Source organism: Pelmatolapia mariae, linkage group LG18, assembly GCF_036321145.2.
Source record: "Pelmatolapia mariae isolate MD_Pm_ZW linkage group LG18, Pm_UMD_F_2, whole genome shotgun sequence".
Classification (NCBI taxonomy): Eukaryota; Metazoa; Chordata; class Actinopteri; order Cichliformes; family Cichlidae; genus Pelmatolapia; species Pelmatolapia mariae.
The window spans coordinates 11,525,938-11,642,730 of NC_086243.1; the positions used below are offsets into that span (position 1 = coordinate 11,525,938).

The 116,793-nt window shown below is 40.9% G+C and overlaps 6 protein-coding genes across 6 annotated transcripts; 3 read left to right on the forward strand and 3 right to left on the reverse strand.

The window, feature by feature from the left end:
* Positions 1 to 31,094: 31,094 nt before the first annotated feature.
* On the forward strand, positions 31,095 to 38,548 carry dmbx1a (diencephalon/mesencephalon homeobox 1a). Its single transcript, XM_063461885.1, has 5 exons — positions 31,095 to 31,380; positions 34,429 to 34,598; positions 35,151 to 35,329; positions 35,906 to 36,305; positions 36,419 to 38,548. The coding sequence occupies exons 2-5, from the start codon at positions 34,445 to 34,447 to the stop codon at positions 36,856 to 36,858; spliced, it is 1,173 nt and encodes a 390-aa protein (XP_063317955.1). The 5' UTR covers positions 31,095 to 31,380; positions 34,429 to 34,444; the 3' UTR covers positions 36,859 to 38,548.
* Positions 38,549 to 41,333: 2,785 nt separating this feature from the next.
* nsun4 (NOP2/Sun RNA methyltransferase 4) lies at positions 41,334 to 47,774 on the reverse strand. The gene is made up of 8 exons (XM_063461685.1): positions 47,668 to 47,774; positions 46,089 to 46,308; positions 45,683 to 45,830; positions 45,441 to 45,595; positions 45,154 to 45,314; positions 44,911 to 45,035; positions 44,633 to 44,765; positions 41,334 to 44,497 (listed from the first exon to the last, which is right to left on the reverse strand). Exons 1-8 carry the CDS (start codon positions 47,758 to 47,760, stop codon positions 44,354 to 44,356), a joined length of 1,179 nt encoding a protein of 392 aa, XP_063317755.1. The 5' UTR covers positions 47,761 to 47,774; the 3' UTR covers positions 41,334 to 44,353.
* Positions 47,775 to 47,954: 180 nt separating this feature from the next.
* Positions 47,955 to 50,820, forward strand: LOC134616869 (cytochrome b-c1 complex subunit 6, mitochondrial-like). The gene is made up of 4 exons (XM_063461921.1): positions 47,955 to 48,092; positions 48,488 to 48,547; positions 50,211 to 50,372; positions 50,448 to 50,820. Exons 1-4 carry the CDS (start codon positions 48,045 to 48,047, stop codon positions 50,478 to 50,480), a joined length of 303 nt encoding a protein of 100 aa, XP_063317991.1. The 5' UTR covers positions 47,955 to 48,044; the 3' UTR covers positions 50,481 to 50,820.
* A 548-nt stretch (positions 50,821 to 51,368) lies between these two features.
* Positions 51,369 to 60,639, reverse strand: pif1 (PIF1 5'-to-3' DNA helicase homolog (S. cerevisiae)). Its single transcript, XM_063462692.1, has 12 exons — positions 60,088 to 60,639; positions 59,798 to 59,921; positions 59,507 to 59,632; positions 58,472 to 58,625; positions 57,499 to 57,613; positions 56,242 to 56,348; positions 55,887 to 56,026; positions 55,170 to 55,276; positions 54,988 to 55,075; positions 54,696 to 54,841; positions 51,842 to 52,033; positions 51,369 to 51,518 (listed from the first exon to the last, which is right to left on the reverse strand). The coding sequence occupies exons 1-12, from the start codon at positions 60,637 to 60,639 to the stop codon at positions 51,471 to 51,473; spliced, it is 1,899 nt and encodes a 632-aa protein (XP_063318762.1). The 3' UTR covers positions 51,369 to 51,470.
* Positions 60,640 to 92,188: 31,549 nt separating this feature from the next.
* ptger4c (prostaglandin E receptor 4 (subtype EP4) c) lies at positions 92,189 to 93,765 on the forward strand. Its single transcript, XM_063462481.1, has 2 exons — positions 92,189 to 93,043; positions 93,172 to 93,765. Exons 1-2 carry the CDS (start codon positions 92,189 to 92,191, stop codon positions 93,763 to 93,765), a joined length of 1,449 nt encoding a protein of 482 aa, XP_063318551.1.
* A 2,187-nt stretch (positions 93,766 to 95,952) lies between these two features.
* On the reverse strand, positions 95,953 to 112,578 carry LOC134617365 (artemin). Its single transcript, XM_063462579.1, has 5 exons — positions 112,480 to 112,578; positions 111,550 to 111,879; positions 99,645 to 99,706; positions 97,395 to 97,605; positions 95,953 to 97,072 (listed from the first exon to the last, which is right to left on the reverse strand). Exons 2-5 carry the CDS (start codon positions 111,674 to 111,676, stop codon positions 96,570 to 96,572), a joined length of 903 nt encoding a protein of 300 aa, XP_063318649.1. The 5' UTR covers positions 111,677 to 111,879; positions 112,480 to 112,578; the 3' UTR covers positions 95,953 to 96,569.
* Between the last annotated feature and the right edge of the window lie 4,215 nt (positions 112,579 to 116,793).

Below are 116,793 nucleotides of genomic sequence, written 5' to 3' on the forward strand. Positions count from 1 at the left end.
TTATTTATCTAAAATGTCAGTTTACTTAAAGTGTTATTTTTTTAATTTCTTGGTTGGACAGGGTCAGATATTTACGTGAACTTTAAATGGTATTTATATAGTACTCTAATGGAGCACTCAAAGTGCTACAAGACCCATTGAAACACTCAGTCACACACACATCTATGCAGCACTTTATTCTATGGATAAGCACCTTTGCCGTTCGTGCACAAACTCACACTCCCTGGGGACAACCTGGGGTTCAGTATCCTGCCCAAAAAAACTTTGGCATGCAGACTAAAGGAGCTGAGATTGAACTACTGACCTTCTGATTAACTAAAGACCAACTTAACTGTACCTCCTGAACCACAGCTGCCCCAAAATCCATGCTTAAATTGCCTGAATACCTTTTGTCTCCCTGTCCTTGTCTCCCTAACCTTAACACTCAATCATGACAGAAGCTTCAGTCGTCCCAAATTTATTTTGGACCATTTAATAAGCTTTGATCCTTTTAAGCTAATTTTAATTATCACTATTAAATAACAGGAACCACTTTCTCTCCTTTGTTTTTCAGTCTGATGCATAAAATGCTCTAATCTGTGACCACTCATTATAAATAGGCAGAGGGCAGTCAGTGCTGTCCGTGGTGCTGAAGGAAGCGCATCACAAAAACAGTTTTTTCACCAACAGGGTGACACCCTGTGTCACAGATTTAGTACACAAGGGAAAATGACCTGGTTGTAGCAATCATAATGTAAAAGTGCTTCTGTTGGAGGTGAATGGCCGAAATGGTATTTTTGATGGTGACGTGTTGCCTGCCAAGTTGTTTTTGGCTGCTATAATGCATTAGTCCACACAACCCCTGGCGTGGTGCTACCAGGCCCTGTGAGAGACGACAGTAATGGCTTGTTGAGCTTCTATAAGGCCGGGCCTCGGGGCCGGTCACAGCCATATCTCACACGGTATCGATCAGCTCAGAGCTAAGTGTGGCCCAGAGCCCTTCATCCCTTCGCCCTTCCTTCTTCATCTCCCACTCCCCCTGTTCCTGATCCTGTAAAGGTATAGCTGTACTCATGTCAGCTGGGTAATTATCATTGATCTGCTGCTGCAGAAGGTGACAAATTCTGCTGTTGGTCTAGCAGCTGATCTGTGCTCTGTCACGGCCTGCTGCCCTGGACCTGTGGCTTAATGCTCATCATGCAGAGTTAACACTACTTTGTTTGATTTCACCTCAGACTTCTTTTAGATCAACTTGAAGTGGCACATGAAGATCGGTTCTAATAACAACGATATGTTAGACATAGTGAAATAAAACAACCTGATGTGGGTTATGTGCTTGGAGCTACAGTCTGTCGGGGAATTTCAGAGTGTGACTGAACGACAGCAACGCAATCCCTGGAAGATAGTTCATTGCATTACCTAGCATCGTCATTCACGAAACTTGAAAGTTTTTCTGCTCTTCTGAAAGAAGTTTTACAGCCTTGTTACCAAGTATGTGGTTTGCACACTTCTTTGGTCTCATTGAGCCCCAGGTAAGCTGCTGCAGAGCTCAGAAGAGCACAGATTTGAAACAGAAAAAAAAGAGAAACTGATGTGTGAGGTCAGTGCCATCCCAAGGCAAATTTTCATCTTCTAACTTATCCTCTGAGATCTGTTCTTTTGTACACACACACACACACACACACACACACACACACACACACACACACACACACACACACACACACACACACACACACACACACACACACACACACACACACAAGGGGTACGCAGGTTAGAAAATGAGGTTTCTTTCCAGTGTCTTCTGGCCAGGATTTGTATCGTTTAGTCTGAATGTGAATTCAGGGATTTTGCAGTGAGTGCTCACTCTGTGGAAGAAGAGCTGCTGATGACCCATTTAAGCTTTCTGAAAAATGTCCAAATGAAACACAGACTGACATAAGTACCTGTATGTTATGTAGGACTGTTAGATGCACTGGGTACCGTTCACTCCCTTAAAATTAGGCATTTTTTTAAACCAGTGCACAATTTCCCACACATTTAGGGCTCCAGAAAAAAATACAATAAAAAAAAATCAAACAAGCACTTTATTGTGATATGGAGAACGTTTGAGCAATGTTGAGGAGACAAAGTCATTTACAACAATCTGTCCTCCATGGAAACTCATCTGAAAGAAATAAGAGACATGACGACAGAAACAGAAGTTGGATGGTTTAACGTTGTTTTTAATTTAACCCGGTTTGTTAAACCTTTCTCTATGTAATAAAAGCTAATCACCTTGCACAAAAATGTAGCTAATGATTGAATTAAAGTAACAACAATGTCATAAAACAACAACCTAAAAGTAAGATATTTGGTAATCTATTCTATTATTTTCTTTTAGATGAACTCAGGACAATAGATCTTGAAAAAGATTAAAGCTCTTCTTTAATCATTGATGACTTTCCATCCAAAACCCTTACCTTAACTACTGATGATTTTCAATAGCTTGATGTGGGCCAATGTGACACACACACACACACACACACACACACACACACACACACACACACACACACACACACACACACACACACACACACACATGCACATAGGCCCCTGTGTCCACTAATCTATAGCAGACAAATGAGGCTGGGCTAACAGACTGGGGCAGAGAGAGAAAAGATTGACTTGGAGAGAGAGGCCTAATTAGCAGAGGCTCATTAGGAGTCTTTAAGAGGCTGTGATTAGGGATGTTTGTTCACACAGCATGCTGCTGCTGCTGGGCTTAATGACTGGGACTGATCACCAGCTAGTTTAGCCTACGGCGTGACGACGGTGTGGTGGAGGGCTGGAGCATGAAAGAAGTGTACAGCAGTGTGGCTGTGTTCCAGAGAGTCATTTATCTGCAGTTAACTGATATTAAACACAGGAAGAAGAGCATCTTTAGGCTCATTTGACACCTTACACCTGAGACATTTATGCATTGAAAAATCATAAATCCCATCAGTGCTAACCTAGAAGGCTGAGGTTAAAAATGTTATGTTTATGCTGTCATTGTAAGGTTTAAACAAGTTAATCAGAGCCGAGCGGGGGTGCTATTAGGTGGGTTTGGCTAACTTACAGATCCAGATTAACTGTTTCCCCCTGTTTCCTCCCGGTTACATGAACTGCCAGTGTCCTGCCTATGTTACTGCAGAAAAACAAAAGTATCAACCCTCTAAAAAAAAATTCCTGCTTTTCAGAGTTAGCAGATGGTTCTGAGCATGACGTTCACCTAAATCTGTAGAAGCATTCATAATAATGTGTCCTCCTCTGATGTTTATGTGGAGTCTGAATCTAGCTGAGTGCATCTTGTTTCTCTGTTAACTAAAAACCGATCAGGCCGCAGGGATGCATAATTTGCCTCTACGTTTCCTGTCCTTTCGAGAAACTTAGAAGCCTGTAAGGGCCTCTCAAACCAATTTCAATATTCAGTACACCACCTCCAACAACTTAAAAGTTTACCACTGAGCCCGAGCTCTTGGCTTCATAAACCCCACACCCGTTCCTCTAAATCTGATAAGAGCCACAGCGCTATTGTGATACGATTTTCCCCTTTGGAAGCCCGTCCATGATCCCGCATTTCCCTGAGTCCTCCTCGTTCCACTTCTTGAACTGGAGTGGATTGTCTGGAATAAACTCCAATCCTCCTTAAAAGAAGAGATCTGGGGGGAGGGGCGGTGGCGGGGACAGAAAGCTGAGAGGATCAAGGATGTGACGGCCAAAGCAGTGGCTCTGACAGAGCAGACAGTAGAGTTAGCAACTCTGTCTGCCATCCTTTAATTCTGTTATTTGTCATCTATTGGTCCGTGCAGCCACACCTGCACTTTTGCCCTCCGACCACTGGGCGGCACTGCAGCAGTTCCTCTCTATGCACGTTTGAAGTAGTGTGCTTGGGCTTGGAACTGATCCATTAGCTTGTTTTCTGAATCCAGGATTTGCAGAGATAGATTAGACAACAAAAGCATATGGAAAAGATAAAGAACACTTAGGTAATGGATTTTGGCGGCCTCTCCAGCGCAGCGGAGTAGTCATCCTCTTTCCATCTCTTATCTCTCCTTCTTTCTCTTTGCTCTAAATATGTTTGTTGTTTTTTGTTTTGTTTTGTTTTTTTTTTCCTGAGGAGATAAAAGGACTTCAGATTTTTGTGAAGCTGGAGGGATTTACTTGCCAGTGGCAGATAAAAAGTAAAAAAGAGTTGTGCACTAACCAGATGTTCCCCTTTGATCTTTCCCAACTGTAAGTTGGGTTTCATAGGTGTTGAAAACACACACACACAAAAAAAATAAAATGACAACGTTAAAAATACTTTGAAGATGATACTAAGCCCAACTCTTCTTTGATGGCTGTGATGCTTCTTTTACAAAATACTGACCAGTTAGATTTTTTAAACTTATTTAATTAAATGCTTTGCTTGTCCTATTCATTATATCATCAAACTTATGTGCAGCAACTCCACAGAACACAGGCTTTCTCCCCAAATGAAGAAAATCAATTAAAAATCCAAAGCAATGGACAGTGCACAAGAGAGCAAGAGCAAGGGTGAAAAGAAGTTGTAGAAGATGGTATTGATATAATTTACTGTGCTAGTCATTTAAAAGTCATTAACTGAGCTGGAGGTGGCAGAGATGAAAATGTTAAGATTTTTTTGGGAGGAGCCAGCATAGATGAGATTAGAGATGATTACATCAGAGGGACAGCTCAGGTTGAGCATTTGGGAGACAAAGTTAGAGATACAAGGCCGAGATGGTTTGGACATGTGCAGAAGAGTGATAGTGGGAGATCTTAAAGGAGATCTGTCGACTTCACCACCATCATCAAAACAAATAAGTAAATCTCTTTTAGATGAATTTTTTCAGGCCTCCAGCAGAGCTCCAGAGAGCTCCAGAAAGAAAGGTGCACTGAGGCTATTGTGACAGCACATTGTGGCTTACTAAAATAGTTTACGTTGGTTTTCCTTTTAGGTTTAAACATACATATGTTTTCTGAATCACCATTGTATCTTATATGGAAAATTGAATCAAAAAGAGCAGTACTGCAGGGTGTTTATTTACAAGGCCCTGCTGCATAGATTAATAATAACAAAACTACTGCTACATTCTCTAACCATTAAAAATTAGACAAAGATAACACAAGTAAATAGAAAATGCATTTTCTAAATGTTTATTATTAAGGAAGGGAAAAAAAAAATTCAAAACGTGCATAACCCTCTCTGAAAAAGTGATATTAACTGGTTGGGTCAGCTGCAATTAAGCATTTTCAATAATTTGCAATGAGTGTTTCACATCACTGTGGGGGAATTTTGACCCACTCATTGTTGCAGAATTGTTGTAATTCAGCCACATTGGAGAGTTTTCGAGCATGAACCACCTTTTTAAGGTCATGCCACAGGATCTCAATCGGATTCAGCTCAGGACTTTGACTAGGTCATTCCAAAGTCTTCATTTTATTTGTTTTTTTACGCTATTCAAAGAGAGACTTACAGGTATGTTTTGGATCATTGTCCTGCCGTAGAGCTTGAGTTTGCTTCAGGATGTTTTGGTAGACAGAAGTCATGGTTCCATTTATCACAGCAAGTCTTTCAGGTCCTGGACAGCAAAACAGCCCCAGACCATCACACCGCCATATTTTACTGTTGGTATGACGCTCCTTTTCTGAAATGCTGTGTTACTTTTACACCAGATGTAATGGGACGCACACCTCCCAGAAAGTTCAGCTTTTGTCTGAACTTTTGGGCCCCTTTTTGGCAAATGTGAGAAGATCCTTTGTGTTCTTTTTGGTCAGCAGTGGTTTTCTCCTTGAACTTCTCCCATGGATTCCATTCTTGGCCAGTCTCTTTCTTATTAATCATGAACTATGATCTTAGCTGAGACGTGTGAGGCCTGCAGTTCTTTAATGTGACCTTGTGGAGTTGTCGATTAGCTCTTGGAAGAATTTTGGTTGGCTGTTCACTCCTGGGAAGATTCATCAATGTTCCAGTTTTTCTCTGTTTGTGTATAATGGCTCTCACTGTGGTTCACTGGAGGCCCAAAGCCTTAGAAATGAGTCTGTAACACTTCCCAGACTGATAGATGTCAGTGACTTTGTTTTTCAGCACAACACATCATGTCATTGTTTCTTTAAACCATGACATGACTTTTTCACACCACCGTACTTACTGTATGTATGTGGGCTTAAAGTAAGGCAGATTAAAACTGTGCCTGCCCAGATACTCTTGGGTGTCTGTAACTCAGCAATTAATCAGATTATGAATTTAAAATTATGCATTAAATAGACTAAAGTTGATTCAACAAAAAAAAGAAAAAAGAATCAGATGATGGTGAGACGGTCACTTTGGGGACACCAACTGAGTCCAGAGAGGACACGGGGTCGTCACAGTTAGGAGGGTCTTGCTTAGACAACTCAGTCCACAACAAAACTCTCACCAGTATTTTCTGGTATTATTTTTTTTATGAATGATGAGCCGTATGTGATGAGCTTTCACTTAAACCAGTTTAACAATAGTTTTAATGATGAAGTCACTGTTCAGTTTGTGTCATTAATGAAGACTCGCTGTATCTCGTTACGTTAATGAACCAGCGTTAGCTCTGCTGCTTGTTTAGCGTGATTGAGTTTAGATTTTAAACAACGCTCGGGAACAAAAAAAAAAGGTTGTCGCTAATAGATCCAAAAGACTTCATTAGTTTATGAGGGGATTGAGTGCATGAAACACATATGTACGTGCTGGACGTAGACGCACACACTCGCACACAACACGGGCCTTTTTAAATAACAAGTCGAAAAAACAGCTTCAGTAACCCCAACTCTTCTGAATTATCACCTCCTTGCTCGTGGCTGTTTATGAATACAAATTGAATTTTCACTGCAACCTTGTAGCAGTCATGGCTCATTTGATTTATTCCTTAATGAATATTTCCCCTTTCAACTCAGGAGATGGGAAAACATTTCCACACTAAATGAGGACCTGGCTATTATTGCAGCCCATTCTTTCCTACATCTAGAAGTACATTACACTTATGGTCGTGCTGCTGCTGCTTTGGATTGAACAAGCTTGTTCCATTTTGTCAGGAGCAACAAAAGAAACTGAGGCAAAAATAAAAAAAGTGTTACCCTGTCTCTGCAGTGTGTCTGGGTGTGTTGTAGATGGCTTTTATCTCCCTAATAGCTGGACTCTTGTTTGTTATATACGCAGCTATCTCTTTGTCTTGCACTGAATTAAGAAAATTTAAACATATCTTATAGACAGGTAAGGAGATCTGCTTAATGGATTCAGAGACTAAACCTTCTGTAGTGACTGTCCGGTGTGAAAAACGTGGCGCTCTCCACATCACTCAACAGCTACACGAACGCCATTTACCTGCTAATGTTGTGTTGATAATGTGCGATTGACCACACGCCTGATAAATAATGCAGCGGCTTGTTTGGGGCCACAAGGAGAATTTAAATAGTATTGATAGGCTAAGCTGCCACGGTGCAGGATGTATGCAGTCAGCGAGCTCCCACTCTATATTGAGTGGGCGAAAAATGGGCTTAAAGCAGAACAGCTCAGACTTTGTGAACAAGTCAGGAGGGTGGAGAAAAAAAAAACAACAACAAGAAAAAACAAACAAAAAAAACCTCAAGGAAGCAGAAGCAGGGTGGAGTGATAAGTCAGAGAGGAAAGAAGGTGATTTTTGTGGTGCGGGAAGTACGGGAAGAGGGATGATGAGCAGAGAGATGGAGTGAGAGTTAGACAAGGAGACGTCTGGGGCCGTCTATCCATCCGCTGCATGGCCGGGGGCAGCAGGAGGAGTAAAGTTGTTAACGAGTGTGTGGACAGCGGTGTCAGGCAGAGCAGCGGTCCATCAGGGGAAATGAGAAGACTGGGTTCTATTATGGCCCCAGGTGCATTATGGGAGGACAAAAGAAAACTTTGGTGGAAATAGATTACAGACAATGAAAAGGAGCAGAGGGGAACTCACGTGTGGGTTTTATTTTCAATCCGATTTTCTTTTTTGCCTCTTCTGTATTTCTATGGATAAGCAGTTGTAGCTGTAATTGTGATCATTTAACACTAATATTAATAATAATATTAATACATTTATTTGCATAGTAATGTGCTTCACAGTTTAAATAAATGCCACACATTAAAGTGATCAGTCATCATGCAAATGTCCTGTTTATAAGATTGGGGAAACCTGCAGTCAGCTGAGACTGAAGAAGTACAGGATCACACATTCATTCCAACATACACACTTCCATACAGGTAAAAAGATGTACACTAAGATTAATGGAAATTCAGCTCATAAGAATTTTTTCTTCAGTCATTTAACACAAATTACAGATTCAGCTGACCCGATAGGCCAAGTTTCGGTGTCTTAACCTCAGAACTGTGATCACCTCTGGCTTTAAAGTAAGACCATGGACCAATTACGAGACCTGCTGTATCTGCTCAAGAGTTTTATTTGCTTCAGTCTGATAAAAGAACCAGATATTTTAAAGAGAAACATTCGATGTTTTAAAAATGTATCTAATTTATTGGCGGTTAAGTGCAGCTGATGGTGTTTCCTGCTGCTGCATCTCCTACATTAATCAGACGTTTATAGATGCTCAGAAAAAAACCCCTCTGATAAGTTCTATGTTAATACCATAAACCTTTTTTCTCCCCTTCTGTGATATACAGAGTTGTTCTAATTCTAGCAAAGGAAAAACACATTTATTTAAATACATCTACAAACAATCAGATGATATTAAAAAATTTTTTTTTGTAACAATAAGCAAAGCTTAAGCCAAGTGTTTCTGAACAATAAAGACAATCGAATGTAAAATTCTGTGTGCTAACAGCAGGTTTGACATGAGACTGCAACTCAAAATCCACAAAGTCAAAGCACTTTTACAATTCATTCACTCTCACATTCACACACTGGTGGAGGCAAGCTACAGTTGTAGCCACAGCTGCCCTGGGGCAGACTGACAGAAGCAAGGCTGCCATATCGCGCCATCGGCCCCTCTGGCCAACACCAGTAGGCGGTAGGTGAAGTGTCTTGCCCAAGGACACAACAACTGAGACTGTCCGAGCCAGGGCTCGAACCAGCAACCTTCCAGTTACAAGACGAACTGCCAACTCTTTGAGCCACGATCGCTATGGTTCAATATTGTGATAGTGAACCATAACACTGAAGAGAACCAAAAAGACCGATCTAATACAGAGGGCACAATTCATATTATTTAATTAGCCTTTAATCACCAGGGTCAGGGTATGTTTAACATGGATATATTTTTTTAAATTAAATATTAAAATAATTGTGTAAATTTGATGAAGACAGATTGTAAAGGCTAAACAAAAACACTGGTTATCTACCAACACACTATTGTTGCTCTGATTGTGTCTAAGGCGATATTAATTTCTCTAAAATAAAATGCTTTGTATGTTTATATATGTTTTTAAATGAACACTGGAAAAGGCCCGCTTCCTTCAAAGAGCAGGATCGTTTCAGGTCTTCAAAGGATTACTTGTGCTCATACACATGACGCTATCATTTCAATATGTTTTTCTCTGAATATCTGCTGTATGTTCTAGTATCTAGTGTATATTTGAGAACTTCGTGCTTGATCTGACAAACATATTCGTGATAGTCAAAGATTAAAGGAGCACCAAAGCATATCAGATATTTTTCATATCAAAACACACACACAAAACATCTCTTAGCTAGTGTTGTTCTGGATCCTAACAGGAATTAGCAGCACTTAAAGCTCTATGTCTGACAACAAGCAACTTACCAAAGATACATATCATACATCCTTCAGTTATTATGAAGAAACCTCAGCTCTAATCTGTTATGATCAGTATCACTGAAGGAGAAAAACATGTTTCTCTGACCATTAGCATGTACATGCAGAGCAGTGACATGAGGCCGTGTGCTTAGTGAGGATTGGGATGTGACAGCTTTGGGGCGGGGTGGATTAATGCAGCGCTATCAGATGAGAAAAACACTTCCTGCAGAAGTAAAAACATGCACTAATCAATAGACAACGATAGTATAAATGACCAGATATGATATAAGTCAGAAGTTATGGACTGGATTTATTGGAGTATATAGCAAACAGTAGATAAATATCATGACTTTCACCTGGAAAAATGCAATTTTACACGGTTACAACCGCTACCTCGAATGGTTCTCTTAAAAACATTACTTTCTCTCTCCTTTCATCTTCAAGTATGTCAAAGGATCATAAGTTCACACTTAGTTTCCAATATTCTAATATATTCTAATATCTATTCTGATAGCTCACCCTATTTTAGCCACCTCCCCTCTTAGCCTCTGATGTTCCCTCTTTGCATGATAAACAGCTTTTCAGCCCTCAGAATATGTATGTGGCCCATATTTATTCATACGTGCGATATATGAGGGCACACAATTCTGCTTTGGCTGCGGGAAGAGGAAATAAAAATATAAATAAGAAAGTAAATAAACAGTCAAATTAAATAGCCAGAGTAATAAGGTTAGCTGTTGGGTTTTTTATTTTATATATATATTGATATTTGCAGGGAGAGCTACAGGAGGGGGGGAAATTAATGACAGCAAGCATAATGCCATTGGGATACTTAGGAGTGTGTCCAATACTTTAAGTAATAGCGTTAATGGCGAATTTGAAGGAATTTAATTTTCGACATCAAACAGCAGCGCCTTTAGAAAGCCACCACCCTCTCGCCTCCACATGTTTGGGGCTTCCAGAGCGTCTGAACTCGCTTCCTCTCAGAAGGAGGAAGAGGAGAAAATCATCTCTCGGATGGCGGGCATGCAGGGAGGCAGGCGGCTAAAAACTTCCAAGCAGAACAGCCTCTCGACTCACAGGGTGACGCTTGTTAGGCTCAGGCCCAGAGGAGGGAGCATGGCCAGTAAGTAAGGTTATTGGGAAATAATTAGCCTAGCCCGGGAATCAGCAGGGATAGCAAAGTCCTCTGGGGTAGAAACGCCAGTGCCCCTGGCCTCGTTTCCACAGCTAATTAACTTTGAAGAGAGCCCATTAATAAGGTTGTCTTCATAGAAAAAGCCCGGAACTATATGCAGGAGGAACTTTTTGGTTTGGGATTCAATTTATGGTTGAAACACAAAGCGATACGCCAGACAGAAGTGTGGAAATAATAAAAAATGAGATGGATTGGATGGATGTGGTATTTCCAAGGTGCATTGCGGACTATCTAGAAACCTCATCAACCTCCCCCTAAGCGTCAGCTTGTCCAACCAATTCAGATAGAAAATTTACCCCTGATCCCCTGGTCCCCACTTCTACTCGCTCAGTGGACGTTGGCCCCAAGCGGCCACATGTCCCCCTACCTGTCATCCCAGAAACAGCTGGCGTTGCCAGCTCAGGTCCAGGTCTGCTTAAAAAAAAAGAAAAAAAAATTAAGCCTCATGGCCCGAGGCTGTGGGAGGGTGACGCAGGCCTCAGCACCTAATCACCCCCTCCCACGACACCACTCATCAAGACAGCAGCTTCAACAAATCAATCTCCCTCTGACAGTTCATTTAGACTGAATTAATTTGGAATTAGGGGCCATTACTGCAATTGGCAGGCGTGGATATTCCCCTAACGCAGGCTGTTATCCTGCTTTGGGGATAAAGAAAAAGAGCCGGCTTTTCTTTTTCTTTTTTCCCCCCTCGTAGGATCGACTGGATAAGGTGTTTTTCTTTGCTGATCACAGGGCTGAGGGAGGCAGACATTGGATTTTCAGTTTAACTAAATCATCATTGTTCTCAATCAACAGTCAGACTGTGCTGATTGTTTTTTTTTCTCTATCTGTTGATACTAAATGGATGTAAAATAGGTGTTTAATGAGGGTCGTTGCTCTATTGACTGTCAAATTGCTGCCGGGGGCAAATAAAGAGTCTGATAGGAGAGTCTGTTGTAATAGCAAAGAAAATGATGAATCTGGAAAAAACACACAAAACAATCAAAGTTTAGGACTTCTAAACTATTTCCGATAAAGGTTTAGCTGGAACAAAAGCAGTAAGTTGTGCCTATGTCACTCTTATTACTGCAGTGCAGAGCCCATTTTTTGAGTTATGCAGTCATTTTCTAATATGTTCCCTAATGTTCAGGGAACATCCTTATGATCTGCAGCTGACCTGGAGAACAGGCTGACTGAGCCTTTCTCTCATGCTCGGAGGCAGCAGCTTTAAGTTTACCCAGGGTTCACGACCCTATGACCCAGAGGTTTGACCAAAACAGCTCAGCACCATGGAGACGCCGCATTGAAAAGATAAACACTCTAACATCACACACACCACCTCACAAGGATGCACATCGACACGTACACATGACAGAGAGCCTGAACACAAAAATGCACGTGTATGATATTCTGCGATGTGAGTTTGAGTCGTTCGTGTGGAACTGATGTCATATTTTGCTGATGTTTATACATTTATAGGTCAATAAAAAATGTCATCACTGCCTTCTGTCTTTTAACACTTCACAAGACGCAAGAAAATTCCCTTTTCTTTCATTTATTTTTAGATAAATTAAAACCCTCACACTTCCTTCTTATCCATTTTAACCTTCTTTATGTGCTAGTTCTCTGTGAGTCTCTGACCTCAAACTCTGTCTGAAATGTGTAGCATTTGCTGCCCAATGCATTACATTAACCAGCCACTATTTTAGTAGATGATAAAGAGTAAAATAGAATAAAATAGAAAATAGAATAAAAAGAATAAAACTTTCTGCTACAAAGTCCACAGCCCATCGCTTTGCATTTGATGGGTGCATAAAAATAACAGTAATTATTCAGACAGAGGTGGAACGACTAGTCCAAACTGCAATGTCCTTCACTAATTCAACTTCATTGTGCTAAACATAAACTCCACTATTTTATATTATTTTATTTTTGAGTCAGATATCATCTTGGATTTAATAGCATTTAATTTCAAAGCTCAACACACTGGTGACTTGGCAAATTTGGGCAAAAAACAAACAAACAAACCTTAGTTTAGGAAAGCCATGAAGTCAAGCCCACACCAACAACCAACTGCAAGCGGCTTTGCAACCCACCTTAACCCCACCTCCAATATATTTGGTGTAGTGCATAAATTAATAAAGAAAATATTTGAAACACTTACCATTTATTACATAAGAGTGTTCAAAGAAGAATGTGATTGGTCAGTAGCAATGCTGATCCTTTAATATTAATATTATGATGATGCATGAACAACATGAACGTCACTACACCACAGCTAATGCAGTTAACCTCATGAAACTCCAACATATGTTTTCTAGCTGTAAACTAAGCATCATCTTTATATTTAGAAGTATGCCCTCATATGGGGATGACGGGTTTTATCTTACAGCAAAACATTATGCTATATTTGTACTTGATTGATATAAATCGTATAACATGCTGAAAAGCCAAAACGTAATCTCGCCATATGACGACACCGGGTCTCTGGGACGTAATGTAAAGACCTCTGTGACAGAAAATTTGGTGATAAGAATAAAACAATGATTCACAGGAGTTTAATGTTATTTCGTTTCATTTTTTGGCATTCAGCGTTGTAAACATGGCAAATGAGGTATGAGAGGTGTATGCGGGGCAGTTGGGCCATGAGATCAGAGTAAATATTAACCCTGACACAGTGCTGTGGAAATACCTCAGTGACTTAGAGGGGCTATGGGGAGCAGGGCAGCAGGATGAGTGGGAGGAGAAGAAAGATGAGTGGATGCAGACATTTAGGTGAGCCAAAAGGTAAACTGCAGGGCAGTGCACACACATAATCCTCAGTACACACATGGACACAGACACACTGATCCCTGTTAGCCGTCCTCACATTAACACTCCAAACCCCAAACACCTCGATTCCTCTGATGACACATTCCCTCAGCAGAAGTGCTCACCGAGTGACAAACAAGTTGAACGCAGATCTAAAAACAAGACACAACCCCCCTCTAAAAAATATGGATTTTGTTAGGAATGCAGGCAGCTTTAAAACCTATTTTCTTTTATTATGCATCGGTATTGTAACAGGACCATGCATTTGGCACATATTATTATTACAACCCTTTTAAACCCTTTGAGAAGGATGTTGTGATCTCAACCCGGCATTAAAGCACATGAGGAGGCTGTGGTTTTGAGAATGATCACATTACGAATACATGCTAAAGCTGAGAGCAGACAGTGCGGCCCTCTATTTATTATGTTTTCAGGCCCGGGCAGAATGTTCCATCAGCCTGAGAAATATGACAGTGATTTCACCGACGTGCTCTCAGGTTTCATTGCAGGTAGGCAGGAAAGTGTGCGTGTGTGTGCGTTGGATATGCATGAGTCACATGTGCGTAGTGAAAAAGGAAGGAGATGGGCGAGAACAGAGGAAGAAGGAAAAAAGAGATGAGAGAAAAAAGAGAGATGCGGTGAAAGTTGCAGCTGAGGTGTAACATTTCAGCACTGGACTGATAATGGAGTCAACATACTCTGTGCAGGTTTAGGGGTAGAATGATGTATATGAGGAATGCAAGACAAATATATATATTTTTACCCCATAGACTAATACACACTGACTTTTGCATAGTTTTCCCAGTCAGTTAACAGACTCAACCACAACCTCAGTTTTACTCACTGCCCTTAAAAATGATTCATAAATAATTAGAAATAGTAGTTTTGTGTCACAAACCATCTTGTTTCTAGAAGATCTACAATACACCATTAATCCCTGGAGTGACCAAAAAATACAACTTTGCAAATCTTGCATGTCTGAAAGTTAACTATTATGCTACAGGTTTAATAAACCCTGGAAACTTGGGAACTAAAGATATAAAGTTCATATTTTAGGACAGAAGCTAAGTAATTAGCAATAACTTTCAATTCAGTGACCTCAAGGTGCTTTATATTGTAAGGTAAAGACTACAATAATATAATCTGATGATTAGGTGTGAGAGCAAGCACTTGGCAACAGTGGGAAGGAAGAACTCCCTTGTAACAGGAAGAGAGCTCCAGCAGAACCAGGATGGGGGTGGGGCAGCCAACTGCCTCAACAATGGAAAGAGAAGGGAAACAAGGAGAGCACAGGTGCCTAGCATTTACATAGCATGTTAATGTAGCGTTATGTTAATTTGTTAATTAGTAATTAATTAACAAATGTTTATTAATTAGTAGGTTTCCATTCATTATGCTAAGCTAGCTTTGTTGGCCTAATATTTACAATATAAACAACAGTGGTATTAGTCATTATTCAGGTCCAAATTACACAAAAGAGTTTTGTATTTTCATGTACACTTACTTTAAATGAATGTTCTTTAGGAAGGGTTCTACTAAAAGAAAAATTACCTGAATATGAGCCCACTGGTGAACCAAAATTGTTCTTGCAATTCTCACCAGTGAATAACTCTTCAAGCAATATTGTGGGAGGCCTTGGATGATTAGTGCTTAAGGCCAAAATGGTGACACATGGCACATGAACAGTGTCATAAGGAAACAGACAATTACATTATTTATTTAAAACAAACAGTGTTAAACATTAAAAACTGTAATGTCTTTTTAAAATGGGATTTCGCTGGCATCGTGCTCCTGCACAAACAAGATTTGGAGATTATGAGCAACAGAGATGCAGACTAATCGCAGGATTTGTGGTAGTAAATGCCTGAAAAGCCCAGGATTTTCCACTGTGGTTTAGTTTTAAATCCACTATACACAGTGGTACATAGTGGTTCAACATTTTGCCTTTATGACCTCTTGCCTTTACAAGTGTTTTGACAACATGGGGCAATACTCTCAGTGAAAGATCCACAGCTATCCTCACAAAACTCACAAAATAAAACTATGGTACCCTCAACGCCATTATGCTTAGGGTTTTTAAGAAGTGGGTGGAAAAAAAGTTATTTTCCAGGCATGTTGCAATCACTTAATTGCTTATTAGTCTACTCAGCACATTTAATATTGTACAGATAATTCTTTTTCATTTTTATTGAGCTTTCCACATCATCTTCTGTGCAGTAGTGAGCAAAACAAAAAACAAACACAAAAAGAGGATGAAGGGAAAACTGTTTCTAAAGTCTTTTTAAACATTTTTCCAAGCTTAATTTAGAGCATGTCCAGCTTATAATGCAATCCGTCCCAAACCACTTAAGACTCTAAGTCCTGGCAGTGTTTCAGATGAACTTATGGTCTCATGGCGAGGGCCACATCCCAGAGTGTACTGCTAACTGCTACTGAGTGGCGACTGTTGGGAGCAAGTGAGGGTGGTGTCAAGGGAAAACACGAGGAAAAGTGCAGCAAAATGGGAGATGAAACAGATACGAGAGGAAAAAAAACGACAGAAAAAAAGGAGAAAGGGAGACTGTAGGGGGAGGTGACAGGAGGGTCGGATGGGGGGAACGAGGGTCATGGTTTTAAACGCAGGGAATGCTCTCTCTGAGGTAACAGTGTGGAACCACCCAGGGCCTCGTAATAGTTAAATCATATCAATTAACCATGGGACATGAGGGGATTAGGGGTTAATCTCTCCCATGAGAGAGTGGCAGTAAATTAGAAAGGAAAGAAAGGGGAGGAAAAGAAGAGATCATAAATGGACTTGTTAAACAGGAAACGGCTGGCACGATAATTTAGTAAGCATGAAAAACCCTGTTTCACATAAATAAAAGGAACTGACTGTGGAGGACTTCTTCTTCGCTTATATTATCAATTACGATGTGACAAATACATTTAAAGAAAATGAGCAGTGCAGTGCTACATTTGCATTTCATTACCAGCACTGAAGGGAGCAGAAGTGGCATTTAGGGATTAAAAATCAACACAAAACAGGAGATAATCCTGCGGCTCGGACACACCCGCCTGGGAACTGGGGACTTACGCTATTTTCATTTTGGATGAAGGCTTCCAAAGAGGTCCGGTATTTTACCACCTTCCCTCCAAAGCCTCATTGCCCCCTCTCGCATTCAGATTTAGAAATATCACATTGATTGAAAATTAAATCATATGCATGGAGAGATAGTCTGTGGAGGGATCTATATTTGGTGGGATTGGAGGTCTGAGCTTTTTGGGGGGGTTTGAGGAAGAAGAGGGGAGCCCCTCTTTCTTTGGTGTAAATGCAAAAATGGCTGAAGTGGGTAATGGAGCCGTGAGGTAAGAGGATTAAGATTGGCATTGAGTCAGGACTGATAGGGAAGTATGGGCTGATTGGAGGACAAAAGGATGATTGGAAAAGAAAGGAAAAGGGGAAAGAAGGGAGCTGAAAGAAGGGAAAGTGGAAATGGACAGAGGTGGGCAATTTGGAGTGAAAAGATGTGAAATGGAGGATGGAGAAACTCTTCTTGTCATCCGCTCTCTTTCACAGCCCAAAGACTTGCTTCAGTTTTATAAGTGATCATATGAGATCTATGTGTGCCCCTGACAGGGAGCAGCAGGATAATGCTAAACCTGATACCTGAACTGGCTTTGGAGACAACCAGGGGCCGAAAGTAGCTCTGTGGCCAAGTGAAGAGCTTGGATCTAGCAGGAAGGCATGTGGAGACCGGCACGTTTCAGACTGGAGCTGCAGGATAGCTTTTATAGACGTCAAATTACTTGTCAGCAAGAAAACAGTGTGTCCATGCTGCTGGGTCTTCTTCCTCTTTTCTCCCAGTATCCAAAGGAGTTCCACAGGGCTCCATATTAGGGCCATTGCTATTTTCTCTTTACATAAACAACCTTTGTGATAATTTGTCAAATGCAGCATTACATCTTTATGCAGATGATACAATTATTTATTGTTCATCTCCTTCAGTAGCACAAACCCTGCAATTTCTGCAGTCTGCCTTTGCTGTCGTTCAGTCCCATTTAATTTAGCTTAAGTTGGTGTTAAATCCAGAGAAATCCAAGTTCATGTTATTCTCAAATGGCAAAGAGTTGTTAGCTACGTCTCCTAAGATTAAAACAATTCAAGGAACTGAAATTGAAATGGTCACATCTTACAAGTATCTAGGGATCATTATAGATCAGAATTTGTCATTTAAAACTCACATTTAAAGGCTTGTGTTGAAGTTAAAACTAAAACTAAGTTACTTTTTTAGAAATCAATCCTGTTTCTCCCTCCAAGTGAGAAAACACTTGATTCATGCAACTTTTTTACCTTTATTGGATTATGGTGACCTGCTTTTTATGAATGCACCTGCCCACTACCTAAAGAGGTTGGATACTGTGTACCATTGTGCTTTACGTTTTATTACTGGCTATGGAAATCGTGTACATCATTGTTCTTTGCATGCTGCTGCTAAATGTCCATCTTTGCATATTCGCAGACTCTCCCATTGGTTGATCTTTATCTATAAATCTCTCCTTGGGCTGGTTCCTTCTTATTTATGTGTTTATATGTGTAAAAACCACAACCAATACAGCCTTCGTTCTCACAATATCATACAATTGATTGTCCCAAAAATCAGAACAGAATTGGGGAAAAAGGCTTTTAAATACGCTGCCCCTGCTTCCTGGAATAATCTGCAGAAGGAACTGAAATTATCAGAATTGGTTACTTTGGGAGAGTTTAAGTCTGTCTTAAAGGAACGAGGAACTCTTTTACTCAGTGTGATTGTTTTTAATGTACTCTTGGTTTGATCTGTTATTGTATATTTTTCACATGTTGGTATGGGATATTGTATTTGTTTTAAATGTTATATACTTATGTGGTATGTGTATTTTGACTTTTGTTGCCATGATGCCAGGTCTCTCTTGGAAATGAGATTTTTAATATCAATGAGATTTTTTTTACCTGGATAAATAAAGGACTAATAATAAAAAAAAAAATGAGTGTGAAGTCCAAGTTAGAAGTCCAAGTTATCTCCTTGTGCAGTAAGGTTAGACATGTACAATTTGACCTGCCCCGACAAACGGGGCATTCAGCTAGTTCCCATGCAGCCTTATGAAAACATGACAAAATGTCAGTGTTTGCGTGGAAGAAGAGTAGACGTTTGGACACATTTTGCATTTGACATCAAGGAAAATTGGCACTTTGCAAACTGTGTGGAGCAACTCTCACTGGTAAAAACATGTCAAACTTTTACATTTTACATTTTAGTCATCTAAATCAACTTTAGATTTAGTCTGCTTTAATCTAAAACTAAAAGAATGCAAATGCCTAAATTATGATTAAAACTAAACAACGTTTTAGTCAAAACACCATCACTAAATTCAATTAGCTGTCAAAATTAGCACTGATTATAATGACTACATGAGAAAACACGAGCTTGGTGTTGTCAGTTAATGTTTTTGGGGCTTTTGTTTTGCCTTTATTTGACAAAACAGTGAAAACCAGACAGGAGACTTAAAGGGTCCTGGGTTGGACTCAAACCTGGGCTGTCACATTGTGCCTTTATAGCATTGTGTTGCCAAGCTACATTTGCTCAACCAGGTGAGCTAAACATGAAGCCAGTACTGTCAAAATGTAAAAACAAAATGGCAGAGTCATTGCAAGTTTTACATTTTCATTTCTGCACAGATTAAACAAGTGCCACATTGCATCTTGTGCTGGAAAGTAGAATTCAGCCTTATTAAGCTACAACAGCCAGGTTGTTCTCCCTGTTTCAAGTCTTTATACTAGACTAAGGTAACATCTCCAGGCTCTAGATTCACAGGAGAGTGGCAGTTGTGTATATCATCTAATTCGTGCCAATAACTTGAATGACAGCAAAAGGCTCAGAAAATGTGTGCCAACAGACCAAGAACTGCATCGAAACTTGTGCACCAGAAAGTAGCTAAAGGTGAAGTTTACAAACTTCTTCTCCATCTGCCTTTGTAAACCAAGTTGGAGCTGAACAACCAGTCATCCAGTGGGGCCAAAGACCCTCATCTAAATGTTCCCCTGACCAATAGGTCTTCCCTTTAGCCAATTAGCTGCCATCACAGGATCAGACTCAGCTCTTATTTGCCAGCCAAAGAGGCTCAGCTGCTCGACCCCCGGCAGTAGCCTAATGGAGCCACGTTGCCTCCTCGCACCCTTCCCCGCCTCAGTCACCCCGTCCCAAGTCTTAATTCATACACTTTGAAGTATCTTGGTCTGTGGTGAGGAGCCACTCAATCAATTACGAATGAAATAATCTCCTTATGATATTTCGAGGTTTCCTCAAGTAGAGGAAGGGGGCGACGCAAGAAAAGATTATGGAAGCCAAATCAGTCTCTCAGCTGCGTCTAAAGTGACAGGGGGAGAATCAGCTGAGAGGATGGTGAGAAATTAAATAAGAAAAAAAAAGATTATGTATAAGTGTGTCACCTCCAAACACTGCTGTGAAATCTCTAACCTGATCCATGAAGAGTGGAGGAGCGAGAACGGATTATTGCAAGCTGTCTTTACAAAAAAAAAAAAAGGGGGGGGGGGGGGGGGGGGGCGGTATGATTGCTTTAAATGCTTTTTACTCACCACTAAGAGAACAGTGGGCGTGAGAGGAACTGGGAAAAACAAGCGCAGATAAAGGGTGATGACGTGAGGGGAGTTTCATCTTATTGAAAATCAGACTTTATCTGATAAACACAAACATACTCCATTTATAGATCCTCTAGGAAAGGTGTAGACCCACAGATGTAATATATGCTTTATGGGAAAACCCAAGGGGAGTTTGAAATGGATGAATTTTGGAAAATAGGAAGCAACATTACATGCAGCACATCTGGAAGTTCAATAGCTTAGGTATGACTGCAGCAGCATTTGAAAAATGAAGCCAAGAGCTTTTGGTGAGTCTGTTCCTCGACACTCTCCTGTCACAGCTGCCAACTTAACAGCAGAAACCGGCATATTTACAGTTGTTCTCTCTATAGCTAATATTCCTATTCATGAGTTTTAACAATTACCTATTTAAAATTTATGAAGCATATTTATACAATCTCTTATGTGCACTTGGTGCTTGGAGTCACACTATTTTAAATTATTTGCACATTTAAAATAGTCCTGTACACATAACCTATACACCAGGCCACCTTTAAAGGTATGCAGCAATTTCAAGCATAAACAAAGGACTTTAAAAAGCATCATGAACCAGCATGCATAATTTCACACCGTCCTCAGAAGCAAAATATAAAGAAATGAAGGGTGGGTCAAGACTTGCACAGTACCGTAAGTTGCATGAAATCAAATGGTCAGAGATTTGCAGCTAATGGAAGTTTAAGACGAAAGTGAGAAAGAGTCACTACCAGATTATTGGTGTGGGAACATAAAAATGTCATCCGTTAACTGATGTAGGTTGTAGATGTTCGGTTAACTTGAGGGATTAATAAAGCATCCTGATTCTGATTTTGTAGCGAGCTGGTATAGATCTGTTTCTCACATATCACCTGGCTTTGTGGTTCTGGCAAATTCTCAAGCATCTGAAACATAACAAGACCTCTCCTCCCTTTCCTCCAACCTCCTCATCCGCTTTCACACCCGCATCAGTGTTGCTCACACATCTTGCCTCGAGCCCTCTTGATTTTCTCCATGGCTGACTGTTGTTTCTGCTAATGCAAGCTCAGCCATCAGCACACATTGATCGCTCTCCTTCATCCTCAGCGTCCCCTCCGCTATACCTGACTATGGCGACTAATTCCCCCGTTCTCACCCTTCTTCATCCCAGATTGAGAGGGTCGGAGGAAAAATCAATAACGGTGCCAAGTGGGACGGGGTCAGAGGTCAAAGAGGTCCTTGACAACTGTGTCAGGGGAAGGAAGCAGTGGGATAGAAAGAGAGAGAGAGAGAGAGAGAGAAAATATCTGTACGTGTGTGAGTGTGTGTTACATAAGGAGTGGTCAAGAGAAACAGAGTGACCAAAGCCCTCGTGGGCGCAAATGTCAGGCTTGTCAAAGATCAAATTTATGACCATTGATTGAAGCTGTGCACGTGTGTGTGCGCGTGTGTATGTGTGTGCAATTGGATGGTGATGAATGTGTGTTTTTTTGATCATGGTGGAATCTGACAGGGGTGAGGAGTCATCATATAAAGCTCATTATAGCCAATGAAACAAGTGAATCCCATGAGATGTCCCACTGAAGCACCTGTCAGTCACGTGTCCGTCTGTTCATCTGTCCATTTGTCCAGACAGCCTGAACTCAGTAGAAACAACATATCCAAGACTAATGATGCAAATAATGTCACTGAGGTGTACCTTTCTTTAAAAGCTTATTCAAATGGCTGAGGATGTGCATGCAGACAGTGGACATTGCATTTGTATGTAACTGGATTCCTGAATCCACAAATGAGATGGAGAACTTACATCCCCGACCTCTGCATTCATGATCACCAGAGGGTCACCCCTCATTGAGAAAATAACCCTATGTCTCACTTAATTTATTATCACAGTAAACACTATATTGAAGAGTTTATGGTCTTAATTGCTAGTTTAAAGCCTTATTTAATATAACACCAAGTTATTTTACTAAATTGTGGTGTCATTTGGAGCTAATGAACTTACAAAGAGGCTATGATTTAAGGTGTTACTAAACCTTGTTAGTAAAAACTCTGTGCACCATTCTGTGCACGCAGGTCCTGAGAGGTTAAATGCACTAGCACAACAAACAACAAAGCTTTCAGACCATGATTCTGCTTGTCACAACTGTTTGACTGGACAGGTTAAAAAGAAAAAAAAAAGAAAACACTATCAAATAAAATGTATTATAAAAGCACACAAAACAAAACAGAAATAGAAAAAGAAACACAACAAAAGTGGAATAAAAGACAATGGAAACAACGCAAACAGAAAAAATGCAGCAAAAATGCAAAAAACAAATGAATCAATTAAGCTAAGTGAGAAGCTAACAATAAATGGTTAATAGGAAACATGTATCTACAGTATGAATCATGTGATTGAAACGCACATTACTTGCTTCTATTTCTCCCTCACAAGCAGGTCAAAAACTAAAAGCCAATGTTTTACAAAAACAAACCATCTATGGGTTATTTTAAAGACTGGAACAAACAGGAGACACCCTGATGATTCTGCTAAATTCACATGTCATAAAATTTCTACACTTTTGTGATTGTATGGAATAAAGATTCAAATTTTTCCATCTGTTCAGAATGAAATTAAAATTTTGCAGTGTTTCTCTTTTTGTTTCCTATTAAAGAAATGCAGGAAATGCTTCCCAAGCTAATCTTTTGAACTGGCACTCATGTGAAAAAAAACACTTCATAGTCTTCAGATATCCAGATGTGCTGTTAAAATGCATTCAAACTAAAGAAGACCCCACGTTATCAGAGCATATTGTGAATAAATGCTTAGCTTAGGATGTCCTGCTGTTGCTTTATTTAATTCCACATCAGTAATTGTTAACAGTAATCTTCCCAGCCACCCATAATCAGAGGCTTTCAACACCCAGGAATTAGCTCACATCTCTCCCAGGGGATTGTGTGTGTATATTATGTGAGTGGGTGTGACTTGATGACATCTATTTAACAATGACCGAAACAAGCTCCACGATACAGGTAATTATCCCTGTTGTACTTCACTTGTTACTGAGATGGACACGCAAATGATACAAAGTGTGACTCAAGTTGGATTTTCCCTTCTGGAGTGAAACTTTTGCTTACAAACAGATTTATGCAGGTGAGTGCTTTCTTCCGCAGACGCGCACCTCTACCGTACCTCCACGCTCTGCACGCGCAGGGCAAATGGGAAACAAAGATGAAGCCTCGAAGAAATCCATTAGCAATTTAAATGGAAATGTAATGAGTCCATGGTGGCAGTGAATTAGCCTGCTGATCAATTGATCATGTCAAGGACAAATAGGTAAACAAACATATCCATTAGCCTCCTGCTCCACCTCCTCTCTCTGCTCCCTGCTGTGGAAGGGAGCTGGAGGATCACTGAGAAGAGTGACGATGGTGTGCGTCTGTGTGTTTGCACACGAGATGAGTAGAAGTAAGGGTGACGCAGCCAGTACCGCTTCAAGTGTGTTTTCATGGGGGAGGCTCCCTGAAAAAAAGTACAAGGTGATCCCTTGCAAACACATATACACAAATGTAAACACATAGACACTCACAATAGCATACCCCACTGTGACTGCCCAGCCCAGCTCGTTACACAGGCAGTTGGGCCCAGCAAGGTTCCTTTCAGAGGCAATGGAGAGAGCAGAGGAGGCGGAGGAGGACGGGGGTGGGGGGGGGGGGGGTGACAGGGCCTGTGAGACTCAAATAAGGAGCAAATAAGGAAGGAAGGAGGAAACAGGAGACGCTGCCAGAGGACAGAAGGCTGGAGCCAGATGTGCTGCCTCGTCTCCCCTAACCTGTCTGTGACTTTCTAAGAGTGAGAGATCATGTCTCTCAGAAGAGAGGAAGACCAATCAAATGTTTCATTAGTGATGAACTTATTAGTCATGAACTTTATTTATTGCTATGCTAAAAAAACTGCTAAATCTGACTGGGTGTCTGGAAAAAAAGAAGTAATTTTCTGCTCAGATATTTGAATTTGCCAAAATATTGATATTCCATAAATCACTTCAATCCACATCCCCCATCAGACTCAGCTGATTGTATCTCTAATCTATCTGTCTGTGAAAACTCAATCAACGCAGCTAATTCACGTTAATAAAAACCCAATAATGTCCTTCTCTGTTTAAAAAAAAGAAGCATGAATACTCCCTGTTAGTCAAGACAAACAGGATGCTCTGTTACATGGAAAAAGCTCATGTAAACCTCCACTTTAAAAATGTGTTTGTATGGGAAATATGACTGAATCTCATCAATGCCGCGTGACATTACTGTGTTAGCTGTCTCAGGTGGCAGCTATAAGAGAGACTGCCCTTATGCAACCTCTTGTGATCCTGTGAATAAATTAGTAAAATGTGGTCTGGTGTTGGGGCTAAACTTGTCTACCTGGAAACCCCGAGGAGCTATTAGCTATTGGCTTAATGTTGGGAAAGAGTGCATTTTAACGAAAACCTTTTAAATATCCTGTATCTTAATTTGTGTCCTAAAGTGTAACCAAAAAGCTAAATTAGTAAGCATGCATGAGTTGTGACTGAAAGAGATATTATTACTGAATGATTTATCTGTGCATTTTTTTAAATAATCTGTTAAAAAATAAATTATAACAGGGCAGAATAGACTCAATAAGTGCTATAGCTAAATGCAACAACAATGTTGACTGATGACTTGTATTTCATTTACTGCATTAGTAAATCACTTTAACAACCAAAATTCAACCATAAATTGAATTCTATTTTATACACATTTGTTATGTTTTATGTGCTTCACAATGATCGACAACTGATTTGTGTCATTTCTTGAATTTTTCAGGTGTAACACGTGCAATCGTCATGCTCAGTAAAGACAGCACTGGAGACACAGGAGAGGGTGACAACTTGAACATTTCTATCAGGAGTTATTTCATGCAGACTGCCTGTTCAGCAGGCAGAAAAAACCCCCACCGCCATCATCTCCACATCCAAAGCAGGATAGGACATTACCCTTAGCCTCAGAGGGCAAGGACACATAGAAAAGCATTGGGAAATTCACACATTCCTGCATGTGCTTTATCTGTTTTGGTGACACTTACGATTACAACTAGGTAACAAGCAGAAAATGCACTCTTGCTTTGCAATGTGAGCATTATGGATGCACATTCCTTGTGTCTAATTAAACAGCTCATTTGCACGTTACATGTATGCATCAAAGAAGGGAATTGTGTAAATATAGACTCTTATAATAGACGATCCACAAACGTGACAGGCAAGGGAACAAAAAAAATTAAAAAGTGCTGATGAGGGAACAGCAGGTTAATACGGGATGAAAAGAATGAAAAAAAAAAAAAGCGCCCGGCAAAAAGAAAGAGCTTTTTAAAGAAGACCATTTGTAAAACAAGGAGTTTAAAGCCAGATTATAGGCCAACAATGACACAATCCCTTATGTTCATTCCTGTAATACGCTGTGAAGAAGAGGATTTATACTTTATTGTGGTGGAATGCATCAAGGCTGCTTTCTGCCTCCTTCTGCGTCTGCCTGCCTCTTTGGGAACCATTTTCCTCCTCCTGAGGCCAGGTGTAATCCCTGCATGAAGGAAACCAAGATGCCTTCAGCCAACTTATAATGGTTCAAGTATTACGAGCGATGCCACCGGAGGGAAAATTACTTCAATCCAGTCTAAAGCATTTTCTCTACACTGGCTGACTGCTTGCACAGAGCGATGTTTGGTTTGGGTGGCTGCTCGCTGGATCTCTCCCTGATTTCTCTCCGTGTCTCCTGGTCTGAGATGGATTGCAATGGATTGTCTTAATTGTCTCTAATGACTAAATTGTCCCAACTATTTGCTTCATTAGCCGTATGCTAGCTCTATTAGGAAGGAATGAAGCCGAAGAGGAGAAGGTAATTGAGGGTGTTAATGAATGTAATATGAGTGCCATGCTGAATGTGCCTAAAAGTAAAAGAAGTGGGGAGACAAGCAGAGATGCTTTTGACAACTTTGACAGAGTGGTGGGGCATTTTATTCTGAAAGGGTCTTGAATTAAGTACATATTTAAAGAGTAAATAATTGAGATTTAGCTAAAAAAAAATAAAGGGAAGATAGTTAAACAAATTTAACTAAGCAAAAATTCATTATTTTAACAGCAATTTGCTCCATAAAATGCTGCAGATATCTCGCTTTTCCCACCACCTATCCCTCAGAGCTATGACTTAAACTCTGTGAGCACTCAGTCAGATAAATCCAGCTCCAGATTAAAGCTTGATTGTCCAAAGTGGAGCCGATACAGTGAGATTTTCTTTGGTAAAGACAGATGTTTGAGAGGAAGTGAAGGGATTCAGGCTACATGAGAGGCTTTAGATAAGTCATAGCTGTACAGGTGGACCCATTTCTTTTACTGGAAGAACAACCTGGGGCAAAGCAGGTGGTGTCATAAGGAGCCAGACCTGAGAAAAACTGAGAATTTAAAACTGATCTTCTTTAGTCTGTAAAATAACACAGGTGGCTAGTTAGAGAATATAACCCAAAGCAGAACAGGAAAACTCCCAAACAGCTGAAACAGGGGTAACAAGATGGGCAGTGATTTAGAAACAATTTAAGAAAACTATTTTAAACATAAAATTGCAAAGAATTCTGGGTTTCTTTGGCACATGGAAATCATTAAAATATTCAGAAAGTGAGGCTGAAAACCAACACTGAATCACTGGGATATTTGCACCACTGCATTAAAAACAACATGATTCTACGCAAATGTCCATGGATTTGCAAACAGTGAACACAGTTTATGCTGCATCCAAAAAGACAAAAAGCAAGCAACAAACAAAAAAAGCAGCCAAAACGCTGCCATGTAATGAAAAAATATGAAAATCTACGACTTCTCTGGGTGAAGCGGAAAATCATTATTTAGTCTAAAGAATTCAATCAGAAATTCCTTTTTGTAAATGTTAGATGCCATGTCCTCGAGGCTAAAGAGGAGAGGGACTGTCCAGCTTGTAATAACCCCCTGATGGGGGTGAGGCTGACAGTGGGCATTAATGTACACGACAGGACTGCTGAATAGTAATTAATAATATGCAAAGGCTTTTTCACCAGAATGCGCTGCCATCCAGACATCTTTGCTTATTTCAGCAAGACAATACCAAACCACAGTATACAGGCAGCTTCTCAGTAAACAAATAATACTAACCCATAAACACTGTTGGGACTCTTAAATTGCACAGTCAGCGGTGCTTGCATTAATGAATACACATTTAATGTTAAGTTTGAGCCGATGCTGCAGGTTTTAGCCTCAAAATCAAGCCACATATTAATCAGACTGATTGAAATGCTTTTTTAGAACATCGCCCAAACCTGTTAAACAACGCTTTCTCATCATGAGTTTACATTGATCGACACACTTTTATTTTTAGTCATGGCCAAATTGGACACAGCATTAACACATTTGTGCCCACGTCCACTTTGGTGTTATCTTCACTTGTCAGCATAAAGAGATCCTCATGTTTTCTTAACAAATGCATCTCTTAAAATAACGTCCTGCTTAATGAACACACCAGCCTCATTCATTTCGACTGCAAAACATGAGCTGGGGTCTTTAAGTGAGAGATGCGCTACAGTTTGGCAGCACTTAACACTTGAAGCTTACCCGCAGGTGAGAGCTTGTCAGTATGACTTACCTCTTCCTGAAAACTTCTACCTCCTCCGTGTGATCTCCTGTTCAACCCGAGAGCGCGTGAGATTTTTTCTCTCTCTCTCTCCAACATCTCTTGTTTTCTCTCTTTTTTTCTCCCCCTCTCCCATTCTCTGCCACTCTCTAGTTTTTTCCTCTCTTTCTTTTCAACACATAGGTGGATTAAGGCAGAGGGGCTTTTGTTTAGATAAAGCGAAGGATTAGGGAGAGATTTGCCCCCATAAAGTTGTGGGCTTGATGGGCCTTTTATCCCTGCATGTCCCTAAAGCTGTGTTGCCTCTGGATTAGGACTATACAATGGGGCCCCTTGTGCAGAGGGATCCGGGCCAGAGAGAGACAGAGAGAGGGAGAGAGCAGAGAAGGCAAGGAAAATAAATGAGACAGAGGGATTGAGACAAGGGAGGAAAAGAGGGCAATAAGAAAGAGAGATGGGGATGGACAGAGGAAAAAAGAGGGGGAATTATCCAGCTTTTAGAGGAAACTGACAGGTTGAAAACTTTTAGAGGAGGGATTTGCCGAGGAGATCCTGAGATCTTGTCACAAATAAAAGGGATTTCAGGAGGATTCAGAGGTGTGGTGCTGACAATAAACCGCAAAATTGTTGCTGTCTCTTTAAATTCATATATCAAAATTTTTTTTTAAAGATATATATTTATATATATATGGAAAGCAGCTCTTACTGTGGAAGTGCTCCTAATATTGTGTGTAAGAGGTGGCTCCTGGCAAATTGCTTTGTTATTCTTGTCAAAAAAAAAGGTCTCCCGCAAGAAGTCGGTTTTAAACTACACATCAAAATGATTAATTGCTCTGGGATGAACAGATGCTGAAATACCCTTGAATGGTGCAGGAGAGGCTGAGGCTTGCTGGATTGCACACCTAATGTATTCATGAAGTTGCAGAAACATCATTAAGAGTATTAATTAGCTGGCAGAAGTGAGCGCATTAAAGATAGTTTTGTTCTTTGTCAAATAAAAAGCTCGATTTGTTAGTTATGCAAATAGGCTAAATAGTATGTGATAAAGGTGGAGGATAAAACCCGAAAAGAAAATCAATAACTCATCCTGAGCCATCCTGAGTTTTCTTTATTTTTTTTCTCCATCTAAAATGAACATTTTCAAATTTGGCGTTGCTCATCGTGTGGAGGTCATTGTTCGCCCACCTCGCTTTCAGCGGTGCATGGCTGGATGCAGGGGTAAGGGGAGCTGTTTTATGGCGTTTAAGCCCCTCAGATGCGCTGGACAGCTCTAGCCGCTCTAAGGAGCTTTAGGTGGAGAGGCGCTGAGAAGAAACTCTTTCTCGCTTTAATTGCTTTAGAGACGGTCCTCACAAAGAGACAGTGGCCAGATTTACCTCCCGTTTAAGTTCTTATTTCCATTGGTTCACAAGTTAATCCTCTTTCTTTCTCAGACCTCGGAGAAAACCGGAGTGATAGGAGCCTACCAAGGAGACACAACCAGAGAGGCACACGAGTATTTATTTTTTATTTATTATTTTTTTCAGGCGAGGGGAAAGAAAAAAAAAGACTTTGAAGAACACATGGAAAGGTTTTGGGATGATATAAAAAAAAGACTGAAAAAGAAAAATGACATAATAATAATAATAATAATAATAATTTTATTATTTGACAGCCTTACAATTATTAAATTCATAACTTCTCAAACATACCACTATTTCTTTATCGTTTGGCTTTGTTTATACACATCTAACGAGATTTTTGCTTTCAAATAAATAAATAAAATACGTGTGGACCCTCACCTTTGCCTTAATCTCTCTCTCTCTCTGTCACACACACACACACACACACACACACACACACACACACACACACACACACACACACACACACACACACGTTTAACTTTCAGATGACCCACGCAAACTTTTTCTGATACAGGCGCGCACACCGCTGGTTGCTCCTGTGAGTGACGCGCTCAGAGGCAGATGTGTTTTCTACGTGCCAGCACGCGTTAACATTAATATTCTTTATTCCGTGAAATCTTTTGTCTACCGTTCAGATTTGTTAGAGCGAAAAACATGGTCAGAGATTTTTTAAAAAGGAAGAAATAAAAGCGTTATAGGCCAAGCACTTTCCCAAAGAATCTCCCAACAAAATATGCAAGCTTTACATTAAAAGGATACTTTGCGCTGCCCTTAATTCGCTACCTAAACGGTTTTGCTCCGGGAGAAGAAATCTTCTCTGAAAACCCTTCAAGAAGAGAAGGGCATTATTGCCCTAATCCTCTTACCCGCAGTCATTTTAAGACAGGGGTTTTTGGAGGCTGAGATGGCGTCTTGTCTTTCCTATCCCATCCCAAATCCTTCCAGGCCGGGAGAGAGGCTAAAGGCAGCACCCTGGCATCTATTAGCCATCTCTCTAAAGTCTCTCTCTCCTCCACGGCATGGAGAAAAAGCCGAAAAGCAAACAAACTATGGGTCGGATGCTTGTGCTCTCTAAAACTAAAAAAACAATCGGATTCGTGAACGAAGTGCAGACAATCTGTCTGAAGACAGATTTGAGGAAAAAAAACTAAATATATTTCTTTTTTTCTCCACAGTTGTGTTTTCTGTATGCCTTATGAATTGTCGTGGGAGAATAACTTTACTCACCGATTCAAGGTTTAAGCTTAATAAAATAAAATAATAAAAATAATTACTGTATTAAATTACACCTCAAATATTCGCAGAGTAATGTAATTCATATCACTCCATCACGATGGTAAAACAACATAGCCTACATTCCCGTAAAGTATCCAATATAAACCTTCACTTGTCATGTTTCAGGTTTGTTTATCAACTCCAGAATAAGAGGGGAAAAAATGTGTCCACGGTCACGGGTGGATTTCAGCGGGCGTAATGTGCTTAAATTGATCATATTTGGAAAATAACTCCAGACGTCAGTGCACCGACACGCCACTAGACCCTCAGCTGTGTCGCTCCCTTAACTGGCAGCACCGAGAGCCAATAGAAAGCTCGTACGACCCCAGCGAGGCTCTACTTAAAATCCCAGCTCGGGGATCTCGCGCTCCAGCAGATGGCGGCTTCCCACTTGTGCGCGAGACGCAGAGAGAGAGAGAGAGAGAGAGCGAGAGCGAGCGAGAGAGCAAGAGGAGCGCGAGCGGACGGGCTTTGAGCGAAGCAGCACGCGGGGAGGACTTTTTCCATTGAGCTGACTTGTCATCTCACTGGCGGACAAAAAGGACGGTAAAGAGGGCAAAAACACACCCGACAGAGCCGCTAAAAGATCCGAAAAGAAGAGGAAGAGGAAACGGAGGAGCTTGGGTTCTTTCTGTTTGTGGAGGAGGTGACAGTGAAGAAAACTACCGGCGCAGGAGGTAAAAAACAAACAACCTCAAAATAGAAAAAAATCTTTAACTTCCTCTTATTTATCTAGTCGTGTCTGTCTGTTTAGCTGTATATATATATATATATGTAAATATAAAGAAAAACAGCAGACTCCTACAGAGCAGCAGCGAGTCAATATGAAGTTTATAATGTTTGTAAAGTTTGTATGAAACGAACTGCAGGTTATTAGATGCTGTTGTGCTATTAGCTATTTGCAAATTGCATGTTTGTTTTTGCACTTGATGAAAATGAAAGCAGTGCTTTGGATGATTTTTTTTTTATTTTGTTTTAGTTATTTATTTTTTGTAATCGTCTGATTGCGAACGAAAATACACCCCATACTATTCACATAAGAAAAAAATTAACAGGATAACGTAGAAAAAAATATGCGCACATATTTATTTGTGCGCAAAATTAATATAACCTCAAAATTAAAGGCCTCCTCATTTTTTGACAGCGTCTCACTTATTCTCTTCTTTTACTTTTATGAACTTCACTGTAATTTTTCAAAAACAGTTTCTTAAAAAACCAAAATAACAAAAGTTTCATTTCAGTGTGATTAAAATGGCTTAAAATGTTAATTAAATGCTGACAATTAAATATATATAGACAGTAAAACACCTAAATTTAAATCTGGTCTGAACGTAACAAATATCATTCATAACAGCAGCTCAGGGAAAAATTACAGATGTTCCTCGCCCTCTGACAGTTTTACACTAGTGACACAGCAAAGAGCAGATTGTCAGGTCGACTCAGTCCCCGGAGGGCTGTTAGCAAATAACATTTTTCCTAATTTAGTCGGATCAAAGAGTTGCACTGTACATGCCAATTTACATAATGACGGTTTCATTATCGAAGCACTGAGCAGGGCAGCCAGGAGGGCCCAGAGCCTGGAGCAACGAGAGACTTATGAATGACAATAACACCGCGGACACGGCTTACAGCGACGGGCTATTGTGCAGAATCTGATAGGGACAGGAGATACAGGCTATAACTAGTATTTTTAAAGCTGGAAACAACGAGAAGTCGGGTATAAAGTAGAAGTTTACCTGCCCACTAAACACGGGAAAACAGTGAAAGCATGCTTATGTGCAGCTTTGGTGGATTAAAACCAATGACAGATGGGTTTTATTCCATCTCTGCAGGCATGCAGGTTAAAACAAATACAAACATGTACTTTCTGCTCTCACTCCGCTGGATGGTGATTCATTTTTTATTTATTTTTTTCTTAAATCTTTTTCGACTAGAGGCTTAATTCATTTAATTTCAGAAGATGCAATGCAGAAAAAGGTAGCTGAGGAGAACCCAAGTCTGCCTGAACGCGCTCGCATGCACGCACGCACACACGAGGGAGCTCCGCCGCAGAGCTAAGCGCTGGGTCCCACTGTACGTCCGTCCATGTCAGCGGTGATGATAAATGGAGGGCCTCGCAGTCGAAACCTATTTGCACTTCCATTAGACGGGGAGCCAAATGGGGATCAACATGCATATTTTTACCCGCGGAGCAGCCATACATCTCAGCCAAAACGTTGCCCCGGGGCGATGGGATAAGAGGCCGCCAGAGAAGGGAAGGGGAGGTGTGTGTGTGTGTATGTGAAGGGGAGGGAGGGGGTACCCATTCAACTCAAATACTTGGGGGAGTAAAGTAAATGTTTAGCGAAGCACCTTCTGTCCCCGCGAATTAAACTATTCCCCACTGCCCTCTGATCACATTCATCAGCCGCCGGAGCCACTTAATAGGCTGGGAACGGGCACTGCGGGCGTCGCGCGCACACGCCAGAGCACGCACGCACGCACACGGCACTAAAAAGCCAAGAGAGGAGCAGAAAGAAACGCCTTTTACAACAACGGCAACCCGTGTGTGCTAAAACTGGCTCAACATCCTAAATTGTTTACATGTTATTATCAATAATAATAATGAGGAGAAAAAGAAGCTACCTAACTGAAATTAAATGAATCACATGTTTATCATAGTCGCAATCAAATTAACAACAAAGTCATAAATTACTATTATCCATCACAGCATTGAACAATTTAAACTCTTCACACTAACATGTAACATGTATGAGTTACTGGCCCCTTAGTATTACTGCATATTCTGATTTGTTACACGAAGAAGTCAAATTCATCTAGTTAAACAAAGCAGTTAAGAAATTAAATCACGGAGATAGCCCCTTCTGTCAGCCTCCTTGGTGCTAATACATATCTAATCGTGTCCTCAAGCGGTCTCATCTATGAAAATCTCGGTCGTGAAGGAGAACTACAAAATAGAGTTTTTGGAAATTGCTGCCTGGTGGACGATTTCCCTTCGATGACTTTCCTGCCTTTAAAGCTGCAAGTGTTCAGGCCTGTAAGACTTATTATTAATAGCATAAGACTACCAGTAAATGACTACCTTTGCTGTTAAATATGGGGACAAAAAGAAAAATATAGCCTTGAAAATTAACATCACTTGACCGGATTATTCATGACTTAATACTACTACTACTACTACTACTACTAATAATAATAATCCTGCTATCTGGTTGCACCTTTTACCACCGACACTCTTAGCAAATCAGCTTGTATCATGTCCTAACACATTTCATGAGCGCGTTGATCTGTCAAAGCAACGTTTTCAGTGGGGATTTAGGTTCTCTTGAACACACAAACGCCGGGAATAAATTCATGAATAAGGCATCCGTCACGGTTCATTATGGCGAAGAGTGATAATTACCCCAATTAAAAGTCTTTTGTATAATTAATGGATTGAATAGAGCGGTAATTGGATGTTAATGGATAACACTTTAGTCTGAGTGAGAACATTAAAATCTATTGGCCCCTGAGTGCGTGGGCCTACTGTCACTTACTAATAAAAACGCTGTGTGTGTGTGTGTGTGTGTGTGTGTCACAGTTCATCTGAACTGGATGTTTCTAAACCATTTGTTCTTCTAATAAAAAAAGGTTTTAGATCACGTGTTCAACAATGTTGCCTGCCAATCAGCAGTCACGCGTCCTCCCCTAACGCCAGATGCCCATCCTTCTCTTCCCTTCCGCAGGTAGCGACCTCTCACCATGCAGCACTACGGGGTGAACGGCTACTCTCTGCACGCCATGAACTCCCTCAGCGCCATGTACAACCTGCACCAGCAGGCCGCACAACAGGCGCAGCACGCGCCCGACTACCGGCCGTCCGTGCACGCGCTTACGTTGGCTGAGAGACTAGCTGGTAATTGAGTGCACGCTCACACACACAAGCAGGAGACAGTGTTTATAGAAACGAGCTTGAATTTGTTTGTTTGTTTTTTGTAAAAGGAAAAAAAAAGAGTATACATAGAGCCAAAATTCGCGTCTGTGATTGTTCTCATGTTGGCGTGTTGTTTCTAGAATATTTTTAATTAGGTGTCAATATTCGCTTTCACGATTAATCATCTTACACCGTGAAGGAATATAGCTGGGATCAGACTAAATAAACAAGTGAAATATGTGCTGTGGTAGGCCACAAAGACATTTAGTGACGTATTAGAGTTTTTTTTTTTTTTTTTTTTTTTAATAATTAGCCATTACAAAAATCTTTTTTTTCCTCTTTGGGAAAAGCAAAAGAAGAGAGTGGATAATATTAAAAACGTGTCTAAGCCCTCAAGCTTTTTTTAAGCAATAAATAAATAAATTAAATTAACAAATAAGCTGCCCCAAGTATGAAAGTGCCACACAAACCCACCCTGTTCAGTGAAATAAAACTTGCCGTGTGTTTTCTCTTCCAACGGCTGCACATTTCAAGACATCATCCTGGAGGCTCGCTACGGCTCTCAGCACCGCAAACAGCGCCGGAGCCGCACGGCCTTCACTGCGCAGCAGCTGGAAGCGCTGGAGAAGACTTTCCAGAAGACCCATTACCCGGATGTGGTGATGAGGGAGCGACTTGCCATGTGCACCAATTTGCCCGAGGCCCGCGTGCAGGTAGGCACGTCCGAAGAAGAATAATAAAAATATAATATAAAAATATATTATTTTATATTAGTGTTGGGTTTATGACGTTAGAGATAGAGATTTTATAAAAGATGGGAGACAGTTTTAAGTAAAACAAACAAAATTTCTGTCTTCATTTCACAAAAACACAGCTTGAAACACTTCAATAAAATACGTGATTAGCAGTGATAAAAACAGTATCTAAACGATATTTATAAGCAGTGTTATGGCTTTTGTAGATTGTGAAGTTTTGCATTATCATCCACAAAAGATTGTTCATCTGAACAACCTAAAAAAAAACAACCTAAAAAAAAGTTGTAAAAAACTGCCAGCTCATAAGTATAAAATTTTTGAAGCTTGATTGTGAATTTAAAGCTTGTGCACTTGAGCATATTATCTTTTATTTTTTGATTTAACCCCCCCACCCCCCAACAAGATCAAAACAAAGAACACAACAAATTAATAAAAACAAAAAACTTCTGGAACATAGAGGATCACTTATCGCAATGCACTAAAGTCTCTACCCCAGTTTCCTATTAACGGTCTATAATAATCTTTATCCTCCAGGTTTGGTTCAAAAACCGCAGAGCAAAGTTTCGTAAGAAGCAGCGCAGCCTCCAGAAGGAGCAGCTTCAGAAGCAGAAGGAGGTGTCCGGGGAAGGAGGAAGCGAGAAGGAGGACACGCCTCCCTCCACCACTATCCTTTCTGATACCCAGCTTCCACCTTCATCCTCCTCCTCCTCCTCATCCTCCCTGGAGACAGAGGGTCCTGTGGTTCATCCTGTTCCACTGGACATGGAGCTGAACGTCACGTCAGCAGAACATTCAGGCAGCGAGTCGGCAACAGAGGATAATGCCACCGATAAGGAGGACGAGAGCAAATCCCAGAAAGAGGAAATGAAGTGTGAAAGGGCGGTGACACCTGGGGACGACTCTCCAGCTTGTAAAAGACTCAGCCCTAAACCAGGTAAGAATACTAAGTACAAGTCCTTTTTATCCTTGGCAAACTTAATGCATTAAATCAGCTGACTACTAAAGCATATATATAAAATTTTCTTAACCCTCTTTGTCCCTGTACAGATTCCCCCCTGGTCTCTCCGTCAGTGACACCTTCGTCCTCCAGCAGCAGCCTGGCCGGCACCGGTCCTCTCTCTCAGAGCCACTCTTACTCTTCGTCCCCCCTCAGTCTGTTTCGTCTGCAGGAGCAGTTCCGCCAGCACATGGCCGCCACCAACAACCTGGTGCACTACCCCGCTTTTGACCTCGCTGCCCCGTCTTCACTTCCCTACCTGGGAATGAATGTTAACATGCCCCCTGCGCCACTGGGCTCTCTGCCCTGCCAGTCCTACTATCAGTCCCTGTCCCATCATGCACAGCAGGTGTGGAACAGCCCGCTGCTGCAGGCATCAACTGCAGGCGGCCTCACCAGCCACAACAGCAAGACCACCAGCATTGAGAACCTGCGTCTGAGGGCCAAGCAGCACGCCGCCTCGCTGGGACTGGACACAATGTCTAACTGAGAATCAGAAGGGGTGAAAGATGGCGTAAACTAGGCCAGAGCCTGCACATTACCATACCCTACTGCGTGTCCGTGTGGCTGTGATAGCTCTTTAGGAAGCATACAAGGACTCCTCCAGCAGATGGGCACAGAACATACAGAGATGTTCGTAAATAAAACATGCCAAAATGCTTTGGACCTACAGATCTCCATTTAACATCTCTTCAAGAAGCACCACATGTCGACCACCTGCCCAACTTCTCATAGCTTCTGTTGCAGCTCAGCGTATCGTTGCAAAAAGAAAACCACCAAGATAATGGACAGCACTGCTGTAAGATGCAACACTCCATAAAATGAAAATACTTCCAACAGTCATGCAATGCTGGACCTTCCTAAATAAATGAAAAAGAATCATGAAAAATGGTGTGAACGGCTGGATGCGCTCACTTAAACAAAGCAAAACAAGAAAAATAACAATGCAAACAATGTTTACAAGAACAATGTGAATAAATGAGGCACTTTGGAAGGAATCACTCGTGCAGCAAAGAGACATTTCAGTGAAGCCGTGTGGTTATGTACATACCACGTAAAACACAACAGCACATAAATAAAAATAAACCCTAGTCATGTTGTCCTCAACACCATAATTAAAAGTGACTAATTCGCCAGTTTAATAGCCACTAATATGCCACTTTGTACAGAGGCTGGCTTGATAATGAGAAAATGATTTCAGTGACTAAATTCTCAGAGGTTTTAATTACATTTTGCCCTGGGCTGAGGGAGCTGGGGCGAGCGCAATTACGAACATGCGTAACACTTAATGCAGCATTTTTAGATTCAAAGAGTCCGTACGCCAAAACTGTTGACTGAGGCAGACGCACGACTTTGCAATGACTTGTTCATCTTCTGTGAATACAGAACGATGGTAAACATATTAGGACTCGGTTAAATATTGTCTTGACTTGTATTATTCCCGCCTTAATAGTCTCTCGAGGAAACATGCAGCTTTTCATTGAAAGCCACACCGTCAGCACTTGATGAGAATCACACACGTCTCTGATGTTTTCCGTTAATGTGTTTTGGAAGATAATGTCTTCAAATGAAAAAAAAGCACATTATTTTAATATGTAAAATACAAAAAAAGTCTATCTATTAATGTTTACTGGTAAAGTAATTGTAAAGTTCCTATTATGTTGTATAATTAATAATAATGGACTCTGTCTCAGATAAAATTCCTTGTCAGATTGTAAGATTGTATTTACTGAGCTCACCGACAGCCCTGTCCACCCCCTCCTGTCTTGGTTGTCTGTTTAACACTCCTGGATTGAACTGATATTTAAAATTTTAAGTTTTTTTTCCTTCTTCGAGAATTAATTTAAAAGAAGAACCTGAGCACATTTAAATTTTCTGGAAAACTACCACCCTCCGTGTTTTTCAATCAATCCAGGTGTAAAAGCAAAAGAAGGAGAAGACATCTCAGTGAATGATTGACCTGAGTCCTCTGTGCTCTGCTGTCTCAACTCTATTTGAGTTCTGTTGTTGTTTCTAATGCTGTTCCCCGACTGTTTCTGTCAAACTACTTGGTCCGGTGCTAAATAGATATGTAAAGGTGGAGGAGAGCGACCGGACCATCAGCAGTGTTGTTTTCTTTGCTCCTCTCAATAATGTAGACTTGAACTTGTGTTGTTGTAAAATAACTTCAAATAAAAACATTGCCTGAAGATCTTTACAATGAAGACTTCTTGATTTTTGCTGAAGATTTAAACGGGACGGGTGTTCACGGACAAACCTTGAAAAAAAGTCATTAAACAGCACGAAGTTAAAGATATGACGAGCATATGATCAAGCTTTATATTTGTAATATTGTTACACCATTTTTCAGATAAGCAAAACATAAAACCTACTGACTAAGTGAAGGACCTTAAAGTCCTGCAATTAATATAAGCAAGTACATATTTAATATATCAGTTTAGTCTGAAGACATGGATGATGAGAAGAGAGAACGAGCAAAGCAAAGAAAAGGCACGGGGACGATGAAAGAGTGGAGGGAAGGTCAAATTTAAAGAACACTAAAAATACAAACACAAATACATGAGAATTTGCAACAAGACAAAGGGTACAGGAGCAAAAAAAAGAAACATGTAATCTGAAATATCTGGGAAATAAAAAGCAGCGTGGGGACATACGGCATCCCCAATGAATAAGCAGGCCATTATCCTGAAGAATGACAGCCTGGGGCGGTGATTATGCTGCTATTATATCTTTAACAGCATGGTTTGTCAAAATGCAGACCCCCACCCAACCGTACTCTCTCTCTCTCTCTCTCTCTCTCTCTCACACACACACACACACACACACTCGCAGACACTCAGGGCAACTGGGCATCTCTGCCACATCCTCTAAAGCACGCCCTTGCTCCTCTCACAGTAAACTTTACATGTATTGTATGTGACATTGTTCTGCTCTTAAATGAGTTGGCCTTGAATATCTATCTATCTATCTATCTATCTATCTATCTATCTATCTATCTATCTATCTATCTATCTATCTATCTATCTATCTATCTATCTATCTATCTATCTATCTATCTATCTATATATACATATGTCCCTCTCAGTGTGTGTGTATACGTGTGTGTAAATAACTAATGCACCTCGGCTGCAGTTATGAACGACCGCTTCCCAAAATTTGGACAGAAGGGGATAATGATCTCACCAGATTAGCAGCGTTAATGTGGGTGTAACACCTCACCCTAAACCTTGTTGTGTTTTATTACACCACATACACGCGCGTGTCCTCGGCCAAGGGCACGCTGATGTGTGACTGATATGTCTGCATCCAAAGTGAATGTCCTTGTTATCCAGAGGAGGAATCTGTCCAGGTACATGGCAGGATTTCCTCTCATGGGGCTTTGGACCAGAGAACATAACAATAGTCTTGTTCCAAATGTTCACTTTTCCCCCCCTTAACACCCATTCCTCCCCCAACACACACACACCCTGGGGGCTGAACAGGGATTGCTTGATTGTACTGCTGCAGGGTCAAGTGTGTTGAGCCCTTGATGCTGGATCAGGCGCTTCCATCTCTAACACTCAGGGCTGTACATTCACTGAGGCCATAGCCACTTATTTGTAGGCAGTTAAAGATGCCCATTTACTTTCCTTAAAGCAAGTGATGGCGATGTGTGTGTTGTGTGTGTATCTGTAAAAAAATCCATCCAGTCTTGCAAACTTTTAGTTTGTAAAAAGCATCAAAATATGCTTCTGTTTTATTTTTTCTGGACTTGTTAGTCTGACTCTCTGTCATGCACACACACACACACACACACACACACACACACACACACACACACACACACACACACACACACACAGAGCCCCTCGGAGCAGGACCCCCACACAAAAATCACAGTGTACCATTCAATCAGTGCTTTTTCTCCCTCCTCTCCATGGTTCTCTCAAAGGTTTAAACCATGGCGAGAATGAAAACTGCCAGTGTTGGAAATCTCGGCCCATTGAGTAGGTGACAGGGTCTGCCAGAATATGATCCTAATCCTGTTTCCAGCATTCTTTTAGGCCAGTGGCATTGCCATTTCGCAGCATATTCTCTGAGCTGTCAGACCCGGGGAAATCCCTCTAATAGTGCATTGCCCAGATACACATCAAAGCTCTCCTGGAAACCACCAGCACGAACTTAAGGGAGAGGGAAGCACAAGTACAATCAGACTCACAGCTGCACAGGAAAAAAAAAAGGCTTCGTCATTTAACTCATATTTTCTGCCTAAAAGTGGAAACAATCGTTGCCACTTTCCCTAACACCTTTCACAGACATAAACAGAGGGAAATGGGTTACGTGGACAGAGAAACAAAGAAGAGAGTGATATCAAGAGGCAGACAACAGGTGGCTAAACTGTGTATCCAGGGCCACCCTCCTTTAGTTCCACTTCATCTTCCATTTTCTTCTTGTCCTTTTTCTCTTAAACACTCTGACTGCCATCTCGCCCCTTCCCGGGTAATCTTCTTAAAGAGAAGAAAACCCCCATTCTCTCTCTTCTTAATCTGGCTGCAGTCTAAACCTTGGGGTGCATTTCCAATGTGGGCGTCACTAAAGCAAACGGGAGCTCTCCCAGCCACTTCACGAAGCATCGAGTCTGTCGACGGATGCTTAGATTACACAGTGAAAACGCGTCTAGTATATGAACCTCATTTTATGAAAATAACTCACGGCCCGCCGTTAAGTGGTACGGTGTTGGTATGGGCCTGTTGGATCAAACTGTAAGGTCCATGTGAAATATTTAAGCCACAGATTAGTGGCTTGTGATATGGATAAAACCTTTGCATGATAAACTCAACAGGTAACACAGTAGTTATAGTCACTGAAAACAGACTCCTGTACATGTGTAGAAAATCCATCACAAATTCTTTTTATTATTTATTTTAAAAATTAATAATATTTACAACATTGAAAACAAATAAAACAAGTACATTCAGTGTGTATAAAACCTTGTATGTGTCTATTGGTGAGGTTTGCTTCACTGCTGTGGCTGTAGATCTACTGTTCCAGTGTAACCGTTGAGTAATTATAAATTATTCAAAGTGGAAAACTCTGAAAATTAAAGAAAAAGGCAGGCCCACTGCTCTCAGTCCGTCTCCACCTCTCTCAAGTTTCTAACATTTCCACACAAGCATCAGAAAACACAACGTGCAAATGATCTTTTGATAAAATGTAAATAGACGACTGGATGCCTGTAAATATGAGCGAGCTGTGGAGCTGAACAGTAAAGAGACGAACAGCTGCACTCTGAAAATGAAGAAGAAAAAAAACGCGCACACACACTCTATAGCATTTCTGTGCACTCTGTGGTTGAGAACAGCAGAGAGCACATCCTGCTGGGCTCAAGTCTACATTAATGTATCTGCAACAAAGACCCCCACTGCTGAGATCTTCTGCCCCGCTGCTAGCTGGGACACGAGTCTGAACTTCACCTCTGGGCTGGAATCTCCACAGCGGGAAGAGCAGCTTAACTACTACAACCTGCAACATTCCTCCATGTGCGTCTTTACCAAACAGACACCTTAAAGTTCACTTTGAACCGCTGACGGCACAAACACTGATTTAACTATTAAAACAACCTGCTGTAGATGCTCAGTTTTAACATTCATTCCGAGCTCGTGAGGCACAAGGTGAAAACATCAAACCATTAGTGTTTTTGCAGGTTTATTAACAAAAATTGTACTAGAAAACACAGCGGAAGCATGTGGGTGTGTAGTTAAATCCATAATATTCATCTTTCTAATACACAGCATGTCTCCCTAACACAGGCTTACACACAGGGACACAAACGCACAGCGCTTCATTGGCTAATTCAATAATAAAGCAGGCAGCCAGTCGAGTCTATAGACAGGCAGAATAGAGAGTAACTCATCTCTAACAGTCTGCCGTCTCCTGAGTGTTAAAACATGTAAATTTATGTAGGAGCCCATAGGAAACACATATTTACAATACGTTTAGGTAATCACAAGATATGCGAGGAGGCATTCGAGGCCCTGGGGACGAACGCAGTCAATACAAAAATAGTTTTTATGTGTCATTAATTCCCCCTGCATTCCCCGATACATCCCCCTTTTACCGCAGTAATACAGTAATCACTCACAATCGCACAGAAAATTATCTGCACTCATCTGTGGAATAAAAAAAAGCGGAGGGGCAAAACAGGGCGAGTCGTCCCATTTTAGCTCTCTGCTGCCTCTTTAATGTTCATCTGGGAGCCGCATGGCTGACGTCCATCCCGGCACGGGGATGGGAGTCAGCTCCGGAGCAGCTTAATGACAGTGGGATGTGGATGGTGGACTCGTTAAGAAACACACGCACACACAGAGACACACACCTTTTTTCATGCTACATTGCCTGGGCCAGGACAACATAAAGGGTCATCGGCGGTGTGATGGAAAAAAAAAGAAAAAGAGGCACCTCTGCGCTCACATTAGGCTGTGATAAGAGAAACATTTCACCTCTGAGTGATGTCAATGCAAAAACGGACTCAATCCAGCTATAGTAATGAAAGCTGCGCAGATTCAGATGTGAGAAGCCAAATGGTCAAAGAAGTCATTACCTGCCTTTTCATTATGCCCTCCTCTCACACAGCCATATATCGCATTATTAGGCAAAGCCATCAAACCTGATGAATAAGCAAAGAACAAGACAAGCCCATTTTCATTGCCGAGCTAAAGAGAGCAGGTAATTCTGATGGAAATTTGTGTTTTTTTCCCCAAACCACAAACATCATCCCTGTGCAGCTGACAAAGTACAGCAAGACAAACACACATAGTCGAATTACAGTAGCATTTCCACATATAAACGCTCAGTGTCCTCTAGTGGACAAGGAAGATACAGGACAATTGTGCTCTTGATCTACTGTTGACACCTAGAGGGCAAAAATTAAACAGCAACTCATAAATAGTTATATATGAGTGGAGGAGACCTTTAAACAAAATGACACATCCTTCCTAATTGTAATCTTAATCCTCTGTCCATTGTTTTCTTGTAGCTATCGCCTGTAACTTACGATCACTATCAGACGAGCACGACTTAAATATTAACATTCAATCATACTCAAAATGTGATAAGAACGTACAGATGTACAGTACTGACTAACAACTTATTGAATGACTATTTGACTTCTTCTCACACTACCATATGCATATCCTGGTTGTGTGTCACATCTCTTTAATATGTCACAGTAGAAAAGATCTGTGCAAAGAACACTCTGGTGTTGGTGTTAAGGGACTGTCCGCAAGGTGCACTGTGTCCCCTCGGGTGAATTCTAGTGATAATGTAACTTTAAGTTACATTAATTTGAATGGTTTACTGATAAAAAACCTAAACATCCACATCCACATGTCAGTAAGTTCAGTTTAATTATTCGTTTAACAGCAGTTTAGTGCTTCCGCATCAATCATGATGACCAGCATGAATGATGAGGACACTGAAGGTACCGGTCAATGCAGGCCAGACTTTAGGAAGTACTCCTCACGTCCCTTTGAAACTAAAAAGAGGTCATTCATCAGCTCGTGCAGCTAGTTTTAAAGCATAAGGACCCTACTAGAAAGCTGCAAAAAAAAATGTTAGGATTTGGATGGGATATTGTGCGCTCAGAGTCACCTGTCCTCGTGTCTGGTGAATTCACTGATCCAATTCTGCACTGAGAAAAATCTCTTTCCCATTTGCTTTACCTGCACAATCTAAAACTGATATTATTTACATGTGCTGTGCAGCCTGCAAAGGTGACCCAGTGTTAAGGCTTAGTAATCATATAGGACTGAGAAAACAGAGGAAAAAGGAGAAACGTCTCTGAGAGTCATGGTTGGCTTAGAAGGCTTCAAAAAGCTCCAGAACACAGTTATGATGAAAGCCCGGGTCCACCAGAAGCAGTTTGCAAATCCAGCTGACTCTAAATCTGGCAGCAGAGTTGCTCAGTATTTGAAAGTCTCAGGCGAACTTGTGCAAGAGTCCACGTCCTACGTCAGCCTCTTTAGCTTGCACATGTAAATGGGTCCAAAGTTAGCTGCTAGGTGCGGGATGACCATCTCGCCCAGGTGGAGGTCCGGAGCGAAGTGAAAGGTGTTCCCGAACATGCGCATCAGGGGCCTCAGATCCACAACCTGAATGTGATCGAGATATGAGGAAATAAAAGAAAAATGGGCAGTTATTCGAGGTCTGATTTCAGTTTCTGTGCGTTTTATATCTCCCACCACTTTGATGCGTTTCTTATTGATACAAAAAAGTGTCTCACTAACCTGTAGATGGATGCCATCTTTCTCTCGAGCTTGGTAGATAGCCTGTTCAACCACACTGAGGTTCTGGTTCTGTGAGAGCGTGCAGGTGGAGTAGAGGATCTCCCCACCAGGACAAGCGGCCTGGATTCCCGCTCTGCAGGAAACACAGAGGGTTCGATTTACATAACATCTAAATAAAAGTTCTCACTACCAGCTGTTATTTTGCTTAATTGTGCGCATATTTATATGAAACCATGCAAACTTTAACAGCCTCTTGTTCACATTTCCTCCAAACTTACAGCAGCAGCTCCAGCTGTAGCTGCGGCAGCCTGCGTCTCTCCCCAGTCCGACTCTTACTGAATATGTTGTTGTCGTCCTCCATGAGTGAATGTCTGTCTGTGGTGCAGGGAACGTCAACAAGGACCTGAATTTAGAGGGGAAAAAAAAGGAAAGGCTGAACAAAACAGTTTTTGAATAAAAACATAATGACAAAGAGCAAAACATGTGAAAAGGATGGAGGTGACAATGTGGCACTGGCTTACTCTGTCAAAAGTGTTGCTTTCAATTTCCCCCCATTTGGTGCCATCGAAAGAGGTGATGCGCAGGTTCTCATTTGTCAAATAATGCTTAGGAACATAGCTGTGGAGGACCTTCCTCAGTCGTAGTGTTCGAGACACTGAGCTGTCATTTATGCACAAAAACCCTTCGACATAAACACAAACAGGTGGACGGTTAACAGCAGAACAGCAAATAGAGAATAGGTGATAAAGACTTTTGGCCCGGCGATTCAAAAAACAAACTGAAAAAGGGTAAAAGTACTTTGACTTACTGATGGCCTGGGTCTGAAGCAAAGCCAGGGTCTTGCCTCCTGGAGCAGCACAGAGGTCAAGCACGCTGTGACCTTCTTGAACATCCAGTGCAAGACAGGGCAGCAGAGACGCTGCGTCCATCAGGTAGTAACCCAACAGGCCGTTCTTGTCTGGCCTGAAGAGGAGAAAAGAGAACTGAGGATCAGACTGCACGCTGCTAGAAGATGCTGTTGTTAGTAGCAGGATAGGAAATATTGCTCACCTTGCAGGCTTGAATCGTGTTACATCGCCTCTCGGAAACACTAAACACTTGATGTTTGGGCTTAGAGATAGCTGCTCACCATCAACGTCAGAGCTCCTAATGGAAACATCACTAGGTTCTTCTGATTTTTCCTCCAAGCAAGAAGGAACTGCAAATTATAGTCAGTCACTAGATGAGATAAGTGACTTTTTAATAGTGTTAATTACTAAGATATTGACTTTTTTTCCCAGTGAAATGTTTTAGTAAATAGTCTATTGAATGAATTTAAATCAAATCATTCACACTCCAGTGCTAGCTTCATAAAATTTTCTGAACTCTTCAGAGCATCAGAGATTGCCACAGCACAGCATTCCCTGCATCAGTAATAAGCAATAACCATAACTGTGACTGAGGCTAGCACACTTACCGTCTTTCTCTCTTTCACTGATGAAATCTACACATCCCTGAGCTTTGAGCTCTGTCAGAACAGCGTTATGGGAGAAATTATTGAGCAGGGCTCCATATTTTCTCTCTGACAGCATGGCGAGTCGCACTGAGGGCCACAGCTGCCCCAGCTGGGTGTTATAGGTGGCGTCAAAGTGATGCACGGCCAGTCTGGTGGGTGGGAGCTTGGGACGTGTAGCAGCCTGTCAGAGAGCAAAGGAGGAGGACATTTAATATAAATGTTAATTCATTTTTATCCATGCTCTCTTTGTGCCAATTTCAATATAAAATTTAAATGCCCAGGAGAGTGGAAAGCTGGCTTTAATACATGTAAAATTAGAGTAGACCTATAATGTACATCTGTGCACAAATATATGTACCTGACCATTTTCAGAGGCAAGTTTTCTTTTTGTAAAGCCACTCAACACTGACCTATGAATCATTTCAGAACAAAAAAAGTCTCCTAACTCAAATGATGAACCAGGGTTGTGTCTATACATAAAAAACAACTTAGCAAAGAACCAGTTTTAAATTGTATCTTTAGGCACTTTGTTACTACCAGGCTGTCACAAAACACATCATCTCTTCCAATTTCTTTAGTTGAATGTAAAATGAATGTAAAAAAAATGCCAAAGATAAAACAGTTTGATAGACATAAAACATCAGTTTTGGACTGATTTGACCAAAGAAACCAGACAAATCGAGAAAAAAAGGGGCTAAAACCCGTAAACTATCTACAATATGAACAGTATCTGAAAGTCATGTTGGGTGTTGGGGATCTCGTCAAAATGGATGAAACTATAAACACAGAAATGTATGGTCAAATTTTAATCCACTTTGCAACTCATCTAGGAAGTGTCTGACTGGCAACAGGATAATAAAAGTAAATCTGGATACAAAAACACAAAGTGAAACACTATCAGTCATGGATTGGGCCTCCCCAGAGCCCGGATTTCGACGTTACTGAAACAGTGTGGGATCATCTTGACAGATAACAAAACAAAAGGCCAACATCCAAAGATGAGCTCTGAATGTCCTTCAAGAAGCCCGAATAACTATTTCTGAAGATTACTTAAAGAAATGACAATAAGCTTGAATAAAGATTAGAATCTCAATACTGTGGATACTTAGTCAGCATCCACACTAATAAGAGAGTTCCTGCTGTGCTGAAGAATAAAGGTGGTCAAGGCAAATATTAACTTTCAAGGTCTTTAGATCTGTACAACCTCTGTCTTTACCTTATATCAGAATCAGAGTCAGAATACTTCACTAATCCCTAAGGAAATTATGTGGGTTACAGTTGCTCCAAGACAGTAACAGTAACAGACTAAACTATTCAAATAATACAATATGTTACAGAGTTTACCATTTTTTTTCTTTTTCACTGTGTTTAGCAGCCACACGAGATCTAAGTGCAAATACTATCTGGTATTATTAACGTCAGTTATTTATTTTCCTTTTTTTTTTTAAATTCCTGTCAGTCATCAGATTTTTTTCAGGATGCCTGCTCTGTGTTATACTTATACAAATGCTTTTTTTCTATCTTCCCGTTGAACACGTACCCATTTCTCTTTCACTCGGTGTCGTCTGGGTGTCAAACATCTTAAATCTTTAACTTTTCTTAACAGCAGGCTGGTGTCCCAGAGCAGCGCCATCTTGCCGTGCCCCAGCTTTTTTTCCGTCCGACTTTGCGCTGACAGTTAAACAATGGTTCCGCACGCATTGAATATTTGAATGGGGTAGGGCCTTACACAAAATGGAGATCTGTTATTGGTTCACATGGACATCAATAATTTCAGTCAACCAATAGGAAACGTTATCCGGTGATCCTTCTAGTAGTTTCCGGCGTGTGACCGACCTCGCGTCCTCGAGCAGAAGTAGTGAAACCGAGGAGTTTCAGCTTTCTGAGTTTTATTTTGTAAAATTGTCAGACATAACCATGGTTTTCGAGAAAAAAATGCTCACACACGGGGACCCCGACGATGAGGTACCGAGAAATATCGTATTGTGTCTTTATAGACTGGTCTGTGTGTGTGTTTGACGAAGTTACCCAACTCTGCTGCTCAGCTTAGCGGTGTACCCTGCGAGTTTACTGTCAGCTCCTTTTAAGACTTTAAATATAAATCGCCATTAAACGAGGCTGGCAGCTGAAGGTGTTTCACATACTCTACAATACCCTGAGAGACTGCTTATTTTAACTGTGACTGATTCAGTGCGTTTCTTTCATACGGCACAGTTTTATTAGGTGATTACAATATCTGGACATTCTTTAACGTAATTAATAAAAATGTACACAAAACTTTTTAAAAAGCCCTATAAATCTGTAAGCTGTGCTGGGTTGTAATTGGATTTTAAAACATTGATATAAATGTCTCTGAATAGGAGGAAGATGCCCCTGCTGAGGAGGAGGAGGAGGAGGAAGAAGAGGAGGAAGAGTTGGTGGTAATTGTTTATTTATTAATACTTATTATAAAAACATGTATTCTGATCACAAACAGCTTTTTATGTAGGACAAAAGGTTGAAAAAACCCTCATACGCGGATGGGTTACTATACAAAGTCTGACTGATTTATCGGCGGGCCAGTATTATCAGCCGATATTACCCGCTGTGTCTGTGTATTGGTATCAGCATTTCTATATAACGACAAATTAATATTTAAAAAAGACAAATAAAAGAAACACCCTTCTTCTATGGTATAAGTGTTGATGAATATTTTGTCCGCCAGAGGGCACTCTGCAGCTTCCCTGCTTGCAAAACGTGTTTGATGCACAACAAACACAATAACCGGCTGATCTGAACAGTGTAAATAAGTTGATTAAAGAAAACAAAATGCCAGTAATGGATATTGGAGAAATCAGTTTGTTTTCTGTGTTTGAAAGGAAAAGAAATGTATCAAAATACCAGATTTTTACATCACTAGATATACGTATAGGTCTTAAAATCTTTACTGTAATGACCAAGGAGACTTGCATGTTTACTGGAAGAGCTAGGAATGGAACTATGGCTGTTGAGATGAGCATAATGGTGCACAACAAGGTAAGTTTAGTGGCTTAGTGAGGGATCCCAGGCTTAAAATCAGAGTTTTATATTTTAGGAAATCAGCTCTCTGTGTACCTGGTAACTTACGCTGAAAACATATAACCTAGTGGAGGTGATCTTCAGAGTTGTGAGTTAAAATCAGTTGGAAGCATTTTCACTGACTCATGTGCGTGTATTTATTTGGTGATGCAAAACATGTATAAATGTTTTATATTTTGTTTTAATCTGCTATTAAGTCTCTTTTGTACTGCTAGTATTGCACCTACTAGAACACAGAACACACAGCAGAATACCTGTTCAATCATTCAAATTAATTTCACTTTGATCTGCTAAAATAATAATGCAGTTTCCACATTAGGCTGTGGGACAGTAACCTTCAATGTTTAAATGGATCCAGTTTAAAATTTCTGAGCGCAGCCATGATGTTAGAGATAAACGGCAGCACTGAGAGCACCCAAGTGTTAAAATAATTAGCTTCAATTAAAAGGTTTGTTTCATTGCTCTGTAGAGTAAATCACTTGATTAACATTTTTCTACAGAAATAATAAACAGCTTTCCATTGAATTTTTATAGATTTTAATCATGCTTCTGATGTAGGAGAACACTCATAGGGATCATTTTGAGTCATATGATGCTTCCACAGCATGTGTTTCATCCTGTCTTCCTTCTCTCACCCCAACCGGTTGCAGCAGATGGCTGCCCCTCCCTGACCCTGGTTCTGCCTGAGGTTTCTTCCTGTTAAAAGGGAATTTTTCATTTCCACTGTTGCTAAAGTGCTTGCTCATAGGGGGTCATATGATTGTTGGGTTTTTCTCTGTATGTATTATTGTAGGTCTACCTTACAATATAAAGCGCCTTGAAGCAGCTGTTGTTGTGATTTGGCGCGATATAAATAAAATTGAATTGAATAAAACACCCCATTGTATTTGAGCACACAGAAAGCCTGGCTTATTAAACCTCTAACTTCATTATAAAATCACCTTCATGGTTTGAGAGTTGTGGTTTTCCTACCAGAGTTTTTGCCATCATTTTCTTGATGAATAGCATGGCTTCCTTTCTTTTTAGGACCCTTTAGAAGCGATAAGAGCCAAGTGTGAGGAGACTGAACACTGTGTGCACTACAAGGAGCGTCTGGAGCTCTGTGAAGCCCGGGTCAGTTCAAGGTCCAACACTGAGGAGGAGTGTACAGAAGAACTCTTTGACTTCCTGCATGCGCGGGACCATTGTGTAAGTGTGTGCTACACAAAGGAAAGATTTTTCTCCTGGTGAAGATGCTCATTGTGCCATTTTCTGTCTCTACAGGTTGCACACAAGCTGTTCCACAATGTGAAATGACAACCCGTCCAGTAGACCTGATATAATTTCTGATAATGTAAAATAATCTACAAATGAAGCCTGTTGTTGTTCTCCTGAATTTCCTTGGACTATGTTCCTGACACCCGTTTGTATGCAGTGCATACTAATATAGCTGATATTAGTGACTCTTGATGTCGATACTGCTAACATATTGGAGCATACACTCTAAAAATTTGTGTCAAGAAGGGATTGGCTGTAATGAAAATGTGATGAGGTGGAATGTTAGAGCAAATACGCTGCTACAGTAATGGAAACCGGCTCAGGTTTGGTCATGACTTCACTCTGCTGACCAGAAAATAAAGGTTGTCTTTGGATTCCACTTAGTCTGAGCTGCTTCTTTTCAAAGGATCCGCGTTCTCAGGAGAGCTCCATGACTGATGGTTTAATTAGTTTTATCCAGCCACCAACGCTAAATGGCCTCACTGATGTTTACGATGACACAAAATTGGTCTCTGGTTGACGGCATTTCTATTTAATGGCGCATGCACTGGAACACTTTGGAATTTTTGAAAAGCAGTTGAGGTAAAAGTTAATTAGATCAGAGCATTTTTTCTCTCCCCACAGCTTTAACACAGACACTGTTAATTCCCTTACATCATCCCAAACAGGTGGGAGAATGTAAGGAGTGGATGCTGCCACTCGGTGACTAAAGGCAGCTATAGGTTTTATTTTCTCCTCGAGACCTCTAAAGCCAAGGAGCGTCATTGTTTGAGTTCAGTGTTTTTCCTCCCTTAAATATTAATGACTGATAAAAAACTTCACACAAATAATTTGGCTAAAATTTTATTTGAATACATGCAAAAAATAATTTAAAAAAATAACCTCTGAAAAAAAGTATAGTGATGAGCAGATGGTGGCAGTGTGACTCCAAGCAGAGATTGAAGTCTCAAGAAAATAAGGTTAAATGGTGAAATAGCTCAATAACTCATGCACATAGTGCATATCATTAGAGTGGATTTAGAGCCAGCCTCACCATGCATTTTCTTTATTGTTGCTAACAAAATCATCCATGGAGGCCTGCAGAGAAAAATGAGGACAAAGAAGATCATAAGTACAGCTGGTGAATGAAGGTTTTCATCCACAGCACTCCAGTGTAGTTTGATCCATCTCACCAACTCTAGGGAAAAAGGAGCTTTCCAAAATATTACATGAGAGATTTGGTCTCATTTTGTTCTGCTTAACATAAACTTAACATTGAAGTGAAACTGCAGAGCTTAACGTTAAACCAATGCCAGGCAGCTACTTTTACTATATATAAATGAAAATGAGAAACTGAAAAAAATGAAAATGTGAGATACGAATAAACATTTTCTACAGGTTAAGGTAATATTTGCCCTCACCTGCATGAGCAACCTTTCCTTCCTCAGTTTTCTGTAGAAGAGGAGGACTTCTGGGTCTGCCCGGACCACGCGGGGGTCAAAGTCCATGACCCTCAGACCCTCGAGGCTCCGAGCCCGAGACAGGGCCACGTAAGCCTGGCCACTCTCAAACACACGAGCCAAAGATATTTCCACACAGTCCAGCGTCATTCCCTTCAAAACAAAAGCATAAAACCATAACATGATAACCATCATTGTTACATAAAAACAACATGTACTGATGGAAGTCCAGTATTTGAAAAACCCAAAAAGCTGACTACTCAATTCTAGGATTCAACTACAAACCCCAATTAGAAAATTGTTATGTTGCTGCTTAAAATGCAAATAAAAACACAATGTACCATTTAAAGAAAACATTAGCTCATTTTGAATCTAATGGCAGCAACAGCTCTTAAAACAAAAAACAAACAAACAAAAAAAAAAGTTGGGACAGGGCCGTGTTTGCCACGGTGTAGCGTCCACTCTTCTTTTAGCAACAGTCCATAAACATCTAAACACTGAGAAAACCAGCTGCTGGACTTTGGAGAGAGAAAATTATTATTATTATTATTTTATTTTTATTTTATTTTATTTTTTTAAACCCAGTAATGTTACTGACCTGATGTTCATCCAGCTGTTTCTTTTTAGTACCACTTTTCCAGCCTTTGTTGCCTCCATTTTTTGAGACATTTGCCGCCCCCATCAAATTCAGCATGAGCTAATATTTTTCAGGACATGGTAAAATGTCTCAGTTTAAACATCTGATGTGCAATTTTTGTTTTGTTGTGAATAAAATCATTGCATTTTTAAATTTTACAAGATCCCAGCTTTTTGTTAGCTGGAGGGAAACAAACAAAGAGTAACTGTTTAGTCTACAGTATAAGATTTGTGACAGGCCAGGAGCATCAACTTTCAGATTCACCTGACCAGCGTATACACCTCCAACCTGAAATTATAATTTATTCAGGTCACACTATGAGGACATTGGTATGGAATCTAATTTTTATATCCTTGTGCCCTGACATGTCTGCTGTAGATCACCCGTTTGCACTTATTGGTCATTACCAATTAACCCAATTATCCAGAGATGACCCTTTTACCTTTAGCTAGATTCTCAGATGAAGGTCAGGATATAGAGTGTGTCGGTGCAGCAGAGCGGAAGATTGGCAATTGTTGAATTACAGCTTGTGGTTAGATTGGGCCTCTATAGCAATTTCCCCTCAAATAGAATTGTTGCACTTAGTTTTCTCTGCCTGTTATACGATCATTATAAGATTTAAAATGACCAGTGGGACTTTCTATGTGATATTGTTGTTTTTGTGCTTTCTAGGTGGCATTAGAACAGTGAGGAAGGGAGAAAACAAGAGAGAGGAGGAGGACAGACCCTGGTCTGGCCAACTCTTTTAACAGAGAGCCAGTCAAGTAAATTTGTGTTAAATCTCAGAAAATGAAGAGATAATTTAAAAAAAATAAATAAAAAAAATCAAAAAAAAATATCTTACATTTATAAAGATATTATTCTGGTATATTTTAAGATGTGAAAAGAAAACTAAATTAGTGGTGTGTCCAACAAGCCAAAACAACTTGTTACTTTTACAATGTGTTTGCTAATGTCAGCTATAGACAATAAAAAGCCTTTGAAATCAAGCTGTACATTCAGAACATGTTAAACAGAGGAACTCTGTACTTCGCTCATAGTGACAAACAGGAATCTGTGATTAACTGATTTTTAAATTGATCACAATGTGAATTAATTTTTTTTTTTTTTTTTTTTTTTTTTTTTTTTTTTTTAATTAAATGAAGTCAGCAATTGTAGCGATTAGGTTATGTAGTCTTTACTGCATAGCCACTACTGTTCCATTTTTTGTAACTGGTCCAAACTAATAAAGATAAAAGCAATAAAGATATTGGATGGAAAATATTTCCATGTAGTGGAACATAGAGTAAATTAAATATTCATTGTATTCCATATATTCCTTTTTCTAATTTTTTTTATCCCACATTTTTAATTTATTACACTGAACACTGACAAAGAGTGCAGCTTTTCAAAGTTGGTGACAGAGGGAAAAAGATGTTTAGCAGGTATAATGTTCACCATCTGCAAACCATGTGACTAGATCAAGTTTAAAATAATATTTTTATAGTTACAAAAGGAGAGAAATATGTGTCCAGTAACAAGTGCAAACATGTCCAAAGAGTTTAAGGCAACTAACATGCGCCGCTTGAATCCCTTGTACAAAATTTCAATACAATCCATTTTATAGCTGTTGCGAGGCGGTGGACCATTGAACATGATTTGGTATGCAAGATAATCCAAATATAAACATATTCAAACTGCCGTTAGACTGATGATAGAGCACTACTCAAACTTTCTTTTTAAAAAGAAAAAAAAATCCAAAAATGAGCACCATCTGCACCTCTGAAATTGCCTTCTGTCTTCCTCTCACTCTCATGTTAACCAGGAGGCAAAGTGAATAATATGAACTAAGCTGAGCTTTAAGGGGGATGCTGGAGTTAGACCTAATCATGGCACTTTTTTGCTGTTTGTCTTTACAACAAATGACATGCAAACCCCCGAAAACATCCAAACTATACACAGAAAGACCCCAGCAAGGCTGTGGATTAAAATGTTGCTGTGAGGCAACAGTGCACCGTGCTTCACATTTTTTAAACTAATAAATACAAAATTAAAAAAAAAAAAAAATTAATCATATAAACAGTTTATCAAAGACCAACCTACATAAAACACTGGTGCCCCATGACAACACCAAACAACATGCTCTACAAAGAAAATACATGGTCATCATCGGGAAGTGAGCACCGAATGCGCACTGACCTGGCTCTTATGGATGGAGATGGCCCAGGCCAATTTGAGTGGCAGCTGCTGTCGGCTCAGGTGGATCCCACCACCAGACTTAAACACCCAGCGCTCTGGCTTCAGCACCTCTGTGACGCCGCACAGGAAACGCACTCGTGGGAGTCCTGCGGAAACAAACAGCATTGGACAAGAAGCCAAGGATGTAGACAAGTGTGTTTCCTAAAAAAGTCAAACTAATCATATGCAATCCTCTCTTGCCATTGCTTACATAGGATTTTCAACAAATATATTTTCACAATTAGGTACGGACCATGTTTTCCAGACTCAAAACCAACCACGACACCTCGTGCTCCATTCACCAGACCTCGAGCAACATCCAAGTTCTTTGTCAGCATGACCTTAAAAATACAAGCAAGCAGTAAAGCAGGTGTTAAAAAGGGTTTGTGTAAAATAAAATGGTTTCTCTGGGAACACACACGTGCACACACACACCTGAGCTCCCACTTTGAGTTGGATCAGCCTGCCGACAGGACTGTGAGCATCTATAGTCTTGACCAGCACTGGGTCGCTGTCTAGTGCCTCAAACAGGTGCGCTGACCCTAAGGAGCAGTGAGAGATTAATTCAACTGAAAACTAGTGGTACTTCTTAAAGGAATGTGGTAACAGACAGTAAATGTGATGGGGGAAAATGAAAGGGAAGACCTTAAACATACATATAAAATCTGGTGCTACTGTCGGCCAAATACACTCCAAAGTTTCCTGAATAGTTGTGTCCATGAAAATACTGGTACACCACTACAGGAAATGACAAAATCAGCACCCCGTTGAGACTGAAAGCACCTGTTTGGGGTTTATCTTGGGTGAAACTGGGCTTTTGGGGAGGCACAAACATGTAAATACAACTTGCATGTATAGAAACAGCAGAAAAAGAGTCAGAGTTGTGGAGCTTTTCACAAAGTTATGAATTTTTTTTAATTCTTTGTTCAGACGATCAGAAATGTCTATGCCAGTTAAAGAAACAGCTTGAAAAAATAAATAAATAAAACATTTCTCAAATTGCCAGGCAGGATAGACCACACTCTTGAGAGGAAATGGATTATAACAAGGTTGCCATATGTGTTGTCCATTTTCACTTGGATCCAAGCCAAACAAAGTAACACATGTATTTCTTTTTTTTTTTGTGGGCGGGGCAATCAGAAGAATTCAGACCTGGTAATTGCTGGAGTTTGTTCTCGTTGGTGAGATCCACGTCATCTTTGTGTGTGCACAGCCTGGTCGCTAGAATACCGTCCCTTTCAATCTGATGGTAGGCACTTTTGATCAGCTTTGCTGCGACTTCCTCCGTCACCCTGAATTGTGTTAAATGACAAAAAACAAACAAACCACAACCTTCCTTTAAAAATGTTCCTGCCCAATCAGAGCATTTCAAAAACCTTAACAGCCTCAAGGACATTTATAACGTTTGTACATAAGTGGAAACAACATGGTATACATGATGTAATACAATTTCATGTGAGGTTACATTAGTTGAACAAAACAAAATGTGATAATGAAACAGGGTTACCTCCCCACCCTCACTGCCTGCAGGAGGGAGATGAAGCTCTGGTCTGTTTGCCTCCGCACTTCCGTTAACTCCATATTGATCTGGATCACCTTACGCCAACTCCTAGCCTGAAGGGTCAGAAAGTGGAAAAGTTCATCTTCCCCAAACATGCATTAATGCTCTCGAGGAAATACGCAGAACAGAATCTGGCTCGTGAACAGAATAGACGTGTTGAAAAATGCAACAACTCAGTGCAGTCTCTCAGCATCAGAAAAGTAACCGCTTAACAATGCATAGAAATCACAGCTTTAACATCTAGTTTACACAAATAAATGCATTAAATATGATATTGTCATCTTTTAAAAATTGCTCTTCAAAGTAAGCCAGTTTCTTTACAATTTTTGCTTATTTTACTTTAAATAATAGGCCTGGAACTAAGGGCCTAATCACTCTGTAATTAAACGGATTTTCAATATTTTATCTGAAATTACAATGCAAGTTTATTAACATACAAATACTAGAATAAGCATGTAAGGGGGTTAGACATTTACAGCAACCTGTACTCTAAGAAAATTTAAGTTGATAATTGTGCAGAAAAAAAACAACAATATTTCCTTACAGTGCATCACAAATACGCTGTACTTTTCAGGACACGGGCGTAGTGTGGAGTGGATCAGTCTTACCTTTTTACATCACATATGTGGATGTGCATAATGGATGTTCTATTATTGAAATGTCCTTTTATTTGAGCAAATTAAATGCAATATGGGCCATTTTCCATTAGCAACTTACAAGAAAATAAAGTAAATACCATCAAAATTTGCAAGCGTATGTGAACTCAGTTTTTTTCCTTTCACAGTCACTGTTCAAACATAACTTTCAAAACGAGTGTACAGGAAAGGACTGTCTCTTATCCTGTAAAATACCTGGAAGTTAGGCACTATTTAAAATTACTTATGCAGTACTTAAAATGAATAACAGAATAATATGGGTTTCCTTTTCTATAAAACACCGAAAGTTATGCAATACTTCAAAAGTACTTGCACATTATGTCCAATTATTTACACACACTTAAATTTACTCGCATCATAATTAATAATGCTGTTTCCTGACTTGTTACCGCCGTATTCTAATGTACCTACGTCTTTGTTTTATTTGTAGGTAAAATTTTTTTACATTGTCATTTAAAATAAAATACAGGGGGAAGTTAGACCCTTAGTTGCAAGCTGTATTATAAAGCGTTACCTCAACTTCTAAGAGGCTCCACTATGATCTGACCTGAAAACAGAAGCTGGCTTTTTCTTTTCCCTTAGAAACTGGAGGCAGCTGAAGAAAGTCACCACAAACGATCAGCTGGATCCCTCCGAATGGCTCGGTAGACCTCCTCACCGACCTGCAAGATTTCAAAGAGTTTTAGCCAAGCATTTGTCTGTCACACAAATGGCTTCAGATTTGACTCTAGAATACTTTGATTCAGAGAGGAGTTTGTGGTAGAATCAGTGACACCAGAGTGTCCACATCCTGTGGCTCCAAACCAAGCTCAAATCAGCACACTACCAGTTTTTATGATGTGTTTGTGCTGACATGCTGTGTTTGTGTGGTGCTGTGTGTTATGAGCAAACATCTCCACTTTAGTCTCATCTGTCCAAAGAACCTTGTTTCACAAGCCTTGTGGTTTGTTTAGATAGAACTGCTTTAAATTTCCCTGAGCACCGCACAGTCTGATGTTCAGGTTTGTTGGGTGGAATGCTCCTAAAGATTGTGGTATTGTGCTGGCCAAACTTCTGCTTTTATAGAGATGCTCACAGTTGATAATGTTTAATTAATCGTATGCATTTGATTAGCAGCACCTGAATTCTACCTTAACTCCTGTTGAAAGAGAAATTGTAAATTAGTTTTTCACATGACTGTAGAGAGTCAAGTGAAAAGTATTTTTCACCAGACTCTTTTCAGAGATTTCCTTAGTGTATTGCTTGGTCCACATGTGTGCATTGTTTTAAGGCAATTTTTACAATACTGCTGATCTAATTTAAACTGACTTGTTACTGCCATCAAAATAAAGAAGTAAAATAATATAAAAAAAAAATAAAATAAAAGATCTTCTTGACTTCAGCTCTATCAAAACCAAACTTTAAGCAAACACTTGCTATGGACTATGCTAGTATGTACATTTACATTTTGGAATAAATTAACATTACAAAGTCATTTTAGATCTCAGTCCAGGTGCCCATGTTTGAATCACCATCCTCACCTAGCTACTGCCTCAAGCTTGTCAAAGAACTGAGCCTCCACCATGGAAATCTCATCAATGATAAGGTGTCGACAGCTAGACCAGTGCTGGAGCACCCCGGGCCTCTGAGCCAGCTCGATGCACTGCTCCAGTGGGGCAGAGCCTGAGCCAATACCTGGAAAGAGCAACGATTCAGAGAATGGAAAGAAAGAAGATAGCCAGGAAGAACAAAAATGATTAACACCCTTGCAAATACTCAGCTCACATCCTACTGTATATTAAGATTTAATTAAAAAGGTCTGTTAAAAAGTGAAAAGATATCCGAGGAGCCCGCCTCAAAGATTTAAAGATTCATAGTGAAACGGGACATCAAGCAAACATTGAAATGAGTCCAAGGATGTGGTTTTAATTAATTGAGTAAAGAAACAAAGAAGGGGCCAATTATAAGGACAGCTAAAACGATTATCCATATTTATCAGTTATATCCACTAAAACCTGAGGAAAACAGAACTTTTTTTTTTCTTCCATTTTATTGCATTGAGATCATGAACGTTTAGACTGCTGGTTACACTTAACAGCCTGAACAGGGATTAAAATTGTAATTTTAAGCAGTCTGTACTTATATAACGTTTTTCTACATTTTCTATCCAATTTGAGCATTCAAAGTGTGTTCTTGCCACACGCACATTAATCTGAGTACTTTTTTGTTTGCTTAAGGCTAAGCACTTAACCTCACACTCCAATGGAAGCAAATCAGGGTTCAGCATCTTGCCCAAGGACAATTTAATACATGCAGGCTAGGGAGCCAAGGATCTTCAGACCTTCTGATTAGAAAAGGAGCTGCTCTAACAGTTGACTCCAAGAAAAGGATCAGCAGAATAATTATGTTTGTGCTTATAACCAATTTTCCCATTTAAGTTTTAGAACAAGCTTTAAAAAAAATGATATCTGTAAATTGACCAATTATTTGTGTCATCTTGTTGATGCTGTGGGAAATAAATTGAGCTCCAGATAGTCCCAGTGATTATATTAACACACTTCAGATAATTGACTGACCAGCAAAGTTGTGTAACGTTGTTCCTCCGATGTGACACGCAGCCACTCCCGTGCTGGCTGTGGCAAAAGTGCTCTTTGGTGGAAGAGATCCCATGATTCTCTTGAGCAAGAAGGACTTTCCTGTACCTGAAAACACAACCGAGCAATATTTACACCAAGCTGTGTTGATGAAAATGTCACAAGAGGGATTTTATAAGCAAGATGCAGCCTGTAATTTAGCAGAACAGTCAGGCAAAACAAGTAGTTTCTCAGTGTCATCACTGTGAAGCTTCATCTTTGTGCACTTTTTACCTGCACTTCCGGTGAAAAAGACATTCTTGCCACTCAGCACTGCACTGAGAACAGCAGCCTGCTCTTTGTTAAGCTTGCGTGATGGTAAGGAGAGGATTGGCTTCTTACTTGGGTTGGCCTTTACCTGGAACAATGACAATATCTGCTGTCATCTTTGTTAAAGTGTAACCCACAGTGTGAACAGAGAGAATGTGTTCAGGACACCAGTGCCTCCTGTGGGAAACAATCCTGCAGTTTGCTGTGAGGCAACCTGAATTTAAATGTGAGAGAGTGCTGTGTGTACAACTCACTGGGCTGAAGTTACAGTCACTCCTGGAGCGTTTGACCTGCTGTCCTGTACCTGCAGCTGTCATCCTATTAGTGCGGTCTGTCAGTCCGTTAGGAGCCACTTTACTTCTCAGCTCATTGACTTTCTGGATGTCTTTTTGCTGCAGGGGGCTGATGGCCTCGAAGCTGCGGGGCAGGCCGGCCTTGAGCTTCTCTCGGTTGCTCAGAGGCTTGCTGCCCTGCCAGGCCTGGTGTTTGATGCTCAGGGTTTTGAGAAAGAGGCTGAGCTGGTCAGTCGGACAGTTTGACATGAGGACCTGGATGTTTTCAGGGACCAGTTTCACGGTGCACTTCCCATCTCTGGCAAACTTGGTGAAAAGTTTGAACTCTTTCAGATGGTAGCTTTGCGGCACTTTGCCGTCGTGGACTCGCAGGATGATCTCCTGGTACTCATTCCGGCCCAGAATTACTGAGGCTTTGCGGATGACCTTCCTCCGGGTGGCCTGTCCCGAGCTGTTGAGCTGCTCCACCGTCACAGTGCACTGAAGCTGTGCACCGTCCTCTCCCGATAACATCACAGCGACTCTGAGCACAAAAACATACTTAACATGAGTTAACAATAAAACTAATAACACCGTAGCTGCCAGATTGCATGAATCTTACAAAGAGGAAACGCTACTATGGTTTAAGAAAGCCTGAATTCAAAAGCAGCCGTGCTTATATTACTCAACCTAAACAAACAACAAAGCTGATATGCGATCCGGGTTTAAATCAACCTCTTACCGCTGTTTTTAAACACATTTGTGCTAACCTTTGTGTGTCAGCTACTCCTGCACTTCTGAACGCAAAACACCGATTTTCAAATTGTCGGTGCGTGAGATCAGCCAATAGCAAAGCGATGCTCCCGGCCAATCAGAGAGAGGAGATTTAACATTGCAACCAATGGGAGATGACAAATGACGCCCCCCTTTCTTCCTGCGACCAATCAGTGAGCCCGTTGTCGTGACGTTGACTTTTGAGTGAAATACACATGGCTATCCGGAAATTACTATGAAGGCAGGCAAATCCGACCGGTGAGATCTCAACAAAGCAACTGTTCTCACGTCAAATTCAACAGAAAATACATTTAACTTATTGTTTTTGAGTCATTCGGAAACATTTGTAGTCTACCTTATATACCTTTAAGTGCGCATGCGTCAACCAGTTGTTCCTGCTTTTTCTCTTTAACTTTTTTCTTACTTATATCTTTGTTTTTACTTTGACAAAGTAAGTCATGGAGTGTTTGTCACATAATGCCCTTAGGAATTATTAATGTATTCTGGTCAATTCTGATTGAATATCATCTTCAATGTATAAATTCGTAAATATTTTTGTGATAAGACACGCTACAGTTAGCAAGAAACCACAAAGACAAAGTACTGTGCGAAAGTCCTGAATCACACGTCGTTTCTTAATATTTTTATATTTTATGTGTTACTGGGAAATGGGAACTAGGTGCAGAGATTAATGACTGAGTGAAATACACGTGGAAATACAGTATGTGGATATTGGCTGCCTTTTGTTCTGCTCTGTTAATCCTGTATTGCTTCAGTCTGGGGAGGCCGAGCCATGACTGATAGTGTCAAAGATGTGTTTTTCTTTTCATGGATGAATCATTGGCAGCGTGTTTGGGATCACGGTCATGCTGAAAAATGTAACTCTTGCTAATCACACACTTTCCAGATGATATTACACAGTGGATTAAAATATGGCCATACTTTTTGTGTTTACAATTCTATTGATTTTGACAAGATCATTAACACTGCTGGCTAAAATACAGCCCCAAACGATGACAAAGCCTCCAGTGTGTTTTAAAGATGGATGTAGACACTCTCCTGACCTCCTCTGTCCATATTGACGGTGAGTTGTTTCCTCAGTTCTCCTCAACACACTGCACAAGCAACAAAGTGCTTAAAGAAACAATTTAAAACTGTGTTGTTGTTTTTTAACTCAGTTGTCTGTAATGTGTAGATGCAACATTGTTTCTACAAAGCCAGTTGGTAACTCATTACATTAAATTCTTTTAATAATCAGACTTCTTTTTTTTTTGATAAAGTAATTAAGGAAAATAAGGAAAATAAGTGGAACAAACCAATACTTGAATCTGGAAAAAGAAATGTCCTTCTCTTCTTTTGATTTCTTTTAGTCATTAATAGTATTTATCCTGACATTATGAATATTGTGGAGGCAGATTTCTTTTCTCATGTATTAATCACATATATAATCATATCACATTAGTTATAGTAATATCACTTTCTCACTTTACTATAGTAAGAGCACTCCTGTCACCAGTTTGCATGCATGTGGAATGTTAACACAGTGAGGACTATTAACTTATATGAAAGATAAAAAAAAATAATAAACTATAAACAGCTGTGCATATAGAATAAATGTGGAGTAATGAGTCCTTGGCAGAGAATGAAGATATTCCCTTTGTGTGTTTAAATCTCAGTTTTACTCTTCAGTCTTTTTGCTGCCAGTCTCGTTCTCTGTGCATCTGAGTCGCTACCTTTGGGAACGGCCTTTTAAGAAATGTGAGTGAAAATGAAAAGTCAAAGCGGGATAGCAGGATGCAGTCCACTTGTGATTCATAAAATGATCTGCCTCCCCAGAGCCAGGACCTCAACGTTAATGAAGCAGTGTGGGATCATCTTGACGGTAAATGGAACAAAGGCAGCCAACATCTAAAGACGAGCTTTGAATGTCCTTTGAGAACCCTGCAGAACTGTTCCTGAAGACTACTCAGAGAAATTACAATAAAGGTGCCCAAGTAAGTTCAGGCTGTGTTGAAGAATCGTAAAACCCAGTCTTTGCCGTTTCTACTGTTTCCATGTGTGTTTGCACGTCTTTCAATAAATCACTGCACATTTTTCCCATTTTCCTTTGCTTCTGACTTTTAAAGGCTTACTTTAGTGAATAAAAAATGTCTTACTAAACATTTCTCTTGACACTTAGCTGTGATCATCCATACTGATGTGATTATGGTGCAAATTATCTATTTTTTTTTTTTTTACATTGCATTGTGTGACATCTGTCATTGTCATGTCGTCAATGTTAGTTAACATATCAAAGATTTTATGAAGTATCTCAGCGTCATATTTGCATGAATAAATGGATTCAAACTCAAAACCCTGAAGACTCTTATTTACTCGTACTTACCTTGTGCACTCTCAGGTGGGTGAGGCGGGAGGCAGTGACAGTGGAGGGTGGACATGCAGGGGATTTCCAGGTAAGCGAGACAAACAGCAGCCATCTTAGTTTTTCAGGAAAGCACTTTTTACATGAAACAGCCAAAGCACACACCTTGAGAACGAGAAGGCAAAGTCAAATTATGGGAAATAGTGGAAGTTTCACCTGGCCTTTTGAATCTCAGCGTAACAAATAGATGTTAAGCAGCGGTGCTAGCTGGAGCTAGAGACAGCAGTAACCCCACATAAGTCCAGGACAAAACCAGAACCCTACCCAAACTCCACCTGAGAGCAAAGAGAAAGAGAGAGAGAGAGTGGCAAAGTAGGAGGACGAGAAGGGCTTAGCCGAATGATAATATTCAAGACTTGATTTAAAGATGCAGCGTGTCTGCACACTCCCATAAAACTCTGATAACTCAATTCAGACTCAATGAATTTCAAACAGAATGTCCTGATCTTTCTGCTAGGGAACACTATGTGCTTTTAAGGCAATATCAGGGCATTTGATCGCTTTAAGAAGTCAGACACTCAACCTTGACATGTATTTAAATATATGATTCATGTATTATTTAATTACTCGGCAGATAGGTACCATCTATTTTCCTTTCAGTCATTCTGATAGCTCCCCAATTAGACTCCTGCTTGATTGCCTTAGTGATGTTAAGTCATGGATGGCTCAAAATTTTTTAAATTTTAATGAACGTAAAACAGAAGCAATTGTGTTTGGCCCGAATCGTTCCTCTGATATCCCTGATGTTGACCTTGCTGCTCTGACCCCTCACCTGAAGAGCTCGATTACCAATCTTGGGTTAAAAATCGACTCTGCACTTACCTTTTTTGGCCACGTGAATGGGGTGGTGAAATCGTCATTCTATCACCTCAGGCGTCTGTCGAAGGTTAAACCTTTTCTTTCAAGGCGTGACTTGGAGACTGTTATCCACGCTTTTATAACCTCACGCTTGGATTATTGTAACTCCCTTTTAATAGGGGTTGGACTGGGCACTCTGAAACGCCTGCAACTAGTACAGAATGCTGCGGCACGGTTTTTATCTGGTAAAAGGAAATTTGAGCACATTACTCCGGTCCTGGCCTCCCTGCACTGGCTTCCAATTGAATTTAGGATTCATTTTAAAGTTCTTTTATTGGTTTTTAAATCTTTAAATGGTCTGGCACCTGCATATATGTCTGATTTGCTGAAGCCCTATGTCCCCACTCGTTCGCTCTGGTCAGCTGAGCAGCTGTTGCTCTCAGTCCCCAAATCACGGCTGAAACTGAGAGGAGACCGAGCGTTCTCTATTGTGGCTCCTAAGCTTTGGAATAATCTTCCTCTTCACATTAGGCAATCGACATCAGTGCTGGTTTTTAAATCTAGATTGAAAACGCATTTTTATTCACTAGCTTTTGACTCAGTGGTTGACTGACTTGTATTTACTTATATTTTATTGTTTTCGCTATGTTTATTATTTTATCGTATTTATTATTCTTATGGTATCTATTATGTTTCTATTGTTCAGCACTTTGGTCAGCCTTGTGTGTTTTTAAAGTGCTATATAAATAAACGATGATGATGATGATGATGATGATATATTCATCTTAAATTGCCTTCCCTGTCTGTCTGGAACATCATCTTGTTTTTTTTAATATATAAATACTCATTAATTTCACAAACAAACTCATAATGCAGCCTTTTTTCTGGGGTCACTATTTGCCCTTAACATTTAATCTGTCTGTCAATTCCATTTCACCCATTTTGTTTCAAACTGTTTCAAACAAAAAAGTAAAGCTTCTGGTCCCGACCAGAACACGTTCTTTTGATTTTAGCACTGCTGGGATTATGTCCATTGAAATTGCAACTGTGCTGACCTTGCTGCAGGTAAAATGATAGTCAGCCAGAGTTTCAACCTTAAGCTGTAAAACGTCAGAGGAATTTTAGATGCTCAGCAAGCAAAAGCAAACCTCATTTAAAGCTCTGAACATGTTTTACTGTAGAGCTCATTCTTTTGGGTGAGAGTGTTCCTGTTATGAAAAACAGCACGTTGTACATCAGGCTGTGCTCTCTTACAGTTCAGCTGCTTAACATTTAAAATGTAATCAGAGGTGTTGCGTTCCCCTGCGGGCAATGGACCGGTGGTACATTTATAGTAAACACTGGCTTCTGATGTTTCTGCAGATAGTATGGTGACCATAACACATCACATGGCCTTGTTGAAAAAACAAGTTTTAAGACTTTGTATTCCAGACAAACAGAAAGCCGGCAGCATCAATACTGGTTTCCCAGCATTATGAGGAGATGGAAATATGCATTTCAGAAGAGGCTGTTTAAAAGCTTAAGTGCACATGCGATCATTTAAATGCATTTCGACCCATTTTCCCTCAGCAGTTGATGCATTAGAACACATTTTCATTAAAGGTGACCGTCTGGGATCGGTCTGCTTTTATATAAAGAGATGGAACCGCAGGACATTATATGCAATTTTCATCTGACCTTTAACTTTCGCCATTAGGTGGGCAAATGGTAACTGTAGGTGGCTCACATCTCCCACAATCCCATAATTAATTTACTGGTGGTGACCTGTGGGAAATGTGTTTGTATCAGATTATAAACCAAATAAAAGTGATTGATAAGATAAATGTGAGATTTTGCACTGACTTGTGGATGCCTGCATTACACTTGACATACTTTGACATACCTATAATATTTAGGCTATTTCTTTCTAGGTTTCTTCTCTTCTTCCTTTTTGCCTTTGTGGCATTTCACCACAGTAGTAGAGAGCAGGCAGAAATAAACCTTACTTGTACGCTGTTAAAATACAGAGCACATCTGCTCAACCATTCACCCACCTGCCACCCAAACATATGCCTGATGACACTTGATTGTGGAGAGCCTTTCACAATCCCACACTAATTACATATAAATAATGTGTAGTTTATCACCTTTGTTGTATGTATTTTTTATATGGCTCTTTTGTTATTAAAATTTTTTGTGAAGAGACAGAATATTAAAAACAACCTGTACACCAACTTTGCTTTGCCCACACAGTGGGCGAAGCTCTCCACGTTATCTGTTTGTTTGCACTTCCACAGACAGAGAATGTCAAAAGGCTCCAGTGAGAGAAAATAACCAATTAGTAAAAACATTTAGGCAAGTATGTTTAGTGCTTTATTAGGTACACTTTCATTATTAACACAAATATCTAATCAGCCAATCACATGAAAGCAACTCATTGTATTTAGGCATGGTCTAGATCGCCTTCTGAAGTTTACACTGAGCATCAGAATGGGGGAAGAAAGGTAACTTAGGTGGCTGTGATGTGGTTGTTGGGCCCAGACTGGCTGTGTGACAGTCTGACATGGCGGACCGTGTGGAGAGAAGGGAGAGCAGACCCAAGTGCAGGGAGTGACGGCAGAGTAGCTGTGAGTGAGTTTTATTTATAGTGAAAGACAAAATGCAAACAAAAGCAGATCATGGTATGGACTTAAAGTAAGAAAAGAACATGAGGAACGTAGAAAACATTACCCAAAAAACCCCTGAGCACCAGGAGTGAGGAGCTTGAGACATAAACACCAAGGAGACAATGATGAACAGACAATCTGACGGGGAGCAAAGGAGAGCACACACTATATATACACAGAGGATAATGAGGAAACAGCCAACAGGTGGGGAACACAGCTGTAACTGATCAGACAAGATGAGACCAAAGGGAAGCAAAACTGAAAACATTAACAAAGGACACGGAAATATCAAAGTAAAACAGGAAACACACGAACGTAGAGACCGCGTAGAGACAGGCTGGGATTTTACCGCACACCTCTCTTGGGTTTACAGAAAACGGTCTGCGCTAAAATGTCAGAGTTTAAAGGAGAATGACCACCAAATAACCACTTGTTACAACTAAGGTACGCAGACGAGCATCTCTGAATGTGCATATCAAACCTTGAAGCAGATAGGCTGCAGCAGCAGAGGACCACTATAGGTCCCACTCCTGTCAGCTGAAGAACAGGAAACTGAGACTATAATTTCACACAGACTCACCAAAATAGAAGACTAGATAAATATAGTCTGGTTTGATGAGTCTCAATTTTTGCGCTTTAGGCTGGTGGTGGTGGAGTAATGACATGGGCAATACTTTCTTGGCACACGTTGGGTCCCTTAGCACCAACTGAACATCATTTATATACCACAGCCTTCCTGAGTATTGCCGCTGATCATGTCCATGCCTTTGTGACCGTGGTGTACCCGATGGCTGCTTCCAGCAGGATAACGCACCATGTCACAAAGCTCAGATCATCTCAAACTGGTTTCTTGAACATGACCATAAGTTCACTGCACTCAAATGGCCTTCACAGTCTCCTAATCTCAATCAAATTTGCTTTGTAAATATCTGAGGAATGTTTCCAGCATCTTGTTGAATTTATGACATTAAGAATTAAGGCAGTTATGAAGGCAAATGAGGGTCTCACAGAAGGGATTTTAGTGGTCCCTGTCATGCTGTACCTGAGAAAGTGTCCGAGGAGAGTATACTGAAAGGAAAACAGATTATCTCTGTATCTTTTGTACACACAGTTTACTGCTTTTTGAAAGTGCATAAAGCTAATGGAGAAAATTCAGTTCAATTCAGTTTTATTTATGTAGCGCTGTTTTATTTAACAATGGAGGTTCCTTGACGTGCTTTATATTGTAAGGTCAAGACCCTACAATAATACAAAGGAATGAACGTTTGGTGTGTAGCCTGCTTGGTATTTAAATGGTGCAGATATTTTCTTAAATTAAAGATCAATCCAAACCCACAGTTGGTTATGGTATTTAATGTCGCTGCATAGGACTGTGCAATTCCTCCTGGGAGAAGTGTAATGAGAGCAATAAAGTCCTACATCCCATTAATGCCTATCGGAGGATAAGGTCTTCTCATAGTGGTTCATTATTTCAGAGCTGAAAAGGACAGGTTATTTTGCAGCCTGTTATACGTGAGTATATAAATGCAGACTGTGACACTGAATCTGGTATAATAAAAATGGGTGCCTTGATAACTTGGGTTGTATAGACGTGGTCGCGGTGAGAGTGACAGATACCGATTTCCTCTGGTTTATTTAAGAAAAGAAAATTAGCAGGTTTTATGCTGCATTTATTTGAATTTGGCAAAAGGGGGTTGGTACAAACTAAACTAAAGTGATAACAAATTATTGTTAAATGTAAATTTGATAAATGGAGTTTATTTTTGGAGAGAAGACTGTGGTGATGATAAGTCTGGAGACCATTGTGACTTATGCCAGTCATGGAATTAATATTTCTCACGAACACTAGGGCACCAAAAATCGGAAAACAATTCAAAAATAATTTTTTGTGTGAAAGAGACCAGGGCATAGATAAACAGAGAAATCCCACCACATAAAAAGCAACTGAAGCAGAGATATTAAAATATCCTACTGCTGTCAGTCAGTGTTGAAATCAGAAAGTCTTGTTGCACCACTTTTCTAAAAAGTCTGTCATAATATCTGTGCTTGAGCCAGCTGGCCTTTCATCCTAACATCTCACTGACTTTATTATATAAGAGTCACGCTTCTTCTAATTTCCTTGTCGGAAAGTTAGTTGATATGAAGCATAGATGGTGTACGCATAAACTTGGTTTCTGGGGAGTGGTCCTCATTAGAGTCAAAAAGGATGATAAAGAAGGGTATGCTTCAGGGATGGCCTACCTTGTGAGTGACATGTTGATACCCTTTGAGTTTGCAGTTGGTCCGAGGCTTCAACTCAAGGGTCACATAACAGCTATGTCCAGAAACAGCTATGTCCATCTTTTAAGAAACAGGCAAAAGTAAAAGCAGCTGTTGAACAGGCGCTTTTACTCAGCTTTTCTTAGCTTAATCTTAGCTTAGCTTAACTACAAACATGACGATGTAAATTATTGCTCAAGGTGGTCATGAACATATGACCACAAATGTTGGTCCCAAACAACACCATTGACGTTCATATCTGTGGCCAATCTAGATTAACCAATTAACCTAACTCCACCAACTGAATGTGGCAGGAAAAGGGGGGAACACACAGACTCAACACAGAAAGGCTCTGGCCAGCTGGTGGAGTCGAACTCAAGACCTTCTTGCTGTGAGGCAACACTGCTAACCACCCCAAGTTAGAAACCACTGGGAAAAAATTAATCTAATGCAAGGAAGCTCCACCCTCCCCTATATGGTCTGAGCAGATGCTTAAGTCCATTTAAAGCATCTCCAGCCTCTTTTGTTTAAAGCAAACATATAGCAGACAGGTAACTCAAGAAAAGAGAAAAAAAAGTAAGGCGAGTTATAAATCACTGACAAAACAATGCAAACTAAATGTGCGCACCATCATTTACAACACAGCGTAATGTCATATTCTTTACTAAAACAAACTAATCACCTTAATTAAAGTAACTGTTTATGCTGTAACTTTGGCAAATGCAAAACCTAAATATGAAAAATTAGGTGGGACAGTAAAACCTAAACTCTGTATCTGATTTACATGAACAGAAAATGTGAATAAGCTGAATTATTAACTGTCTGGTGAGAACACAGCTTTAGAGATTAAGAAGCCCTTCTATTGTCTATGTACATTTTAAAATGAAAATCTGTGACTGTCATAATTCATCTCCAAAGCTCTGCTTCCTCTTTTAGATCCAACCATAAGTGAGCCTTTTAGCTGACCAGTGTGAAGATGTACAGATATTTGTTCAACAGTTCCAGTCTCTGCTGTTTGGGGTTGCCCATGTGCACAGCTTTGTGTAGTAGCTGTCAATCGAATGAGTAGCTTTCCTCTTTTTAAAAAAAATTTCAATTGACACAGTTTAATGGCAGGTCCATGGATCCGTCACATACTGAATGCTGTGCCTTCGTAGACTGATAAGGTCATAAGACTTTCGCCTGCAGACCTCGCTGTGTGTGCGGCGACTTTTAATGTTCAGACAGAGATACGGTCAGGAGGGAGGGAGCGAGAAAGAGATCTCTCAGACTTAAGTTAAAGAAATAATCTCCATGGCTCCATCTTCAAAAGTGTTTGAAAAAAACAGAAAACAAAACAAAACATGCACTGCAGCAAAATTGATGTTTTAAAACAGTTTTTAAAAAAATATATTGATCACTTATTTGATAAAGTGCTCAGTGTGTGTTTAAAAACTGCTCTGAGCTAACCATCACCATGGAAACATAACACATAGGGGATAATGGCTTTTCATTAAATCTGGCAATTTAGGTTTACTGAGCTGAACAAAAATTTGTGGGGCCCCGAGTTTATAGAAGGTTAAAAAAAATCAATTTTAATTTCCATATTAAAAAGGCAGACCTACATATTTTTCCACTGTTCATGCATAATGTTATGAATAAATTGCAGAAACAACTCACTTGTCTTGTTCTGTACATTTGAGACTGATGGTGGTGACATCACATGTTCAGCAGTCAGTGAAGTGCCACAGGTGCTGGCAGAGATTTTTCAGTCTGTCAGGGTTAATGAGCCCCCCAAGTTTGCAGGTTTTTTTCTACAAGAGAGGCAGAAAACTAAATGGTGAACAATTGTGAGACATCTGAAAGCAATGTGGGGAAAACATTACCAAGCTGTTGTCTCTGCTTTCACCCTCTGTGGTTTGTGTGGTTTTCACAGTTAACGTATTCTAATTAGTGGAGTCAAATAGCCCTTTGGCAGCTTTTGGGGTAAAGATCATGACACTGCATGGCGGTGATGACAAATAAGCTAGTCATTTCTATCAATCAGTTCGCCTCTGGCACCACATCTTTGCCTCTCTGTGGTTACTGACTCGCTTGTTTTAACAGATGGATTAAACAGCTGTTAATTGCCTTTGAAAGTTCATGTTCACTCTTTGGTGTTGGGAAGATTTCATGATGTGGCCATAACTGAAACAATAACGCTAAACTGTTCTGCTAAATATTTTTACAGGAGCAAAGATATTTAGGTGGCCTGAATCAAGTCAGATTGAATTTACATGATTTGCTATGGTGATATTAAAAGCAAGTTATATTTGGGATGAAAAATTAAATGTCAGTCTGCTGAATATGATCAAAATTGACTGTGATGATACTTATATCCATCCATCCATTTTCTGCCAATTATTCTTGGTCGCAGTACGTCCACCCAGCTCCTTTCACCATGGGCATTTCCAGATTGGATCAGAGTCCAGTCCCTCTCCGGGAGGATGGTTCCAGAACTCAAGCCATGTATTGAAATTAATCTGAAGATATCTGGCTCGTTTCTGTCAACCTCACACACTAACTCAGGCTCCTTCCCCACCATAGACGTGGTGTTCCTTATTCCATGAGCTCCTTGACACCTGCCTGACAAACATTGCACCAGACCCATACGGGTCTCCTGCAGGTGGTGAACCCACAAGAACCCACAAGAGGCCCATGTTGCCTCTTCAGGCTGATCACGACCAGGCCCCATTAGCTAAGCCCTGGTATTTGTAACTCATTCTTTGTCTGGCCCCTCACCCAGCACAAGTTTGCCTTTGGACCCTACAAGGATCAAAAGACCCTGAAAGAAGTATCCCATGTTGTCTCCCAGTAATCAGAGTGGAATCATTAAAAATAAAATTTAATTTGATGCTCATAAAATAAATTTGAAGACATTTATTCAGAAATGTATCACTAGAAAATGGATAGTGTATGGGCTCATCTAAATAGTTACACCAGTCTTTGAAGGTGGTGGGTGTGAGTGATCAGCTGTTCTTCCAGTTGATTTTCACCAAAGTTGTTCTCAAACTGTCGAGAAAAATAACTACCATCACATACTGCAGAATTTGAATTACTGGTATCTGCACTCCAAGGTTCAAAGCAGTTGCCACAAAACATTTTTAAAATGACCTTGGATTGAAAACTGTTGGCTTGTAGTATGAATTACATGACTTAAATGTTCCCATTTCATTTGTTTTGCTGCACACCTGCAAACGTCAAAACTACTTCCCCTCATTGCATCTGTTTTTGGTGATCTAATCTTAAAGAGATGATCCTTGCAACATTACTAATGCCAGTAGACATCTGACACAAACCCAAGCCTGCATTGCACATCCAGTAATCTAGAATACATCTATAACACAAGACTGCAGGTCTACCTCGACACAGATGGTCTCTGATGCAGCTTTGGCAGTACACACATGCTTATTTTGAAGAAACCCTTAAAGTAGCTTAAACCAATCACCCTGCTGGATGCACCCAGTTCCCAGGGCGTTATGTCCATTAACAATAATAATTCTCTGTGACAGCTTACTTCCTCCTGCAGTGCCATGCTTCTTTTCTTGACACCTTATCACTTTCTCTAGATCCACAAAGACACAGTGAAGCGACTTCTGATCTTCTCTAAGCTTCTCCATCAACACTCTCAAAGCAAACACCACATCCGTAGTGCTCTTTCTCAGCATGGAAGCCATATTGCTACTCACTGATCATCACCTCTCTCCTTGACACAGCTTCAACAATTCTCTCTCATATCTTCATGGTATGGCTCATCAGCTTTATCCCTGTGTAGTTACTACAGGCGGCAACATCAACCCTGTTCTTGAAAATCTGTATCAGTGCACTTCTTCTCCATTCCTCAGGTATCCTCACACTCTCCAGAATTGTGTTAAACAATATAAACAATCGTCCACTGCCTTATCTCCTAAACATTTTCGTACCTCCACAGGTATGTCATCAGGACTAACTGCTTTTCTACTCTTCATCCTCTTCTTAGTTGCCCTCACCTTCTCCTTACTAATCCTCTGCACTTCCTGATTCAATAACTGCCCTTCACACATCCATCCGCCTCCCTCTCTCAGTCTCTCTTATTTTTCTTCATTCATCTTCATGTCATCTGTTTTTAGAATTAGTAATTCAGGTACTTCCTCAGTGTTTACTCTCTTATCCGCTTAATGGAAACTGGAATTATTGTGCTGTGTTATGTACATTTTGGGAAATAATTAAGCTGAAGGCAGTCAGTTTGAAGTCATGGAAACCATGAATCTCTTAGCTCATGAGACTGATTTCTTTTATGATGTTTCTGTGGCTTGGAATGTCATTTAAATGATATAAAAATAAAGTAACGAAGGCTATAGCGAATCTAGGCTGAGATGACGTGTCGGTGCTCAAACTCAGGAAGCTAGACGACCTTAATTCTTTTAGAACCCTCTTCTGCATTCATATTGATCATTCCTTCTGGAAACTCAAAGACGAAAGAAGACGTGGCAGGCCTAAAAACTATCAAAACTATCTATACTCGTTGGAAGTCATGTCCTTAAGAAATAGTAAGCAGTACATCAAACCCTGACACAGGACACAGGCGCCACAGACTTTTTTCTTTCTCAACAGGTGATCCAGGTGGTCAATATGTATTTTTTTTGTCTGCTTATTCTGTTGGTTTTTGTTTTTTTGCCCTTTTCCCCCGTCCTTCTTCCCAGCTGTTTTTCTTTCCCTCTTTCTTTCTCCCCTTTCTTTCCCCCAGTAAAGTCTGTCCCGCATACAACAAGTAAAAATAAAATAAACAATTAAAGGTGAATCAAATAGACCATTACGGCAAGGCTGGCATGGTCCATTTGGTAAAGTAAATCCGTTGGGCATCTTTCTTCGCCTTTAGACAATAATTCTAATGGCAAAAGATCCAAACGGGACAGGCAAAAAAAAAAAAAAAAGGAAGTCATGTCCTTAAGAAATAGTAAGCAGTACATCAAACCCTGACACAGGACACAGGCGCCACAGACCCTTCAGTTTATCAATCTAGTATTCACTGAAGCCTAATCAGAAATGGTCTCAGTGGAAAGGTAGCTGTCAATCAGGAAACCATTCTTAAGTAAGGGAAACAGAGAGAAAAGGCTGAAGTGTACCAAATTACACAAGAACTGGACTAAAAATCAGTGGCAACAGGTCTGATGGAGTGATAAATTCAAATTTGAAAATTCTGGTTAAAATGATGGACAGAGGAAGTCAGCAGAGAGGTACAACAGTGAGCGTCTACAGCTGTCTGAAAAACACGGTGCAATCTCCATCCCCTCTCATGTTTACCACCCAGGCTGTCATCTGACAGCGAGGAAAGCTACCGTTCATCCCAGCAGGAACGCAGCTTACTATACAGTCTGGACTCTACACGTGCCCCGGTGGGTGTTTTTATTAAAATTATGCTAACTAATGCTTGCTCAGTTGCTAACATGTCTCATATAAGTCTCATACCCTGGTTACATAATCAACCTCTGAAGTTCCTGTCAAAAAGTAGAGCGACTTTGGAAGTCCACTGGTTTTGTTGACCATTGTGAATTCTTCAAAGAGCTCCTTCGCTCTTATAATGAGGCAGTCAAAAAGGCTAGATCCTTATATTTCTATAATCTTATGAACTGTCATAAGATTAATCCCAGGGTGTTATTTGATACTATAAACCACATTGTTTCTCTTCAACATCAGCATGCTGTGCTACTTTCTGATGACGACTGCGACACATTTCTCAATCACTGTGTAAAAAATTTGATGAACCTGAGATCGAAAATCTCCTCAAGTCGCTCACCTTATGAAGATGGTCCTCAGTGCACTGAGACATTTATTTCTTCTTCACCAATTTCACTTAATGACTTAACTTCAGTAATATTTAAGTGCTCCTTAGACAAATTACCTCCTTCTGTCCTATCTGGGAGTTTCGTCAGCATTGGTCCTTTATTGCTGTCTATTATTAACATCTCACTGAGGCAATGTTGTTTTCCATCCTATTTTAAACATGCTGAGGTAACTCCCCTACTAAAGAAAACTTATCTTAAACCCAGCGCAAGTGATAATTATCACCCTATTTAAAAATTGCTAGTAAATTATTAGAAAAAAATAGTAGAAAATCACTTCAGATCTTTATTAGGCAAATGACTGATTTTTTACCCCTTTTAGTCTGACTTTCAAAAGCAGCACTCCATTGAGACCCCTCTCTTGAAGGTCTATAATGATCTTTTAATGGCTTTTCATGCAGGAGATTGTTCTGTAATTATTTTACTTGATCTTAGTGCAGCTTTTGATGCCACTGACCATAAAACCTTACTTAATAGGCATAAGGTTTTGACTGTTTTTTCTGTCTCTGCGTCAGACTAGTTTTCTTTTTACTTATCTGATAGGACCTTCTCACTAACCTATGGGGTTCCACAAGGTTCAGTCTTGGGGCCATTATTACTTTCTTTCTACATGCTTCCTTTAGCTGACATTTTTTAATTTTTTAAAAACATTTCTTATATTTTTTAGGCTGATGACTTTCAGCTGTATATGTCTTTTCAACCCAGTATCACAGCAAAATGTGTAATAGACACGCCAATCTACCATGTTCATTTCACGCTTTTTGCCTCTCCAAAACTCTTCGATAAATTTTCCCAGCATCATCAATTGCCTTGGTTCTCTGTCACTGAATGTAAAGCCTTATGCAATAAATATTGGTGTCATTCTTGACTCTGAAATCAAATTAGTTAGTTATGCCCTATTAAATGTGTCTATTAAACATTAAAGACTTTAACTTTCTTTAATTTTTAATTTTCTGTTGCCTCGACAACTGTAATTTCTTTATGTATGAAGCTGCCACTCAGCCTTGTACCAATACGAGATACCACATCTTCCCTGTAGAGGATTCTTTTTTTATTTTAAGTAAAGAATTATTTAAGCATTCTTTTATTTGTTTTATAAGTAATATGGGTGCAGAAACCCTCTCATATAACCTGGTGCCTGTCTGTGAAAAGCTCTCCAAGTCAGTAAAAGAATCTTGCACTCTGAAATAAACCAGAAGCCAATGTAGCTGCATTAAGGTTGGAGTTACATGTGAAAACTTTGAGGATTTTGCAGCAGCATTTTAAACAACCTGCAACCGTTCTAGGGAGGTTTTGCTAAGACGTATAGTGCATTGCAGTAATTCAATTGTGACGAAACAAAAGCATGAATAATAATTTCCGGTTCAGAATGTGACAAAATGGAGTTTACTTTAGCAATATGTATTAGATGATGAAAACAGGAATGAACAAGAGACTTGACATGTGCATCCAAAGTAAAACCAGAATCAAAGGTTATACCATGGTGTCTAACAGAGATTTGTGCCAAAGACCCAAGAGGTCCAAGTGTCTCCTTCATCCCAGACATGCATTTTTCTGGTGCAATGACAATTATTTCAGTCCTGTATAGATGGCACCAGATTATTTTTATAAAAAAATTATTATAAAATATTCCGCTCTTCTTCCCTTTTCTGGGAGGCAGTTGGGAGGTAGAGCGTACAGCCCGATCCGGCGGGAAGGTGTGGAAAGCCAGATCGGGAGCCCCCCTTCCGGCTCTGTTCTCTGCTCTCTCCTGTCTTGTCCCTTTTGTCTTACTTCTCTTTATCACCTTTTCTATCCCTTTGAAGAAGTGAGGCTCCATAAATGCTAAAGAGGTGAGTATTATTTCTCAGTTGCAGTGAATAGATAGGAGAAAATAAACTGTAGAAAACTAAACAGAAGAAAGAATAAGAGAAATAACAATTTAACATAAACCAGTGACACACTCCAGGGCCTGATCAACCCTGGCAGGGCCTCCTTGGATGAGGGTGTCTAGTGATAATGGCCGAAACACCCGATGAATCCAAGGTCCAGTACTGACGATGTGTCCCAAATCTTAATATGATAATCTAGATGAGATCTCTAATCCCCCCCCCCCCCCCCCCCCCCCCCCCCCAAAAAAAATAAATAAAAAAATGGCAGATTAGCTTGGGTAAAAAACCGAAAGTTTAGGCACACAACGATGTGTGCTGCTGGTAAAGTTTCTGGGCTGCCTTTCCTCATTACAGCCATCCCTTAAGATTCTCGCCATTTAAAGCAATGCAACATCTAGTCCTTTTACTGAATCAGTCTTCCAAGTTCACACCACTGTCATCACTCCTAAACTGCAAAATGGTTTGCTCTTACTAATGATATCTTCCACTTGCTTGTCTGTTAAAAAAACTACTATTTTTCCTTATTAGTGTGCTTGCTCTCATTTATAAACTGACTTTACTTTTGTTTTTAAACCAAGCAAACTTTGTTGTTGTTTTTTTATCGGTGAGCCTGAAATTGGCTGATATTCAGATGTTGTCACTTTTGATCAGTTCAAACCTACCTTTTCTCTTTTCATCATATTTTTTAGAACATTTTCCAAAATGTTTAGGTATTCCTTTGAATTCTCCTAAGAACAATAGAGTCTTGAGGATGCAATTGCCTCAACTTTCAAAAACATAAAGTTAAAAATATCTATCCACTCATTTTCAGCTGCTCAGGGTCACAGCAGCCTATCCGAGCTGTCATTGGGTCAGAGGCGAGGAACAACATCAGTCTGTTTCAGGCCTAACACAGAGAAACAGACAACTATTGCTCACAATCACTCCTTTGACCAGTGTTTGGACTGTGGAAGAAATCACATAAGCACAGCAAGAACAGAAAGGCCCCTGGAGTCAAGTGGCGTCAAACCCAGGACCATTAATGGCTGTGAGGTGATGTACCACTGCGCCACCCAATATCAAGATAATTTATCTAGATGAATAATGTCATGTTCCTGTTACGAAATGTTCCTCTTATGTCTTTCCAGTGGAGTGTTTTGTATGGCCACAAACACACACACTTTCACCTTAACAAAGTTCAAATCTTATAGCCTGCAACTGTTGACTGTGTGGTTTCAGTTCTGACATCCCACACACTGTCCACTGTCCACGCAACTTCACTAAATGTAACATGTTTGTGTGTGTATTTCTCTCTCTGTGTGTGTGTGTAGGTAGGTATTGTCTTTGCATTACACAGCTCTCCTATTTCAGGAATTAATGTTGGTATCCTGGATCATCAGATCATCTTTTTTCTTTCCACACAATGAGAGCTCACGTGACTGTTTCATGTTGCTATCACAGTGATATGAAATCCAATACTGGGCCATCATGAGACAAGTTTTATTAAGTTTTCTCCTTCAGCTCATCAAAATTTTGTCTATAAGATATGCATTGTGTGAAAGTGATACTTATAATGACATTGACACTTAACGCATCAGCGCTGTAGATTGCAGGGATCATATTTAATATTATTTGAATACTTTTACTGAAGATAAGACAAGGAGATTTATTTGCTAATAACCTTAATGATTACCGCTCTAACGAGGCCTCGGCGCTCAGTGGATGGTTTTCACTGTGAACACAAATATGAACTGTGATTCAAACTTCATTGTCCTGAGCAATTTGCTTGGTTCATACTCAAAATCCTCATTTATTAATCTTGTTTTGCAATAATTCAGAAAAAGGAACAAGGATGCCAGACAATATTTTTACTGGAGAATTTTATGAGACACACACAAAAAAAAGACATTCTTCCGTAGCTCATAAACTGAAGAGCAGGGTTTGGTAATTTACATGAAAAATGTAATCGATACACAGTGAATTTCACGAGATAGCACATCTTGATATTCAAGAGGAATTAAAAATACACTAAACACATTACAGCAATACATTTTGTTGCAAAATCGTATAGAGCAAGTGATATTGCTTTTTTTCTACCTGCAAATGTGACAATGAAGCATACAGATGAAGAACAAAACTAGTGGGAGAACTTTGCTGATGATGGATGGAGTACACCAGAGGGGGCTGTTCCAGAGCTGAGCCCACTGGAGACCGGCTGATACACCAAGGAGAATATTAAAGAGGAGACCAGACCCAAAGAAGCTAAGCTGGGCTGGAAGCTGTTAGCACTACTGAAGCAGTATAACCTGATGTTGAGTGAACGACTGAACGGCTCTTAAATATGCAGCTGGCTGATAAGCCGAGGGAGAGCAGGTGTGCTAGCCAGAGATCCAGTCGAAGCCGGTTGCATGACCTCATGGCTGTAGTAAGACTTACCTGCTCACACACTCAGACCTCAGGGAAGAGAGACAAAGGAACTGTTGGAGGATAAGTGAGGAAAAGTCAAAGAAAAGGGGAGAAAAACAAAGGAAAGGCAGAAGTATCAGGTGACCAGGGACCATGATGGCTATGTTTTGGTATGATGGTACATACACTCAGAAGGTGAAAACAATAGTAGTAACACCACTGAAGCTGTTAAAAAACTGCAGTGGATGAACATTTCAATGTGGCTTTGCTCACAGTGAAGCTGCACAAACACGAGCTGAACAAAACCAGGATATTAATAAGACTAAAGGCCATCTGACGCATTGTGTAAATTAGAGAACTTTGGAGTTACCAGGTGGTGTGGTTTATAACCCGGGAGACAAAATTATGCAGCCTTACATCGTGCTCTTGGCAGCAGTCCCTTTCTCCTGGATAGAGCTCTGCATACACAGATGACATGTTGGCAGTGTCAAAACTTATCGAAAAATCGTTAATGGGTACTGCTTAGGTGGAGGTTTGTGCTATTCTTGGTTTCACATTGGTCATAAGTGTTAAAAAAAAAAAAAAAAAAACTTTCACTGCAGCCATTTATTTCACAATTGTTCCTCTTTGCAGTGAACTCACTGCAGTTTCCTTCGGCAGTCACACAAACTTTGTCACTCAGTCAACATTTGACCCCTGAATAGCATAATTTCCACTGCTCTTTGATGGACTTCATGCAAGTGAATCTTCCCACAATCCTTCGCTTTCAACAGCCAGAGAGTTACAGAAAGGGTGGTGTTTGCTTATTCTATACAGTACAACATTGTGAAAGCAAGTATGTCACAAAACGGCTGTGTGCAAGCAGGAGAACGCAAACTCGCCAGAATGGGAACTTGACTCAAAAATGCAGCTTTATTTGCTGAACAGAAGTAAAGGTGACACAAAACAATGCAAACTAAACTGGGAAAAACTAATACACCAGGAGACACAGGGAGAACCACACACAGCTATGAGGGAGGACACGACACTGACAAAAAGAAACACAGGGCTTAAATACACTGAGGGATAACAAGGGTAATGAGACACAGAAGGAGAGCACAGCTGGGAGTAATTAGACTGAACGAGACAAGGGAAGCAAGACTAGAAACACTGACATGGGACAAAGACCTTCAAAGTAAAACAGGAAACACACTGACTGAACTCAAGACATGTAAACCTAACAGACTGCAGAGACAGAACATAGGGACCTGAAACATGGGACAGAAAGGCACACTAGACACAACACGGAACAAAGGGAAGCCATCACACAAAACCTAAGAACTAAACCCTTGACAACCATAACTAAAACCTAGGGAAATGACAATAATCAAAACAGTACAACCAAGGAACATAAACCATAATATAAAAATACAAGAACTAAAAATACTGGTTCATAAAGACCCAGAACCGTGACAAAGTACATGAATGCAGCATCCTCTGTTTCTGAGTAAGATTAACTCCTTGCGTGTTCAGTCTATTTACAACACACTTAAAGGTGTTTTCATATCTTTCAGCCGGTAAAATTAGCTTTAGTCATCGTTTTCATAAGGCAAAGCTAGCATCCCATTTAAAAGTCAAAGTCAATAACAGATGCAAACTTGGTAACCTACCTAGTTAGCATTTACTGTTCAGCTACTTTTAAAAATTATAGTCCAAAAATAGTTTTATTGTAACAACTGTTACAACTGACTTTACCTCAACTCAATGACACCTTGCAGTCATTGAGTTGATAATGAACTCCTCTGTATGCCAAAGTATTCTAGAGTCAAATGTGAGGCCACCTGTCTGACAGCTAGAGCTTGACCCAGACTAGATTATGCAAAAGGACACCGATCCCAAGTACACCTATAAATCTACAACAAAATGTCTGAAAAAGAAAAGAATCAAGATGTTCCAGTGTCAACATCAGACGTAAGACCTTAAGAGAGCCTCGGTGAACTGCAGCAATGCTGTAAAGAAGACTGGGCAGCAAGGTGAGAAAATTATTACCTCAAGTTATTGATGAAGAACATGGAACACATTGTTTTTCACAGGTCTCCACTGAGTCCTGTGAAAACTTTCCTTTTAACATGACTGTATGTGGTCATCTTTTCTAATTTTATAGACCATAAATATAGCTTATCTTCGGTGATACATAGTTCCCTGCAGTCTTGCACACCAGTGACGAGGTCTACCGAGCCATTTGAAGGTATCCAGCTTCCTTCAGCTGGCTCCAGTTTCCAAGAAAAGGAAAAGGCCAGCTTCTATTCAATTCAATTCAATTTTATTTATATAGCGCCAATCACAACAAAAGTCGCCTCAAGGCGCTTTATATTGTACAGTAGATAGCACAATCCAAAAGCTGAGATAGCACCAGAAAGCTTCTGCTTTCTGGTCAGACCATCATGGAACTGCTTAGTAGTTTATAATGGAACTGGCTTACTTTGAGGTGTGATGGATGATGACAATTTCAATATTAAATGCATTTCATTATGTAAGTGAAATTAAAACTGGACGTAAAAACTGTGATTTCTATGTGCTTTAAACTGTTTTTCCCCCCAATGTACTATATACTGAGAGTCTGGTCCACATGTGAGTCATTACTGCACCTTGCTTTTTTTCAAAACTGTCTATTCTGTTCACAAGTCAGGTTCTGTTCTGCGTATTTCCTCGAGAGCATTAATGGATGTTTGGCCAACTTTTCCACTTTCTGACCCTTCAGGCCAGGAGTTGGCGTAAGGTGATCCAGATCAATATGGAGTTAACGGAAGTGCGGAGGCAAACAGACCAGAGCTTCATCTCCCTCCTGCAGGCAGTGAGGGTGGGGAGGTAACCCTGTTTCATTATCACATTTTGTTTTGTTCAAATAATGTAATTGCACCTGAAATGGTATTACGTTACATATACTAAGTGGTTTCTACTTATGTACATATGTTATAAATGTCCTTGTAGCTGTTAGGAGTACTGCAGGTCTGTTTTCCTTCCGAACAGCTTTTGGATCACTCTGATTGGCCAGGAAACTTGTTAAAGGAAAAGTCAGTTAACACAATTCAGGGTGACACTCTGTGTCATGGTCCACTCAGGGTTCAGACCTCAACCTGATTTAAATTCTGTGGTGGGGCATTAAGAGAACAACCCAATCATAGTGCAAGGTCCAAGCCTTGATTACATATGGGGAAGGTTGCATCAGGAAGGCCATCTGACGTAAACTCTTCTCAAATCGAACATGTGAATCATCAAAAATAAGATTTTCATACTCGATTGATCGGAGTCCAGGCTAACGACAACTGCCTCCGGTGCTGTTGGCCAACAAGGTATCAGTGGGAACTGCTGCTATTGTCTGAAGACAAAGGAAGAGGAAAGAGAGAGAAAAGAAAAGACAGGAGTCTGGAGGTGAGAGTAAGGACTATGACTGATAGAGAGCTGGCTGATATGATGGAGAAAAGGAAGGTAGATATATTGTGTGCGGGAGACCAGATGGAAGAAAAGCAAGGCCAGGAGCATCAGAAGTGGATTCAACTATCATGGTGTAAGTAGGAAAAGAAATGGAGTGGTAGTAATCTTGAAGGAAGATTAAGTGAATAGTGTTGTGGAGGTGAAGAGAGTGTCAGACAGGATCACTGTCAAGACTCAAACTCAAATGCAGAATATGGAAGTAAAAGTTCAATAACTTTCTTTCAGGTGCAGAAAAAACAGATTGATATTGCTGGTGAGGATTTTCAGAACAAGACAAACAAGGAGGCAGACACAGAATCCTCTCCATCGTTTTCTGTCACAGAAGTTTCTTCACCAGAATCTCCCAGGAACTGGAAGTGTCTGCACAGAAGCAAGTTGGGTAAGTCAGAAAACAGCACACAAGGAGCTGAACAACACTATTCAGTAGCAGTTACTGCAACAATCTGGTGTCTAAAGGATTTCTTCACGCAAGTGGGGTAACAGCTTCCAGAAGTGTCGGGAGGGAAGAGGGCGCAGAAACCTGAAGGAATTCTGCCTCTGGAACAGACAAGAAAAATTAAGAGAAATTCTGCAGTAAGTGGATGAAGTGGTAGGGAGTGTTCCCACGGAGGAGAGAGGGAGACTGGAGCAAATGTCAATGGACATGCTGGCGAAGGGAACAGAGGTGATGAGAGGGTGTTAAGTGGGTAGAGAGGTGAGAAATGCAGAAGGACAGATGGTAGTGGACTTTGGAAAAAGGTTGGAAATGGCTGTAAAGAACATATATTTCAAGAAGAGGAAGGAACACAAGGTGACATAAGATTGGAGGAGGCTGCACACAGGTGGACTACATCTCATGGAGAAGGTGCAATCTCAAAGAGATATGAAAGCTGCAGGGTGGCATTGAGGAAGAATAATATTAGGCAGCATCAAATGTCTGTAGGATGAACTGGCAAATCAAGAAGAAGAAGCAAGAGAAAACACATACAAGGTTATGCAGAGTTCAGGGAGCAGTTGAGACAGATTCTGGATGGTAGGGAAGAGTTACCAGATGACTGGGAAAGTACCAAAAGGTGTTTGGTATGTCTACTGGACAGAGGAAAGAGGGCAAGGAGACTTTATGTCGGAATGAGCAAGTAAAGGAAACAAAGACGTCAGCAAAGAAAAAGTGGGATAGTCAGAATGATGAAGAAAGTAGACAGGAGTGCTGGGAGGCTAGGTCTACATCAAAGAGAGAGGTGGCAAGACTAAAGGAAAAGTCTTACAGTAAATTGTGAGGTTGTGTGTTTGGACTGTAAGGAAGGAGTAAAGGGTTGATTATATCAATTGGCTAGACAGAGAGACTGGAAAGGATGTGCAGCAGATTAGGGTGATTAAGGATGGAGATGGAAATGTGCTAATGAGTGGAGGGAGTGTGTTGAAGATGGAAGGAGGACTTTGAGGTGGGATTAAATCAGAGATCTGCTTTCAGTCCCTTCTTGTTTCCAAAGTTGATAGATAGCCAGACGGATGAGGTCAGACAGGAGTCTTTGTGGACAATGATGTTGCAGATGACTTTGTGATCTGTAGTGAGAGTAGCAGGTGGAAGCGAGCCTGGAGAGATGGAGGTGTGCTCTAAAGAGAAGAGGAATGAAAGTCAGTAAAAGCGAAATAGAATGTACGAGTGTGAATGAGAGGGAGACGGGTGAAAAGGTGACTAAGCAAGGAGTAGAGGTAGTTAAGGTAGTTTAAATAACCTGGGGTCAACCATTCAAAGCAACAGACAAGGCACAAGAGAAGTGAAAAAAGATAACAGCAACGGGAACATTTACAAGATGGTAGTGAGACTTGCTGTGATTATAAGGTTATATTGCTTTAATAGTCTAACAGCTTCCAGCTTCAGTTTAGCTTCTTTTGAGCTCCTCTCCTAATATTCTCCTTGCTGCTCTCCAGTGGGCTCAGCCCTCTAACAGTCCCCTCTGGTGCACTCCATCCATCATCAGCGCAGTTCTCTGTTACACATTCCCACTAGTTCTGTTTTTCCTCTCTATGCTAAACAATTCCAATAATTTGGCACTTAAATGTGTAATATGTATAGTGTGTTTTTATTTCCTCTTGAATAACAGTAAAATAGTGTTATGTTATGAAATTCACTGTGTATCACTGAATTTTCATGTCACTAATTAAACCCTGCTCCTCAGTTTACAAGCTAGGGAACTTCACCTGTAAAAAATAATGATTGCAATCCTTTTTCTTTTTTCTGAACTATTGCAAGACAAGATTCACAGACGAGGGTTTTGAAGAGAAACCAAACAAAACGCAGAGCCGGAAGCCAGAACAGAGACTTCTTTTGTATTCACAGTGAAGACTATTCACTGAGCACCGAGGCATCGTTAGTGTAGTAATAATCAGTTTTTATGATTTTGTATTTTCCTTTTCTTTTAAATTTTAGTTTGAGGTTTTTATTGCTCATATTTCAGTATAGTTTCAGTTAGTTCCCAGAGTGGATTTTCTTGTTTTAGTTAAAAAGTGTAGTTAAAATATTTAGTTTCATTTTTTATTAGTTGGTGTTAGTTTTAGTCTAACACTTTATTATTATTATTATTATTATTATTATTATTATTATTATTATTATTATTATTATTATTATTATTATTATATTTTTTTGAGGGCATATGTCAGAGGTAAGATTTATGAAAATCATTGCAGTTATGAAATATGATATAAACTCTTATATGAACACCTTTTGAAACCAGTTGGCTCCCAGTCTTGACATTTAAAGTGTGCATGTGTTTGTGTGTGTGTGGGTGTGTACTAGGTTATGGTTAGGGTTAGGCATTCATTTTGATAGTTAGGGTAAGGGTAAGTGGCTAGGGAAAGCATTATGTCAATTAGACGTCCCCACTAAGATATGAAAACATGACTCTCTCTCTCTCTCACTCTCTCTCTCTCTCTCTCTCTCTCTCTCTCTCTCTCTCTCTCTCTCTGTGTGTGTGTGTGTGTGTGTGTGTGTCTGCTCAGTGAGGAGAGAATTTGTTTTTCCCATGTTGTAAGTTTTAAATCATAAGCTGCACAAAGGACAGTAAACTGAACTGAAAGGACAAAGAGGACAGATTCTTAATGGGAACATTATTCATTTAGATTCATTTAGATTATTTTGAAATTTTGTGGAGGATTAGAAATGGGTACATCAGAAGGAGCTCAGGTTGAGTGGTTTGGAGACAAAGTTAGAAAGACATCACTGAGATGGTTTGGACGTGTGCAGAGGATGGATAGTGGATGGACAAAAAATATTAAATATGGAGCTGCCAGGCATGAGTAAAAGAGGAAGACATCAGAGGAGACTCATGGCTGTAGTGAAGAAGGACACTTAGAGGGTAACAGAGTAGAATGCTGTATGGATAAAGATGGTCTGCTGTTGCGACCCCCAAAGGAAGCAGTGAAAAGAAGAAAAACAAGAAGATCTATCCTGTGTGTAAATCAGAACATCTAATTTCACAGCAATGTTTCAAACTCAGCAGGTGCAGGCCACATCAGAAATAACAATAAGCTGAAGTTAAACACTCCCATTGCTGTACATACACATTCACACAAACACATACCCACAAGTGTGTGTGTATTGCACACAACTGCAATCCCACACAAAAAATGAAAATGCAAATCACACCAACCTGCAACCATACACCATAAACATTACACACTCTGTTATTTAGACACTTGGCACACGTCTTGTTATTAGTGAGCAGTATGCTCATGTTGGTGGTAGTATTAGTGCTAGCTCACATGATGAAAATGTGTAATATTCTGCTGCCACCTGATGCATGAGACCAAGACACAGTATGGAAGACCATTAATGCTGACGGCTGCATTCTCTCTGAGCAGACTGGTTGTCATCATCTCCACTGAGAGGGGTGTAAAAAGAGAGAGGGGGTCTTCTACATGAGGACCATAATAATGAATTTTCTTCAGGCGCAAACAGTGCAAACACTCAAGGGGGACAACCACTAGAATTTATAGGGAAATGTTAATCTTGTTATTATTATATATTTTAGTTTTTAGTGTAAAAAGCTACCTAACTCTTAAACCCTTTCAAAATATCAGCCCTCCTACACACACACACACACACACACACACACACACACACACACACACATATATCATATCATATCATATTATATATATATATATATATATATATATATATATATATATATATATATATATATATATATATATATATATCACCACCAACATCTCTAACAGATCTCAGGATCTCAAGCAGATTTGGAGCATATTCAGAGAGGATGGCAGATGAATTTCCCACTTGACTGTGCTATGATCTCCAGGCTCCTCAAATATGAAAACAGCTCACAGATGGAAATGTGTGGGACACACAAACACCGTATACACATAAACAAACTTGACTGAGGCACATATGTAGCAGGGCATGTGTGGGATGTTAGTGCTGAAAAATATGAAACACTGACATTGAGCTTTGGTTTGTTCGTACGTGTGTGTGAGTGTGCATTTGCAAATGCTCGAAGGACAGATGTGTATGGCCTTTGGAGTTTACCACAACCGCAGTGTACAAGAAAACAACACTGTAGCTTTATAAGACGCAGATGATTTTTGGCCATTAATTGGAATCCACTTGTAATGCAGAAATGAAAAAGCTAGTTTTAAGACAGTTTTAAAAATAGTTTGCTCCAGAGGTTAAAGGCATTGCCAGAAAAATAAATAAGACTTAATTGGCGTACAGGGACAAAGAAAGAGCTCCAAATAGGGGAAGCTTAGGTTTACAGACATTAAATGAGCCTTAGCCTCCCTGGTGGAAGCATCGTGGCAGGCTGCAGCAGAGCAACGTAAAGAGTTTTGATTGGATATCTGTGCAGAGAGGCATCAGTTGTGGGAAAAGAAAAATAAGATAAAGGCACATGATGACATAACGGAAGCACAATACCACTGGCAGCGTTGAGCTGGGAGACATCACCATCCAGTTATAGCAGCGGAGTGCACGTCACGAACACGGTGACATCACCACTTTCATTCTATCACTTTTCCCAGAAAGGAGACATGTCGTCAGAGTGGGGTTAAGTTAAGGGGGCGTCTTTTATTTCTTTTTCTGTGCACACTTTGTTCTTTGGGGGTTTCTACAGAAATAAAGCACTTTTTGCTTTTACCACATTGTTTTGCTTGTTCATTTGAGGCAAATTTCACCTGAGGGGGAAAAAATAGAGAACCTAATAGGAACTATTAAACCTCCACGGCATCCACGTACATCACGGTGAAAAGTCTATCCTACATTTCTTTTAAAGGGAATTCTGAAATAACGTATAACCAGATTAAAGCCTACCAGATGAACTCATGTGCTCAGCTGAAGTTGCTTTACACGTTCCCCTGTGAACAGGTGATATCACATTATCTTGCCAGCAGTTAAGCCAGTATCACAACGTTTTGTGTCATTTTGTTTGCAAAGGCATCACATGCTGATCAATAGCCAGCTTCCATATTGATCCTGTGTTGAAGACAGAAACAACTCCTGGGATTTTTTTTTAAATGTAATAACCATTGAGAATTTTCTAAAGCTGCTCTGTGTTATTTCACAGTGAGAACTGAAGTGCCCTCTAAAAGTCATTAACACAATTTAACCAACTGTTGTTTGCCACACCTGTAATGGCCAACCTTCCCTTACAGCCAGCGTAATGAATTTGCTCAACAGGATATCAGCATCCTTCAGTACTGCTTATGACCTCCAAGGACAATTGATTAGTGGTTCTGAGAAGTGATTAAAGCCCTGTAGTTTGAATGGGGGATCGTGCGTCATGTATTGGGTGAGAATAACGACACACAGACAAAAGCGTTAAAACCCATGTGTGCTCAGTCGAAGGGAGAAAGAGTATACTATTGTGTGAGCATCAGAGCTGCTGATCTCTGAAGGCGTTTGGTTATTACAACAGAAAGGGACGCTTCAAACCCACAATCGAACACACACCCAGGAGGCATCTGTCCCTGACGGCGGGACAGGAATCCACTTACACCGACAGAGACGGAGAGTCTCTGCAACAGCGCACCGTCAGACAAATCTTACTCCTATTGTATATGATGAATTCTTTCATTTCCACCGATTAGATTATCCTGCTGTTCCCGCTCTGTGTGTTTATGTGTGTGCGTGTATATAAAGCAGTATTGTGAGGAAAGTCAAACATTAAAATCGATTTTAATATTGAGATATATGTATCTGAGTATTTCATTTTTTTCAGGGATAACATTGTGCTTTCCATTTCACATTAGTAAATAACTGTACTTCAGACTTTATATAAAAATGTCAGAAATTATTAACAGCATATACGTTTGTGCAGCAGGGAAACATCAACAACACTCTACACCATTATCAGTGTTTACCATTAGAACTAAAGCAAAGACTTCAGCAGAACGGCTTGTCACTGTGTGGTTAGTTTGTGAATCACCACCTCGATAAGACGATAAGGGATTCGTTCTTGACAATTGCAGCAAACGTGCACTGTTTTTTGAGTTCCATTTAGTTTGCTCTATCAGTCTGTGCGTAATTAACTCCCAATTAGCAAGGGAGCGGCTCCTCATCCCTGAGCCTGTGGGCTGGCGTACCAGTACAGTCTGACTCCTATGCTGCTCTGGTTCAATTGTATTAATCCAAACTCTTTGAAAAAAATATGAATGGATTAAAGACTAAACAACATTTAGAGAATGTCAGGGTCCTGGGTCTGAGTGACCCAGGGACCCTGAGCAGTTTTGGACTTATATTATAATGTATGTATTTTGTATTGCTGTCCCTCGTTCTCCCTGCATATGTGTATGTGTGTGTGTGTGTATGTGGGTGTGGCCCTGGCAGGTGATTGGCCACACCTGAAGACCATGTCACACCTGCAGCTGATCAGGCCTCGTTGGAGGAGCTACTTGAGAGTGTGGTGGAGCTCTCTCCGACGCGGGATCATTGCGTGACTTGACGTTAGTCTCCCGGCCAGTCAGTCAGATTGTCCTCCCGCATTGTGTGTGTGTCTTATGGCTGTCTGTTTGTCATATCCCCAGGAGAAGCAGGGAGACAAGAGGACGAGCGAGCACGGGGTGCTCAGACACCAAGGAGCGGGGACACTGACACTGGGAGAAGGACACGTCACGGGAGTCGGGAGTGCACAGAGGATTAACAATTGTTTTCCTTACCACTGTAAATAAACGCACTGTTTACACACAGAGCACCGCGACTGGGTCCTCATTCCTCACACCCCCCACGGTCTGCCACACAGACCGTGACAGAGAAGTAGTAAATGATTCATTATGATGACTTCTGAAATTATAATTTCACCTACTGGCTAATTCCTAAATTCCATTTAGTCGATCTTAGTGGAATGACTAACCCGATGTATGGAGGTTATAAAAAATGTATAGGAGAGAGAAAGGAGGCGATCGAGCAGCTTTTCGTTGCGGTTTGCGACGAGGCTGATATCTCACAGCTCACTGATCGTCAACTTCAAATTCAGTTTTAATACACACTCCCCCCATCTTGGTTTGCCGCTAGTCAGATATTTATCTAAATAAGTAAATAGATTCATAAATAAATGCATTTAGTTAACCAAGTGCAACTTCCTGTAAATGAAACTGGGTGAGGTTTCATAAATCGGTGGGAAACCGTGTACTGTGTTGACTCGTAGTCAGGTCTTCAGTAAGATGTTTGGACTGTGCATCTCGGGGTGCCGGTATGGTGCCAAAAAGTGATTGCAAACTGTTATAAATGACCTTTTGGCCTCTAATGTGGCAAATATGTGCCAAACATATCTCTCATGAATGGCATCCAATCATTTTCAGCCCGAAAGAACATTCCACTTTTTGTGGCTTTTATATATCCATTATTTGTGCAGGTAAAAAGTCTCATTGACATTAAAAGTATCTTTTTTCAAAAACCGCACCAAACACAACATCACTTTTATATAAAGATATTTTAAGTAGCCAGAAAGGACTGGATTGATCATTATAGAATACAGAGTAGGCAAAATGACGCAGAGTCATGAAGATTTTTGCAAAACCGTCTTGACTTACAAACAAAAGCAAAAGTGTAAGACATAAAAATCACAGACGATCATTTCTTGGAACAACACTGGAAACGTCTCGTGTATTGGATGATTTTTTTTTAAACTGAATGAAGCGTGGGCTACAAAAGACCCAAGGACTCTAAACAAGGACCCCTCATTATGCAAACTCTTAACGCGCTTCGCTTATCTGTTAGGGCTGATTCACTTGGCAAGCATCACCATCATCACAAGAATATCTGTATTTTTGTTTCTGATTTCCCATTATGTCATATTTTTGGTGTTGAGCTCAAGCTTACTCAGACTGTTTTGCCTCGGAGAGGGCCACATTCATGCGACAATACACCCCGAGGTCACCACAGATTAACATTAGTGGCTGTATAGCCATCAATTTAGCTAACAGCAACATGGACAGCTTGTTCCCTCGAGTCCTCTTCAACAGAGACATGTGCACCTCCATGCTCGTTTGGTTGATTGCCCTTTTCGCTGGAATGTGTGGATTTCATTTGATAGCACCGTGCTCGATTTTGACATCAGATTACACAAAAACAAAAGACATCCGATGTTCGTCTTAAAGAGGTGGGTGTATTTTTATAGCTTGTGAAGGAATGGTAGCTGTCTTCAAACTACAAAAAACAAAACAAAATAACAACAAACAAACAAAATCCGTTCTCTTTGGAAGGTCATCGATTGCATCTCAATCGGACAGCCACCAATAACCAATAGCCTGCTGAAGGTTGACTTTGGTGGGGAGTGTGCCAGTTGCTGGGGAGGCGCTGACCTTGGTGCTGAAGTTTAGTTTTCACTGATCTCCACCTCTATATGTGGACCATATAGATAAAGAGGATACTGCTGTAAACTGCACGTCAGTGAGCCATAATCCAGAGCATTCTCACATGATGTGAGTCTCAGAAAGCCTCCTTATGAAATCGCTGATTAACAGTGAGAGCTTGTATTTTTATTGTGAAAATTTGTGATCATGTTTTTAAAAATTTCAGGTAAAATAAGTTATTAAAAAGAGATTAACCTTTTGCTCTACGTGGCTGTAGATATATATAAATGTAGCCTATTTAATTATTATGGCGTACACTTTGTAAGTCCGTCCAAAATTTAGACAAAAGGAGTTTAATCACTAAACGATACCAGCTATTGTCATTTGGCTAGCGGCTTTAGTGAGCTGAGACTGCTGGTGTTTTACTTGTGGGGTTAATAAGGCCATCGGGGAAAAGACGCTTGATTGTACTTTGGCTGGAGACATGAGATCCTCGGAAACCTGCGCGTTTCCAGCCCGCACGTCACTGTCCTGACATCAGCACAGAGCTTAAATACCAGCAACTCCGAGTGGTGTAAAACAAAACAGGCACACCTGTTGTGGACATGCCTGGATCCAAACACAGTGCTGGAACACAACATACGTTTCACTGCTGTGTGCTTTATGCGTTTATGAGCACAAGATTCTACGCCATGTGATTTTTTTTCCTCTTCAGTTTTTTGGAGAAGCACTTTGTGTTTTCAGAGCGACTTTTCTGAAGGTCACTGAAAGTCCTTCATGCTTTAATCTTCGTGCATTGTTACTGCTTTTTTGTTTTGTTTAATAATGATCAACCACACTGCCGCGTTTGAAGAACTGGACACAAACGTTTCTGAGCCGTCACAGCTTCTCTCGCTTAACCAGAGCGCTTTCCCTGCGCTTCGGCTCGAGTACAAGTCTCTGATCACTTCAGCCACCATGTTCGCCGTGGGCGTGCTGGGAAACCTCATCGCCATAGTGGTGCTGTGTGTCTCCAAAAAAGAACAGAAGGAAACCACTTTCTACACGCTGGTCTGCGGTATGGCCATCACGGACCTGTTGGGGACGTGCTTCACGAGCCCGGTGGTAATCGCCACGTACGTGTCTAGCCGGTGGCCAGGGGGAGCGCTGCTCTGCCACTTCTTTTCCTTTTCCATGCTTTTCTTCGGCTCCGCCGGCATGTCCATATTGTGCGCTATGGCTGTGGAGCGATACTTGGCCATAAATCACGCGTATTTTTACTCCCAGCACATAGACCGAACCATGGCGCGGTTTGCGCTCCTGGTCACCTACCTGGCGAACATCGTGCTGTGTATTATGCCCAGTTTTGGATTCGGACAGCACGTTAGCCAAATCCCCGGGACTTGGTGCTTTCTCGACTGGAGAGCAATGGATCCGCTGGGAGCTTGCTACTCGTTTCTGTACGGCGGCGTGATGATTATATTGATCGCGGTGACTGTTTTGTGTAACTTGGCGGTGTGCAGGACGTTGGTGGGCATGAACCAGAGGACAGGAATAGTCAGGACTGAGCTGTGTGAGCAGGGGTGCTCCCGTCGACGCTTCCCTCGGCTGCCTTCGGTCACTTCTGCGGCAGAGATCCAAATGTTCTGGCTTATGATCTTGATGACCATCGTATTCCTGGTCTGCTCTATCCCATTAGTGGTAAGGACAACAGACTATTTGTTTCTATTTGTTCTCTTATGTCTGCACCCAGTGCAAATTCAGTTACTGGTCTTAGCTTTATTTGATATCATAACTCAGATATCTTCTGTCATGCTTTTGTCTCACAGGTGCGAATCTTTGTTAACCAACTATATGGCCCAGCTTACATTTCTGCCGGGATGAAGCCCGACTATCGCAGCGACATGTTGGCAGTCCGCTTCGCCTCCTTCAATCCCATATTAGACCCCTGGGTGTACATATTGTGTCGCAAAAACCTGCTATTGAAGGGCTGCGAGAAGCTAAAGAGAACAGTTAACAGGGTCAGGGATGGAGGCGGCGACAACATCGGCTGGGCAGAGGGTCAAAACTCTCCACAGTCTTTAAACAGCAACGATACCAGTTACGCTTCCATACGCACATCCAGCTACAGAAACGACCGGGACCACCACGGATCCATCCAGAATAAATCTTTTACAGACTTTGCTCTGAGACAAGCGTGGGAGTACGACACTGCCCGGGTCAGCTTTCACCCGTTCAGCGTCGAATCGACCGCGATCCTCGGCTGTGATGACGAGGTGGAGGGTAACTCCAAACAGGAGGCAGCCAAGGCATCTCCAGGGCGCAGCGTAACGCCGCTGCTTCCTGCGCACATAAGGAGAATGGACATCGTTACCTGCACGTTCAGCACACCGAGCTCCTGTGAGTCTGCGAAGTGTCTCTGAGTGAAGTTCACGAACTCCCGACAGCAGTTTTCAAGCACCTCGGCCAAACCGGGGAAGATCTCCGAACTGTGACTTAATCACGTTTGATGGGTTTAAACCACCAAGTGTCACATCGTGTAAAATAATATCCAGTAACAACTGCAGCAGAAATCAGCACATCACCATTAACAGCAGGTAACAGTTTTCATATGATTTAACGTGAGCTGAAAACTAGCAAAGTGCTTCAGGTTTGATCCACGTGATCCAACGCAGCAGTTCAGCAGTAGATTACGAACTGAAATGGAACTGAAGAACCACGTCAGTTCCAAAGAATCACAGAGACCAAACATTTACGTCTTCATACAGCTTAACCTAAAAAAAAAGTTTAGCCAGAACAGTATGTGGTAGATTTTTTTTAATAAAAGAAATTTCCAAACTTGAAAATTTAAATATATTCATACCCCGTGGGTACAAATAAAGTGCTTGTCATTGTCATTTCATGGGTTTAAAACTCTTTAAACATGCGGCGCCCTTAAATGTGTTGTTACACTACATTTCTTTTACGGGGGGCGGTGTAATTTATTTAGTTATTTATTTTTTCTACATGCTGCCAACTCGCTCAGTGTCATGTAACAGTGCTGCATGATGCAGGAACCAGTGAATGTATTAGATTTGAATATCTTTCGTGTTTTGATAACTGTTGTTGTAAAAAGCAAATGTGATCAAATCTTATTTTAAAATAAAGAAGAAGAAAAAAAACACTGTTCCCCTCACCTGTGTGAGCTCAGGTGCTTACTGGATGTGTTATTTGGTCTGTGCAGATAAATAAAGGCAGCGAAATCACCGGCTTTACCTGTTCTGCTGAATAAAGAACAATAAGTTTTTAAAGCAGACATCACCAGCTGGCAGCAGACAGGTGGCAGGACAGCAAGTTCCTCTCGCGTCAAAACGAGCATTGCAGTTCGCTTTAGATTCTAGTCCAGCAGGTGGCGCTATAGGATAATTCATCAGCAAATTAAGTTGTTGTGGCGTTAGTTCACACCAGTAACCGTTGCACAGATAACTGGACAGAATAGTCTGAATAATAGGTGTACTAACATGATGTATATTATAAAAAAACTTTATTCCCTTAGAGGATAATAACATACAAAAATAAAGGAAGCTTTATAATCATCATAATAACAATAATAATAATAATAATAATAACAATAATAATAAGGACAGAGCGACATAGTGAGAGTATGAATGAGAACTAAAAATCACCTTCAAGGTCTTGTCGTCTAGATTAGGGATGCACCAGTTCTAAAATTCTGGGTCGGTAACAATTTAACTGATAGCTGGTAAAAAAAAATAAAAAATAAAAAATAAATAATTCAAACAAAGTTATTGCATTATAAAACATAACTTTCAGTTCATATCTTAGAGCATTTAGTCAGCACAAAATTGCTGGGACTGACAGGACACAAAACATGGCCACTGGTAAATATGTTACTTGGTCAAAGGCTGATATCAGTCATCAAGGCTGGGATTATTCTGAAGACACATCGAGAAACTGTCTGAAGTTGAGTGTTTGGCTCACTGGGATTAGTTGTTCATACAATAACCTCAGTATTTAGTATTTAAAACTGAGCATCCACCAATGTAACAGCAAAGGAAAACCATAATTGATCCTCTTCACTACACACTGTACATACAATGCAGTATGTATTAAAGTTTAAATGACTATTTCCAGCACAAAGGTGACCACAAAAACAGATATCTCACCAGACTCAATTATTTTAGATGCTCTCAAAGTAAACAAAATTAAATATTTATCAGTTCTTCCACATTGTTTCAATGTTGGTCCATTTTTGCCCAATATCTGTTAGTCTGGGATGAAAAGTAAATAAGAATTTGACCTCTTGGATATTGTTTTGCTCAATAGAAAAAAAATATCAATAACCAGTTTTTAGAAATCCAATCTACTTCTGCTTAGAAGAAACTGTTTAGCCAAAGTTTGACTTTCTGTGCTGGGTAAGTGTGAAAATCAGCATCTGGAAAAGAAAAAAAATGTTGTACTGTATGCGAGCACAAGTAACTGTCGACATGGAAAGTGAATCTTGGCAATAAATAGATATTTATCTACAATAGAGTTCATAAAAACAGCTCTCATATGAAGCCATAATAAATAAATAATAATTTATCCAAAATAAATATACTTTACTTTTATACAGTAATACATGAAGATGCATGGCATCCATTTGGCTGAGTTCACCTGAACATAGAGAAGACACAATGTAATGTCCCTGTGTGCGGGAAGAGAACGAATCTTGTGGAAACACCTGTTCTCACCGAGCATGAAAGGTCTGAATGGAAACAAAGCATCAGTCCTTTAACTGTAAATTTTCTTTACATCGCTTGAGCTTCAGCCTTCAGGTCTCGCCCATATGAAATCAAACACATGAAGAAGGTCTCTGTGTATAATAACCAGGCTTCAGTATCCTGCGTTAATTACCAGTTATTCAGTTAAAAATAATTCACCCTTTAATGAGGGAACAGTATCCAGACTGGGGTTTCCTAATGACCTCCCCCTCAGTCTCTTGATTTTGACCTTGGCCCTTAATGTCCAGCTGCGGCCAGCCCACTTCCTTCTCAGCAGGAAATGTATCAGGGAGGCAAACGAGTGGCCTCTATTTCTTCTTCTTTTCTGTTTCTGTGTGAGACAGTGCCCCCATCTGGCCAAATCCTAAACATGGGGCCTCACACACACACAGACACATACACTATCCAGCCAGAGGCTCTTCAGCTTTATCCATCCTGGGCACTTATCTGTTTGTACTCATCATTCAGCCCATGCACATGCAGCTGGCGGCAGAGAGCGACTGGATGGTTCTCCACGTGGTCTTGGCATCCATGAACGATACCGGCTCGTAGCGGTCGGGGCGGCAGCAGGGGTGGCTGCTGACCTTGCGGGCTGTGCGTCGAGGCAGCGAGCCATTCTCCAGCAGTGCTTTCAGTGCTAGGTCATAGTTTGTTCTTTCGGCCTGGCAGGAGCCTACACAGAACTTAAAAAGGACGATTTCATCCGAATCAAATCCCAGTCCTAGATCCCGAACCCTCATCTCTTTCTTCTCCACACGGCAGTGCCTGCTGCTCTGCTTCAGGTGTCCGTTTCTCCCCTTACCCTTTCTGTTCCCTGTTTCTGTCTCTTCTTCCTTTTCTTTCTTCTTCTTCTTCTTTTTCTTCGATGATCCCTTGGGCTGAGGTTCTGTGGGATCAGAGGAGCGTGGTGAGCGTCCTACCCAGCGACTGCTGGGATGGTCATCCACCTCATCCATTACAAAAGGGTCTGAAAGAGAAGGAAAGAAAGGAAATGGTAGGATGGGAGTGAACACCAGTTTACAGAATTATGAGCAGTGGGGTATATTTCTTAAGTAATCTACAATCTCACGTCTTCATTTTAATATAAAAAGACTTCATGTGTAAGTGTATTCAAAGGACTGAGACACAAAGCAGGCTCAGACCTCTCTCAACCATCTTTCCATTCTAGTACTGCTCAGTAAAGCTTATGTGCCATGACTTATATAGTAAATGGACTGCACATGTATATATAGAGAAAGCTTTTTAGTGTTATCAGTCACTCAAAAACACTTTCCCAAGAGCTTCAGTACCATAAAGAGGGTGCCAAGTAGAGTAAGGGTCACTGTCTTCTTTCTGTTCCTTGTCCTCCACCATTTCAGGCAGCGTCACAGGAAGCTGTCTCTCCTCCTGGTTTCCCAGCAGGCCCACAGTGTGGCCTGAGTCTGATCCCACACCAGCACCACCTTTCATATGAGCTCCTTCCACCAGAGGCAGCAAAGCAATGAGCACCCACAGCAGCACCTAAGAAGACAGATTATGTCAGCTGCTTCTTATTTGATATATATTTTCTTTCTAACACATAAAAAGATTTCCCTAAAATGTGTTATGTGTAGTTAATAAAGTCCTCCGCTCTGGTCAGCTGGTTGTTGTGTTTGCAGCACTGCCTACAGGGAAAATTCAGAGTGCCCTCTGGTGGACAAACTATGCAAGGTCAACCCTCATAACATGGTTGAAGGTTCTTCTTCCAGCTGTTATTTACAGTTTAATTTTCATTTGTCAGTCAATATAAATACAGATACCAATAGATTGGTAATAATATCAACTTACAGACAATTCGGCTCTAATTGTCAGTACCCTCAGTACCTCTGAAAGTAAAAGTCCCATACGTTCTCCATAAGGATTTTGAGCCAGAATGTTGTGACTATCCAAAGCAGATTGAAACAAAGACTGTGCTCCTGTAAACCACGAGTCTGTTTTATCAAACTTATTTCAACAAAAAACATTTTTAATTGCGATGGCGTGGAAAAGAACTACCCTACCCACAATCGTAAGCGGAAAAAGTGACATCTCTGCTTGTTTCCGTGGAAATGTTTAAACCAGGTGTGGGGAACTCCTGCAGGTTTTAGATATCACCCTGGGTCAGCACACCTGAATCAAACGATTAGTTCATTACCAGGCCTCTGGAGAATTTCAAGAAATATTGAGGAGGTAATGAAGCCATTTAAATCAGCTGTGTTGGATCAAGGACACATCTAAAACCTGCAGGACACCAGCCATTGAGACCTGGAGTTCCCCCACCCCGGTTTAAACCATGTGAACATCAGGTCACGTAAAACTTCAGAAACAGCGTGAGTGGTGATTTTTTAATAAGGAGCAAAACACTGTATAATTTAAATATGTAGGCTATACTTTACTACACACACACACACACTACAAACTTCAGCATTATTATTACACAACACTGAAATGAAAGGGTATAAATTCAAGAAGGTTGGAAATGGTTTGGCTTGTGAGCTTAGATTTACAATGCATTGTGGATGAGTAGTTCTTTTACTATTATGATTATGTCAGTCTTGCACCTTTGTCTTACTTATTTATTTATTAATTAAAAAAAAATAAAAATCTAATTATTTTATGGTCATAAGCCACATTGGAGCTGGTTGGCTTATAGCGTATAGGTGAAGTGATAATAATACTCAGTGTCACAAGCAACTTATTCACAGGCAACACTCACTGGATCTATTGGTTTAAAAAAAACCAATGATCACTGGAGCTTTGAAGTATCTATCTATCTATCTATCTATCTATCTATCTATCTATCTATCTATCTATCTATCTATCTATCTATCTATCTGTCTGTCTGTCTGTCTGTCTGTCTGTCTGTCTGTCTGTCTGTCTGTCTGTCTGTAACAGTTCTTTAATGTAGATTGTATAAGACATATTAAAACATATTAAGGTAAGTAGAGTAGTTCTAAGGTTCCTAAGGCAGCAAGTTTTCAGAGAAGTGTAATTACAAACAAATAGCAGTTAACACCAAAAGAATAGTTTGCCTAACCACAAAACTCAGCTGACGGGGAGCTTTACAGATATAAAACTGATAAAGATAATAAGATTCTACTCAGAAGAGCTTCTAAAACACACAGGTTTTTAATAAGCCCCTCAAAAGAGCTGCAGCAGCACTTTGTCTCAAGCCTGTTTCATCTTCAGTGATACTTAAGTCAAATAACTCTGCTTTATTTCCGCCTTGGATCAAGCTCCGTCCGCTGGCTTATCATTTAGCACCGAAAGCTTCGGTGCTGACAGGGCTTCATGAAAAGCTCATTTCTGAGTCTGGTGGGGATGGATTTCATTAACAATTTATACACACACATAACTCTTCCTCTGGTTTATAGTGGTCTGCACAGTCGAATTGAAAACTTATAAGGTGAGCTTATATGCACAGAGGAGGATTTCATTTAAGTGAGTGTGAAAAAGATGGAGAACAGAAAGAAGGAGGTGAAGAGAAAAACAGGCAGAAGTTGGAGGAGAGGTAAGTATGAGTGTGCTTGCTGCAGACAAACCTTGCCCTTTGCAGAAGTAACGTCTTGTCTATCTGCCCTCCGAATCCTCCATCTGGTCCCACCTGGAAAGAAAGAGAGGGACAGAGGAATTTAAGAACAAGAACAAGGCTTCAATCTCCCAGCTTTCCTCCTCCTAGAACTCCTTTGAAAAGGATAACATAAACTAAAGGGACAACATGCGGGCGATATGGTGTGTATACATTCACAATTGTCCAGATACTGTAAAAGAAAACAGGCCCATGGGCCCCTGAGCAAGCCGACATGTCACATAAATCACGTCCTCAGTACATGAGGACAATGTTTTGGTTGCTGCTTCAGTAAGAGACTAGTGTATGCTGCCAGTTACTGTGGCTAGTGTTGGCTTGTCTGTTCATACATCCATGCAAACAACCCCAGTCCGGCAACAAAAGCCAGCATCTGCAATTTACTTGTCAAAGGCATTCTTTAGGGTTATTCCTGTGGCAGAGGTACAAGCAGGGGGAACCAGGCATGGCAAGAGCACTTCACGGAGGTCCCAGACAAAAACCACAGAGATGCAGGACAGGTGATAAGAAGTGTCACGGATGCAGATGTTTATATATAGTACGTGCTGTGTGGAGGATTGTGCTGGCTGCAGAGCGCCTGCAACATGAGGTCATCAGGTTAAACTGTGGCCTCCCAAAAGGGGAACTCAAAAAAGATCAGACTATCACAAAGTTGTAGGTGTTTCTTCCTTATATTGCTTTAGTACTTAAGAAAAACATCTTTAAAACGCTCAACAAAGGCACCCTGACACCACAACAGTGGCTCACATTTCTTGGAAGCTTTAAAGATAACCAGTTCACAGGTTAAGCGAATAATTTGATTGGCTGGTGTTTGGACTGGGAGCGTGCATGTATGAACTATAAAATCTCTATATATATACACCTCAGCTGCCACTCTGAAAGTCCAGTGGAGCATCTTGGAATCAATTTCTTTGTCCAAATATTAGACCAGAACCCAAATATATCGTGAGCGTTGATTGAGATTGAGCGTTCATCCTTGATCTCAGAAACAGCCATCAACAACACTGCGCAATCACAAGGTCCATTAGTAGCCATTCTGGAGCGTTTGATCATATTACAGGATCTTCGTCAGCAGGTGCCCATTTATCATGGAATTGTTTATGTTCAAATTTCAGGAACATTTTGTCCACATTAGATAAATGATGATGAATGGAAAAAAAAGGAACTATATTAATTAGGATAAAAAATGCAGGTATGATTGATTTTTGATTACATTTCAATTAATATTGAGATTGGATTGAGATTTCTGTGTATTCCAAGGCTAGCGTTAGAAACATGAGGTAATTGGGGTTATAAAAATGAGGTAATCTGGGTTAGAAATATGAGGTAATCTGGGTTAGAAATGTGATGTAATCTGGGTTAAAAACATGAGGTAATGAATGTTAAAAAATATGATGTAATCAAGGTTAAAAACATGAGGTAATCAAGGTTAAATACATGATGTAATCAAGGTTAAATACATGATGTATTTAAGGTTAAATACATGAGGTAATCTAGGTTAAAAACATGAGATAACCAGGTGATGCTTAGTCTACAAGATGCCAAATCAGTGATTTTTATTTAAAAACCTAAAGACCACACTTTCTTTTCACTTTTCACTTTCATTTAGTCTTTGCCTTCTTTGTCTCTTTTGTATTTCTGCTTAAATTCATTTTTTCGCTTTGTGACTATATGTAAATGAAATTTCCACGCTTGCCTGCTAATAAATGAATTACTTCAGCGCGATGTATGCTTGACTTGTTTAAATGTGACATGAACATGTTTTTTTCTGAAACAGCACTCTGCCCACAATTACCTCCAACATCTTTGAAACCACATCTATCATCTCTGAGAGGCTTTGTGTAACTTTGGCACTGAACTACATACAGCAACACTGCACGCCCACTGTAGCGTATTCCAGCGTGTACCGTTCACGTCTCTATAGATCTCGCCGATATGCAGCGCACCATGTTTATTTAACAGTCACAAAGAAGTTCTGTCTGTGCAGTGAGATGGAAGACTGACAAAAGGTTATGGATCACAGGTCCTGATAAGACCTGTTGGTGCATTTATGCAATCCTGCTTGTTCCAGCTGTGGTGATCCAGTCCAGGCAAAGTGAAGTTACACACACTGAGGGTTGGGCGAGGGAACAAGAGGACATTGAGAGACAAACTGATCGTAACTCAGCCAGAAAAACAGACGCCGCCGCTGCGACATAAAGCCAAAGCGTTCCAACTCCTGGGCTCTGTATCTCCGACTGTCTCTGAGCTGATTTAGAAACTAACAGCAGTGTGAAGTGGGACACGGGGCTGCAGATCCTCACCGAGTCTCTGGAGAGGTGCCATTCTCAACCCCTAATGCCACAGCTGGGAGTGTTTAGCCCTTTTTAGATCAATGAGCTGGGAGTCTACATGGGCCTGTCTGCTGGTTCATTTCACGCCGGCTCTGTGGAGCTGTTTACAGCCCGACGCCTCCAGGCTTTTCAGAGATGGGTGGAGGAGTTGAGGGGTGGAGAGAGGGGGAAATAAGAAAGAGCACACCACTGAAGGTCCTGAAGAGCTGCAGACTGACACAAGCTTGCTGATATATACAGTATATGTGTGTGTGTGTTTAGACAGCTAAGCATATGTTTCTTCCTTGTTTGGCTGATTAAAGGCTTTGGTTTGTCCATCAGCCTGCATGTCTGCAGCAAAGAGTTCTTGTCACCTTCCATTTACATTGTTGCTCCTCGGCGGTGCGGTTGTTGTTCACAGTTAGTTAAGTGGGCAACCTCTCCAGAAGCAAGAGCAACCCACGAAGACAGAGCCAGTTAATACTCGCGGAGCTTACAGGACTGGAGTGCATAGCTACTCCAAATGGTGTTTAAGTGCTTGCACAGGGTGGATGCGGACTGTGTTCAGGGAATATTTATTTAAGATATAAGAAAAGATACCAGCTTCTAGAAAAGAGGACCCCAGTGTAAAACTAACATCAGTTAACTGAACAGAATGCATGCTGAACTGAAGCAGGGAATAATTTGGGATAATTTGGGCCTTCATCTTATGAGCATCAAAACATACAAACCACAAAAGTGATGCAACACAGAAACATGCTTTTCTATTATATAAGAGTGCAATATGGGATTTATTTAGGGGAACACAGCATCTAAAATTTGTTTTTAAAAAAAGCAACTGTATAAGCTCAGTCAGTGCTCTCTTTAGATTTCACTTTTCTGTCTGAAAGATAAAAGTTGATGCTGGCTTTCTATCACATACAAACATGTTTAATAGAAGGTTTAAACAACCATCTTATCTGAAACAGATAATAAAACCCAAAGAATCATTTAGGCCCCCCTTCATCCTCATTTAAACATATTGTGCAGAATCTGCTGTTCTACTTACTGAGTCATAATCAGCCTCATTAGAGACATACCTCACACATCTGTCACACATTTGTCTCAAACACTCTTTTTTCCCTGAACTTTTCTGCAGCTATTCCGTACATTTGTAAGGCCGTATAAATATTACATTGATTTCCCGTCTATTACTCACCAAGATGTTTTTCTGATCAGTGATCTGTGGGTTCACTGTATACTATTACAGACCTGAGCGTTACTCACAGAGCCTCCATAAACCTCTCACTATTGTGAAGAAAGAAAAAAGCTCCAAGCTCTCTGGTGTTTAGTCTCCCCACAAAACCCAAACGCCGATAATAACTTCCTATTAGAGTCGCTCTCTCTTCTGCTGTGTGAACGCTGGTAAAATGTTCTGACCTCCAGCTTTAACCTGTCACTACCACGGTGCCTGATTGCAGGAGCGAGGAGAAAAACAAGAGTACAGTAAATCACCGCTGGCTCAATAAAAGACACCTGTAAGAGGAGAAAGAGGCTGAACACCAGGAGAGCCGCCTGATCACTACCAGACACCAAGAAATCTGGGGAGGTCCCCTCCAAAAGGTAGCATAATATCAGCTTGTGCCCCAAAGCTCCACAGATATATGCATCTAACCAGTGTGAACTTTACTTTAATCTTGCTTGTAACATGCTGTTGACAGGATTTTCAGGTTTTTTTTTTTCATTAATCTGTACAACAAAACACTCCAGGGCGTTAAACAGTAAAAACTTGCGTCTTCTGGGACAAATTTGTAATTTGGGGCTACGTCTTAAACTCAGACATTAACGTGCCATTCTCCTGACTCTCACCCTCTACCCTTTGTTTCTCATTTTCACCCTTCTTATTAAAAGTTCACGCACATTAAATGTATTTTGCTCTTGATAAGTGTCCTTTCTTCCCCTTTACGACTAAACCAATTTCACTCTTCAGCGGTTAACGACAGCATGTTTAAACTATGTGAGGGGGCCATGAAGTCAAAAGGAGAAAAGGCTAGGAGGAGGAGGAAGAGGAGGAGGAGCGATAAGGAGAATGAGATAATAATGAACAAACGAGTAAGGAGAATTAAAAATAGACAATGGGTTACTTTCCAGGGGAAAGAAAAATTAGAAAAAGATAATTGAACCACTGAATGGGAGAGGTCTGAAAGCAAAGATAAGCGCGAACACAAGGAAGGCAAGGGAATGACAAAATGAGAGTGCAGAAAGGGAGCGCAGACTGAAGCCCGGTCAGCCTGTAATCCCATAATCCCTGGCAGGCAGGCAGGATGTAATTGCTCGTTAGTGCCAGTTTCCACTCCTTGGCCTGTCACTGCTGGAAAACCACAGAACGGCGCTAAAATGAGAAACAGATAGCAGGTCCCATGCCTCGGTTCAGATAGGTCCCCCCCCCCCCCGAAACACACACATGTGTGCACGTACAGTCTCTCCGCCTGTTGGTCTTTTCTTGTAATCCTTTCCCTGCCACAGAAACACGAACTATTTTTGTTAATTTTTCACAGTTCCCACACACGCTTACACGCACACATACTTGAGGCCACGCAGAGGAGGCCGGGATAATCAGAGGTGTGGACACCGCAGTGCCTGGAAGAGGATGGTGAGGAGTGAATCCGTATGACCTCACCCCCTGTCTGCATCTTTATAACTGAGCGACAACATCTGAGCCCGTAGGTGTCCGACAGTCTTTCACACAGGTAACAGCTTTCAGATATGGGTGGTACAGTGGTTTAGCACCGTCACTTCACAGCTAGAAGATCCTGGGTTTGAATCTGCAGGTTGGAGTTTGTATGTTCTCCCTGTGCCTGCTTCCTCCAGCACATTTTGGGTTAATTTATGATTCTAAATTGGCTGCATGTGTGACTGCGAGTGTGAATGTTTATCTCTCCGTGGTAGCCCTTCAACAGACGGGCAACTTGTACCAGGGTGTACTCTGCATTACACTCTGGGATAGGTTCCAGCTCTCTGCAACCCTGAGCTGGACAAACAGAAGGAAATGGACGGTTTAGAGTCTATTGTTATGTAATGAAATGATTTGATATACTTAAAAAGAGTAGCCTTTGGTGTATGTATGATTTCTGCAGCTTCAGCGACCAATCGGCTGCTAAAGACAGGTTCTAATTTCAGTCCACCAATATTTTTCTTTGATAGTTGATAGGCCTGCTTCCTACATTCATCACGTGGACAGAAGTCTTATCGCTTTATGTGTAAACAGGCAGCTGTTTGCTTACATATTTGCCACATGAACTTAAGAGATACTGCTACAATGAGCTTTAATCTGGATCAAAAAGTAAAGAACAGAAAAGAAAATGCTTTACTCGAGCAGTTAAACACCACAACCTGGACCTCATTAGACGTACCTATTGGAGTTAAACTTATTGGCTGCCTAATAGTAAACCTGAGTGATAAGTGATTTACTTCACTGACCCTGCAGCTTTCTCTGAAGCGAGGAAACTCCAGAGGAAAAAAAAAGTGTTTAATGGTTTCTTGGTGGGATAAGTGGGATGAAGCACTTTTCATGGGGAGCAATGTGTTTGAAGTGGAACAGTTCTAGATTAACGCCCTCACACATTTAGGGTCAGGTTGCCAGAAAGAGTTACGGCAGACTGTCAAAGTGCTGGGATCATTGGGTCACAACAAGCACGGTAAAATGCATTTTTCTGTGGGTCATAAAAGTGTCATCCACAACCAGCGCGCTAACCTTGAGCGGCAGCCCTGATGGCTTTATTGCAACTGAGTTAGAGAGAGAGAGAGAGAGAACGCTGTCGTCATTTGAATGGCCAAAGCCACCTGACTCCACGAATGGAAACATGTTCTCAATGAAGCACAAAGCTGAGGCTGTAACAGAGACAACGGAGAGGAAATTATCAAAAGTATTGTGTGACTAAGCAAGTAAAAATGTAAAGTGACCACATTGCAGCGGTGTGAAATTTCAGAAATGCAAATCAGACTCTTCCATTTGTTCTTACATGTCTTGCATGCCTTATATAGACCTTACTAATTACACCTTCTTTGAGAAATTCGTCATACAATGAACGTTTGATGTTTCTGTTGATTGTATGTTTGCATAAATCTGTCAGTTACATTTCATTATGAGGGGAAAAAAGCACATTGAATTTTTAAACTGGTTTAAAGCCTCCAAGAGCCAGAAGTACAGTAATACCTACTGATGTGCTAGGAAAAAGTAGAAAGATTTGGTTTAACAAAAAAAACAACAACAAAAAACCCCCGATAATTTTATTATGTATCATCAGTGTTTGCAGATATCTGTATGTGCTGCAAAAAGGCTCTGAGATATGAGGTTTTGATCCATTATTATCTGCTGCTGCACATGTCCCAGTCTATGAATTATGGCGAATGTTGTCACATCCTACACTACTCAATATTTTTGTAGTGAAAAGGGATCAGACGTCAGCGTGTAATGTGTAAAGGGTTCATTCGCAGTGACAAACCTTCAGAAAAAGGTCTGAAGGTTCGATAGTTTAGCTAAGCAACAGAGAGGTTATTTTAGCTTTGTTAAGCTAACCGCGCTGATTAAAGCTTTTCATTTGCAAGTGGCGGGAACATGTCCAGCATTCACTCTTACTTTAGTTCAGTTTTGTTCTCATCATCTGAAGGAAATGTCTGCTACTTTAGAAGCTAACTGTTTCAATGAATTCACCCTCTAGTTGCTAACTTTGCAGGACACAAACACAACTGAATGAATGCTAATGTTTCTCCAAATCTGTTGAATATCGGTGTAACTGCTTTGTCACTCACACAACTGGTTTCCCAATCAGCCTTAAATAATCAATAATAGAGTAACTCAAAATCTATGTGATTTTTTCTGATAGCTTGTGTTTGACACTGCTTGTATCTGTTGCCAAATTTTAGATGTTAAAGTGGCGAATACCTTGCTAAAATTAGCAGGAGAGCTAGAAAAACACCAGCTTTCAGTAGGTTTCCGGTATAATGAGCATATAAACCTTCTAGATTTTTCCACATCAGCTGGAATTTAGTACCACCGCCTCTAGACAAGATTAAGTGTGCAGGGTCACTGGAAAGTTTAGCTAAAGTGTAGTTATCGCTAATTATCCACACAGAAACCCACAATGCATCAGACCTGTAAGCGTCTCGTGACCCAATCAGGTAAATTAGACGGGACACCACCTTTCTCTGCGCACTGCCTGCTTTCCCATGAGTTAAAGACAGCAACAGCTGATGCGACACATCTGTGTCCTCACCGTCTCGCTTCCCTTCACTTTGCTTCTCACTAAAGCTGCTTCCCAGTGTCCCTGACCCTAATAACCCAAATTCCTGCCTGATTAAGTTGGTTTTAAAAGGAAGCCACACAGAGAGCCGTTGGTTGAGCCTCACCTTAAATGGGAACACATTTTAGCTATGCTGGAGCGATGATCGGAGGATAGGATTTCACTTTCCGGTGTTTGTGAGGACGGCAGCGCTTAAAAGGCCGCAGAAAGGACAGCGGGGGAGAACAGAGAGGGATGGACAGGAATAGATAGAAAACACACACGCACATGCACACATGCATTTGTCATAAACTCCTTTTTCCCCCCTGCCAAAACACTGTAAAGCTTATATTTCCAGGAAAAACTGGCAGTGCAAATCACACACACATGCACACACCCACACTGAAATTTCTTCTCCCACAATCCCCCCCCTCCTGCACCCTTGCAACCTTTTCTTGTTCCAATCTCATGTTGTTATTTCTTCAAATTAAGCCCACACTGTGCCTGAGAATAGCTCTCAGAAAAGTGGTTATAAGTGACACACACTCTCCCTCTTTCTTTCTCTCTCTCTCTCTCACACACACACGCATGTGTGTGCGCGCGCGCACACACACACACACACACACACACACACACACACACACACACACACACACACACACACACACACACACACACACACACACGCAGGTCATTATTAGTGTGACTTGGGTCTGGTTGAACCAGCGCTCTCCAAAGTGTTTCCGTGTCACCCTCTCCCACCCCAGACAGGCTGGCTCTAATGACCTGGCCTGATAGTTCAAAGCGGCCCTCAGACGCTATGATTAATGAATCTGACCTGCTAATTTCAGAAGAATACAGCTTATTGTATCAAAAAGCGCTCTCAGAGACACAAACATGGCACTGGGCTAGTTAACATTCTTCAGTATTTGGAGAAAAAGTTGTTTTAAGAGGGAGATTTTACGATAAGCACAAAGGTTAAGCTTTATGTTTCATCAGCGGCTCCAAACGTATTAACTTTTGCTTTGTTCTAAATAATTTAAAGTGTTTGAACTTAAAAAAAAAAGCCAAAGTGCTCGACAACAAGAAAACAATCCAAGATCACAGAAAGGAGTAATTCCCCCTGCGTAGTTACACGAGATTGTCCAGCGCTACAAAAGCAGGGACACAGAAAACAGAAGTAGCATGGGAAGCATTTGTCTGAAGGAATACATCTAACAAATTGAAATTCCTTTATGTCAGATCATGCCTCCTTCAATTTGCCCTGAAGGAATCACTGTGGTTCGCTGCGTACTCTAAGCACTTCCAGATTGAAGTTGCCCTGTGGCACTTCACGTTGCATAATCAATCTCTCTCCCTGCGCTCTCTCCATTAGTGCTGGGACAAAACAGCCAGAGTAACGTTACACACACCGAAGCAGAGGCGCAGACGAAGACAAGCCTCCCTGCGCAGAGCACGCATCCATCTTTTACTGGCGGATGTCCATTAATCTGAAAAGATTGTGGTCTGGTGTGTTGCTTGAATGTTGCACTGCATCAGTATTGCTGTGAAATGACTAATACGCTTTAATCTGAAGTCAGTCAGATTAATGTGCTCAGTGAACAATGAGTAGGTTTCACTGTTTGTGATGGAAATCAGCTTTTCTATTCTTAAAAGCACAAGGCTTTATCTGCTTTTTAATCTCTCGTGTTGTCAATATGACTGATCCCGGAAATATACAGCCAGACATTATCAGATGATTAGGCATAAAGGGTATTTGGTCATAGTTTAATTACTTTGCAATCACGTTTCTCTTTAAATTCCCACGACAGACGTACAACGTGAGTTCTTATTTGGAGGCATTTACTTTTTAACCTTTGACTTGAATGCATACAAAAAATTCTAATCATCTGATAGGTCAGTGGCTTGGTGAGTAAACTTTACTGATTAATTATTAATATTATCATTCTGTTCATTTTCACCAAATCTATCATTAATTTGATAACAAACAGTGTTACGTCATCCTCATGATGCCATTCTGAAGGTTAAACAAGAGTGTCAGTTTTCTATCAGTCGTTCTAATCTGAGCAGCTCGATTTAAAGCACACATGCTGTAATGAAAGATTTATTTTCAAACAAAATGAACCTATGAGAAGCAGGATGTTCAGAATAACCTCTGTGCTCTGATGGATGCTGTTCTAATGATCAATATTTAATAAATATTATTTATTTGGACTAAATTATCGAGTTCTCATCTGCTTTAAAGCTTGTTTTAAAGTTAACAGGTTTTGCCTGGTGAGACAGATGTGTGATGTTAAAAATGGTCAATATGATCAGTTTATAAGATTTATGGTTACTTTGTTTAAAGTTCCCCCCTAAAACGACTCTGCTCTAAACTTTGTGGGACTTTTTGGGTTTTTTTAAACCTCCAGAAGTGACTGAATGTTCCCCCTACCTTCTGCTGTTTTCCTCACTTCATTCCCCTTGATTGTCAGGAGAAGCAGAGGTTATGTTTTTTTTGGCAAATCTGAGAGATGCAATCTTGCTTTAAAGAAAAAAAAAGATATGAGTGTTTTTATCCTCAATATGTCCCAGAATATTAAATTAAACACACCGCGTAATTCCTGAGGTATCAGGCCCTGCGGATGAAGGCTTAGTGAGTAATAAAACCAGAGGGGAAGACAAATAGTGTCACAGCGGATCCAAGTCTATCAACGAGGATGCTTTTATTTAAATTAACTCGTGTTTTAGTTTTGATTATAAGTGTTTAAGTAGCTCCTCTGCGACCCCGGCTGGCGTCAGATTAAGAAAGAGTTAACACCGTAACACCAACAAACGGCACGCTAACTCTTGCAAAGCCACATGCCAGTTAAAACAAGCCAGACCACACATCAGCAGGCTGCTGGAAAAGAGAGCATGCCGGCCGGCTGTACCTGACCCTCAGCGGGGCCACTGACCCCCGTGACCTTTGACTGGAGGAAGTGAAAGCTGTGGCAGCGTGACGGGCGAGTGTGAGATGCCTGAAGCCGAGGCCAAATTCTCAGGTTCCTCCTGAGAACAAACTGGAGATTTTAAAACAATCCAGAGTAAAGTAAAAACAAGGCCGCTTCAATGGCATGACAAGTTTTCACAGGCTTTACAGAAATTCAGTGGGCGACGCCTGCTGGGGACGTGCGACATGTCTCAGGTGATGCCAAAGCGCCTGGACACACAGAGATTCATCGAGTGCTGAGATGAGAAAAATCGAGAAAACACTGCTGACTCTCTCAGTGGCTCTGAACATCAGAGGCCCGCCTCCCTCCAAATGGGCCTCATCAGTGTGTGTGAGTGTGTGTGAGAGAGACATTGTATGTATATGACTGTGTGAGTCACAGGGTCATTGAGTCAGAGAGTAAGCATGAAAGTTCATGTACAAATGTGTGAGTCAGTTAGTCATAATCACATTTTTGAGCAGACGAATCTTGACATTTCAGGAGGGAAATCACCGGATGCTGAAAGTCTGAATGCAAGGAACGAGAAGAATACAGATTAAAGTTGAAATAGATCCCGAAACAGCAACACAGCGGTAAAGCCAGAGTGATCAACACGAAATACCCTGAATGTCACAACACCTGAAGCTTAAAGACTTCATCTGGCCATGATCCCCTCAAAGCCTCTGGAAAGGAGGAGAACACACGCAGCTGTATGTCTCTCTCTCTCTCTCTCTCTCTCTCTCTCTCTCTCTCTCTGTATGTGTGTAATCGGCACTTTGATATTTAGATTTGCAGCCCACCACAGAAGGGGATCACACTGGAGGACTTCTGACTGCCACTGTCCTCTCTTTGAGAATACACACACACCTATAAAACCACAGTTCCTTTGATTTATATTTTTCCGCAGTTCCGAGGCCCCCCTTCCCCTTCTGGCACCTTGTAAACACTTCTGACTATAACTCATATAACTTAACTTTATAAGCACCACAGGAACAAACACATCCACTACCCTCCTACGAGACTGCGTTTCATTAATGCCCTCCCAATAAACAGTGAATGAAGCCCAGCTCTGAATCCAGGTCACAGTGATCCTAAGAGTCAGAGGAGTCCAAAGCAGCTGGCAGGTGCGTGCGGGGAGGTTTGAGAGCTGCTGAGGTGAAAGCAAATCAAACATCAAACGATCATTTCAGTGTTGTCACAGCAAACACGAAGACAAGAGGCCCCGGTCTGCTTTTACAGCAAGCATAAAGATATTAGCACCATCACTCTAAACCGCTGTGACAAAGTCTTAAATCACTTCTCGAGCAACTTTGCACGGACCCTGAATGGCGCCTTACCAGCTGTCCTGCGCGCGTCCTGCTCCGCACCGCAGAGGACAAGGAAGCCGCTTCTTCTTCTTCTCCTTCTTCCGCGCTGGGTGCAGCAGCTCATGTTTTTGGCAATCCATACGCTACGATGCGTCATGTTTTGTAACGTGCTGTCACGGCTTGCAAATGTTCAGAGCAGACCGTCTGCTCCGGTGCTGAAGCAGACATAAAGAATCCATCTAAAAACGTCTCAGCTTCAAGGCAAGAAGCGCCTCCTCCTCCTCCTTTATGTGGGGCCAAAAATGCTTTTTTTTTCTATGGCCGGAGTCCTGTCACGGCTTCTTGTAGAGTCTCAGCACCCTGAACAAGAACAGAGACAGTGGATGGTAAATACACAGTAATAACCAGTGAGTTAAGTTAGTTCATTGTGTTTTATATGGCTCTCAAGTCTGATTGAACTATGGAATCAAATATAACCAAAGGATGGGGCAGTTTCCCATCTTTTTGTTACCATTATTTTGTTACTCTGTATTATTTGTGATGAAAAAAACAACCTTTTTTAAACTTCAAGATATTTGTTTCTACAAGCCCTCTCGAAAATATCTGAAGCTGTCTAAAGGAAACGATATTCTGGTCTGAAATACGAGACCGAATAACTTGTCAAGAAAGACATTTTGCAGGCGGTTACATCTACCCAGGACGAAGAAAATAAACCTCTACAGCTAACTGGTGTTGGCAGGTTACTGCCTATATAAAATCTAATTAGCGGGGAGTTTGTTTGCGGTGACACAAACAATTCAACGCGGAGAAAGAGAAAGCGAGGAGAGTCGGTCAAAGAGTCAGAAGTGCAAGAAATGTTTGCCCTCAATCTGCTTCTTGTACTACGTCTCCGCTGACACGTCAAACCAGCGTTTAATGAAATGAAGCCAGTTTTTCCAGGCATGACTCTCCGCTTCTTACCTCTAGTAACCTGTTCGGTCTTGTCTCCAAACAGCTCTTATGGTTAATGACTATATAAGTTTTCAAAGCACGCTTTGCGTCTCTTTTACGACAAAACGTCCGAGAATAGACTGTGCGGTCACAGTTTGGTTTAAAAAATCACATGGAAAGCCCTTTTGTCTTCTTTTTGTGGATCTGTTGGCTTTGGATTGATTTGAAATTTGAAGTTCAAACGGAGAAAACCTCTCCTCTGTCGGTCAAAATATCTGACTTCAAAATAAAAAGAAAAAAGTCCATGCGTCACGCCTTTACGCAGCTACAGTCCGCGTCTCCAAAAAGCGCATATCTTGTTTTTTCTCTTGGTAAAAGCTCTTCTACTCTGGACTCAGGTATCCATTTATCAGAGCTGTGTCCTCTCCACAAATGTACTACGCGGCTACTTTACAATGTCTACAATAGGCTGCTGGACTGGAGGCTATGCGTAAAAACAGCGCGCCGCTCCCCCTGTCAGAGACTTTGTGAAACTGGAGCGCAGTGGCGGCTGCACAAAGTGCTCTGAGTTTTGTTCCTCATCTGCATGGCTCAGATGTCTTTTTGTTCCTGCGCTGGGAGCAGGGAGGGAGGGAGAGTGGGGGAGACTGTCATATGCGATGGTCACGGAGCGTTTCTGGAAAACTGTTCCAGTGGAAGATTCTTGGCCTTCATTGTTTACACACCGGGACTGATAAATGTCGAGAGTTTCAGTATATCCCAGGTGAATGCGCACACTGAGACATGCATAGGTGAGTTGTGATCCATTTGGGACCCCAAATGACGATCGGCGCGAAAGACGTTGGTCACTGCCCTGCACTATTTCTGCATCCCTTGTTGGGTCCTTTCCCTGACCCTTTGTGCCTCTGTAGTCTTCTGTCATCTTTCCATGCACACATGCACCCACCGGACGTCATTATGTACACACGCTCAATCATGCCCTCAGATGTTAAATGTCCTACCCTGGCCTGGGCTTGTTATTTGAAGGATGGGCAAAAGGACTGAGTGTGACAGTCCCCAGACCCCTGATCACTGCAATCCAAACCAAGCACCTTTCCCACTCCTTCTCCATCCTATAGGGTTTATCCCATTCTTCTCTGTTACCCCACTCCACCCACCCACCCACATTCACACGAAAAGGCCCTCAAGCAGAGGCACTCCCTGAAGGGCAAACACTGAGGCCCGCCGAGCACAAAGACTGGGTAAATAGCTGTCCTCTGCAGGCCCACTCTGCTGAGGCAGAGACAAATGCAGGGAGGTTCCCTGGTCTATGCCACAGTACTATTAATAGTAGCAACCAACAAGGCAACAAAGCGCACAGCTGAGGTGCCTGACATGCAGGAATGTACCATCAGATAAGAAAGATGAGCTCAGTAACAACAGGAGAGAAGGTAGACCCGCCAGGATCATAAAATTCTGGAATATTTGGGACTTACTGATGAATCAAAGATGTCAAAACAAGCGTTTAGAGATGTCAAAACTGAACTTTGTTTGATTCCTTCAATATGCCTGAAGCAGTTTTCACACATATCATCTCTATCTGCCAAATAATGTAAGTTTCCCTCCTTGGTAGAGCCAGGCACCACTTCAAATGAGGCAGCAAGCAGGTGGCAGTTTGAGCAGAGGGCACGACAAATCCAAGTGTGTCTAACGAGTGTGTCCACATCATCCATCACTGTGAGCCATGGCGATGAACTTGTTCAGTATTGTTAAAGGGAATTACAGCATGACACTGTTTGTACACCTACAGTTAAACCCCATGCAAGCAAAACACACACATTTCCAGGCCATACAAACACAAACACACACACAGGCACTGGATTACTGCAGACCTCCTCCTTCTCCTCCTGTCTGGCAAGCCATAACGTGGCCACTGTTGTGGTTTTAATGGAATTTTTCATTTCCTATGTAACAGTATAAAACTGAATTTACGAGGACGATATTTTTTTAATATCAAAATGTTTCTGGTGTGTCAAGTGAACCCAGAACGTTTGCTGACCAAACATGCAGTCCCGTCTTTTTGGGATGAGCTGCTGGGTCCACTCACATTCAGGACCAGATGTGCCAAGCCAAAAAGTGATTGCATGTATTTCAACTACCGCAAATGGCTTGTTGACCTATAATTTCAAGCCATTTTGAGCAAGAAAGATCATTCCGATTACAAGGTAACAGCTGGAATAAATTTTTGGCGACATCAATTTTATATACCCTTTATTTATGCAGGTAAAATAAGTGTCACTGACATTAAAATGTCTTTTTTAAGAGAGATCTGGCCAAGAGGGAAGCAGAAATTGCAACTAACAGTTCTATCGAGGTATTGGACTGGATTGATTGTAATGTAGGTCATAGAGATACTTGCAAAACAGGTCATTTCTTTATTTTATATATAATCCCTTCTTAATTCCTGTTGACTGCAGTCTACTTAGCAATATAAGCAAAGGTATTACACATAGAAAACACAGAGAAGCACTGGAAATCACTTTTTGGGAGACAGAGGGGAGAGAGAAGAGTGCTGTCATGTGAAGGAGACTCGGAGTATATTTTTGTATTCTCTCCAACGTTTCTCTCTTCTGGAGGCACAGGTCACTGCCCCTGTCGCCCATTTATCCTTTCTTCATCCAAAAGGTGACTCTCTTTTCTTGGGCCTCTTCCCACTTTTAAATTTGTTTTCACTTTTCAAGTGGGAACTCCTCTCTTCCAATACACTGACTTTAAAGCCCCCAGGCCACACCTGCGAGAGGGAGAGAGAGCACAATGAAGCTCCGAGAGCAGCAAAACAGCGGACTGCACAGCACCCCGTTTCCACATTAGCTCAACAAGTGAACACACGGCGCTGATAAATCTCCAGTAATTACCGCCTCAGCCGAGCATTTCAAAGCTGCATTCCTGCAGGCGTCCTCCAGATTTGTTGTATCATTGTTCATACAAACAAATCATAAAGCAAAGCGTCGGCATGTGGCTTGATTGGGGCTGCTATTACGTGGATGGATGGATGGAGCGTGCGCAGAGTAAACAGCGGTGAAACTTCACAGTGTCACTCTGGCTTCAGTTCTATCTCCCGGAGGCACAGCTGAAGGGATGAGCTAAGGAATCAAATCAATCAATAGTCAAACGTCTATGCACACAAGGTTTTGTTTATTGCTTTGGATAATCAAGAATCGGGCCAGGAAATACTACTAATAATATATATTTATTTTCCTCTGGGAATAAAATATGCATTAAAATATATACATATATATCTTTCCATCCATAATCCAATACGTATCAACTTTCAGCTGATGATCTAGAATGAGGCACAGCAGAGGACAAGTTCAGATGCTGACGGGACAGGAAGACACATCCATCTGCATTACAGGAGCATGACAGGCCCTGTAGGTGTGTCAGATCCACAGACAAAGGTAAAGGGAATGTTCATCTCAGCTGACCCGGCATTAGCTAAACAGAGCAGGGGAAGAGAGAAACGGGTGTCTGAATGGGTGTTTTCACCCTCTCCAACTTTCTTTTTTTCTTTTTTTTTTGTTACGAGGAGTTTGAATTTCAGGCTCGGAGGTCGTGGCCTCTCTGTTCCAAGCCTTCAGAGAGGAGGTGGGGCCAGGGGGAACCTGTCGCTCAGAATAAAAAGTCTGTCGGCTGAAGAGGTGCAGGCCTGCTCATACCCCTGTCTGCCGGACCAGCGAAAGCAACCGCCTCCAGCCAGACGGGCCGGCCAGCTGCCTCGGGGAGATCCCAGGTGGCAAATATTCCCCTTTCTGCAGGGAGGGAGAGAGCACTCGATCCCACCCTTGTGGACGTCAGGAAATTTGTCGAGTCAGGGTAGCTCGAGTTCTGCGGTTGCGGTGACCAGTGAGACGTGACTTATTTGTGTGTGTGTGTGTGTGTGTGTGTGTGTGTGTGTGTGTGTGTGTGTGTGTGTGTGTGTGTGTGTGTAAGGGTGGGGGGGGGGGGGGGGGGTTTCTGGCACCCCATTAACAGCAGGATGGGATGGGACGCTGTGGAGGCGCTTTAAGGGCCCTCGGCGTCTTGTCTTCCTTCACCTCACAGCTGTGGTTTATGATCACGTTTGCAGGGAAGTGAAAGTTGGTGTGCGGCAGCTGAATAGTACCGTGTATTCATTGTGTGTCTCAAATGAGTCCCTCATGACTTCCAGTGAAATTTGATCCCTGTTAGCAACGAGCAGGTGAAGAGGGAGAAGTGAACAGCGCAGCAGAGCACAAAATGGGAAACGAGTAACAGAGGGAGTGAGATAAACACACAAGAGAAAAAGGAGAGTGAATTAGAGAGGAAGCCTGGTCGCTGGAGGATTGA

Excerpts from the sequence above, each read along its gene's own strand:
- LOC134617365 (XM_063462579.1), bottom strand. The coding sequence starts at position 111,676 with ATGACGCATCGTAGCGTATGGATTGCCAAAAACATGAGCTGCTGCACC. Across the intron at positions 99,707-111,549 it reads GGACGCGCGCAGGACAGCTG|GTGGGACCAGATGGAGGATT; the intron begins GTAAGGCGCCAT and ends CTTTCTTTCCAG. Across the intron at positions 97,606-99,644 it reads TTACTTCTGCAAAGGGCAAG|GTGCTGCTGTGGGTGCTCAT; the intron begins GTTTGTCTGCAG and ends CTGTCTTCTTAG.
- LOC134616869 (XM_063461921.1), top strand. The coding sequence starts at position 48,045 with ATGGTTTTCGAGAAAAAAATGCTCACACACGGGGACCCCGACGATGAG. Across the intron at positions 48,093-48,487 it reads ACGGGGACCCCGACGATGAG|GAGGAAGATGCCCCTGCTGA; the intron begins GTACCGAGAAAT and ends GTCTCTGAATAG. Across the intron at positions 48,548-50,210 it reads AAGAGGAGGAAGAGTTGGTG|GACCCTTTAGAAGCGATAAG; the intron begins GTAATTGTTTAT and ends CTTTCTTTTTAG.
- nsun4 (XM_063461685.1), bottom strand. The coding sequence starts at position 47,760 with ATGGCGCTGCTCTGGGACACCAGCCTGCTGTTAAGAAAAGTTAAAGAT. Across the intron at positions 45,596-45,682 it reads ACACGATTCAAGCCTGCAAG|GCCAGACAAGAACGGCCTGT; the intron begins GTGAGCAATATT and ends TCTCCTCTTCAG. Across the intron at positions 45,315-45,440 it reads GCTTCAGACCCAGGCCATCA|GGTTTTTGTGCATAAATGAC; the intron begins GTAAGTCAAAGT and ends TTTATGTCGAAG.
- pif1 (XM_063462692.1), bottom strand. The coding sequence starts at position 60,639 with ATGTTATCGGGAGAGGACGGTGCACAGCTTCAGTGCACTGTGACGGTG. Across the intron at positions 56,349-57,498 it reads AAGCCAGCTTCTGTTTTCAG|GCTAGGAGTTGGCGTAAGGT; the intron begins GTCAGATCATAG and ends CTGACCCTTCAG. Across the intron at positions 55,076-55,169 it reads AACTCAAAGTGGGAGCTCAG|GTCATGCTGACAAAGAACTT; the intron begins GTGTGTGTGTGC and ends TGTATTTTTAAG.
- dmbx1a (XM_063461885.1), top strand. The coding sequence starts at position 34,445 with ATGCAGCACTACGGGGTGAACGGCTACTCTCTGCACGCCATGAACTCC. Across the intron at positions 35,330-35,905 it reads TGCCCGAGGCCCGCGTGCAG|GTTTGGTTCAAAAACCGCAG; the intron begins GTAGGCACGTCC and ends TTTATCCTCCAG. Across the intron at positions 36,306-36,418 it reads AAGACTCAGCCCTAAACCAG|ATTCCCCCCTGGTCTCTCCG; the intron begins GTAAGAATACTA and ends GTCCCTGTACAG.
- ptger4c (XM_063462481.1), top strand. The coding sequence starts at position 92,189 with ATGATCAACCACACTGCCGCGTTTGAAGAACTGGACACAAACGTTTCT. Across the intron at positions 93,044-93,171 it reads TCTGCTCTATCCCATTAGTG|GTGCGAATCTTTGTTAACCA; the intron begins GTAAGGACAACA and ends TTTGTCTCACAG.